Consider the following 144,179-nt stretch of genomic DNA (forward strand, 5'->3'; position numbering starts at 1 on the left):
GATTATATTATAAATAGGAAACTGTGGTGGAGCTTGCCTTGCAGCCATGCATCAGATCAAGGACATTTTCAGCTTGTACACTATTAAGATACTTTTTAGGATTAAAATTCTTTTAAAGTCGGATTTTGGTGTGCTTAAAGTTTCTTCTCCGCTCCACTTGGACAATCAGGCTAATCTGCTGCAGCTAGAGCACAGTAGCCATCAGAAAACCACTCTCAACCCTTTCGAGGGAGGATAAAGCTGGACCAGAAGAGTTGTATAAAGCTACTGAACCATCCGAACCAAGATTAGTATTGTCAGTGTCCTCTTGAATTACTGGAAAAGCTTTAATGCTGTGAGATCTAATGTTCAATTCCAGATACTCTTTGCAAGGTAGTTCAGCTATTCTGTGTGGACATAAATGCCAGCGGCGAGCACGGGCGAATTCACTGAAAAGGCAGCGGCTTTGCTTTGGCCCGAGGGTTGTTGTCTACGCAAGTTGACCTTAGGCTTACACGTTTATCATCTCATCTCTTCTCTCCGCTCTAACATGACTTCAAGTTTTAAGCACCACATCATAATGAATATTAATGTACACTCCTGAACTTGATCGTCTGGCAGAGCTGAAAATCTTACATGATAACAACACTGACATTCATTCCCAGCATGCACATCGTGTCCCAACAAAACTAAGCACATGTTTGCAGTCGACACAAAAAAGTGAGGAGGAAAATAGAGATCAGCAGTCGATGCAAATCTCTCTACTTTGTTTCATGAAGAAGTAACACTGAGGCTGGGTAGTCCAACCCAGCACCTCGCTGCCTCCTGACTGCTGCCCTTTTCACTTTAAAGGCTATGCTCGCACACCTTCTGTGACTGTTTGTATGCAAAGTTTAGATTAACAACTACACAGCAGAATACAAGCAGTAAATACAGAGAGCAGTCACACTGTTTTGCATGGCGTTCCACAGATTATCTTTGCATCATCGCAATCATCAATGTTTTCATCTACATATCTCATTTGTCTCCAAGTTTGTGTAGGTGTGCAAGATATGAACATGACTACATGTTTTTTGTTGTTGTTTTTTTGTCTGAAAGCATGCAGTCTTGTTTATGTGCTGTATCGCTGCGTGGCTGAGTGCTTTATGAAGGATTCTCTCGACAGGCCAGGGTATAATGAGATCCCTGGGGCTGAACACAGGCAGCCTGTAAAACAACAGATGTGACTGGACTCGCTCAGTCTCCACATTCTCCCCAATAGCTGACAGAGCTGTCACTCATCAGGAAGGAGGATGTCTACCAGGGGAGGAGGGCTCTGGTGTAGGCCAGAAGATGGGTGAACTCTGTGAAGAAAGGGGAGGCAGTCACCTGGGCTGACACCTGATTCCACAGCATGTCGCTCTCCAAACAAAGCAGACTGACAGCTGAAACATCGCAAATGTCAACAGTTCTATCACACCAGAGATGTGATGATGATGATGATGATGATGATGATGATGAGACCTTATACTTCTACTACTGATGCTGCAGTTCAAAAGCAAGTGGAATAATCTGACATTTAAAAGACATTTTGAGACTTTCAGATAAGGTTCCATCTATATTCACATCGGAAATGATGGGTCATTAATCTGTCTTAAACGCAGAAAGCTTGAAAGCGGTGCAATTGGATGAATAAAAAAATGTGTTTTTAATGAAAAGTTATGCTTTCAATAAATCCTTACATTTTATTTGGCATTTTGCCCTTTCCAGAATACCACTCCGATTCACACGTTTCATATGAAATCTAATTCAGGATGCAATCTTTCACCTGTCTTTCTTCTTGAAGTTTTAAGAGAGAGCCAGGCAGGGGAACTGGCAAACGCCCCCAGTCAAATGTTACTGCAGCATGCCAGAAACATCACAATAGAGCCTCTGTGCAAGGAAAAGACCAAATGGGTGCACACACACACACAAAAACATCCCTCTGTTCCTGGGCAGACAGCCACTGACCCAGTGCAGCCCCTCTGTCAATAGATGTTTATTGTGCTTCCTTTAGCAGGAATCTGCAGCAGAAACCTGTTACTGTGCTGTATGCAGGCTAGCACAGAATTGAAAAAAGGTAAGCTCATCTGTAGTGTGTTTGCACTTTTATTTTTGTTTTACAGATCATCCAAACTACATACACCCAAAAAAAAAAAAAACACACATTGTGTGTCAACAGTTTATGTTTTCTCATAGAGTTTTTCCAAAGGCAAGAAGCTTTGGGGATTTTAAAAGTGATAATTCATTGTGTTTAAATTCAGATATGGCTGTTGGTGTTTTCTTTGCAGTACTATAAAACACATACTCTGTTTTTCATGCATTTACTTTGACAGATTAGTGTTGTCTCGAAATACATGGAAAGTTTCTTACCAGAAAGACAAATGAGTGATGAAAGAGGCTATAGCAGTATCATTTGGAGCTTGTCAGACCTCTGACCACACATGGCAACACGTTTGCATAAAATAATGAATGATACCACAATGCAGTAATGCTTTAGAAACTCACTCATACTCTTACTTCTAGCTAGCCAGGGTGGTTTCTCCCTATCCGCTATGTAGCCAAAATGGAGACCACTGAAAGTGAAGGGGTTCAGTAAGGATGGGCATGACTTTCAACTATTTGATTAGTCAATATATTATAAAAAATAAAACTTCAAATAATTTGCACAACTTTTTTAGTCTAAAATACATATTCATACATATTGAGTTCTTCCACACCAAACCCGCACATCCATGTCTTTATGTACCTTGTTTGTGCACTTGTGTGCAGTCATGTTGGAACAGAAAGAGGCCATCCCCAAACTGTTCCCATAAAGTTGTCCAAAATGTCTTGGTTTGCTGAAGCATTAAGAGTTCCTTTCACTGGAACCCCACTCCATAATCCCCCTCCAACAAACGACACACTTGGCACAGTGCAGTCAGACAACAACCGTTCCTCTGGCAACCAACAAACCCAAACTCGTCCATCGGATTGCCAGACGAAGAAGTGTGATTTGGCACTCCAGAGAACATGTCTCCCATGATCTACAGTCCAGTGGCAACATGCTTTACACCACTGCATCTGACACTTTGCATTGCCCTTGGTGATGTAAGGCTTTATGTAGCTGCTTGGCCATGGAAACCAATTCCATAAAGCTCACTACATACTGTTCTTGAGCTAATCTGAAAGCCACATGAAATTTGGAGGTATGTAGCAACTGAATCAGCAGAAAGTTGGTGACCTTTGCACACTATCTGCCTCAACATCCTCTGATCCCACTCTGTGATTTTACATGGCCTACCACTTCATGGCTGAGTTGTTACTGTTTCAGTCACTTTCACTTTGTTAGAATGCACCAGTGACCCGTGATTATTTCACAACCTGACTTTTACACAGGTAGCATCCCATTTTGGTGCATAGTTGTGGACTATTTTTTACCAATTTTCAGCAGAAACTTTCAGTTGGATTGGGACTATTTGTTGATCATGTCCTTTAGCTGATATTCCTTCCCTGAAGAAAAGCTTGAATACTCTTACCTCTGTAGCAAGACACATTATCATTCTGAAAAATGGCATCATCATCATCATCAATCTTACTTTCTATCAATGGAATCAGAAAAGTGTCCGAAATTTGAGTGTAATCCTGTGCTTTTACCGTTGAAGTAATGGTTGCCATTTCCTCTAGGCTTTTACCTGGCATCCAACACCATGTCATATAAGTGGTGAAATATGGTTGTTTCGTCAGGGAGTTGTCTTAATGTGTTTCACTGGAAACATAGTGCAGATTTCTGAATCATCACTGAACTTTCATCCAGTCAGTCGGACTTTTTACTTTTTATTTTACTTGCTCAGATTTTTTGGCACATCCTACAAGTTCAGCCATCATTTTTTGCTGTTGGATTTCATTCTCAAAGTTGTCATATAGTTCTTCTCATTGTTTCCTTCCTTTTAATCTGCCAGGTGCAACAGCTCATTAATGTCTGCAAGCTCTCTCTTTTAAATCCAAATTATTTTGTGTAAGAATTTGTTTCAGGAATGGAGATTACAATGTGATTCCAAAATGTTTTCCTCAGCATTTGATATTTTTCCTCTGATGAGGAGAGAAAAGGTAATACTACGACTACTTCCACCAGGGATTAAAGTACACTGGCATGATCTGTAACTCTTAGTGATAATCAGCAAGGGGTTGATCAGACTATAAAAAGTACCCCCTCAATGGCTAACAGCTTATTTCATTTAAAGCATCCTTTCTGACACCTTTCTGAATCATAATTTTTGCAAAATGGAATAAATATTTTATTAAATTTGACCCAAAACAAGTGACAGAGCCCATAATCTCATCAGACTTAGTATACATGCAGATCAGACATTTTGCCATTGACTTCTATAGGTCTGGAAGTATTTTGATAACACCTTCTTGGTGCCATTAAAATGAATGAACATTTAAGTCGATTCTAAGTTGGTTTCACTTTCCAGGCCAAGCATTTGCCTCCAAGTACCGCTAAATGAAAAGCTTCACTGACCTACTCACTTTTCAAGTCTTTGACAACAGAAAAGACAAATGGATTCATTGGATTGGATGACTAGTGCATGGATAGATAGCACTCAAAAGAAAATAAACGTACTCTAGCAAAAACAGCCTTGATCCTGCCTTTTGTTCCCTTATCATATTGTCACATCAGTTCTCTACCAGCAGTAAAACAATGACGTTCCAAGCTAAAATATGTTTGCACACTAGAATGCAGTGTTCTACACTAGTTAATGCCTGTGCTGTAGTTCCTTGGTTTCATTATGAGACATGTCATTAGCTAGATAATCAAGCTTGTTCCCATTATCGCTACTCATTTTAATGAGGTGTGTACAACCACAGCACGGTCTCCAGAGATGAGCCATCATACAACACGGCCCAATTCTCTTCTGCATTTTCTAATGCTCTGCTAATGGGCCTAAATAAAACAACATTTCTTTTAGTTAGTTCACAGTCTTCGGGGCTAGACATTTACTCAGGCGATGTGCATAGACCTTTGTTTGTTTAAATGAATAGTAATGCTGGACCTGCATAGCAACTTCATTTCTGCTCCACTGCAATTCGATCAGCACACACTGGTTGGATATTTTCCAGAAGAAATATGTAGTGTCTCCACCTTCAGAGAAGGCTATGATGCATAACCTGGTTGACTCGGCTGATAAATGATTTATCAAAAGCACACATAACCAGTCTAGGTCAGGTTTGTGGACACAGCCACATGCAAAGAGAGGCAGGAATACGAGAAAGCAGTGAATGTGAGAGCAGAATGTCGAGGCTCCAGATGGCGTCGCTGACAGGTGTGATCATCATTGGGAATTACACTACACTTGTGATAGTCTGACTGTAGACCTCACAATTTGTGATATCGCGTCTGTAATTTCAGCCACACATCACACCACAATCAAATGTCTTGAACGTGGGTGACTTTTGAAATCAACAACAGCAACATAACTAAACAGAGAGCCAACATTTGTATATAGGTAGGTAGCCTAGAAATAACATTATTTATTTATTTTTAAAAAAAACAGCTTTTCAAATCATAAAATCAGATCAGTAAAATGAAAATTAAAGGGAAAACTCAAGCTTAAAAGAAAATCAATAGTAAATCAACTTCTGCTAAACTGATGTGATACATGTGGTCAGACAGAAACCAGATCAGTTTGTCAGCCGGAAGTTATTTCTCAGCTGTTTTTCTAACTGAGATAGCTGCCTTTGACAAATCTCATTACTAAGGCCTGAGAGAATCATTTCAATAAGAAAATCACCATAAAAAGACGATTTTACGTTTGCTTTATCACAGAACTTATCAGAAATTGGTTACATTAAAATGTAGAAATCTAGTTAAGTCCCATTTGTTTTACCATTTAGCTTTCAGCTCAGTGACTGTTGATTAGACATGCTGACTAATTTGACACTAATTTGAAACTAATTTAAAACTGTACATCAAATTGGTGGAAACTGTCTAGATTAATGTTTTAAATACATCTTTTTTAATTGAAGACTAAAAATGGGGATGAAAGGTTCACTGCCCTTGTATTTTACTTTGCTTTGCTCACACTATTTTTGGTTTTGGTTTTTGGATGTTCTCATGGTCGTTCTAGCGCTTTAAGTTTCTAATTTTTGTGATTATTCAAAGGCTAAAGTTTGGACTCCTGTTTAGATTTCATTATTATCCTACATCTTGGTGATTACTCTGTGTTTTGTTGTCACTTCTAGACAAAGTTTAGTATTTATTAAATTTTGAGCTCTCCTTAAAGTTACCTTTTTTTCCTCATGATATCTATATATAATTTGAATCTTTGATTTCTCTCTTCATGGTCTCCTACTCCTCTTGTGCTGACTCACACTTTACATCTGCTTCTCCTTTTTGTTACTCTCTCACTCGTTCTCTCTCTCTCCATCTGTGTGAGTGTGTTTGTGTGTGATCAAGGTAACCCCACTTTTGGCTTTAAGGGGCGGGATCTTCACCTAGGTAACGAGCTCACCTGTTCCCAATCATCTCATCCCCCTTACTGCAATTTAAGGTTGAGGAAGACGTTCAGTTGATCCCTGCTTGTTAAACTAACACTGTTGGTGAAGCTGGCTTGTTTGTACGTTTTTACTTTATTAATCCTTTATTTATCCAGGTAAAAAATCTCATTTCCAAGAGAGACCTGGCATCATGGCAACAAAAGTCACATACCACATAGGTATATAACATTTAAAACGAATACAATATCCCATGTGAGTTTTGCTCACCTTTTTTTCCCGTCTGTGCTTTGGCCTTTATGTGAATCTGAGAGCGAGAATATTGTGGAGGAAACAACCTGTTTTCAGATCTTGAATTTCACTAACTCTAAACCTTTTTGCCTCTAGCTCTGTGACTAACTGTGTGTGTAATTAAACCTGTGAACTTTTCTTCAGACTCCTGCGTATTAACTTCAATCACTCCATTGGACTGGACAATGATTTTGCTAGTCAGATGTTCTGCTTTGTAATCCTGTGTTTTTGTTCATGACGTCATTGTTGTCTAGTCTTACTAGATTGTTGAAATTCTGTCTGTCTGTCTGGCTGGCTTTAGTTTTTATTTTGATTTTGTTTCTCATGTAAGGGTGAACAATATAGGGAAAAAATCATAAATATCACAATGCACAGTGAAATAAATTAAAGCACTACATCTGTCAAGCTTAAAAGTTCCCTTTTACTCTTAAGTGAAGATATACATTGGTTTAAATATTTTCTGTACATATGGTTTTACAGTTTTTTCTGAATGCTTAAGCACATTTTTTGTAACTATTGGCTAATTTTGCAAAACTCTTCACACAAATAAGAAAACCTGTCACCCAATAATCAAAACATTGTAGTTCTCTTGCAAAAGCAAACACAGCTAGATTAACTCTTCACACCTTCGTAAAAATGGTGTTTCCGTATCAAACAGTACACACAAGCCATCATCTACTAAGCACACAATGCGCCAACTGCACACTGATGGTATGAATACAAAACACATCTGGCTTTTGCTTTCTCTGTGCACAAGGTAGGCTATGTCAGTTTGAGCTCATACTTCTGTCATAGATCCATAAGCATAGAGGGATCCAAACTTCAAGTACTGGGCCCTGTTTCAGGAAGCCGGTTTAGAAAACTCAGAGTTAAAAATGATACGCAGGGTTGAGTAACCCCGAACTGTCCAACTCGGAATATTCGGTTTCAGAAAGGCTGATAACAATTAGTTCAATCAACGCGGAGTTGCTTTAACCCCAAGTGAAGCGCGCGGACGAGGATACATAAAGCCCTGATAAGCGGAGCACAGATTAAGCGAGTCACCATGGAGACGGAGGGAAAGAAGGCGCGGTCAATGTATTTCACAGCGCTTGAGGCCGAAATTCTGATGGCAGCATATGCCGATAACATGCAAATTTCTCAGAAAAAAAGTAACACAGCCACAGCTGCAAAACAAAGGGAGCATGCATGGCAAAACATAGCCGACAGAGTCAATGCGTGAGTGTTAATATAAACATTGATCTAGGGATTTCCACCCATTTAACACGTTATTTTATCATATGTTATTTTATTTGTTATTTTATACATTTTATTTTGTGATGTGATGTGAGCGCAGGTGCAACCCAACAGGCCCCAAACGTGCCTGGCAGCAAGTAAAAATGAAATATAAAAATATAGTCCAAACAGGTAAGGTGTAATTGTATTATGAGCCACAGTGCTTGGTCTGTTTGTCCCATGTAAATCAATTGCAGTTAGAGGCTACATTAATTTCCCCTCTGTAAGCACTTATTGAAATTATCTGAGCACATTACAAGTACATATTTGCTTACTCTGTATGCTCAAATGTGGCCCGTTATAGCCAACAGAAAAAAAGCGGAGGCCCGAAAAACAGGTGGGGGTCCTCCACCACCACCACTCACAGAGGCTGAGCAGTTGGCCCTCAGCCAAAACAGTGGGCGCCCTGTGGCCGAAGGCATCTCTGCGGGGACATCCTCTGAGTCAATAACCCCGCAAGACACAAGTGCCTACATAGGGGGTAAATTCAAAATAATACATGATGTGCATACATCCTTTCTTCACAGTCACCTTTGCAGTGCTACTCATTCATTTGATAAACTCTTTACCATAATGGATTATTTTGTAGTGAAGTTATTTTCCTACTGATTTTGCCTTCCCTCAGTCTTGGTTGTCTTTGAGAGCATAATGACAATGAAGTGTAAGGTGATTGGTATGTTTGTTAATTGCCATTTGGTCCCTTGTAAGTTTAAGTGACCTGTATAAACCTCATATTCTATCAGTTGATGGTGGTGGTGTACTGCATCTGGTGCAGCCTCCTGTTGAGCCAGACCAACATGCAGTTGTGAGTAATACTCCACAGATTATATGAGTTTACAGTAGAACAGCAATGTTGTCTATTTCTTTACTACAGGAAAATAATGAAGAAACATTGACAGCTGTTACAGAGGAGGAAGCAACAGAGACACTTTATGAGGTTTACATCTTTTAATACTTTGTGTACAGGAAACACAGGCGACCAATAAAGCCAGTTGAACAAAAAATCTGTTTATTCTTCTTTCAACATGTTGAGGTGATGGGTCAAAGGAAATGATTGTGACATATGGTGTCTCTGACTGCGCTTCCATCTTGTATGTCCGTGGGAGGGTCAGGATGTTCATGGTTTGGATCACTGCTGATGTTTGGTTCAGAAGGACAGTGTTCTCCTCTAATTGTGGCAATGTTGTGAAGAATCACACATGCCACAATAATGTCACATGCCCTTTCTGGGGTGACCCTGAGTCTTTGCAGGCACTGGAACCGGGCCTTAAGCATTCCGATAGTCATTTCAATTCTGGCTCTTGTCCTGCAATTAGCCAGATTATATCGCTGCTGTGGGCCCGGTTCAGGGTCAGGGTAAGGGGTAAGCAAATAGGGTAAACATGGATACCCCCTATCACCAAGCAAGTAGCCAGTGAACTCTCCTAAGACAGAAGGGTACACTTCAGTTCAAATGTCCCTGAAGCAATTGGTCTTTATATATTTTAAAGTATTCTCAACTCACCATGTCCAAATTTTGTGCTCAGTGTACATTCACGGAATATTTGTGAGTCATGGACAGAGCCTGGCCACTTGGCTTCCACATTTGTGATAATGTTGGCAGCATCACATATGATCTTCACAGTGCAGAGAACACAAATTAGCATCCATTACTATAATGAAATAATTTGTTAGTTTGAAATGCTACAGGGAACTATGTACCTGCACATTAATGCTGTGGAAAGACTTCCTGTTCACATAGTCTCCTTCATTTACTGAAGGAGCAATGATTGGAATGTGAGTGCCATCTGTACAGCCAATCACGCCTGGGAACCGTGAAAATAAATGTACAATTTAAGTAGTAGTCCAAGTATCACCACATCATAAATTAAGTTTTGGTCATCCTGATACCTGCAATTTTGTGGCATCCCTCTTTGATAAATCTTGTGGGTCTATGACCGGGGAACACAAACGAGTACAGGAGACGTTTCAGTGCAACTGTAACATTCCTGACTGCCCGACAGACGGTAGCCTTGGAAACGTGCTCAGCGTCACCAATATTATACAGAAAGCTCCCGTTTGCAAAAAACCGAAGTGCAATACAAATAATATGTACAGAACTGAGAGGATGTCCACGATGTGTCACATGCGTAATATATGGCCTGAGGATGTTATCCAAATAACTTATAGATTGTGCTGAGAAACGGTAACGTTCACACAGAAAATCATCAGGAAATGATAAAATGTCCAAACGCGCTCTGATCACTCTCTCCCGGCGGAGAGCTCTGCGGAGAATTTGGGCTTCACGATCTACTGGCTCTTCAAGGAAGGGGCACGCCATGTCTGACACTTCCTACTGTCAGGTTTCCGACAAAGGGGCGGAGACAGTCAGGGTTAGTTGTAGTAAACCTGCTAGGGGGCAGGTTAGCTTCACGGAGTGTGTCGTCATAGTGACTCACTGAGGCTTCATCTGAACTCGCTTTGTGAAACCGAAAACCCAGAGTTTTCGTTAACTCAGGGTATACTTACTCAGTTTTTCCACTAAACCGGCTTCCTGAAACAGGGCCCTGGTGTTTATTCAAACACATCAAAACAAACACAAGTGTTTATTTCCAAGTATAGGATTATTTGCAATCGCCATAATGACTCTATGGGTTACTTGGTCTGCAGTGAACATGCTTCCTCTGCCCCAGCATCTGGTCATCTAGCAGTTCTGTAAAGTACAATTTCAGTATTTTTACATCAATGGTATTGGTGTGTTTCTCATTGGCATATGGCAGTGCTACAAATCTTTGTGCGAAGTGACTGTATTACAGTTTTTGCCCGTTGCTTGAACACTATAAACCCATGCTCAGACTAAAGTAACACAACGTGAAGCTTTTGTTACCATACCTCAAACACATGTACCCATACCTTAAACAAAAGCGCTGCTTTGCACCCCAGTACCAATTATGCAACACTCCTACTCCTTTATGCAACACACCTACCCCTTTATGCAACACACATGGTCCTGCATGCTACACTCTATTTCATACATAAGACACTTCGCTCACAAAATGAAATCTCAGGGTGCCATTCGGAAAACACATGTATCCAAAATACAAAACACATCGGATAATTGCAACCACTCAAATACACACCTGAAGGCACGTACTTGCAAAACCGAACACCAATTAGCCAACTACAAAAAGCCCTCAGCGTAGCCATTTCAAGAACTTTGCAAGCATGGATGGAGGGAGAGCAAGAGGAAGAGGAAGAGGTAGAGGAGGAGGAGGAAGAGGAGGAGAAGGCCGAAGAGGCCATGAACGGACCCATATTTCTGATGAAATAAGAGCAACTTTGGTGGACCATGTCATCAACCATGGCCTGACTATGAGGGAAGCTGGGCAGAGAGTCCACCCACATCTAAGCCGCTTCACAGTGGCATCTGTAATACGAACATTCCGACTAGAAAACAGGTATGTCTTCACCTCCATACCTTCTGCTCTACTCAGATGGTTTCATAGCACTGTTCTACAGTATATCACATTACCATATCAAGTGTACGGGGTGCTAATGCTCCTTTTGCAGCCAAAGTGGCTGATTCCTTATATTGAAGTACAGTGTTGTACAGTGGATGACACAGTACATACAGTAAAGTACTGTAAGAAAAATAAGCAAACCGATGACAATATGTGGTTGTATTCCTCCAGAATGACCCGAAGACCTTCTGGGGGAGGACGGCAACGCCTGTTCACACAACAGCAGGAACTTGCCGTTGTGGACCTAGTGAGGGCAGACAATGCCATCCGTCTCCACCAGCTACGACGGAAAATACTTGCAGACAGGCGAGTGTTCAGCAACATAAACCATGTGAGCATCACCACCATCAGACGCATCTTGGGTAAACTCAGCATCACCATGAAGCAGCTCTACAGAGTCCCATTCGAGAGGAACAGTGACAGGGTCAAAGGACTTCGAGCTGAATATGTACGGGTACGTGTAACTGTCCCTTACATTTACAATAGAGTATTGGTGAAGTCCAGTAGCAGCTGAATATGTACCATATCAGTACCACATGGATCTATTCTGAGAGCTACACAGGTACCTGTGTGATGGGGTGAGGGTGCCGTATGTGTAGCACTGTAGTACAGTGACATGTTCCCCTTTTTTTCAGAGAATCTCGGCCATGGATGGAGCTGCACAGCCTCATGAATACATTTTCATTGATGAAGCTGGATTCGACCTGAGCAAAACAAGACGACGGGGTCGTAATGTAATTGGCCAAAGGGCAATTGTGCACGTCCCAGGGCAGCGCGGGGGAAACATCACATTATGTGCCGCCATATGCCTTCGAGGGCTTCTGCACCATCATGCAATACTAGGTCCATACAATAGCCAACACATACTCACATTTCTAGATGCTCTCCATGATATAGTTGTACAGAACAGAGCAGATCAGCCCAGGTTTGTGGTGATATGGGATCATGTCAGTTTCCATCGGGCTGCTCTGGTCCAGGCCTGGTTCTCCAACCACAATCAATTTGAAGTGGTATACTTGCCCCCTTACTCACCATTTTTAAACCCTATTGAGGGTTTTTTTAGGCTTGGAGATGACGTGTATATGACCGCCAACCACATGCCCGCATGCCTCTTCTGCAGGCAATGGAACAGGCCTGCGGCGACATTCAGGTGACAGCAATCCATGGATGGTTTCGACATGCAAGAGGATATTTTCCCCGGTGCCCAGCGGGAGAGGACACTGCTTGCGATGTTGATGAGGTCCTGTGGCCAGACCCCAACAGACGGCGGGATCCATGAGCCCACTTATGCACAATTGTCATGGTTTTTTGTGTTTACAGTATAGTGTTTTTTCTATTGCAGTATTATTGTGTTGTGGTTTTTTTTTTTTTTTGCTTTATCTGAATTCATGGTACTGCAATGTACAATATTGAGTAGGTCTATTTGCGTTTTTGGTTGTTTGGAAATGTGTCTCCTGTAAATGTGCCTTCTGAATACACAATGGAAATCAAGGACTGCAGTGTTTTATGTAAAGAAGACTAGTGTGTTCCCCCTGATCTGTAAGTGTTTGCATATGATGCAAGTATGTGTCATTTTGTCAACAGAGTTACATTTTGACAGAGGAATGTTAGGTTTTGACAGCAGAGTTTAGGTTTTGGGAGTGGAGTTTCATTTTGGCACAGATGTGTATGGTATATTTCCCAGTGTTGTGTCGTGTTTACTTGTGTTTAGAGTTTTGGCACAATGAGCGACGTTTTGCCAAATGTGTTCAAGCAACGGGCAAAAACTGTAACCGATTCTCATTTCAAGATGTCCTTATGGTACTTGCTACAGTGTAGCGGCTCGAGTTAGGCTGGACCTGTTGGCCAGCTACCCTCAGGGTCATTCCACGGTTGATTACATGGTCCACTATTGTAGCTCTGATGTCATCAGCAATTCTATTTCTTACTCTTCCTACCCTTCCTCTCCCCCCTCCTCATCTTCCTCTCCCCCCTCCTCGTCTTCCTCTTGCTCCTCCTTGTCCTTGTCGTCCTCTTCATCCTACTTCTTCACCTCCACGTCCTCTTCCTCGGCCTCCTCTACTTCTCACTCTTTCTGCTCCCTCCATTGTACTCCGCACACACAGCTTACCTGTATTATAGTGCTTAGGCAGATTGCAAAGTGAACGAATTATCTAAAAAAGTTTTCACATGTGAAAGTGTGCCAGACAGTTGGCAAATTAGTGTTAATGATAGCCATACATGTGTATACTTTTGCTAGGAGTGTGTTGGAAATTTGGTAATTGAGTGTTGTGCAGTGAATTGTGCCTACAGTTTTGCAAAGTGTGTGTTACAAAATTGCAAACTGAGTGCAAAGCAGTTTTTGTGCTTTTAGTTTTGCAAACTCAGTGAGTGGTTTTGCTATAAGTCTGAATAGTTTTAGAGATTGTGCTACAGGAATCACAGTTAGGGTTTAAGCATTCAGGAAAAAACTGTAAAACAGTGTTCGCATCTTTGTTATGCTCTCTGTCCCAGCAAAAATGTAAAAAGGCATAAAAAGTGAAGTGAGAAATGAGGCTCATGTAGGGATCAGATGTGCAACTTGACCAATTCTCGCCACACTCCTGTATAGCTGGGAAAGTGCCGTCTTGTTTAATGCTTACGGCGAGGGAAACTGGTAACGAGGGTCAGCTGCTTTACCAGCTGACATTTTTCACTGTGCTTACTTGCATCATAACTTTGCTATAAAGTAGGCTGCTGCATTTGTGATTTTGCTGTGTCTCTTCATTTTCATCATAAGGCATTATAGAGGAGAGCAGAGTATAAAATCTTACTTTGTGCATGCATTGCATTTTACAGGTAAGCTTTCAACTGTGCATTGTGCAATAATTGCACTGCTTCAAATGGCAAAAATGTTTCGTGGTGTTACTTGTCTTTGTGGAAACATACTTTTGACACAGTTTGCAGTGTATGCTACTCTGATTCTTTGTCAGAGTTTAAATAGCCAAATATATCCACGCTGCAGAATCCCACATAAACCCTTCTTTTCAGCAGTGTCCTTGTCTTTTGAGCCTTGGGCAGTGGCCGTTGGGATGTCGTGTTCAGGACTGCTGTTTTTCAAGTTTTTGTTCACAATTTCCACTGACAGTTTGTCTTTTATCTCACTTACACTCTTAACCTCCTGCTGCTGGTATGTACGGCTGCTACTCTACTCTCTGTGGAGGAGGAGCAGCCATGTCGAGCTGGCTCTGTTCCCACCACTTGATTGGTTCGGTGCAGCACTACTCTCATTGCCATTGGTCTTTTATGTTGTTAAATATGGATCTGTTGACTTTATATTTATCTTGTCTCATATTTCTATCAAGGTAAAGTTCATTCTCAATATTTATCTTTGTCATTTTATCTCCCAGCTCTAGTGCTAAGTTTCCACAGCGTTCCCTTTGCATTAGTTTACATCTAATGCAAGTTTACATCCATCTTTCACTAAAAGAGTAATTTCCTGTTTTATTCTAATAGCCAGTTTTATTTCTTGTTTTCTTATGTCTTGATTTATATTTTACTTCCTGTCTCTTGATTGTCCTGAATATCTGTACTTGTGCCTCATTCCCCCAGCTGCGCCTTTTCCATGATTACAGTTTTTTCTGATTGCTCAAGCACATTTTTTGTAACTATTGGCTAATTTTGCAAAACTCTTCACACAAATAAGAAAACCTGTCACCCAATAATCAAAACATTGTAGTTCTCTTGCAAAAGCAAACACAGCTAGATTAACTCTTCACACCTTCGTAAAAATGGTGTTTCCGTATCAAACAGTACACACAAGCCATCATCTACTAAGCACACAATGCGCCAACTGCACACTGATGGTATGAATACAAAACACATCTGGCTTTTGCTTTCTCTGTGCACAAGGTAGGCTATGTCAGTTTGAGCTCATACTTCTGTCATAGATCCATAAGCATAGAGGGATCCAAACTTCAAGTACTGGTGTTTATTCACACACATCAAAACAAACACAAGTGTTTATTTCCAAGTATAGGATTATTTGCAATCGCCATAATGACTCTATGGGTTACTTGGTCTGCAGTGAACATGCTTCCTCTGCCCCCAGGATCTGGTCATCTAGCAATTCTCTAAAGTAACAATTTCAGTATTTTCACATCAATGGTATTGGTGTGTTTCTCATTGGCATATGGCAGTGCTACAAATCTTTGTGCGAAGTGACTGTACTAACCGATTCTCATTTCAAGATGTCCTTATGGTACTTGCTACAGTGTAGCAGCTCGAGTTAGGCTGGACCCGTTGGCCAGCTACCCTCAGGGTCATTCCACGGTTGATTACATGGTTCACTATTGTAGCTCTGATGTCATCAGCAATTCTATTTCTTACTCTTCCTACCCTTCCTCTCCCCCCTCCTCATCTTCCTCTCCCCCCTCCTCGTCTTCCTCTTGCTCCTCCTTGTCCTTGTCGTCCTCTTCATCCTACTTCTTCACCTCCACGTCCTCTTCCTCGGCCTCCTCTACTTCTCACTCTTCCTGCTCCCTCCATTGTACTCCGCACACACAGCTTACCTGTATTATAGTGCTTAGGCAGATTGCAAAGTGAACGAATTATCTAAAAAAGTTTTCACATGTGAAAGTGTGCCAGACAGTTGGCAAATTAGTGTTAATGATAGCCATACATGTGTATACTTTTGCTAGGAGTGTGTTGGAAATTTGGTAATTGAGTGTTGTGCAGTGAATTGTGCCTACAGTTTTGCAAAGTGTGTGTTACAAAATTGCAAACTGAGTGCAAAGCAGTTTTTGTGCTTTTAGTTTTGCAAACTCAGTGAGTGGTTTTGCTATAAGTCTGAATAGTTTTAGAGATTGTGCTACAGGAATCACAGTTAGGGTTTAAGCATTCAGAAAAAACTGTAATAGTGTATTATTAGTTCAGTCTTCACTATGCCTTGTGTCAAGACATCTGTAATACTCCACAGTTGTTTTCCTTGTTTGTTGTTGTGTTTGTTGGATTTTTTTTGTTGGATATCATATTACATTTGCAAAAAAACACCAAGAAAAATGTGTCCGCTCTTCTTTCACGGCTAAAAAGACTTTGGCTGATGGACAATAACGGGTAGAGGGAAGGAGTGTTGGCATCGAGACATTCTGTGCTACAAACAAAATTTCTTACAGGAGCCTTGATTCAAACATCCCGTGTGTCCCAAATGGTTTGGGACAATTACACGTATCATTACATCTCTAACTGAAGAACAAGACAGGACATGTTTATTTTATTGACATTTACCACTTTTGTGTGTGTGTGTGTGTGTGTGTGTGTGTGTCATAACCAACTGAAAATACCACACAAAAAGTACATAGTTTTTTATTGTTACATATTAAACACAAATGGACTATGAAATTAAACTAAGTTCATTTTAAGGTCCCTCATATAATGCTTTCAATTAAGCAGTTCCAATGCTTTGTTTGGACTTTCACATTTCCTTGTTTGTTTAATGATTTTGTTGCTCTTTATTACACCAGTGAACAAAATACATTTACCAGCAAAGACGTAAATGCTGCAAAGTGTGGGGACATTTATATTGTCTCTGCTCAACGCTGTCGGACAGAAAAGCTGAGTTCTGCCAGTAAAAAAATGTAATTTGACCTAATGGTAACTTATCTTACGGTGCTTTGTGTGAATGTGAGAGAAAGAGAGTCTATATTTATGTCTTCAAGCACTCACTGTAGGCTGTTTTCAAAAAACCGTCACAAAATAACTGTTTAGATTACCTTGTCTTGGTTGCAGTTGAGCAGCTACAGCTGTGTGGATTGAAGTGTACTCTTCTCAAGCGGAGTGCTTTATCACTATTAACTTCCCTCCCAAGTGCTATCATTTTCTCTCTGTTTTTCTCTCCTCCTCTCATTTCCAGACATAACAACATTTTGTCTCATGGTCCTTCTCTCACTCTCACTGCTTACTGTTAACAGCAAAAAAAAAACCCCATGCATGATGTATATAACATGTCTGTTACCATGCTCTTCATTTTTGCAGGCTGTCTTTCAACGTCTTTTTTTTAACACCACTTCACAGAAAGGAGATGGTGCAGTGAGAGAAAAAGAAGTGGGAATAAAACGCGGCTAGTGTTGTCTGAATACAAATTGCAGCTGTCAAAAGCTGTGATATTAACATTTGGCTCAGACAAATATGCTCCTTTGGCATAAAATATAGTTGCTGTTATTACTGCATCTTCATTTCAAACACTCATTATAATTTGCATTAATTCAGTGTTAGAAAGCTGTGAAAATGTAATTTCCAGTTCAAGAGCTCCAGCCAGAGCTTAGCAGGAGTGAAGAGCATTACACTGTCTGTTGAATTGGTTTTGCCCAGCTGAGATTGCCACGACTCCTCTGCTGAGAGGGACGGGTTAATAGAGCGACGTCTGAGGAGGCAGAGAGAGTGATACAGACGGATAAAGAAGAGCAGGAGTGTGCTTATTTAGATGTAAGGGGAGGAGTGAGGGATGCGGAGGTGTGAAGGGGGATTGAGTGATGGGCTTGATTTCACCTTTGTGTCTGTCATTAATGGACAGCTCGTCTGGCTCCATCAGCTGGCCTGGAGCTCCGATGCAGCTCATAACGCCACTCCTACCTACATCACATGGCTATTTCCAGGAAGCCGCTGTAGTTTGATGGTCAGACATATTGGTCATCACTGACTCTTTGCAGGAAATGAACAAACTGAGGGGGAAGGCAATTTCTTATTTGGCTTCCCTTTCATTTCTCTCCTATAAGCACAGTGAACAGACTTGCTGTATCGTGTTTATTCATGCTGAAAATCTTTTATTATCAGCCTCTGCTTTGTAGACAACAGTTACCATTTTTTCTTTCTGTGCTTTTGTTTCTTTTTTTTTCTTTTCTGATAAATGTTGAAAGCGTGTGTGTGTCTGTGTGTGCTTCTTGCCTGTCAGCTGCTTTTGTGCTGCTCTGTTTTAAAGTTCTGTAGGATTTGTTCTGCTTATTGGCTGTCTTGTTCCTCCCTAAACTGTTTGGCTCCAAAACAGGTTTGTGTGATAGTTGGATTTCTCTCAGGACTCCTTGCAGCTAGCTGGGCAACGCTGGCAAGTCTTCGTGTTTATGAGACAGCGGGCATGTGTTTGGTCCCACCTGGCAGGGGGAGATGGACGGGGAGGGGGCTTGAAGTAGCGTGAATGAGAGGCCTGTTGTGTCCCTGTGGGGAGCGGGTGGGCATATTGGAGAGCAGCAGGTGCTCAGCCAATCTGGGAGGTGGCCTAAGCCCCCAGAATGGTCACCTCGAAGAAGGGAGATCCTCTGATTGGCTGAGGATCAATACTGACAGGGCCAGCGATCATGCTGGTTTGCCAAGTACCCAGTCAGAGTGCACCTGGCCTGGAGTCACATGACCGGAGATGTCTCAGACAGACCCTGTGTGTGGTGTTTGTCCCTGGCTCCTTTGAAGTCCTTGATTCTGGCTTATTTGTGCTGTGACCACATGGGGAGAGGAGGCCCTTCTCTTCCTCTCAGGAGGGCCACTGGGAGTGGTTTTGTCAGTCTGCCAGTCACCATGGATGTAGCTGCTTTTCAGCGGATGCCTTTTTGTTTTTGAACTAATTAGATTTTTTTTTTTCCTCAATCTCTCCAGGGGTGGCCAGTCAGTGTTCTGCCTCTTTGCTATCAGAATACCAATAACACACCCACCAGTGCCAACTTAACAGTCACCCAACCAGGAGTCCAGAGGGTCTGCTTTCTGTTCTTGGGTCTTTTGAGTGTGTAGATGCAGGCCAACAGAGCTGCCTGGACAGAGTATGAGTGTTGCTGTCACCCATATATTTCACTCCAGCCTTTGAAGCATTGTTAGACGTAAATCAAGCGTTATGAGATCACTGCAAAGCTAGCGGTTGGTCTCATTTATCAAGAAAATGAGAAAATGAGCGTAGTGATGTGCAGCAAAAGTGCCAAAGGACAGTTGTGTAACTCAAGAGGTCTTAGAAAGCACTTTATAGCACACAACTCCAGCAACTCCATACTCAGTGGGTCTTTCAAGAGGAGCCATGTGCACATGCTTGTAGTCCCTGTCATTTATCTTTTGATAACGAATATAAAAATACATTTTATAGGCCTATAATATTTCACATCTGAACTTTAACCATAAAGAAGTGATCAACAGGGCAGAATAATTTACTGTGTCCTTTGCCCTCTACAGTTCACCGCTCTAGCACTTTTCTCCTTGACCGTGAATGACCCTGAATCTGGGTGGCCAGAAACCAGAAAGATGAGGTTACCAAGAGGAAATAACAATCTCCCATCTCTGACTGTGGGTGATCCTCATCTGCTGCTTGCAACGAAAACCTACAGCTATTATGTCATTATTTCCAGCCTCTGCAATAAAAGGCTGAAAAGGAAAATGAAGAGAGATAAGAGCAGGGGAGGGAACAGAAAACTGAATAGTGCAGTCTATTGTTGTAAAATTGTTCATTTTTCTGTGTCAGGACAAAAGGGAAATCAATAGGAGATATTGATGTTGAGCTCAAGGCTCACTTGTATCGTTCCTGCTTTGTCATTTTTCTAACTGTCTCTAAATTGTGATTGTAAAGGTGTGTGGTGTTTGAAGTTGTGTGTTTTTGGTTGTGTGTGTGTGTGTGTGTGTGTGTGTGTGTGTGTGTGTGTGTGTGTGTGTGTGTGTGTGTGTTGTTGAGCCCAAGAGCAGATGGCAGAAAGACACCCCTGTGTCAGGGAAACAGAATTTCAGCACCATGTCTGCCACTTATCCCTGTAAATAACTACTGTAGATTCTATGAATGGCACATAGGATTTATGAGTATGTGTGTTTTTTTTTCTCTTTGGTTATACACCTACATGTGAAATTTAAGTAATACATAAATATAAATACCGGTAAATATATCCTGACTTTATATTTCAAAACAAATATCATAACCCCGTGGGCTGGTGGGCGTAATGGAAGGGTGTGATCCTAAATCCTGCGATTGCAGAGATCATGAGCTTGGAGGATTTATTTTGCTTCCTAAGAGCATTTACACCTATAGTTTGTTTGGTATGAATCAGCTGATGAGGTTGGTCAAGTTACTTGAAAAAAGTAATCAGTAACTAATTACTGATTACTTGCCCCAAAAAGTAATTCCGTTACTTTACTGATTACTTATTTTCAAAAGTAATTAATTACTCAGTTACTTTTTTAAAACATGATTTACAACCTGAATAGGTGATAAAGTGATAGATCTTTCAGCCAAATTCTACTTTTTCTGCATAATCCATCATACAAAATGTAATCAAATGGAAAAGTCTCTTTTTAAAACTTGTTTTATTAGTTTTAATCTTTTAACTTTATTCCATCAAGCAAAAATTAAATTATATGCAACATTCTCTGAATGGAAGAAATTTGTTTAACATTTAAACCTATTTTCTGCACATTCCAGGTCCTGTATCCTCTATTTTCAACTGTATAGCAGGTGGAGGTTTGCCCTAATGCAGGTCCGCCGCAGCGGTCATTGGAAGAATCCACGAGTTTGTCTGTGAATTTCCCATTCCCTGGTAGCGTACTCGGTGCTTGCGCGGAAGTTGAGGGGTTTTTTCGCTGTAAAAAGAAGTTTTCTTCCCACGTAGTGAACAGCGGACGCTAATGTTTTTGTCACTTTTTACGGAATCAAACTCAAAGTAAGGTCAGTACTTCCACGCTTTAAACACTGCATGCTCGTACTCTCTCCTGCACTCGATATATTATCCATTGTTGATCTGCACACAGCTGTTGCCACGAACGTTGCACTCGCTTGTCATGAGACACTCTTGCAAAACGCAACGTGCTTACGGGAAAGTAACAGTAATCTAATTACCTTTTTTGCAATAGTAATCCCTTACTTTACTCGTTACTTGAAAAAAGTAATCGGATTACAGTGTTACTGCCCATCTCTGTACAGGAAAAAGGTGCTGTGTAAAAAAAACAAACGACGAATTTATGTTTATTTCAAGCCTAGTTGCTAGCCCATACAGACCTTTGCACATCTATAAAGCCTTTCCACATTGAGAATACAAAACAAACCCAAGGTTGATTTAAATGAACTAAAAAACAGCTTTAAACAAGGAAACACAAACTCATAAATGAATTCCCATGAATACCTGCCACGTATTCATAGGTTTTGGAAATGTTTGGAGGGGGTTGGGGGTTGTTTTTATTATCTTTGTATTATAGTTCTATATTCTGTATGACTGACATTCTGGCTTTTTGTTATGGTTATGTTCCAGTTATATGTGTATTAAGTTAACAGGAAGTTGTTTATCCCTATTCTGTTTATTCAGTCTTGTCTCCATGTTTTCTTATCTTCTGTCTTTGTGTCGAGCTTGTGTCATGTCTTAGTCCAGGTCTCAGTGTAAGTCACTTCATTGTTTTACTTTGATAGCCTCTCATCCCTTGTGCACTGTGTTCTGTTTTGTCATTAGTTCATTAGTTCCTTATTTCTGCGCCATCAGGATTATTTTGTATTTTTTGCTTTCTTTCATTTAGTAATAAATCTGTTTTGAGTTTTACTTTGTACTTTGGTGTCCTGGTTTGGAACCTGACCTGCCTGCTACATGGCCATCGTGATATAATTAACAACCTTTTGTAAAGTATGTTGTCACAGATGTTGATACATTGTCAGGAATTGCATGAATAACCTAGCAAGTATAATTACATGGCAACTGGAACACAACAAAGTAAATCATATGTCCATGACCGTTTTTCTTCTTCAGTGGTACTTGAATTGCACAATATAACGCATAGCATTTCTTCAGTGGTACTTGAATTGCACAATATAACGCATAGCAAGTCCGTAGTAAATTCATTTAATTACATTAAATTACATTAATTACTGCATTTGCATCACCTTCACCTTATTTCAATAACACAACATATGTCAATAAGCCCATTTAGCTTACTGTCACAAAGACCATTTGTGCTTCATCAGCTTGGATATTTTACTTTAAGCTCACTTTACCCGCTAGTGACAAGTATGTTAGCATGACCTTGCACTTAATACTAGCAGTTACAATCTCATAACATTTTATTTTATATTTAAACTTAAGTTTAACTGCTTCACAACAGTCTTATAATTTCTAATATTTTACGTACACGTCATTTTGAGGACTATTAACCTATTAATAACAGAAAGAGGCACATTTCATGACCTTGGATTTAACTGATTTTATTTTGTTAACGCTTGCCTCAATAAAGGTTTACGTTCCTCCTGAGCGCTATGCGCCACCTAGTGGCATCTTGAAGTAATGCCCTACGATATTACACATACAGTGCAGTGACATAACCATTGAATCAGTAATTAAAGGCACTATAAAATCAAGCAAAAATGTATATCTTAACTTTTTAACTACTATTTTAATCCATATTTATGTCCTAAACACAAATTTTCAGTCTAAAAACTAAATAAATAGGTAAATATATTGGACAATTGCAGAACTTGATTTACTTTGAGTGCCTTGTTCGGTGAGAATACCAGAGAATACAAATGTCAGTACTCTGACATTTGTGCAGGATATTGGAATATGCATCATGTCTCAGACCTGTAATTAACACTTGGCTTTTTATTAACCTCAGCCGCTATCTGCTCTTAACCAAGTCAGTCATCTTACCCCCACTGTACCTGATGAACATTTTATATGACATAGCTATCATTTCTAATCCTAAAAAGTAACTTGATACTAAAATCAAAATCATTGTTTTTTTCTCCTCTCTCAATGAATTTGCAGGCACTCGGCTACAGAACAAAACAACCACATTAAGGCCCCTTGGAAGAGGAAGCCTATGGTTTCCAACAAACTCTAGAGCAATTCAGTTAGTTTGTTTAGTAAGAATGTGATCTTGATCTAACCCCACCTATTAGGTTTATGCTGCTAAACAGAGTTAAGTCTGAGCTCAACACTTTCCCATAGCCAGGCGTGCTTTGCATTCTGGTATACAGTAGAGTACAAGATAAATGCAGATTACATAAACTATAAATATGAATGTTATGAGTAAATTCTCCATGTTATCTGCTTGTGCCAAACACCGCACCTTCTTCTTGTACTTATGTGGTTTGTAGTGATGCATTTTGGCTCCCTTGTTTTGTTGAGTTCATTTGGAGTTTTGTCTGTGTGAAAAGAAAACAAACCACGAGAAAAAGCTGCAAGCTGCATTAACTGTTTCAGACCACAGGAAATAACCTACAGGTGTAATAACACCATTAAACAACTGTGCAGTAAGAATACTGAATAGTTCAAGGTTGGCAAAAACAGGATTTTAAAGGTGTATTAAGTAATTCTTTATACATACAGTTGTTTTCATATACAGCCATTGTCAAAGGGTAAATTTAAAACATGACTTCAAGGTTGTCTCCTTGCCCTCTATTTCCCAACTCTCCAACCCTGGAAGCCCAACTCTGACCACTTGCAGGTGCACATTTGCAATTTCACCTTGGAATGTAAGTTGTGTAGGGAGCACATATGAACGTGTTGAACAGAACACAACGTTCATGTCGATGATCGTAGGTGGTGGAGAGATTTGGCCTCTAGCTACGACTCAGAAACAAAGGAGGTGTAAAATCCAGAGTAAGGGAGGACATTTGACACAATGCCTCACCCTAACAAGCTTTCCCCATCTGCCCTACTCACCAGAAGCCCACCCGCATCTTTTTTTAGTTTCCAAAAGTTGTGAGTTCATTGTTTTGACATAATAGATGGGGTTTAATTCAGTTTATTTTTATTTTTATTGCACCACTTCACAACAACAGACACCACACAATTCTTCATATTGCAAGGTAAACGCACTACAATAATACAAAGTGAAGCCAAAAGCCACTGGTATTGGTGAGATAAAAAAGAACTCCATTTTAACTGGAAAAAACATCTGGCAGGACCAGACTTAGGGAGGGGCAGCTATCTGTCGCCACTGGCTGGGGATGATGGGGGGAAGACCGGGTAAAAGAATCACTGTGAATGAGAGCCAGAGATGAAAAATAATGATTAAAAATGTAATGTAATTACTTTTCTTGATGTGGCGTTATGGCTCAAGTCAAGACTTTTTAGAGCGCTTTTAGAGTAGCCTCATAACAACAAATTACAATAGTACAGCCTAGAACTATAAACTAGTTTTTCACACAGCCACATTACCCACAAAGTGGATAAGAATATTTACAGTATGTGTCTGGACTGACGTATGCAACTTTTTGGTCTCATCTCCTTAAATCTTCATCAATTGTGAAATGTAACATTCCCATCTGGTGACATGGGTTAAGTCAAAGCGGTGACACACGAGAGATGACCAAACAACTATTTACTTATTTATTATGAATTTATCTCAAGGGTTCTACAATGAATATGTCCATTCCTGCAATGAGTCTCATTCTCCCAATTTGATTGCCAGGCTGGGCTTTCTTTTTTCCACTTCTACCCAGCTTTAGAAAATATATAGTTCTGCAAATAACAGACATTTATTTTTGAATCACAAAAGCCCTCGTTGCTCGTTTCTAGGAGACAGACCTGAGTCAAGCTATCATTACTAGTCCCATCATTACTGGTGCCCACATATGTGCTACTTTATAGTCAAACTACTTAATTTTCATTACCCACACAAATGATTTGTGCACATGTGCTGGAGAACACATCACGGCACTTATAAACATTTACACCCTGCAAGACACGCACACAAACACTTACACAAGTAATTACGTCTGAAAATCTGAAATTAAATCACAAACAGGCTAATTTCCTGGGAATGGCATGGGGAAAACATCTCTCCTCATAACTGGCAATTGAGAATGGGCCTATGTCATTGTCTTAGCAAAAAAGTAATTAGTGTTAGCGAGATAGAGACTGAATTATAGCCGAATAGGTGACAGGAAAAAAGAGAGGTTGAGAGGATGGGAGTTTGACAGAGAAAAATAGAGAGAACCTTTGTGAAGGCAAGTGCTGGATGTATACATCTATAATCTGCTTAATTTTACATGGTGTTTAAACAGGCAATCCATTTTTAAATACTTCCATTTTCCTTGGCAAGCACTTTCTGTTCTGAGGTAAGGGAGCTCTTTTTTTACTGCCATTTGTTGTCTGGCGTACATACTGTGACACTAATAGCCAATGTAGTGCTATTTTAATCACAGCCACAACTGTACTTGGAAACAGTACCCTGAAAAGCATCTGAAAGACTAGCTGTTTTTTGTTATTCTGCTTGTTTAACCACATTCACGATCATTACTTGTCTAAAATTAATCTTCCCCATACCCTGTCGGACTACAGGTCTTAGCATATGCTGTGCGTCAGAAAGCGAAAGATAAGCACCATTTATCAACATGAAGTGTATTAACTAAAATGCATTTTCTTGTTGTTCTTTTCAGCCTGGTGGCAAATATTGGATTTCTAAAACATTATGTTACAGGTGCTCGTTAAAATCAAAAATGTACATATCAATTTCTTCCCTAGTGGGTATAATGTAATAATAATTAAGATGCCTGCAGTACATTTTTGTGGATTTAAGTGGTATTTAAATGAAAGTAGCAGTCTGTACAAGAAAGCCATGCACGATGAAATGTCTCCATGTGGAAAATGGGAAATGGCAGTGCAGCCAGGGAAATAAAAGACAAACTTGGTGGGGGGGGGGGGGATCATAAGTATTTCTTTCAGGCAAGCAGCTGAAAACAGCACCTCTGACGAAATCACACATCGTCATAGTCAAGTCAACAAACCTAATACTTGTGCACTTGTTTTTGCCGTGGGAAATTTCCCCAGTGTGAGATGCATTTACGCTTGCATGGCTACAGTGGCCAGCTCTGGGCATTCAATGTGCTCTTCTGACTCTGTTGAGATAACTTTCCACTAGTGTGCCAGAGTCTGACCCTGGCTCCAAGCCTGCCTGAGGGGCGTGCGACTCATTTCTAAGCCAGAATGACTTTCTGGTCCTGGATGCTTCCTCATAACTGTCTTGGCTGGTTTCTGACTGGTCTGAAATTTTTATTGGACAAGCCACACGCAGCAGCTTGTGTCTTATAGGAATGTGAATGGACAAAGATCCTACCGCTTTGATTTTTTTCTCCTCTGTCGTTGTCAGAAGTTTTCAGATGAAATATGAACTAAGAACAGAAATACATCTCTGTATATAAATATATATATTTTAAAGGGTAGTAAAGAGGACGGTGGTTTTCTTCTTAGTTTTGCTTATTGAAAAACACCACTATATATAGATTTTGTGAATATTCGGGGGGTAGCAAAGTGTCTAATAGTTCGGGTGAAGAAATACTTTGTTGGGTATTTCTTTACTGTGGCCAGAGTTGTTTTCGGTGATGGGTTTGTGTGGTGTAAAGTCAGTCAGCAGGGGAGACAGTGATTTATGTGTCGTGCAGGAGGGAGGCTACACATCTTGCTGACACAATCCAGCCATCCAAAGGAGTTATGTCCACCCAAGTACACAAAGCAAACTGAAGGTGGACCAAAACAGGACATAAAATAAACTTTAGTTATTACCTCACACTTTCTCACTCTCTCACTCACACACACACACACACACACACACACACACACACACAAACACACACACACACACAAACAAACAGAAATATGCACACACAGGCATACAAAGCCTCCAGGCCAACCCTCCTTCATTGGCTGTTTGCTCATCTGCTCCTCTTTGCCCAGCAAGAAATGTATGCATTGCCACGAAGCATAAATAAACATGGATCAACACATGCACACAGGCATAGATGCACACATGCGATGCAAAGCAAAGAGACCAAATCACACAGTAAATAAGCATGTTTAAACACATTCACACATGCAAACAGAAATACCCTCCCAGTTTATGAAAATCAGCTGCAAACGTATGGGCATTCAGATGGACGGGAAACATGCTAATTAGAATTGGTTTATTAGTAGATTGTTTCTCAGCAGTATCTTTTTTTTTTAATTAACAAGGTCTATAGTCATTATCTTATCAGAAGGACACAGGCTGATGGATGCAATTGTTGTCCGTGACAATATGGAGCAGAACTCAGAGAATATACTATTGTTCTCTTTATGCATGTAAGTGCATGATAACACACATAAATAACATGCATAGATTTGTGGTCATGGTCTTGAGGTGGCAGCCTCTTCTTCGCTTCACTCTTCTGAATTACCAATTGCAAGTCAGAGCCAGATAGCTTTTATACAGCTGCCATTTAGTAACTGCAGAGGCAACATACAACAAGCTCTGCAGAAGCGCTTCACATAACAAAGTTGCCAGTCTGTTACTCAGTCTGGCCTCCGAGTCTGACAGCAATTGCTGCCAAATTGGTCATATGCCATCCAAAACTGGCCACAACTGCTCATCTGGGTCTGGACTACAGCCAGCATAGCCCCCCCACCCACAACCTTCTTATGAACTACACGTGCTCGCAGAATAATAGACAGCTGTGTTCGCAAAGCCAGTGCAAATTTACAGCCCCTTTACCCCAAAAAGCTAGGGCTTTGTGTTAATTATTTAAAACTCATTTTAAATTAATATTTGTAATAGACAATGTTACAAAACAAAATCATATGTTGATTTTTTTTATAACATTTCAGAAGCTCAACAGCTGAGTGCCTGCTTTGTCTTTTTTTGGTTATACCTTAAAATGTTTATCTCACAGACTCTTTTATTACAGAGCAATGCTGGTAGAACATGCATAGAAAATGGTTTGGCATTGTCTTTTCCCTGAAATGGATGGATGGATGGATGGATGGACGGATGGATGGACGGATGGATGGATGGATGACCATGCATATACACTAATTTGACCAATTTTTCAGATTCACCCATTCAACTGCTCATTAACACAAATATCTAATCAGCCAATTACATGGCAGCAACCCAAAGCTTTTAGGCATGTAGACATGGTCCAGATGGCCTGCTGAAGTTCAAACTAAACATGGGGGGGGGGGATGTGATTTAACAAACTTTAAACATGGCATGGTTGATGTAATTTACACACACAACCATCTCTAGGTTTTACAGAGAATGAATTCATGCCATTATCCTAATCTTTGTAGGAAACTTGTGTTCTAACCCTAACTCGGGATAAAAAACAAAGACATATATGGTACTCCTGCATATCAGAAGGACCAATGGAGGTGGTATCTTGTTAGGAGAAAGGTGTTTCAAGGTACTCCCCACTGGGAAGAGATGATAGGGTAGAGCAAGAACCTGGTCAAGAAATTTTATATCTTGTCCAGCCTTGGAATTCCTCCAGGATGAACTGGAAGGTATGGCTAGAGAAGAAAGACATCTGGAATACCCTGCTTAACCTGCTGCCATGATGACCCAATTACGGATAAGCAGTAGGTAATGAATCAATGGATAATGGATCTAGTGAGCGACAGTTCTTTGGACAAAAATGAGTTATTGACTTCAGAGCTTAGATCAGAATGGCCCGACAGCTTCGAGCCAAAGAGTAACTCAAATATCAAAGTGTCCAGTGAGTGTTAAGCCCAAGCATTGTACTCATGCCACGTGCATTAATGATTACACTTTCCCTCTGCTCTTCAGCTGGATGATACTATATTTATGTTTTTTCAAAAGGAATTTCAAATATTGATTACCCAGAGGACAGTGTTCTGCTGTGCCTCCACGAGTACAGCAACATTTATGTATTCTGCTTATGTTTTTTTTTTCTTTTGGAGTGCTGAGTTTTAAATTGGATTTGTGATTGCGGCAACAAACTGTTGTCACTGACACTGGTTTTCACAAGTGTTCTGGAGCCCATTCAGTGATTTCCACTACAGTGCCATCCCCATTTCAATACAGTATTGGTGTTAAAGCCTTGTCCTTTACATAGAATAAAGATTTCTCTGGGTTCTTTTACTGATATTATGTAACATAGATGATGAAATCCCTACATTCTGCAGTTTGACAATGAAAAGGGCATTCTTTAACAATTTCCCAATGCGGTTTCTTACAGAATGTTGAACCATTCCTTATCTTTAATTCTGAAAAATTAAGCCTCTCTCATGGTTATTGACCTGTTATCAATAAACTTTAATAGCTATGGGGATTTCTTTTCTAGCTTTATAGAAATTCGTTCTGCCTTTTGTTCTCTTGTCTGAACTCTTCTGAAACATATTGCTGTCACCACAGATGAGCATATTTTGAAAAAGTAATAATTTTACAGTTTCAAATTTTCAATATGTAATATTTTGTCAAATGAAGAATACGGCTTAAATGATTTGAAACTGCGACATTTTAGATTTCATTACATTTTACAGTCCCTCTTCTTCTTCTGTTTCCTCTCAACAAGTTGAGTCTTCAGTGGAAATTGAGTTGTAGACATGTTCTACATAAGCATGTTTGTGTTTACTGCATACAGATCTATAGAGAGAAAGACACACACACGTATAAATCCACAAATACACAGAGAACACCAAATTACCAAAACTCATCTGAGAAAACTCATCTAAGACAGATGCATCGCAGCTTAAAGTAAGGGTTTTTTCTAAGCGTGAGGAGTTTTGGTCCTGACAATTATGGCAAAAAATGTCCTGAGTAGTGGGCCAGACAGAAGTGACCTTTTATAATGCAGAGGCAGACAAAGCAGGATGAAGAGAGAGGAGGTGGGCAGCCGTCTAAACACACTCCAGCCTTTGCGTCATATTGGAGTGTGTGCTTAGGGCTACATAGGTCTGATTAGGAATGGATCGGTGACTTTTTCCGTACCAATAAACCAAGCATGTCCACATTTTCTCTCTCGCTCACTTGGTTTTTTTCTCCTTCCTCTTCTTCTTCTGTTTCCTCTCAACAAGCTGCACTTTTTGTTTGTGCTCTGAGTGACTCACCTCTGCCAGGTAACTGACAACATATATTGGACACCAGTGAGCCCATTAGCATTCTGAAGCATCACCACCGGAACAGTTACATGACGTCAGCGTCTCTGTGGAAACTCATTCGGGGATAAGGGTCAGATTCACATTGTGCCGCAACCATATTAAAATTCCTTCTGTCAGGTTGTCAGAGAACACACTTTGAATAATCGTTGTGTGTCTCTCAATCTGTTTGCTGTTCCCATAATAGCTATCATTTACAATCAACATTGTTGTTCTGTGCTGCTGCTGCTGATAAATAGTCTGAAACACCTGCAGGGCACATGTAGAGGAAGAGAAATCCAACCGCGGTGAGAGGTGACAAAACACCTCACTGACTCGCTAATGTGTGTTTAATTGTCCAAACCAGCCTGAAAGCTCATATGAGCAGGAGGACGGATTTCGGCCTGAGATTAGTTCTGTTCTGTGATACATGAGTGGACAAGGGTTTTATTACGCCGTACTCACCCCTACTGAGTGATTGAGACACTTTTTTCCAGAGACAATAAATAATCACAGCCTCGTTTTCCTAGCGCTGGGATAGCTTATTTTCATATGCAGAGACATTGTAGCGTGAAGACCTATGGACACAAAACTCAACTTTATTTCTTACAGATGAATTCATTATCTCTATGGACTAATGTATTTTTCTTTTGCTTTCTGTTTGTCTATATTAGCATCTGGACAGATGGCATCAACTGGGACATTCATGAGGGATTATAATCCGTCCAGTATCCATGGCCAAGAGAGTGGACATTAGCAAAGGTGGGCTAGTGCAGACTGGCCAGCACACCGCTGTCTTGCCGCTAAGTTGGCTAACAATGCTAACAAAGGAGTTATCCTCAGTGACAGACTCTACAGTTACACTCAGGACCAAACAGGATGGAAGGCCTCACACCAACCAGGCTGAGGACATTGCATTTCCATTGAAGTAAGCTCCCTCCTCTTCTTCCTGTGATATACACAGCATGGTGGGACAGATAAGGGCGCCTCCTCTTCATGGATGCTCAGCGACCAATGAGTGGCAGCATTCGCACCAATCCAGGCCTGCAAGGATTGGATTAGTTGATTCAGGGTTGATGTGTGAGGTCTGCATGAGTGTGTGTATGGGGCCCACAAAGGTATAGTATTGAAAAAAGAATAACTTCAGAAGTGTTTAAATCCAAATTTTGCAAGTGACTGGTTTTTTTCTGTACCTCAGTAAAAAATTCCCTCAAACGCCATCAGTATTTTTTTAAATGCTGTGTGTTATGTTTTCTCCATTGTTAAATTGCAGAAATGTGCTCTGAATGGTTACATCTGCTATGCGTGGCTCATGTTTCTATTACATATCAATGTTGGTGGAATAACAGCAATAATAATTGTGTGTTCAAATCACAAGATATGCGGTTAAATTGGTTTTAAATCACATCATCTGCACTTTTGTTAACGTCAGCATAATTTCACCACACACATCTTCCACAACAAAAGCCACAACCACTTCATCCCTAGTTTAAACATCATTGAAGATTATATTTGATTGGTTGACAATACTTGTATTTAGCTATGTGACTATGTGCTGCAGGGTTCAGCAGCTGCCTTATCTATCTTAATTATATCTGTCTCTCTCTGGGGGCGGGGGGGGGGGGCTTTTTTTTGTGGCTGTATATGAAAGACTGTTTTAACCTTGAAGATAATAAAATTAAAATTTAAACTTAGACAATATCATCATAAGGACTGCTGAATGCAATGCCATTTTTCTTGCATATTAAATATCAAAATTAATTAGCACTTACTACTGAAGAGGGCAACAACAAGGACAAAAGTTTTATTTCCAACTTTCTGCTATGCCTTAATATTGCTGTTCTTTTTCCAACATAATTTATTGACAAGCTTCATGGCAGAAATATAGTGAGCTGATTACACTATTGATCAGACATTTTCATTTTATCTACCTGTGGAAGTGGAAAAACAAAATAGCCCTACCAGTGTCTCTAAACTACTAAGCAGCTTTGTAGTGCATTAGATTGAAGGCCAATAAGACTAAAGGTGGATTATGTAAAACTGTTTGTTAAGCAACAGCTTAAAGTTTAACAGTTTAAAACATTTGAGAAAATAATGACTGGTCTTTTATTTCAATCTGGTTTCATTATTTTCTGGCTATATTCCTTCACTGTGTGTGGATAACAAGTTGAGAGGAAACTGGAGCAAGAGTGTTCTTCTTGACAAGTCAAAGTATTTGTGTTTAGTATTTGTATTTTCGTCACATATGGGCTCAATTAAATCTGGACTTCACTGTCGCTTGATTTTTTTCACATTTTGTCCCAATTTCTTTTAGCACTGATTGTTGTTTACACAGCTGTTGTTTACTTGGATTTTTAAATATATTTGTTGATGATGATAATGCAATAGCATATGCTCGTATCTAATTCAGTCATCATACACTTACATTTGAAAATTTTTTGTGCTGAAGAATACCTCAAACAGTTACAGGCACCATTGGCGAGCAGGAGTAAAAGTAGACCCAGCCAATTAGATCTTATGCTCTTATTCTGCTTTTTACATCGCTTACAACGGACCCTACCCCAGTAGATGACACTGAAGACTAGAGGCTGAAATCCTGTAACTCCTACAACAGAAAATCATGCTGGTTGGTTGTTGGATAATTTCTATGCTGCTGCACAACATCTGAAGAAGGAAGACATCACCATGTCCATGTGCCGCAGAAATTAAAGAAAAACAAGAAACCCCACCCATTTTTTTTCTTTTTACATCTGGCACCTTTAACATTTTCCCTTTCATAACTACTAGACATAAAAATGCTGCAAACTTTAAAATCCACTTATAAGTAAATTCCATTCATTGTGCAACTCGCATGTGGGACATAGTCCACTTTCTATAGTAAACATTCTGCGTACCCTTGTGCAGTATGTGAGTCAGAGGGTGTGACAGCTTAAGGCCCTAAAGAAAAACATGTGCAAGCTTTTGTAATGTGTTTTCTTGTTATGTATTCTCTGCTTTTGCTCACCATAAGCATCTCTGCTGATCCTCACTATAGATTTTAATCAGCCCCAAAATTACTTTTATGCTCTGATTATATTTTCTACATGAGCTGGCTGACTAAACTATGAAAATAAAGCAATTATAAGAAGATATTGATCTCTTTCAGGTGAAACTGAAGCAGTGTAGCAGTGATAGGTGAATGATCTTACTCCATTTGACAGAATTAAATAGATATTGCTCTCCCCATCCTTAGAGATTGACAGTGACATGGCCTTTATTAATGCACTAAACCCCTAGCTGCTCCACTCAAGCTGCTCGGTGGCCAAACAGTGAACAGCTTAAAGGGCATCTCCCTAATGTGTCACTATGTAAATGGGAAACACCCTGCAGCAAATATGACAATTCCAACCTGGAGTGGCTGGTGGGGGGGTGGGGGGGTTGTGTTGGGATTTATTGACCCACTCAAGCTGACACAAACAGACGAGAGACTATTTAAATAAACTGTTCACCTGCATTGTTGCACTACACGCAGGCATAAACTGATAAACTGCAGTAGTATCTGTGCTAGCCAGCTGTCTGTCATCCTGAGTAACATTTACATCCTGAGTCTGGAACATTTGAAGGTGTGTGTGCTCAAAGAGTAATTAGTGCTTGTCAGCATATAGTGTGATGAAGGTAATCTTGGCCCACCTAGATGTTTTTATGTTTTGTCTTGGCCTCTCTGCAGTTTCCATATAGACCAAATCTGAGAGTCGATGCTCCAGAGAGCTCAGTCACATTTAGATAGTTACAGCGGGAGAAGTGAGGTGATCACCTTCTTTGAGTTCCCAAGTGCATTTAACATGATTCACCTGCAGCTACTGAGAGAGAAACTGCAGGAAATGTCAGTAAAAACATCCAACATCATGCACTACTGACTACCTGACAGAAAGGCCACAGTATGTGAGATGGGCCAATGCTCTGTCTGATTTGGAGATGTGCAGTACAGGAGCTCCACAAGGGACTCTGCTGTCTCCATTCATGTTCACCTTGTACATCTCAGACTCTCAGTACAATTCTCAGTCACGCCACCTACTCTGATTATTCTGCAATGGTTGGATAGATAAGGAGTACAGAGAACGAGGGGATGATATTATGGAGTAGCCTTGGAGGAATCATCTGCTTCTGAAAATAAAACCAGAGAGATAATGATTGAAATGGACACCAGCATGACCTGTGTTTTTACTGGGAGGGGATGCTGACATAGTGAAGTAAGTAACCATAACTGCATGCCAACTGCATGCCAACATCAACCACAGGTTGAACAGGAAGATTAATACAAATGAGCAGGTGCATGAGGTTATGTGTTTGGCAAAGTGTGTGGTGAAAAATGATGGAGATCAGTCAGCTGTGGCGAGTGCAGTGGTCTGTTGAGGGAGCACCATTGGAGTTGGTGATACCAACAAACGAAATAAAGCTGATTAGGAAGGCTGGCTCTGTGACTGGCTGCAGATTGGTCAGGTTTGAAGCTGGTGGTCACTAAACAAACTGTTATTCATCACGACTGATCCTGACCACCTTCTCTAACAATTACTGGACAGCAAAGTGGAAAAGGTTCTCTGACAGACTAATTCATCACAGCTGCCATGAGAGATATAGCCTATGGTATTTCTCATTTTCATTCATTCATTTTCATATTTTTTTTACTATACTAACCATGTTGATATGGCATCTTTGCACTGTAAAAAAAAAAAACGTTGCTAAAACTTAAAAACTCAAGGCAACCGACTGCATTTACGTTTTTAGGTTCTGATGGATAACTTATAATTTCAAGTTTAGGAGATAAGTTGCTTTAGCTAATGTTTTTGTGTTGACAAAATTAATAATTGTCCTTTTTCTCAACTCATATTTTATTGTTTTTGCAACGTATTTCCTAAAGTTTACACAAGGTATTAGTTTTAGTTTCGGCAACGTATTTCCTAAAGTTTACACAAGGTATTAGTTTTAGTTTCGGCAACGTATTTCCTAAAGTTTACACAACATATTTTTTTTGTTTTGCCAATCAATTTCCTAAAGTTTAGAAAAAGTATCTTTCATAGTTTTCATGAGGTGCTCCCTGTTGTACCAATGAATGTTTACACAGTTGATTTTCAAATAACTTTGTGTTCAAACACAACTGCACCACTGACAATGTTGACTTTTGAGATCAGCCATTTTTAACATACTGACAACATTCAGCCACAAATAAAGTCCTTCCAAAAACACAAAAAAATTTTTGTAACAAATGTTACTCATCCAATTTTAAAGGTGGTGTTGTCAGACAGAATATCAAACCTATCTTGATAGATAGTCACTAACAAACAGATTCAAAACATCAGATGGCAGGATGTGAACAACTTCTATCTGGTTTCTTAGCCCTGTTGTGTGATCTGCTGAGGTGAGACTTCAATGCCCCTCGTGTCCTGAACGAACAGACGCAGTCACTGTAAACACAGGGCAAATGAAATCCTCTTCTATGTCGTAGCTGGTGATGTCTTAAGAGTACTTCTTGGCTTGAACAGACAAAAGAGCAGAACTGGCACTGCATACAAAAGCTATAATGAGAAGAGAGGAGAGGACAGTGTCAACAATTCAAAAGAAACCTGAATTAATCTCAAATTACCAAAGTTACATTACCTGATAATGTGTTTGGGGCGGGGGGGCAGGCACTCCTGTTCTGATTCCTCTCCTTACCAACTCCTCATCAGTCCCTCATAAATCAGGACAAGCAGTGGTCTGGAGTTGGCTTTTAATTCTCTAAATAAATAAAAATAGCAATTAGTTTTAAAATAAAATGCCAGCTTCCTGACATTACTTAAGAATTTTTTTCTCCTGTCCTAATTTTTTTGGCTCACTAAAGTGAGCTGATTCTGCCTTGTAAAATGCCATGTGAAACACAGTAAAACAAATAATTTACAAAACATACATTACATCAAATGTTTAATTTATTTAATTTATTATTAACAAATTGTATTCTACATGGAATGCACCAACAGTATACTGGGATGTATTATGTAAGCCAAGGATAATTTTGTGTGATTGGTTTTACAACTTAGAATGACAAACATTGGATTGAGAGTATGAGTGGGATAAAACTCCTGAAGCATCTGTTTAAATTATCAGTGCATTTATTAATGGTGCTCCATAAATAAACCAAAACAATGTTGTTTTGTGCATAACAAAAAGCTCACAATTGTGCAGTCAAAATGTAAAATAAAAGATGCTGAGCATAATAACAAAGACAGATTTTGCAGCTGCTCTGTTTCCAAGTTCTACTGCGCAACTGACAGCCTGGAGTTTGAAATCCTCTTTGTAACCGTGTCTCTTACAGGTGCCATTTATGGTCCTTACACACATAATATGGTAATATTACGTTGAAGCAGAGTACGTATCACTCGTATCAGCCGTAATGCTCCAACAATCCATCAAGCAGTGCAGCTTCATAGCTTACCAAAGTCGTACCAAAACATTTGACATATTTTTTTAAGCTGTGTACCACATAAAATTGGTTCGAGGTCAGTAAGCACAACCAGAATTCATGCATAAGGCAGACTGTCGATTTTTGAGATGAAAGGATTTTAGGCCGTGCGTCAACGCGTTAGCCCGGTTAGCTCACTAACGCCACCCAGCCCCACGCACGGGGTGATCCGCGGTAACTAGTTAACGGAGATTTGCCCCGTTAATGCAGTTATGGCATTAACTTTACGCTGACAGCACTAAAATAGTAATCTTCAAATGTTTTCTTTTTACCGACCAGCTCCTCTTTGATAGCTGCCGTGTCCATCTTGTCGTTGCCTGCAGGTGAAGCGATGGGGGAGGGGGAGTTGTGTTCAGTGAAGGAGAGAGGCGGAGTAACACAGCGTAGAGACAAAAGTGGACGAAAGAGAGGCAAACTTGCGGCTCCACGAGTATAATTATAATGTAACATAGACTATATCAATATAAACGATATTGTCACATCTCATATTTCATTTAGTGGAGCTCGCTGGCCATGAGGACTCCACCACCCCGTTCACACAGAAACTAAAGCACACATTTTATTGGCTAAATGTGATTCGAACAAATTAAGACATAGCAGCAGGCGCCCCCGAATTTTATTTTATTTTATTTTATTTAAATAGTGGCGGGGGGTTGCTGCCGTTGGTCATGAGTGAGCCAGCCTATTTTGTTTCGTTAGGTGGTATGGCGGCCACAGACTGCACTTCATGAAATACGCATAGGGGGTGTCGCGGAGGCTTGTCAGATATGAGCGCGCCTCTTTAGTAGCGAAGTTTGTCGGATTTTCATTGTTTTGTGACATGGCACGTAGTTTGTGACATGGAATCTTAAATGATATAGTAAACACATACCCATAAGCCACAAGGCCTCTTAGCCAAGAAAGTAATGCTATGCTAAGTTTCGGAAAAATACGAAGAACTTCAGTTGTGATATTTCTAAAAGACAAATTGAGACTGTTCAAACATATACTGTCTGATATAATAAAAGAAACATTACTTGCCTTTAGAAACTTGAGATGAACGATCTATCCAGCTCCTGGTATAAAAAGCCTCACGTTCTCATTAAGGCAGACGGCCAGGTGGCTTTCAGTCCTTGCAAAAGCGCAAAGTAGACCCCGTAGCATCCAAAAATATGAGATGCGCATGCGTACTCAGGCACAGAAAGGCGCCAATAGCTTCAACTCATGTAAAACTTGAATTCATTCATTTTGCCAGCAATAAATTTCATCTGAGACCAACTTTTGCTCCAAAACGTTAAATGATTAGTTGAAACCCTTAATGTATTTGAGTTTATGGGCCAACTGAACTTTTATTGTTGAATTGTGAAAGAAATGACTGTAAGCTCAACAACTGCAAGTTTGATTTTTTACAGTGTGGCTAATGAGAAGAGGTTAGACCATTCTTTAGTATATAGAGCTTTTTTTTTTATTTTTGCAAGCAGTTCTGAGCCTGGTTTTCTGTCTTGAACTCTTGGTTAGTATCCATAAGTTTTATACCCCACCCTCCACCCTGTGAACCTGGATTGGATAAGCAGAAAAGAATAGATGCTTCCTAATGTGACTTTTTTGCAGAGTTATCTTTGTATTATTTCCTGTTTTACTTTAATAGTTGTTTCTTGTCCATTGCTTTTAGCTATATTTCCCTCCTGGTCTCATTGTATAGATTTAATTTAGCTGTGTCTCGATACCCTTCTGTTTCCACCCTCCCTTTGTGTATCAATAGCCCTGCCTTCTATTTAATATTTGTCGCTCAGCTGTTGTACTTTCCAGTGTGTTTACCTTGTGTACTCCTGTGATTGCTTTGGGTTTCACTTGGCTTGTTTTTGGACTTTGTGTTTTCTTCAATAGCCTAATAAAATGTCTTGCTTTTTATTAATTAAGTTTCTCTTCTGTGTCTTCCATCTGTGTCATGATATTGCAATCTCTGAGAGAAATGTTTTGGTCAAAAAAATAAAGTTGTTCTGTAAACTGCTGCTGGAGCTCTGACCCCATTAGACTTTATGCTCTTTGCTCTGGAATTAGGTGAATTTGTGCCAGAAACCTCTAGTCTGTTTCTGCGGCCTTTGCCAATGAAAAATAAAAATTAAAAATTAAAAAAAAGAGTAAAGCTAATAATGATGGTACTAGCTTAAAAGAAATTAACTGAATCGTGTATCAAAGGTCTACAATTTTCTCTAAGGGGCACTAATTAAAGACATTTGGATGCAATTGGAGTAACACTAAGTAGCTGTTGGGTTATTTCACAGGATAATCGAAAGTTTTGACCTCCTGGCATTCCTCTTCTAGGATTCTGTTGAGACTTTCATGGCAATTTATCAAATAGTTACAGAGATATATGTCTAACTTTTAGTCCACCTATTGAGAAGAACACAGCCCACATCAGCTGGCCATGAACAGAGGAGGAGCCAGACATTTGAAACACCCGGGGCTTAGCCCTAAAGGGTAGTATGCATGTGGGATTTTTTTTTTTTTTTTTTTGAGGGGGGGGGGGGGGGTGTAGAAATGACTGAAAGATTAATAGGCTCTGTTTTGAGTTTTGTTCAAAAAAGAATGACTTCATATAGGGAAATATATATATCACACATGCAGGACACCTTAAACTAGTTTTTTAATTGAGCAGCAAGACAGAACGAAGTCGGGGCTGTATCAAGACACAGGGACTAAACCCCAATTCAACCAGACCCAGAACTGATCCAGAATTAAAACAGGACTACAACAGTTCAAAATCAGGACTACTGAGGACTTAACCAAGACATAACCACAATCAGAACTAGATGATAGTAGCACTAAAAATCATCATAGACCTGCACTACACTTATTTATTTAATTCTACCAAAGTACAATATTTAGATTGAGAAAAGTTTATATAATTATTTAGCCTTGTTGTGCAAACAAGCCTGCAGAACTTAATAAATATAGAATTTGAAAAATAGCAAACCTAAAAAGAAACACTAGGTACGAGATACATGAGTACCTATGATACGGTGATACTTTTGGTAAACAACCATTTGACTAACATGTGTGTCTCACCTGCTCTTGTTCATCTCTGTTCTGTCCTCATTCTCCATCTCAATCTCTGCTCCTCTCTCTCCCTCTTTGTGCTGACAATCATCAAATATACAGTTGAAACCAGATATTTACAAACTCTTCAGATCAAAACACAAACACTTTTTTAATTGTAACATCAAATCAGACTAAATGTTTATTTTTTTAGATTGATAAATATAAAAACATATTTGTTAACTTTAAGAGTAAAGAGAGAAACTGTCTGTGTTTTTTAATTGCAAATGGCACCAAATTGTATTCAAATTGAGCCACACTTATGGAGCTCCACGATTCTTTTCCTGGTGTTTTGGTTGACATCTCTTGATGTTCCCATGTCACAGAAACAGCCTCTGTGTTTTGCCTTATATGCATCCACAGCTGTGCCACCAATTTACTCACATGGACTCTACTAACCTATCAGAAGCTTCTTCAGCTCAGAATGGAATCGTCTGGAGTTTTCTTATTAATTAACAATAAACTTAGTGTACATGTACTCCTAAATTTAATGAAAGTGATAAAAAATAGACAGCTCTGTCTCTCTTTATTCTGACATTTAACTAATTCAAAATATATTTCAATATTTATCTAAAACAAAAGTTTACTCTAAATTGATGTTGTACAGTAAAAATGTTTTATGTTTTCTCCCTAAAGTGTATGTAAATATCTGGTTACAAATGTGAATATCCTGCTGTGTACTGAAATCCCTCTTGTTTTGCATAGAAATATACTGAACAACATACAAAGCATAATATACAAAATAACATTTACCTGAGTTTTTTCTTTGAAAGAACCCTCTAATGTCCATTCTTATATTTCAGTACATAACTGAAACCGAATTAGTCGGGGAGGGTAAGAACTGAAAATATGAAATAAACACACGTAAGCTAAGACTCTCTAAAAAATAGCATTTGTTCGGCTTTTCATTTCGCCATTTGTTGATTCACTTGAAGAGCAAGTAAAATAATATTGGTCAAGTGATCAGTTTCATATCAATCTTTCGTGATGCACCGTCATATTTACATTATTTGTACGGTACGAATGATTTGCTTTGGTACCTGGTCAAACTTAAGCTCTCCTTAGTATGGCTGGCTCCGTCTCTCCAACAGCGCACTCACGGGCAGCAGCTGCCCCGCCCCCTCGCTCAGTCGCTTAGTGCCTGAGCTTGGATCATACCAATATCAGGGGGGGATTCACGCACAGTCGTAAATTCCCACAGTGTGCACTATGTGCTTCGAATATTGTGTGTACTTTTTGTTTTATACAGTTGTCAGCCAGGCATCTAACTATGAAAAAATTACACTCCAAAATACCCCGGGCTTCTGACAAAACAACCCGGGCTTAAGCCCCGTAAGCCACCCCCACGCTCCGCCCCTGGCCATGAATTTCTTGATAAACTCTCCAAATTTGTTTTTCATAGTCATGGATAAAAGCTGGTTTATTCTCCATTGATGCCCTCCTTGATGTCTCTCAGTCTGTGGACTCCAATTTAAAAACTCAAGCAGTGGATACTGAATATCATTGCCAAACCTTCCCATCTTTTTCATCTTATCAGACCTCCTCTTGCACAGCTCAGTCACACAAACAACACACACACAATCTCTAATCCCTCTGGGAAATTTGTGCTCACCCACCTGAGAACCGGTGATGGAAAAACATTACCCACAAAATATCAATTACTCCTATCAGGCAATCTGTCCCTGTTTTACTTTTGATGTTGAAAGGCATTAAATTTTTTTCTCTGTAATATCAGTCTTGTCCCAGATGTAAATTCAGACAAATACAGATAAAGACATATACACACACACAAACACACAGGCAAACTATTTGAAAGCGCACACTCACACATTTTAATTAGCAGCACTTTAGTGCAGAAAGCACTAAACCGTAGGCTAATTAATCTCCACAGTCTGTGTTTTCGCTGCGAAACCACCTTAGGGAGGGGTCCAGGTTTGCCTCTACGTTAAGGAGTTTATCTGCTGGGAAACAGGAAACAATAAAGTTGAAAATATTATAAGGCAACAAGGGAAAGGCCATCAGATTAATATGCTGTTAAAAGTATTTGCTTATGCAGTACACTGATGGTCAAGTCCCGTGCCATGAATGTGGAATGTCAACTATCTCTGCTGGCTTTCTGTGTGTGTCTGTTTTGTGTGAATATGTGTATGAGCGTGTGTGTGTGTGCAGGTTATGTGTGAGTTCAGCTTGGTCACATACTGCTTCTCATTACAAATCCTCTCATGACTGTATGCAATTTGTACCTCTGCTCTGTAGCCTTTTATCAGCAGGCAGGCCAAGTACCATCTCTCTCTGTCTCCTTTGGCCTCCATCATCCCTCCTCAGTGCATATTTGTCAATCACTCTGTTTCTTTCTCTCTCGCTCGCTCTCTCTCTTTCTCATGCTGACATTTCTGTGGACCTAAAGTGCAAATTGTAGTAATTAGCCAAGAACATCTACAATTGTTTGTTTCCTGGGCGAATGACGTCAGTTCTGGCCATTTGAGGATAAGATGACTGGATTCTCTGTGCTCGTCGGAGCTGCTTGGAATATCGGAAAAGAGAAGAGAAACTCAAGAATGCAAAATCAGAGCATGAACCCACAAAGGTACTTCTAATCCTCCTGGCGTCTCAGCGGTAAAGGGCAAATGGCTGATCAGATTGCTGAAATTGAGGCTAGACATCCTGCAGTAATAAACCTGAGTGTGAGTGGGAGTAGATTGTCAAGATAAACTGCAATGGCAGTCTAATTTCACAAACAAAGCAGCAGTTGATTTGCCTTCATCCAGATGACATGTACAGGCTGTATTAATGTATGGATGGCTGCCTTTTTTTGATGGATATGCAGGTTGATGGGGAAATGTGGGCCAGTGCAACTGAGATGATTTTGCCCAGTGCCTCCACCATACCCACAACCCCTCCCCCATTAAACACACACACCCAAACACAGATAGACACACATCGGCACCATAATACTAATCCTCTTAAGTGTCAGTCTGAACTGTAGGGGCACAACAGGTCTTGTGCCCCCACTGTGTGTGCTGGCCTTATTTCCATTGCTCATTTCCTGCCCTGGGCAACACCTTTCTGCAGCTATTCTGTGACTCTTGTGTCCATCCAACAATGCCCCACTTCTATTTTTTCTGCTCTATTTCTCTAATATTTAAAAATGAGATATTTACTTCCTTGGGGGCTTGAAATGTGGGCGGTTCTAAGCGAGCACCTTTGTGGGGCATCAAAGTGGCTTTACTAAAATCTTCGCCTTAAACACAAATTTGCCTCAACAGAGATACTAATAACTCAAAAGTATACAAAATAGCAGTAATTCAGTAAGGACCACTTTAGTCAAAAGAAGTGTCATTTTCATCTACAGGTATTGGTAATATTTGGTAGTATTGCTGTTTTCTGGGACCCCCACACAGAGTTGAGCAGACATCAACAACAACAGACATGCCATATCAGACACAGCACAGATATTGGGTTAAGATAGGTTGAAAAGTGTTTTGCAGATGGAGCAGCAGCTCTGGGTCATCTAAAGCAACTAACAGTGATGAGATCTGCCAATAGGATCTGTAGAGAGGTATGAATTTAGCCAGCAGCAAAGTCTGGGGCAGAGCCCAGCTGTCACTGACTGACGTACGGGGATTACAGAATTTGGTGCGTCTAAACTGCGGTAACGGTACATTCAATTTTACTGTTTTTGAAAAAAATCATGATCTGAGGGCAATTTAACCAAAGAGGAATGTTTCACTTCAAAATAGGTATTGTGTGTGTAGCTGAAATGTATTTTTTTTAAATAGCCTGACCCCTGGCAAGACATTATCACTTTGAATACTCAAAATATTTTTGCGACCCAATCCTTTAGCACTTCCCCCACACACCTTACACTTTTTTTGTTTTTACGTCTTGGCTTGTTTCTCTTATTATCTAATCCAGCTTCTCTGACATTCACTCCGTCTGTGGAGCTCATCTTGTCTATTGTTTAATGTCTAACAGGGAAACAGCAGCTGTTATAAAGGCAAAGCTTTTACTTGCTGCTTGAATGATGTGACTTACAGGCTTATCGACTCTCACCTCCACCTAAGAATTGTTATAATACAATGGCTTCTCAAGACTGCAGGTCTTGCTGCCAGAAATGAACTGACCAGCTGACTTTTATAGGAACAAACTATAGAAAAAACCCCCAAAAACTTTAAAGTATCTGGAGTCCCAGCATCAGCTGGATGCTCTCTGTTGATTGAAGAACTCACGCATCATCTCACCTAAAGCTTCTGAAACAGTATTGAGTCAGTCATTTAAACAACAGCACATCAGTGCTCTGGTGCTGCTGCAGTGCAGTTCAATTTTATTTGTGCCAGCTGAGAGGTCTTCATAGTGTGAACAACACCTTGAAGGACTGACTCACTCCCCTGGCTGCAATGTTGTTTATCTTGCAGGGCAACATGAGAGCACAGAGACGGCATTAACACAAGAAATGGGCAGTTAGCTTACAAATGTCATTTCTGAAGGCTGGAAGAGGAAAGCACGTGGAAGTGTTTAACTACGCAAAAATTCAGCACTCTGAATGATTTATTTGTTCCATTGTGATGAGCATACAGTCTAAGATTTGCGATGGCATTTAAATAACAAAGATCAGGAAAGAAACTTCAGCCAAAAATGATATTTTCCCCAATACAGGCAGGCTCTTGCTTTATTTTAGAGTTTAGTCAAAGTACAACAAAATAGCCCTAACATTTTACCACTTATCTTCCACAAAGAAACATATTTAAAGTAGCAACAATAGCATTCATTACAGTGAATCCAATTGGCATGAATGTAGCTGACGAGGAAAATGCTGTTAAATGAGCAAAATAAAATCAGATACTTTGCTTCTAAAATGCACTTGTGGTAGTTATGCTCGCACACACCTTCATGGTTCTTCACTCAGTCTTAAAAAAATCTAATTTTAAGCTCTTAATTTGCCATCATTCACTAGAATTCCTTCCCAGCATTACCGTACATACAGGTTTTTCTCATCCATGGCAACAGGAAGCAGTGTCAGGCAGAAAAGTTAAACAACGACTCCGCATGTCTGCTGGACAACACTGCCTTTGTTTCATCTCCAGACATTCTGCTTCAACATGGTTCCGCGCACTCGCGCACTCTCCGTCAATACGCCGCCGTGCCATCCCTGTTATTAGAGCCGTTTCAGGAAATTAATTCCACTTTAATTCCAGGGACTAGACAGCACATCCACTATCACAGCTTCCTCATGTCCAGAGGCTTAGTCCAATTTGCCATAATTTCAAAACAAGACAAATATGTAAACAGCTTATAAAGTATGCACACACGCAACAAAAAGGAAAGAAATCCAAAGCATTTGTTTCCACAGTGCAGTGTTTCTTTTTTCTCACTCCTCTGCAGTGCAAAAAAGGAAAATACGAGAAAAAAAAGCATCAAATAATAAATAGACTTTCTCTTTCATATATATATTTCTGTGTTTATACATATATATATATATATATTTGTAATGATAGGTCTCTACATGAGCACACAGCTCTTGGCCCGGTCCTTCCTCATGGCCGGGGCCTGGTCTATTTGCTCAGTCCGACCCGGCAGAGGTGGAAGGGGCAGTTGCGAGACTCGTTTCAGGCCTCTGCGGGAGCTGCTGCGTTTTAGCTGCGGCTTGTGCGGCCGTCGCACTGACGCCAAGGTGGTGATGTGGAACACATCCCGAACACTGTTTTCAGAAACCTTGGAGGTGCACTCCACATACGCCACCGCTCCCATCTGACGAGCTATCGTGCTTCCCTGGAACATGGAGACGGGCAAAGAAGAAATGAAAAAGGAAGCAAAGCTAAATTTGAAAGTACAAGAAGAAGAAGACAGGGGAAACACGCATCATTTTAACAATCAGAAATCATATGGTGTAAATCCTCTTAACATTCATTGTCCTCTCGTGATTTTGAGTACTTGTGCATTCTTCTTTTTTTTGTATGTGAAATCCTGAATATCTCTCAACAGTGGCTTTTCATTAGTTTCCTCAGGCTTTAAGAGGTCGTGTAAGACATAAGTTTCCTTCATGTCCTTTTTCAGTGTTTCAAAAAGAAAATTAAATATCCCCATATGCACTCCATCCTTCATTGTTTCTTGGCACAAGCAGACACTATAGCTCAACAGCAGAAAACTAAATGTCCCCCAAAAAAGAGGCAGCAATTCTGAGATATAGATGTTGATCTAAACTGATGACTGAAAGCCAGCGATCTGAACATGTCTGTAGATAAATGAATTTCCTCCAACTGAAGCATGAATAATGTAGATGCTGACTCCTCAGTCTGCAGTAAAACAAAAGGATGGGAATCCGCTGGGCCAGTTTTGATATGGTCTATGAGGCTATTTACAGGGAAGACATTCACACTAGGTACCAGAGCTTACCCCTGAGTAAACTTACAATAACTGAGTTATTTGAAATTGTAAATTGTTTGCTCGTGATCAAATCAGACACAAATTTAATTTGAAAACCCCTGAGCCCCTGCCTTCATTACAGTACTACATATCCTCATCTGTTGTTTAATGATCAGAGTTTAAAGCTGTTTTCACACAGGATCAGCACATGCCAAGGATCTAACAGATGAGACAGAACTGCATTTCCCATGACCCCTACAACTGCATGTTCTCCAGCACAGAGAAAGCTTTTCATCTCAAGTGGAAGTGGTTTGATTTTCATCACAGCTGCACTGAGGCGTGTATAAGAAGCGATGAAGGCCTCATTAGGTGAAACAGCAGATTTAGATTCCAGGGTGGCGGTGGGAGGGGAAAGAGGTAGATTGTAGTGACAAGTGGAAATGCTCGATCGAATCTCGGGCAGATTAGTGTGGAAATGTCTGGAGTTCACCCAGTGGTCATTCGCAAGGCGACTTCTCAGCTCTGTTGGAATTCAATTTAAAGATCAGCAACAGGATAGCAACACAGGCTATTAGATTAGAGCACCGAAATGTTTATTGTGCACAGCTTTGGCATCTGCCATGTGACACACATTTTCTGGGCATATTAGAGAGGCAAACAGTAGGTGTCTCAAACCAAAAGAGAGACTGAGACCATGACAAATGTTTTCTATGGTTCTAGCCAGTAAATGGTCCCAGCTATTTTACATTACCTCCGTGGTTTGTCACTCTTCTTTTGTTTATGTGTCTTATTTATATGACCTGTCTGTTTTTTTCAGTTGCTGAGTTTTTTTAGAAACAGCATGCTTTTAGCCTCCAGTAAGCTCTTAGACAGTAGCGGGGAAAAAGGCTCCTTTGTTTTGAGGGCTTTTGTATGGTGGTGAAAAAAGCCCCTCCACTTTTTGTATGTCGAACACAGGAGAGCACACAAATTGAACACACTGAAAGCTGATTAAAATTCACAGATTTACAGAGCAGTTTATCATCCCCTCCCTCTTTTCCCCCATCCCCTTGGCTTAGAGGTCACGGCAGCATGTGATAAAAGGACTCACTCATTTATCAATGTCCATTTTCTATTCATCCTGCATTTTGAAAATCTGTAAATCTGCATGAATATTTCATTTCAGGGGGAAAAAAATGTTTCCCTAGACATAAACTAGACTAACCACTTGTGCTTCTTCCGCAGCCCTTGCCATAACCAACATTACATTCCCTGTCAGCAAATTTTGGCCAAAACGCCAACCCCAGCAACATGTCCCCGAGGGGTTTAATGCTGTTCTAATAGCAGTCATGTGGTATTTTATTGTGTTGCATGAGCCTTTTCTCACACTCCTTTCCTGTGGGACCGCAAAAGAGAGGTAATGCCTCTGCTGATACAACACAGAAAAATCTCATTTTATCGCTTTATTGCTTTCTAATTTCTTTTCCACATCTGTTTTCAAATCTGTCTGTCTTCCCAGGGCACCTTGCAAGTCTCAATCTTATTATTTATCTCACTCCATTCTCCTCTAATATCCATCATCTGCTAGCTCTCACCTGCTCGTGGGTGACAGGGATGAGGCGCTGTTTGGAGAGTTCCCTCAGGGTGTTGACGTCTGTCCTCATGTCCAGCTTACAGCCCACCAGCACCACCTTGGCATTTGGACAAAACTCTTGCGTCTCTCCTTGCCACTGCAGGAACGTGAGCCGACAGAGAAAAACTGAAAGACACTCTTGATTATGTCAAACATGAGCACTGAGCGCTGAGCTGCCTTTGCTGAAGTACAGAGATGACCTTTTGGCTACTCAGACACTGGATACCTGAGTTTAAGGGAGATTAATGCTCTCTTGCTAAAAGACATTTGTTCAGCTTAGCAAACACAGCAAAAACAAATGCATAACTTTGGTGTGTTTTTTTGTGGGAATTTAAGTCCAGCCTTCAAAGGGTTGGGGATTTTGGTTCCCAGTGACCTTTCTTATGTCATTTTGTTCTCAGCAAATTACTCAATGTAATTCAGTAAAGACTTTTTAACTTGACTAATCCATTCATCCATTGATGTCTGTTCTCTTTATTTTTTGTCAACAAAGCCATTCATCAGTCAGCAAAACTAAATATTTTGTTCCAGTCATTTGTCAACCACAAATGCCGGAGGTTGTGTTAAGCTTCTGCTGGATACCGCTGTATGATGAATATGATTTTTTGTTTTACTTTTGTTTGAGATAAACAAACATTTTTGAAGACAATCCCCTTGGTAATTGTACCAGGTGGAATGAAAAAGTTCAACTATTCTGCCAGTAAACATCAAGCATCCTACTTTCTTTGAATTTGTCGTCACCACTTCCAGCATGGCTGCTATTTTCAGATATTGCTCCTTTTAAGTCCCTTTTTGTGCGCTGAATCCCCTCACTGTGTCAAAATGTCAACTCTTCAGCTTTCATTTCTTTTTGCAGTAGAGGACAAAGTTGCGGGAAGCCAAATCTGGCAAGCAGTGTGGATGAGCGATTATTGTGTTGGTGTCGCCAAAAAAACTTATCACTGTTCTGTGTGCTGGTGCACAATGACACAGTGACGAACCCCACAGTTCATATGCTCTTCTTCAGACACCTGAGAACATTGAGAGTCTGACCCAGGGAAATTAATTTACAGCGCACAATTCCAAAAATCTCAAAATTAAAAAAGGAAAAATAAAACAATGTACATTCTTTTAGTTTGTACATCTGGCCTTTATGAACTGCCTTTTGGCTTGGACACTGCAGATATGCAGATCTCATCAACAGGGAATATCCTCCACATGAAAGTCAGTTGAGTTTGATGTTTGATTTCCTCTCAAGTTTGGGCTCCATGGTAAAATCTCATATGAATAAAAGGGCAAAACAGCAGCAGTGCTGGAAGTGTTTCAGAGGTCTACAAACAGAAGACCTTAACGGTGCAATGTGCCAAATTTAAATTGGGTATGTTTGGGGTTTTTTGCATTTTTTGTTTTATTTTTTAAATGGGCAGATTTGTGAAATTTTACGAAAGCAGCTCATTATTGGCATTTTCAGCGCAAAACAGACAACTAATTAATCTTAAGTGTGATGGAAAGGGGTGATAACTGTAGAGATTTATTTAAAGTTACATTCATTGTGGGTACATTTTACATTTTCAATTGTTTAATTAATGAATTGTCAGACTGTTAAAAAATTCATAAAACAAAACAAAAAGGACGGGAATGGAAAAATCTTGGCATAAAATCTGTAAATTATCATGAGTAAGAAGCTAAAACTAGAAATATTTGGCAGTTTTGCTTGAAAAATGGCTCAAAGATGAAGTGATCAGCAAAAAAGCCACAGATTAACTGGTGCTGTCAACCATCCGGGATTAATCAAGTAATTATTTTACCTCTAATCAGATTAAAGAGACTTCCTGTTTTTTTATGATACAAGGCAATGTTCACTATTTTACTGCAACAGCTATAGGGCCACGTACTGTGACTTTTTCACTCGTGCCAGCTTAGTTTGGACGTCTGTGTGGTGTGTTATACTTTCCTTACTCAGTCTCCATCAACAAAATCTATTTCAGGTTCTGTTCCGAAAAGGTTGAGCAGTCTTCCTTCTAAAATCACCCTGAGATTAAATGTCACTACTGAAACTCAGCTGAACCAACACAGTCTCCTCCTGGCAGCACAAATACATGACAGCACTGAAATATTCCGCATGCCATGTGCAGAATGTCAGGGTGTCCATTCATCCCTTGTACTGAAAACAACCTCTGACCTTTCAGGCACATCCCCATTCTGTCAATGACATCCAATCAAAACCTTTGATTGTTTAACCCTCTTTCCTCCCCCAGCTGTCGTCTAGAAATATTGGTGACCCCCCCCCCCCTAGCTCCTGGAGGTCAAGAGTCTAATTTAGGATGGTGATTGTGCAACAGGTTTTCCATGTGCGCCTGAGTTTCAGGGATTATTGGGATGACAACTAGGGGGCAGGGGTCATGGCAGCCCCCTGCCAAGTGATGCATGGGAAAAGCTAAAGCTGAGGAGCAGTGCTGCTTCCCCTGTTGACAGATTCCACGGAGGCTGGAGAGATATTGGCGGGTTAAAGAAATGGCGTCCCGGGTTAGATCTACAAAAGTCTGCAGGGGCATTTTAGCAGCTCCCTTCAGACCACTAAACACGTCAACAGACCAGCCATGGGAACTGTCTTCAGCTCACAAGGGGTGCAGTTCAAAGGCAAACTCACACACACATGGCTTCAAGATGAGACACCACTAAAAGGCACAGGTCTGCTTTTCGTGATACACATGCATGCAAACAGACCCATTAAGTTGGGTATAATTACACCATGGGTGTTTCACTATACTATGTGGGCACACAATCTGCCACTGGCTGTAAAAACACGTCCAAAACCACATTTGATGACGCCACCCGGCTATTACACCCATCCCAACTGCACTGTTCCCAGCCATTAGCCACCTTGCAAATGTTAACAGACACCAACAAGTGAAGTATTCAGCATAAAACTCAGATTTTATATTTTAAATGTTCACAGAAAGTCTGTTTCTAACACTCCTCAACATTCTCTGAAATGTCTTCTCTGATATGTCTGGTGTGTCTAATATGCGTATCTGATATTCCTCTTGAACCCACCCGGCTGCAAGCCCTCTTATTTCATTCTTCGCATTGACCTTCTATTGCTTGCAGGGACACGGGTCAAGTATCCATGGACGTTTTGATGAGATAAAGGAAAGCGAGACTTTAACCTCAGTGCTGATTTGCTCCATTGTTAAGCCGTGAAAAGCTGCTGGCACAGAAATCTAAGTCGATACAAGATGCTGATCAGGAAAAAGTGAATTGAATTGGTTTTTCGTTGGTTCTCCACTTTCACTGCGATATTAAATGCTGATCCAAAGTATTGAGAGGGGGAGTAAAAAATACTGACCTTCTTTATGACACTGTCCAAAGTCTCTGGACGGCTGATGTCGAAACAGATAAGCACTGCATCTGAATCAGGATACGCCAACGGCCTCACATTATCGTAATAAGAAGAACCTGTGAACACACAATAACATATGGTGTAAGGTCATGGTGTCTTTGGGGAAATTCCTAACTGTTTTTAACCTGATTTAACCCTGCAAGACTCTGCATCCCAACCATATGGCCTACTCTGTCAATTAGAAGCATACTGCACACCCCCGGAAAGTGATCCAAAGGTCATTAATACATGAATAGCCCATTAAAGCAGGCGGTGTGGCACACACATCGACATGCTGCAGCTCGAACACACTCTCCAGATGTAAATGAACCTTGATCTTAGCAGTTATGTGCACATATTTGTGCATCTTTTTCTCTTGGGCTTCCACACAGCTGTGCCTCTTCTGTCACAGTACTTCAGGAGGAATGTTAAAGAGTTAGTCATAGCAGCACACACACACATACACACGCATACACACAAAGGTGAATTATAGTGGCTTGAGAATTGGAGGACTGGTACATACGATCCATAATCATCTTGAAACGACAGCGAATGCCAGCACAAAGGCCAAACTAAAGGTTGAACCCCTTAATTCTCTCATCTCATCCCTCTTTCTGTCTCACTTGCAAATGGTCCTTGATTTAAAATCTTCCATTTTCTTTTAGACTCTATGAGATTCACATGCGCTCACACGCTTCTCACCACTCTTGCTTTTCAATTTTGTACCTTGATCAAATTTGAGGGCAGAGTGGCGCCTCTGTACTTCCACAAGTTGCTCACTTCCACAGTTCCTGCTCTCTTGCAGCTCTCATTAGGAGGCTTGTAAAAATATCTGGGCTCTCGTGGATGTGTGGCTGCGGCCACGGGCACCCTCCCTCCTACCGTCAGAAGCTGCTGTAGACCTTATGTTCTGCATAAATTTCAAGCCTCCATAACTCAAAGGTTTGTCACATTGTGCATCAAATTTGCCAAAATTAGCTAATCACATTACACCGTAAATAAATATTAAACGCTTTGGAAGATTAAACATATGATTTAGGTTCATACAAGCTGATGATTTTTAATATTTATACAAAACCAAAGTTTATGTTTGTTTGGTGTGTCTGTGCTTCATACCAAACCTGACCTGCCACACAATAAACAGACTGTTAGAGCTGCATGCTTTAGTCTGGTGTTCTGCACAAAAGCACTACACCCCGCATCACTATGTTCTCTTTGTTAATGATGGAATGAGTATGTGACAATAGCTGCACGCGGCCCGCAACCCCATCATTCAGCTTGCTTTCCTGTAGTGACCTGCTCATTGCTCTTTGAGAACAATGCAACAGGCTGCCTGTCACATCCTCACAAGCTGGAATGGTTTTGTTTAGTGACATTTGTTTGTCACTAAAAATCCATATTAACATCAAACGCTTAAAAAAATGACCTGAAATATCAATTAAATCAGAGAAAAAACAAGTATGCTTTGTTTACAGTGGCTTCAGATTTCTCTTGGTTTAACACTACTGACTTTGATATCATTGTTTATACAAATTGCTACCCCCTACAGCTGGCAATAATACATATTACCACATTCTCACAGTGTGGTGACTAGATAGTGCGTTTCAAAATAGCATTCAATTAATTTTTATAAAATCTTGCTCACCACATGCACACAACCATTAATCTGCTGGCTGACTCTTTAACACATGAATGATGCTTGTCAAAAGAAGATTATTGTTTCCATTTACAGTAATTTGTAGTTCTTATATGGCCCTGTTTAGGACCTCCCTGCCCTTCTGAATAGTTGGAGGTGGGAGGAGGAACAGTAGGAACCCAGCACAGACAAATAGAGGTGGGTTGCAAGTGAGCTTTCAAGTGGATTGTAACCACAAGTAGACTACAGCAGCTTAAATAACCAGTAATACATGTGTTTTGTTTTGTTTTTTAAATTTGATGCATAGAAACCAAGTTTAGCTGCAGCACTGCACTTCTGAGCTAATGGCATGTTTGATCAGCTTTGCACATCCTCATGCACCTGGACATAGAACAGAAGACACAAATAATACATTAAATCTAAATTAGGAATGCTCTCAAGCAGCAACACCACAACAATTGAACTCTGCAAAATCCTTAAGGATGCTGGGCAAAATACATTTAACAACATTCCTTTGCTAACTTTAAAATATTTATGTTGCAATTTCAGTGCAATATACAGGAAAGAAAAAGTAATTTTAGCCTACACCTTGCAGGGCATTATCAGGAATTCATAGTCTCCTCTTCATCTTATTAACACAATATTGCTACAGTTCTGTATTGCTGAGAGAGCAGGACTAACACAAGCACACACAACCACATCCCCAGAAAAGGATGCCAAGTCCGACACTCAGCAAAGCTCACTTTGTAAGACAGCAAGCTGTGATGGGTAGCGGTCACACATGAGGTGCTGTAGCTGCTGAAGTCAGTCTTTAGTATGTATCGCAGTGCAGCAGACCTGTACTAAGGTTAGAGATGAAGAAGAAATGAGACACCCCTGTGGGGGTGGAGTAGGGACAAAAAAGATTTAATGAGTTTGATGCCGGAGCTAGGGCGTGTAGCGGTTTTTTGCAACAGAGAGAGAGAGTAGCAACCACGGGATTAAAGCAAAATCAAGATGAAGAGAAAAAGACATCAGATGAAGCAAAGTTGAGACAACAGTACTAGTTTGACTCAACATGTAATTAGAAGCTGAAATGAGGCCATTGGGATCAATTTGTCAGTCCCAAAGATCAAAATGATTGACAGGTCATGGTCACGGCAGGGCTTGTCACAGCACAGCAATTCAGAGCTCCTCTGCCCTGAATGACAGGAAAGCTACCTCAGCACTTTTGCAAAGTCGGGGGGAAAAAGTCCTCTGAGGGAGCGGAGAAAAGTGCTGTGTTTAAAAGAAGCCGAGCAGGCACAAATAAAAACCAATCAACATAACAATCAAGAGCACGAGGGGAAAAAAAAGGGAGAAAGCATTTTCTCCTGCCATTTCTCCAACAAAAAGACATGACCAGAGATAAAAGAGGATGTCACTGAGGGTAGGGTTGGAGTGGGTGTTTGGGTAGGTAATGAAAGCACTGGACTCGGCAGGACAGATCAAATAAAGAGGTATGAGAGCTCTGGCTGGGTTGGCTATTGGTGAAGTTGGCCTGTGCCCATTCACTGTGAGGTGGAACAAAAGGTCAATTGAATTTCAGACATAGGCAGCATGAGATGGATGGGCCAGAAGAGTGTGGGAGGGGAGCGTAGCCTGGCAGGAACCACTAAAAATCATCACGCCTGGCAAGAAGCGGGGCCCTGCCACGCCGTGCCAAGGACAGGCATAAAACACCCCTCACAAAACCTCCTTAAACATTAGCATTAGCCTAGCATTAGCCTAATTTAGTACAGGAGATCTCTCACAGTGGAAAGTGGATTTCTGCATTTATATCCACAGGACTAATTAGTGCAAAGCCACACTGCAGAACCACACAAGAGGTTGCACCTAAACATAATGACAGAGTTAGGAGGAAAGCAGTCCTTGTCTGCCGTCACTTGAGCTTCATCAAAGGCCAGAAATGTCCCAGAGGATGCTGAGGCGGACAGGAACTTAGTGGAGCGCTAATGTACAGTAATAAGACTTGAGGGTTTGCGGTATGACTTCATTTATGCCTCCTGTCCCTTGACACATCGACTCTCCTGTAGGGACAATCTATCTGAGACATGACAGCTCTCTATCTGCTCATTCAAAAGCTCTTCTGTGAAAAACTCATTTTCTGATAGAGCTGAGAAGAAAAGAAAAATCACAATAACACACAAACAGAACATGTAACAGGGCAGAGTCTTTGGGAATCCAACACTTCAAAAAACCTTATATTTTTCAATACATTAATCTGTAATATCACAGCAGGAATGATCTCCTTTCTGTTTTTGTTGCATGCTTATTTCAGGCGCAGCTAAAAAGCCAACCATTATGAGCGTGTGTGTGTGTGTGTGTGTGTGTGTGTGTGTGGGGGGGGGGGGGGGGGGGGGGCTTTGCCTCTAAGCTCTCTGATGTGTTCATGCACATATGGCAGGTAGTCAACAGCAACTAAGAGCCTCATTAGGCCATATAGAAATCCTGAAAAACACCCATGCAGACAAAGGCAGGGTAACGTACACCCTCCCAAATGTGACCAAATCGCCAAATTAGCGAAAACGGGATCTTTTTTCTTCTCCTTCAGCTGTTTTCCTCTTGAAATCCACCTTTAGTGTGAAGGGAAAACATTTTAAGTCGCGGTGGCAGAGTATCTTAGCAACCTGGGGGATGCAAATGGCTTCATTGCGAGGCCTTAGAAAGGAAGAAAGAAAGAAGAGAGCAGGAGACTGAAGACACTTCAGTGCATTGCTGATTAGAGGTGACTAAAAGGAGAGTTGGTGCTCCAACCTTTAAGAGGTTGAGAAGACTTTCAAACACTGAAGCTCCAAGCTGTGTTGTGATTTCTTCTCAATTAAGGCTCAGCTCAAATAGAAATAAACATACAGCTGCCAAGACACCCTTTGAGAGGAAGTAGTTACTCTGACCTAATGTAGCCTACTACTGTACAAGACAGCGTGTGTTTTATGTGAATGTAAGCCTGCGTTCTTTTTGAAGTCCACATCTTGAAGCCATACAGGTGCACATCGAGCCACTGACCTTATCTAAACTGTCATGCAAAAAAATCTAACCAGTAGATAAAAGTACGACATATATTGCAAATTCGAGATTTTTTTTTTCACTTTTAATATCATCTGGTTTTTCATAAATACATATTCAGAAGTACTGTCCAGCAAGTTTGGATAATTTATGTTACATTTTTGATAGAGCCCGACCAGTATAGGATTTTTAGACCGATATCAATGCCGATATTTGGTGATACAAAAATCCAATATTCTGATATATCAGCCAGTATTTTTATTCCCTATTATTCAGATACACAAAGCAAACTGGTTCCTGAACAATTTTTATGTGTATTTATTTAGTCTTTTTTTTCCCAGGTGGATATTGTGTTTGTAGCATTCCAAACACATCACCAAAGAGGGAAGCTGCAGAGTGCCCTCTTGTGAATAAACTATGCAATGTCAACACTCCTAACACGATTGGCTGTTTCTCTGGTCTTTAATTTTCTGCAATTATCAGCAATTATAAAGGATACTACTAATTTATCAGTAAATAACTGATATTGGCCAATAATATTGACCTGCCAATAAATACTTCTAATTTTTACTCCTACATGATATGTTTCCCATGTCATACTGGGGAAAGCTAACATGTCCCTGCTTCAGCTATTTAATTCATCACTGACAAGGTTACGCTGGTTTGTGCAGTGCTAAATTGTCATTTCATAATAATGCTGTTTAAAGAGAAAGATAACATTTTGGGAAAAAAAGCAAAGAGATTATGTTTGCAATCTTATCCGTCCATCAAAGAGGCATCAGATTATTACCAATCTAAATCTGCAACAACACACAACACATTACAGCCAAAGCAATCAAGACCCATCTTTGAATGATAAGAACAGAAACTGCTGCAACAAGAGTGCTGCAGCTGTAACAGGCAGAATTTGCTAAGGAAACATGTGGTCACACCAGTTATCGGCTTGATTTTGCATTTATCTGTTTACTTTCTTAGTTTTAATTACAAGTTTAACACACATTTATAACATTATTTTTAAAAACTTTGCATCTCACTGTTCTTGCTTAAAAATCTTTGTAATTTTAGTTTGATGAATCCATGCAAAAATGTGTAAAAATATCACATTGTGATTTAACACAATGTTACTGTGCCAGCCTATTTCTTCACCAGGTGAAATAACTTTTACTTCTGTGCCTCCAATTTCAAAAACAGACTACCTCGTGTGAAAGAGTTGTTTTTCACGTGGACTAGTGTAAATTCATCTGCATGTTCAGAGTTTCATGCCATGATTTCATACTCATTCATACATGAAAAATCATTCATTTCTTATCACCTACAACTAATTCATAAGTACCTATATGTAATTCATTAATAGTCAAAGAGAAATTAGCTATGTTTAATTTTAGCTTTTAAATATATTGTAGAGACTTGACCTTGTGCGTATCCCATCAAAATGTTGAAAGTGTCTAAAAAATATTGGACCTGAAAGCTAATACTGCAATTGCAACATTCATATTACGCCACGACATGAAATCTTTGCCAGATTTTGTGCAATATCTTAATTCGACTATTTACAGCTCAGACATACTTGACATACACTTTATATGAGAAGCTTGAGGCAATGAATTCCTAAATGAAAACGAAATGTAATGAAGTGAAAAAGATGGAACACATGTAAGCCAATGAACTGCAGCTATTCTTACATAAATTTTAACACTTTTCTGGTCTTACTGACCACTCTCCACCACATTCACGTTTTTTTATTCATTGCATACACCTCTTTCTTATCACACACACACACACAAACACACACACATCCTAGGGAGTTTTAGCATTCAGTATATTGACAGTTTGTCGTGCAACCCGGAAAAGCTAAGGATCGAATCACTGACCTCCTGCTTGGCTGATGACCTGCTCCATCTTTGGAGCCACAGCCACCAAAAACAAGAAAAATAATAATCCTGTAATTACCAAACCCCGGCTGGCCTGAACTCTGATCTATGCTTACATCTTTTGCTGCTCTTTCAGGTTGACATATATTACACACACACACACACACACACACACTTCTCACACACAGGTAAAGCTACCGATTTGTAATAGAGATGGCTGTGTCAAGTTTTCAAAAGCATTAGTGCACAGCCAGGACAGTGGAGGTGACACTGGGTTAAATGGCCATTAACCTTGCATGTCTGCAGCCTATACGCAGAAGATATTGATCAAAGATGACACTACAGTGCTCGGACTTATATCCAACAATGATGAGACAAACTATAGGACAGAGGTGCAACAACTAGAGTCATGGTGCCACGACAATAACTTGGTCTTAAACACCAAAAAGACCAAGGAGATCATTGTAGATTTCCGGAAGAGGGGTCATAACAACCATCTGCCTCTCTTCATTGGCAGTGAGGCGGTGGAGAGGGTGAGCAGTTTTAAATTCTTGGGGGTAACTGTGACCGAGGACCTGTCCTGGGGCAACCATATCACCTCAGTTGTACGGAAGGCCCAACAGCGCCTCTACTACCTGAGGAGACTGCGGAGCGCACACATTCCCAGATCTCTGATGTTGAACTTCTACAACTGTGCCATCAGCAGCGTTCTGACGTATGGATTTCTAGTGTGGTTCCCCAGCTGCACCAAGGCCGATCAGCAAGCACTCCAGCGGGTGGTGAAAGAAGCTGGCAGAATTATTGGAACAAGTCTGCCAGAGATCAGTAATATCTTCCCCACTCGCTGTCTGAGGAGGGTGCACAGTATCCTGCGGGACCAACATCACCCTGCGCGCCACCTTTTCCATCTGCTGCCCTCAGGGAGAAGGTACAGGTCTATACAGGCCAGAACATCCAGACTGGCCAACAGCCTGTATCCACAGGCTGTGAGGCTCCTGAACTCTCTGCCCCCCTCTCACGGACAATAACCATATCCAACTTCTTAATAGCAATGAACTGGTCTGCATTGGTGCATCATATCTTTATTCTCTTCCCCCTCCTGCCCCCCTCTTTCTTAAATAGATAACTATCATATCTGATATCATATCTCACAGTACAATAATATTGAATGGGTTGCATTGTTGTATTTTGTCATGTTTCTCAGGTCTTTGTCTGAATTTCTACGAACATTATTGCTAAGGATTGTCTTATTGCATTGGAGTCACACTGGGTTAAATATGTACACTTGGGTTTTAAGGGGTATTTATTATTTTCTTCTTTTTTTTTTTTTTTTTTGGGTTGTATGGAAGCCCCAAACGCAATTTCATTGTTCTTGACAATGACAATAAATAAATAAATACTAAATACTAATACTAAAGCCCCCACACTTTCCCTGTGGAGGAAGTGCAGCCTTTGGAGAGCATAAAGCACCTTCCACAGATCTGCTCTGAGCTCTGCTGCCAAGGAGTTAATACCTGTGTCTGTCATCCAATCGAAGGTTGAAAAGAAGGGCCAGCCAAAGTACTGACAGCGCAGGCTGGAGACAGAGCAGCATTACTGTCTGTCTCCTGGTTGCCCCAGGGGTATAGAGATAGAATACTGTGTCCCCTTTCAGCTTCTCCTCACCCCTACTCCTTGCTTCACACACAGACACACTTTCATTCCATCACAGTAACAGCTATGCATTTCATCTCCTGTGTCTGTGGTTCAACTTGTGTTTTTCTTTTAAAGATCACTATGCTTCTTTGTCTCTCACTTCATCTTTTGATATATTAAAAAAACAACACACCAGATGTGTCAGTACTTTGGTTTTCCCCTGTGAACTGTTTGAGAAATAGGTGACTGGTGTGGGAGTCTACATTGGGCTACTCTTAAACCTTTGGGGATCTTTGTGTGTTTAGATGTTATAATATAAAAACTCCCAAGCGTTTGTTTGTGTGAGGAACTCAAGTAGCTGTGAATGACTTCTGGTTATGTACAGGAGGCACGCACACACCCAGTTTTCATCTTTTTTATAGTCTCCAGGCTTACCCCAATCATCGAGGTTCATCTGCTTCAATAGAAGCAGCAGACTGGTGGGTCCAAATCCACCAAATCCAAATAAAAAAAATAAAAAAAAACAGACCAGAATTAAAGGACAACAAATACCATCTTCATAACAGTTTTTTGTTTTTGCTTTTTTTTTTTTCCATGCACAGTCATTTTGCAGCTCAAACAAAAATCTGGTTTAAATATCTCCGACATAGATCCATCTTTTTGTTTTGCTTTTGTCGGCTCAACTTCAGATAGAGAAGAATCTTAGAGGAGGAGTAATTTTTCACAAGGATCATTAGCTTGTAGGATTGCAATTTTAAACCCTGATTTTTAAAAAAGGACTTAAAAATGAGATAAAACAAAATAAAACATTAGTTATAAAATTAAATCAGTGATTTTCTGACCAAAATATAGAAAACTATTTGAGAAGAAGAAAATAAAATCGATGTAATGTTGCCATACTGTGTACATTTTAACTACATGGTTAAAAATCTTCTGCAAATTTGGGAATTTAAAAGATAATTTCACAGTCGCTCAGCACGATAATTTTTTTGTTGTTGTCCCATTTGGTTCTTTAGCCGTCAGAATTGTTGTCTGAAGGCCAACAAGGATACCCAATGGATTTACTTTGCCAAGTGGATCATCACGGCCTTGCCGTATTGGTCCATTTGATCGACCTTTTTTGTTATTATTTATTTTATTTTATTTTCAGTTGTTACAGACGGGACAGACATGACTAGGGGATAGGAAAGGGAGAAGGAAAGATGAAGGAAAAGAAAAACAGAGAGAAAGAGGAACAGTGAGAAAGGGCATTTAAAAAGAGAGAGAGAAAAAAAACTCCCAGATCACCTGTTGAGAGAAAAAGAAGAGAAAACAAGCAAAAAAAGAGAGCAACATAATAAACATAACACCATCGCATTAATCTAGCTAAGTGTAAACAGCAGTAAATATTGAATGTTGTGGAGCAGCACGCAGGATAGACAGCGCACAATGTGCTTTGAGGTAGCAGCCAAGAAAGGTGTAGTTTATGTCTATGGACAGTGAACACCTGTGAGCACACCTGTGTGGATCAGCGCACTTGTATTCAAAAGGTTTCACCATGTAACGGTCTTCTAGAGGGTGTAGGGAGCCATAGCCCCGTCCAACCAGGGCATGAAGCAGGCATGGAGGAGATCCAGACCCCAGACATCCAGAGGCCCCAGAGTGCGAGAGCCCAAGCACTCTGGGGCTCAGCACGATACTTAATAGATAACCTGCTTATTTAATACCTGCTAATTTAATCAAGTTTGTCAACACACACAGCTCGACCACAAATCCACCCATTCATCCAGGGAATGAAACTCAACACCAAGCCCTATGCTGCACATAAATAAAAGAGGCATTTATCCTTGCAGATTATACACACTAGTTTAAACTTAGTGGCAAACACCAGGGCTGATCTACCCAGCAGGTGGATTCTGACATGGGCTGGTGGGGCAGCAGCTGTCTACCAGGCTTCACCTCTCCTTAATTCCAGTCACAGAACTCAAACCGCCTACTGGGACTGTGGTGTTAAAGCCTTTTGGAGCATATTTAATGCAATTTTTATGGCTTGCCGTGTGGAGGATTGTGTTCCCAGTACAGTTGTAGTGAGTGATTGTAAATTACTGAGCACTAATTAGCAGGTATTTATGTTTGTTAGCCAAGTCTACCCTATCATCCACACACGTTCACTTCTGACCATGCAAACATGATGGTGCCAAAATGCTAATGCTGAGGCTTCTAAAACCAGTGTGTGACATTATGGTGGGTATGTCCATCTTTCTTTTTTTACACAGTCATCACTTGACTCAAGGTTAAAAATGGTTTGAAAAAAGTTGGCTTAAACCCCAGTGGCTGCAGTTTTCCGAGTCTGTACCACCTTAACACCACCATCTGGTGAGGACGGAGAATGTGTTTTGTTTTGTTTTAAAGCGCCAATTCTGACAGTCTGTGAAAACTCTCCAAGTCGTTTCAAGTTATCTGCCAACGCTGCCAGCATCACCCACTGACACCCAATTCTTTGAGCACTGGGGACTGCCATGCCACAATGAAATCTGCTTTGAAAAGCTCTCAGCCCTGCTCAAATATCACCTCTCTCTCTCTTACACGCACACACATACACAGTATTCAAATTCATGTCTTTATATTCCTTTTCACCTGTAAAAAAGGAGTGATCACATCCTTTATTCCCACTCCCCTACACCTTTGAGTTTCATACTCTCCGTTCGGAATTTGTACCCAGTCTGGAAGCTTTTCATTAAAACTTGTAATAACACTGACTGCGGCTTCTCTGTCCACAGCTGTCAGTCTGATAAGAAAGCAGAGGTGAGAATATTCAGTCAGCAGCTACAACCACATATATATGAAAGGAAAACTTGAGTGAAAAAGGGGGATCCTCTGCTCCACTTCCTCTGCTGCACAGCCATGCAAGCGCATCTCTATCATTCAGCTATCTATGCACCCCCGCCACCCCAGCTCCCCGCTCTGCAACCCCCACGGGAGGCCAACAGATAGACAAGACACTACTTCAAGTGCAATTTCACATCCACAAAAGTTGCAGCAGTGAGAAAAAGAGCGGGCTGGATCTTGTTTATAAATAAAGTCATTCATAAATGATGGCATCTGTCAAGTGTGCGTGAGTGAGGTGCAGGTGGGAGGTGAAGGATGGAGGTGAAATATGGCCTCTCTCTGTGTATCCCCTTACGCTCGGATGGGTTCCAGACAGATGCTGAGAGGGTTTTGCTCCTCTGGAGGTGGAGGGCCATCAGGACTGAGAGTTAGCTTTATGAGAAGCAGAATGAGTCAGTGTGGCTGTTTGAAGTGAATTGATCAAAGCTGGGGCGGAATCGGGTACAGTTGCAGTCAGCAGAGGGGAGTGGACTGGGTGAAAACACACAGAGCCATGGTTCTCTGGGTGGATTTCCCATCTGACTGAATGACAGAGGAATTCACTGCTGCTCCTGCCGCTGCTGCAGCTTGAAAAGGAGCAAGCGTCTGGTTCAGTGTCAGGGTGGATTAGTTTGTGTCCCACATGAACAGTGCTGGAGGGGTATTAGATATTACTGTAATGCTATTACTTCTCCAGGTTACACAGTGATTTTTTTTTTAGTCATTACATTTTTTAAATAAAACATGCACTCCTACTTTGTTTTATATTACATTCTTGTGAGACATTTAATTAAAACCTGCATAAATATGTATTAAGCGTAATTAATTTTTACTGTTACCGGGTAAGATTAAACAAGCAAAATTAGCAGCCCAAAAAAGTTTTAATAGAATTATCATCTGTTGTGTATTTGTTAAATTAATGATTAAGAAGAACATAATTTCCTCTATGAGAATATATAATGGGCAAAATGATGCTTTTAACCAAGCTTAATGGCCAAAGCATATTTGGGCAATAATAATGTAGCTACAATATATAAGCTTACATTTTAAACTAAGAAAGCTGCAGCTCACCTGGTCATCTTAATATGCCCTTCAAGGAACTTATATATGATCAATAATTTCTTGGTGTGTCACTGGATTCTTTTGTGTGGGCAGACACTTAGAACGAGTGATGGAGGACATTAAAAAGACATTTTTACTTCCCTTTTTGTAGTCACTCACCATCTCTTTAAGGATAATGCCGACACAGCCAATCACCCTCTGGAAAAGACTGAGGTGCACAGACTGAGGGGGTGCAGCGAAGTATAAGACAAGACATCAATGTGTATGTGCTGCTGATGAGGGGAGTAGGTAGAGTGCATTATGATGACATAAAGGTGCTTTATGATTGTATAAATATTTAAGCACCAACCGCTAGTACTGAATCTACTTTACTAAGTGGATTGGGTAATATTATTAGGTAATACTAGTAATATTCTTATTATTGGTGCTGTTTTTTACGCTGGCTGGCCACTTATACATGACTTATAACACAGCGTTGGATCCTCTTTATGGCATAAATTCAGCAAGCTGTCAGAAACATTCCTCAGAGAATTTGGTCCATGTTGACCTGATCGTCTTAGTTAAAGCAAATTTATCATCCTTGACGTCACTCTCCCATTCCACCACATCCAATAGCTACTCTATCGAAGTGAGATCTGGTGACTGTGGAAGCTGTTTAGTACAGTTAGTTCGCTGTCATGTATAAGAAACCAGTTTGAGATCATTTGTGACATGGCATGTTATCCTGCTGGAAGCATACATGAGAACATGGGTACACTGTGTCATAAAAGGTAGAGATGGTCAGCAACAACAAAGACAATGTTTTTCCAGTCTTCTCTTGTCCGATTTTGCTGACCCTGTGTAACTTGTACCTTCAGTTTCCTGTTCTTAGGTGACAGAAATGACATCAAGTGTCATCTTCTGCTGTTGTAGCCCATCTGGTTCAAGGTTTGATGCGTTGTGTGTTCAAAGATCCTCTTTTGCATACTTTGGTTATAATGAGTGTTTATTTGAGTTATTGCTGATTTCCTGTTATCTGGAAGTATTCTGGCCATTCTCCTCTGACCTCTGGCATAAACAGGGCATTCTCACTCAGAACACTCACTGGACATTTTCTCTTTTTCAAACAGTTCTCTGTAAATCCTCAAGACTGTGTGAGAAAATCCCAGTAGATTTCAGAAATCCTTAGACCAGCCTGTCAACCATGCCACAATCAAAGTCACTTAAACCATCTTTCTTCCTCATTCTGATGTTCAGTTTGAACTTCAACAGGTCATTGTGAAATTGTCTACATACCTAGAACCATTGGTTGTTGGGGTGTCATTGGCTGATTAGATATTTGTGTTAAAGAGCAGTTGAACAGGTACACCTAATAATGTGAGTGTAATTTTACCTTGTTTAAGTAATACAATAAAGCCTTTGTAAGAATCATTTTGAAAGTGTGTTTGGAGAGTTGATTGTTAGAGATACAATTGTTGGAATGGGGTTAAAGGAAGAGGTACAGTATATCTGTATCATTTACATCCTTTTAATTCAGGTCAGTGAAGGTTACAGAATTGCAGAGTTAACAGAATCAACTGATACAAGCACTGCAATAAATTCATAATGACTCTTTCATATTGTCATATGTATATATAGACAACTGTTTGGAGAGGTTACAGCAGTTTGAAAAAAAAGTGGCATTTGTGTGTCAAGGACCAAGGAATGGGACAGATCCCCAAAGACAAGCCTTAAAACACAAAGCCCACAAATGTGGGAAAAGCACAGATGTATACCTCTCCTTTTTTGCTCCTTCTGTTTCCTTTCTCTAGATGTCAATCTAGTGAACACTTCCTGCTCTCACAACCTGCTCTCATGGTAAACACACCCACTATTCTTTCTAGTCACTTCAAGCCCTCATTCCCCCAACCTCTTTGAGTACTGATTGAGGCAGCAGATGCGCTTTTCAGCCTCATTGTGCCCCAGCTGCTGCCTGTGCGTCCTTCGACAGCACCCATTATGTCTCTGGTCAGCTGAGAAACATTAAGATTAAAGCGTCAACGCTGTAGCTATTCCCATCGTCACTCGATCACACGATATCCATGACTCGTTTCTTTTTTTCTATGTATTGTGTGCTTTCTTTTAAAAAACACAAATATCAGAAAGAGTATCAGAAAACTAATCTTAATTTAGTTAAATCTGCTATTGCTGCTATCAAATTACAGTATAAAAATAATGGAACAATATGATAGGCACCACACACAGCAATGAACTTTATGAGATTTTCAGTCTGTCTGCAAAGCTCCAGACACAGTCACATAGCCTAAATAACAGACATTTCCCTTAGAAGCTGGTACAGATCAAAAATAGAGACAGAAGCAGTGCGTCTTAAAGCAGATAACTCATAAATTGGAAGGGAAATGGCATCTCACTAATTAAGAAAATTTTCATTTAGCCTGGAAGAAGAATTTGTTGCTCTATATAAAAAAAGCCTTCCATAAACCTAGGACATCTCACTATTCATCACTGATTGAAAACAACAACAACCCTAGGTTTCTTTAAGCACTGTAGCCGGGCTGACAAAAAGTCTGAGTTCAGTTTAGCCAAGCATTCCTTTAACCTTAACTAGTAATGACTTAAGGAATTTCTTCACAAATAAAACTTTAACCATTTGAGAAAGAATGCTCATAACCACCCCAGACATATCATTATGTAGAGGTATTTTCAATACAACTGATATTTTTTTAGATTCTCTCTCCAATTCATTTTTTTGAGTTAAGGTTTGCAATTACTTCCTCCAAACCATCAACATATCAATCAGATTCCATTCCTGCAAGACGGCTCAAAGAAGTCCTACCATTAATTAAGTAATGCTTCAATCTTAAATATGATCAATCTATCTCTATAACTGGGCTACGTACCACAGGCCGTAATTAAACCATTACTTAAAGAGCCATCACTTGACCCAGCTGTCTCAGCTAATTATAGGTCAATCTCCAACCTTCCTTTAATCTCACAAATTCTTGAAAGAGTAGTGATAAAACAGTCAACTGAGTTTCCATCAGATTTCAGAGCTCATCACAGTACAGAAACAGCTTTAGTGACAGTTGACTCATCTCTGTGCAGGATTCAGTACCATTCACCATAATATTTTTACAGAGTTTCGAGCATGCGATGTTAAGTAGTGTTTAAGTTACTTCGCTGCAGTGGTTTCTATCATATCTATTTTAGAGACTCCAGTTCGTTCTTGTAAATGGAGAGGCAGTAGTCTCACACACTAAGGTTAACTGTGGATTTCCACGGTTCTGTGCTAAGACCAATTCTGTTTACATTATACATGTTTCCCCTAGGCAGTAACATTATATGGCATAGCCTTTTCATTGCTATGCAGATGATACCCAGCTTTATCCATGAAGCCAGAAGTTACACAACAATTAGTTAAACTGCAGAAATGTCTTAAAGGCATAAAGTCCTGGATGGCCTCTAATTTCCTAAATTCAGATAAAACAGAGGTTACTGTATCTTTTTACTGTGTTTAACCAGATACTTACTTCTGGAAGGCATTACCTTGGCCTCTGTGAGGAATCTTGGAGTCATTTCTAACCAGGATATTTCCTCCAGTGTGTATATTAAACAATTATGTGGGACTGTTTTCCTATGGAACGCCAGGACTGCCATAATGAATTAATTAAATACACCATTAAATAATTAATTAAATGTGGCAATAATTAATTAAAATTGGAATTAATTAATTAAATAAATAGTTATGACACATGTAATTAATTAATTATTGACACATTTAATTAATTATTTATGTATTTCACATTTTAATTAATTATTGACACATGTAATTAATTAATTATTGACACATTTAATTAATTATTTATGTATTTCACATTTTAATTAATTATTGACACATTTAATTAATTATTGACACATTTAATTAATTATTTAATGATATATTTATTTATTTCATTTTGGCAGTCCTGACACCTGGCTCTCGTCATGAAATAATTTTATCTGTCAGCCTCACCCATCAAACTCAGGGGGCGGGGTTAACGCTGCCCATGCAGCTTCTCTAACATTTGATTGGTTGCCGTGCAAAGTAAGTCAAAACAGGTCGATCCTAGAAAATCGATTGCTTGTGTAGACTTGGGGCAGCCAGTTATCCCAGAATGCAGATCAAATCACAAGCAGCAATGGTGGTGGTGTAGTTTTAAAATACCCCGTTTTTCTGTCACCAGCTACACTTTTAACAGTGTTTTAGCCGCGAATGTCGCGCCGTATGTCTGGTCAGGTTGTCAACATAGAACATGCTTGCAAAAGTGCTCAGATGTTTTCAGAGATTTCACTAGCTCTGCTAACAGTTAGCATGCAGAGTGCACCGAGGGGGTTACGTTAACCGGTTTGTTTACATATTCCACTCTCCGTGTTCCACATGTTGCATTCGCAGATTCTCATTTTCACCGAACGATCGTCTCTTTCCGCCTGGTCTTGTGTCTCTGTGCTTCTGTAACATAAAGAACGAGCTGACATTTTTCTCACGAAACCAGCGATCAGCTCAACAGACCCTCAGTTTACCTGCATGCATCCTCCTCCTCATCTGTCAGCTGTTTAACACCTGCTGCTAATTCAAGAAACACGCCTAGTTACCTGGTGATAGTCACAGTTTAACTGGGCAGCCGGTGCTCGATATAACGCAATGTCAGCGCATTTTTCTGCACAAGATAAGTAAATATAGTGTTTTCCCCGAGCGCAGAGCTGCTGGAGCTTGTTTCCTTACAGAGCACTTTATAGGCGAACAGCTTTATCAGCGGCTGATGTCCAATCACCAGCACACAGCTTTCAAACCTCAGCTGAGTTTTAGCTCTCAGTGGTTAAACGCTGGACTTCATTCACTCAGGTTCTGTCTGTCGGGTCACGTTTACTTCGCTGTTTTATTTACAACTGAGCAAATCGGTTTGGCTGAGGTTAAAGTTACGTTTCATAACTGCATAGTTTCACAGACGTTTAATGGTTCACTGGCACATGTGTTAGACTGAACTATCATCTAAATATCATCTGTTTTTTAATAGTTATTCAACTGTATTCTAAGCACCAGCTGTCTGTTAGAATGTGATTTTTTTTCTCTCTCTGTTGGCAGAGGTATAAAAATGCGCAGGAAAATCTGACATGCATGGCGAACTTCACCGACGATATTTAGGGAGGAATAAACACACATCAAACATAAATGAACCATTTGTCTGTCTCCATAATTGAGAGAATTTTCTCTTCTTATGTCAACACTCTCTCTCTTTTTTTTGGCTTTTTTTTTGCTTTTTCAGTCATGTTATGTTTACCTGTCAAAGGCTTGTTACAAACTATGAAACACATTGTGCAGACTTCTGGATGTTAGAAGAAAACTAATACTGCTCATGAATGAGACTAAAGGCAGGAAGGTGTCCTTTAAAACTAAACATGTTAATAGGACCTCCCTATTTATATCATAGTTTATGATATAGCATGTGTATTTCAGTAATAGCCTGCTGAGGCCACTATACGTGCTGGCCTCATATCAAATGTGAAGGCAGACTGAGTCTATGTTTGACGTTTGTTTATATCTAATCTTCCTTTTCAAACATTTAAACAGCAGCGAGTCTGCAGCTGAGGGAATACAAATTCAAATTGTCGGAACAGGTTTGCTCGTTTCTTGGATTCATTTGGTGATTTATTAAATGTATAACTGTTATTCTAATCTGCTGCTGAGTCTCTTACACTTTTCTTTATGCTGTATATTTTCACGTCTCTGGAATAGTTGGCAGTTAGATAGTCAGCTGGGAAACTTTGTGTTAACTCATGGAGCTGAGGATATCGTGGATATGCTGACCTCGCTGCGTGGTGTACAGAGCGAGGTCAGCATGATTAATATTCACAATAAAAATATTAGCCGAACATCATGAAGTCTGTATGTGTTTCATAGTGTCGAACAACCTTTGTACAGTTAAAGCCAGCAGTTACTACATGACGGAAACACCAACGTTATCTCTTTTATGTGTTTATACACAGGTCACGCTGATTACTGAACAAAAACCCAAAGATCAGATGTTAAACAGATTTATTTGCTCTCTCTCCTCCTTAAACATGTTTTTAATGTTAGTTATAATTCAGAATTGGCGACTGAAACACGTAGGACACATAAGAACATCAGGAAATAAAACATCGATAAATATAACCTCAGTAAAAGAAGTCAGCGGGGGTTACTACAGCTGTGTACCGGGGCCTGCGCTTTGTCGGTGGGATTGCTTGCGAGGCGAGCGGGTCTATCCCACGCTTTGCCGTGAGACTGGGCAGACATCTCCGAAATCATCGAAACACTTTTGCAAAGAGGCTGTATCTTGACAAACCGACCAGACACATGAAGATTAAACCACTACATTCTCGGCTAAAAAAATATTAAAACGGTATTTGGTAACACACAAACAGGGTTTTTCAAAGCTCAGTTCTGTTAGCTTCCACATGCCGGTTGTTGTGTGCTAGAAACAATGGCCACCAGGCCAAAGCAATGGTTTTGACTCGATCAGCGTTAACCCCGCCCCCTGAGTTTGATGGGTGAGGCTGACAGATAAAATTATTTCATGATGAGAGCCAGGCGTCAGGACTGCCAAAATGAAATAAATAAATATATCATTAAATAATTAATTAAATGTGTCAATAATTAATTAAATGTGTCAATAATTAATTAATTACATGTGTCATAACTATTTATTTAATTAATTAATTCCAATTTTAATTAATTATTGCCACATTTAATTAATTATTTAATGGTGTATTTAATTAATTCATTATGGCAGTCCTGGCGTTCCATATTTTCTTGCATTTACACAGTACCTCAAAAATTTGAAAAATCGTGTCTCAGACTGATGCTGTTCATGCATTTTTTTACTTCTAGGCTGGATTATTATAATCAGGTTGTCCTAAAAACTCCCTAAAAAGCCTTCAGTTGATCAAAAACGCTGCAGCAAGAGTATTGACAGGGAGTAGAAAGAGAGAGTATTTTTCTCCTATATTGGTTTCTCTTCACTGGCTCTCTGTTAACCCTAGAATTGAATTTAAAATCCTTCTCCTAACACACAAAGCCTTGAATAATCAGGCACCATCGTATCTTAAAGACATCGTATTACCATATCTTCCCATTAAAGGACTTTGCTCTCAGACTGCAGGCCTATAATATTTAAAAGTAGAATGGAAAGAAGAGCATACCTCTCTTTTTGAATGAGTTTACCGTTAAGGCTGGATCAGGTGACCCTGAACCCTCCCACACTATATTACAACAGGCTTGGGGCTAGGCAGGAGGCTTCACATAATGGACCTTGTTTCACCTCTTTTCACTCACCATGTGTTTATACAGCACTCTGCATTTAATCATGAGTTATTATTAATCTCTGACTCTCTTCCTCAGTCTGTGTTTTGTCCTGTCTTCCACCCCTCATCCCCAACCAGGCATGGTCTCTCCCTCAGCCTGGTTCTCCCAGAGGTTTCTTCCTGTTAAAAGGGAGTTTTTCCTTCCCACTGTTGCCAAGTGCTTCCTCATACGGGGTCGTCTGATTGATGTGGATTTCCCTTTTTCTTTGCTCGGCCTTTACCACTGAATTGTATTTCATTGAGAGCTAATGGATAACTCTGAACAAAGACTACTGCTGTTGCAGTTTGCAATCATGATGCATTAGGCGGCACGATTTGTTTGTGCTGCCCAAGTGTGGTTCAGTTAATCGGATATTGAGGTTTCAAGTTAAATAAAGTCACAGGATGCACATCTAGGCTGACCTGGGAAACAAAATTAAATTGTTTTTTACAAAAACATTTCATTTGCCGCATCTAACAAAGGTGTCAAATGCATTTTCTTTTCAAATAAAATAGCTGTACCTGCTCATTGTCTTCTTTACTGCCCTCACTGCCTTCAACTTTCAATCGACAGAATAGCAATAACCAGTAATAGGAAATGTGTTTTGCCTGTGTCCTCTTATGCATACACAAGTATTAGGAAAGAAGGACAACAAACACATTTAAGCATTTCTTCATATTATCAATCACCTGTTTGTATATTACCTTTTATCCAGGTTGTTACAGTTTAAAGTGCTTCACAGAAGACTGATAAGACAATAATTAGACATAAGAAATAAAACATCTTACCACTAGTTGTGAAAAACTACAAAGAACAGGCCTATTTATAAGTCATGATATGTGGACTACCTGTACATATACATTTTAAATAACCTGTAATATTAGTTATATGCAGTGTTGGGACTAACGCGTTATTAAGTAACGCGTTACAGTAACTACGTTATTATTGTGGTAACGAGCACGGTAACTAGTTATTATGCCAAAATCAGGAACGCGTTAGTCGTTACTGGGATTTAGATAGGGTCGTTACTCGTTACTTCGTGTGGTGGCATCGCAGAGCTTCCAAAGATTCAGTAACATTAGCAAGTGGTGGAGGCCAGCAGGTGGATGAGAGAAAGGGGAGGCAGGAGGAGGAGAGGCCCGAGGCGGCCGCCGGTCCAAGTGTGAACTGAACTTCAGGTAAGAAGTTATGACCTGCAGTCTCTCTGGGTCAGATATGAACCAAGTTTAGGTGCAGTTTATTTTCGTTGTGCTGAGTTTTTCGTACTGCGTGCTAGCTAGCATGACGGAGTTTCTATACAGCTGGGTGGGTGCTATGATGTTACTGATGTTTAACTTTATTTTGTTCATAAATTATTAGAGTTGCCAACCGTCCCGTCTGGTATTCAGAGAAAATATTACGCGTTTCTTATTGAGGTGAAAAGAAACAGTTTGTCCCGGACTTTAGCTACAATGAAAAAGACACAAAGCTGGAGTTATTCTGTGTCTTTGCTGCACAGCTGCCTCTCCTTCTCTCATCCTCTCCCCCTCTCTCTCCTGTTTCTGCTTCAATCATGAAACTGATCAATGATCAGCTGATCGGCTTTTCTCTCTTGTTTGTTTATCGCTCACTTTGCGCCAGAAAGAGGAAACCAGCGGATGTCGCGCTAAACAACAGCAGCACGTTTAAGCTTGATCAGCTGTTGTTAGAATTTATTTAATATTAATTTCTAGTATCAGCTGATGTTTGCTGGAGCCACAGCTGTAAAGCTGCTGGTCATGATATGGTTTGGTTATCTGGTGAGAGGGAAACATGAAGATGAAACCAGGAGATGTCCTTACTGAATCATCAGAGCTGAACAGGTGATGGAGAAACAGGTTTACCTTTTAGGTGACATGAATGAGTTGAAGGGAAGTTATGAACTGTTTCTGAGAGACAAATAACACCAGGATCCTTTTTATGTAGCTGACAGCTGGTAACTGTGCAGGGGCGGGTCTAGCAAAGTTTAACCAGGGGGGCATGTAGGGCATTAACAGGGAGAGGGGGGCACAAAGAAATACTTTTCTTTCTTATTCTCATTTAAAATATCTAGCTTTTAATAAATAATTATCTGAATCTTACAACAAACGATTGATAGATTGATGCATATATACCATCAGAACAGTGAACATCACTGTCACAACAGTGTTTATTTTCATTCAAAGGCTTTATGATTTTTCCTATATTGGTGGGCCAGTCTCTAGTCAAAATGCCCGGGCTGATTTTCTGTCCCAGTCCAGCCCTGTTTGCAGCTCATCTGCAGTCTGGTGTTACCTACATCTTCCTATTCAGAAGGCAGAATTTCCGAGTTCTGAGTACAATCGAAAGCACCACGACTGCAGTTTTTGTGTTGGATGTAAAAAGCGCACATGACTCTGTGACGTAGGCTAGAATCATGGCAGCGGTCAATGACGGTCCAGGCGTGGGATTTCTCTCGTGGAAATATGCACATTATCTTTTCCTTTCTGTTGGTAGGTGGCACAGTGCACTGTGGCACGTAAGCAAGCTAGAAGACTGGCAAAGTTATGGAAGCAACACATTAACAAGAGAATTCTGAGTAAAACCAAAGTTACTTTCCCTAGTAACTAGTTACTAGGGAAAGTAACAAGTAACTTGAAGTAACTGAGTTACTTTTGAGAGAAGTAACTAGTAATGTAACTAAGTTACTATTTTAAAGTAACTTACCCAACACTGGTTATATGCCTTGTCATATGGTTTAGGCAATATTAATAAATATGCTATGTGATATTTTTTGTACTCGATATAATCTTTTTTAAAAATGCTTATTTATAGGTCTTATCACTTATAAGTATTGTCTAACATTACCAGTTCTATCAACCACTGAAAATAATATGCATCAACACTATTAATATTAATATATTCTCATGTTGCACTCCTCGTCCCTTTGATTCTGTGTCATTTTTAGTAAAAACAGCTGCAATCAAAATTTGATTACTTTTTGTGCATCTGTCATTATAATAGCTTAAGCCTTTTCTGTCAGTAGCACAGCGTGGCAAGACTTAAGAGTCCGTATGAACTCATCAAAAGCTTTAAGACTCTAAAAGACTTCTTTTAATTCTATCCAGTGAATGTTCAGTGCCTAATAACTTATCACTGTACTTAGTTAATATGTCATTGTATAAATGTGCTAAGTAAAAGCCATATGCAGCCTATCAGCAGTGTGCAGTACTGTTCAGCAGTGGACATACTATTTAAGCAGATTATACACTTTTGCCTGGTGCTCCACATTAAGCTGACAGTTCACGGAGGCTGAGATGCGGTGAAGGAACGTGTGCTGATGAGTCTTAGCTTATAGCTGTATCCATGGGCACATTTACAGGTTCCTCTCACTGAAGAAGGTCATAAGGACTCGGATGCTACAGCCTCTGGGACCTGCCAGAAGTGCTGGGCAGATGGGCATTTGGACAACTCGAGGTGCTTTTGTATGCATGTAAAAATGGGTAGGAATATGTAAGCACATGTAGTACAGAACATCAGTTTGCACTCTGTGTGTGTGTGTGTGTGTGTGTGTGTGTGTATCAAAGTTTCACTGAGAGAGCAGACATTTTGTGTGGTAATTACAGCCTGTTTGTTCCATCAGTGTGCCTGGCTGCCTTCATGCAGCATTTCTGCACACCTCTTGCTTAACACATTCCTAACTGCTAGTGACCCCAACGCAGTGATGTCTTGACTAATGGGCAGTCAGAGATGGAGAACATCGACAGCTGAACAAAAAGAGGGGGGATAAACCGATAGTACACAGATAAAGATGCATGAATTCAACTCTTCACTTGTTCTCTTTTAGCTTCCTTAATCTTCTCCCACACCTCCTTTAATGTAAAGAGAGCCATTGATTATTGATTCCTTGATACAATCTAACTATAATTCACAAAGTACTGCTTGCCTGCTCCAGAATAAAGGCATCCAGCCCAGAAGCCAGGAGTGCCAGCTGTCTTGAAGCGATTGTTTACAAACCCACTCACAAAGTCATGGTGCAATGGAGTGAAGCACTATGCACAAGGCCATCATTTTTCAAAAAGTTTAGGGGTAGAGTTTGTTCTAAAAGACGAAGAAGAAAAAGGAAGCAAAGATTAGTCTAAATTTCTCTCAGTTATTTACAACACGAGGTAGACCTACCTCTCTATTTCTAAGATATAGTATTATAATTAACAGGGTTTTTGTTTGTTTTGCAGGTTTATCTGCTAACTTTATTACCAAAAAGACTGCAGGCTCATCCCAAAATTAAAATCATGTGGTTGACATAAAGGGACCAGAAGATACATTCTGTTATCATGCTCAGGAAGCCCTAAAGGACTGAGTGATAGACCCTCCTCCAAAAATATCCTCACAGGCATTTCAGTATCTGTGTATGGAGACTGTCAAAGGGCTTTACCTTACACCAGAAAGTGTCTTGAGGCAGCTGTTGTTATGAAATGGCATTCTATAAATAAAACTCAATTAAATAGAATTGACTTGGAGGTACAAAGACCAAAATCTATTTACAAGCTTTGCAAAATTCCAACAGTCACAAATCTAGTATTTTTCCCCAAACCGTGCCAATCGTGCTTCCATGAAAATAAAAATAGCCAGTAAGCTTGAAATGTGGATTCTTTTCTACAAAAAAATATCCAGAGTTACACCTGAGATGAATTGTTATGCTTTATCTAGAGTCTGCAGCCAACATCATTATCCTGAAAAAACAGAAACATAGACAGATGTTGACATTGTTTATAGACCATTTTAACATACATAAATAAACAGAATTTTTAAGCCATTTACATTTATGTACATCTGAGTTCTGTCTCATCTGTTACACGGTTGGACTGTTACAACTATTGCCTCTCTGTCCCTGATGTCAGTATGATAAACCCATTGATGCCAGTGCTTCAGTGCGTTCAAGGACTACCTCAAACCGTCATTGAGGTAAGGTGCACAACATCAGTTAAACTTTAATTTTGGAACAATTTAAACATAGAAAATGACAAAAAAAACATCAGCAGATGGTTGTTCAGAGTTTAAATGTTTGCCGAGTAGCTCTTTGATGTCTTACTTAGGCACTGAGGTGCTCTGCTAAACACTATAATGCTTACAAAGTCAAAATGAATGTCTTTGTAGTAAGCTTAAACGCTGTCTATCTTGATCATCCTGCTAACTGAGACAAAAAAGTATTAGTCTTAAACTAATCTCTCTAACTAAGGGCATGAGTTTGAGATATTAAACTAAGTACTTTCATCTGATCCCTTATTTCCCAAGTGTTTAACACAGCACATGGAGCTAATGCAGGACTCAAATTGGATGCCCTTCCTGACACAACCACTTGCTTGCGGTCCTCTGATGCTGGATTTGTGCCTCCTCCTTGTGCCAAAGTGGGCATCTGTTGCATGCAAGTTGATTGTGTTAACCACTACACCCTGCAACCATCAGTTTGAGATATAAAACTGAAAGTCATGTTAACGTCATTCAGTATAAATCAAGGGATCATCAGTGGATCCTAGGGATTCATCCACCAAGGATGGTGCGTGCCTTTGTTGAAGTAATCCAAATTAGTCACCTGGATGAAAGTAGAATACTTACCAAAATGCCAGCTGATGACTTATCACGCCCTAAAAAGTAACAATTTGTTACTTTTCTTGTCTCACATGTTAGTAAACTGAATATCTGAGAAAAACCAAATAGTCTTTTCCGCTAGCCAAGTGGCCAGTGGACCAGCAACAGCTAGTTCTTGGGCTCTTCCGGTGTAGCCAGTGAACATCCAGGTTACAGCTTCTTTTTAAATCAGTTTTTCACAAATGCAAATAAATTTAAAACAACTAACAAAACAGTGAATGGTAGTTTTAAAGCTTGATGGGTCACCAGAACATGGAATAAAGACAGGCTATTAATGGGGGAAAAAAACCAAAAATCTGATCTTTTACTCTAGATTCTACAATATTAAGGAAATATCTGATCATAGGAATGAACTATTTTGTAACCATTTCTATAACTTCTTTAAAAATTGAAATAATATAAAAGATAATTGTCGCATTGTATGCTGTTTGTGAGCAAAAACTTGTGTGTGAAACCAGACTTTTTAAACTTCTTCAACAATTGTTTGTTTAATTAGAGACACAAACGGTTATTTCAGGTTACAGTATTTCACCAGCCTTGCACTTCTTCTGTTTACTCATTACCTGAAACTGTCAAGCTGGAACAGGTTCCCAGTGCAGGTGAGTGCCTTCCAGCTTTCTGTGCATCATCAAAACCTGTTTTCGTTTAGGCAGCTATTGCCCTGGGCTGGTTCAGCAAAGAGTATGAACAACTTGTGAACAGCGTTTGAAATGATGTCGTCATCCTCCCATCAGGGTGTTGACAAAAATAAACAAAAGGTGCATTTACAGTCTGCAGCTACTTTCCAACAAGTCCAATGACCTATAGAGCAACTAAAATTGGAACTTGTTCAGAGGAAAGTGAAGAAATCTAAGAATTTATGTATTTAAATATTTAATGTTGAGTCCTGCAGTGGTAATTCAGAGAGGGCGAGCTGAAAGACTATACAAGCCAAGAGCAGACAAAGTTATCTCTAGTGATCAGCATAGTCCCTACTCAGATAATATCAGGTCTGATAGAACATTCTGAGCATCCTCCACCTCCAGTGAGCCGTAGGTTTGGGTGCAGAGGAGACTCCGTTGATTTTATATCTGCTCTGCGTTGTGATTGTAGTTCATTCATTGTCCATTAAATATTAATCAAGCGGAAAGTGTTGAGGAATGCAAAACCCACTGAACACGGAATGTTTTCACAGGCCACTGGATGTCCTACCAGTCCACTGCACTAAGTATGTGGAGTTTAAAGAGCATAAAGACACCAGGAATGTTGGAAGGTTGGTATGAGAGGAGGGAGACAGCCAGACTGTGACTAAGGAAGCGCTGGCACTGGGAGTGGTGTTACACACTTGTTAGTGTCTCTCAAGTCAAAAACAATCACACCTCTGACTGTGAAAACACACGGAAGCTTTTTAATGAGAACGCGCACAACTTCAACTGTGGAATACTCATTAGAGGCTAGGGGCTCGGAAGCTCATAAGAGTGGTAATTTAATTTAAGAGTCTGTTATCCAGGTGTAGATTAACAATCTGTGACATTTTCATACAGATAAGTTCCTGCTTCCTGTCTTCTCTGCAGAGCACTGCTTCAAACTGAAACAAGTTCAACAAAGCTTTTATACATTTTGTTGTGAACAGCCAGAGTCAGGCAGGTCTGTTGCAGGAAAAAACATCCTCCACAGCACTGCAAGTGATGTGCTTCAGTGTTCCCAGCAGCGACAGAACTTTGTTGGAAATAAACAGAGAAAGAACAATGTGCTTGGAATCGGAAACTATAGACAACATTGCTGATCCGACACAGAAAAATCAACAGAAGCTCAGAAATTTCATTTACTGAACTCCTCAGGTTAAAAGTGATGAAGATAGGATCTGAATGACAAGCGAGCTCGAGGAAGTAAGTTGCAAAATAACACCACAGCATGAGCGATTAGTACTAAAGATGTCAGCAAAAGAAGAAAGGAAAACAAGATGCCTGTGGACTGCCACTTAAAAGTGTTGGGCTTCACGTGAGAATCAGGTCAGTACATAATTATAATAAAGGTCAATCAAATGGACCAATATAGCAAGGCCATGATGATCCACTTGGCAAAGTAAATCCACTTGGCATCTTTCTTGGCCTTCAGACAACAATTCTGATGGCTAAAGATCCAAACAGGACAGGCAGGAAAAAAAAAAGAATCAGGTCAGGCATTAGAGAGACAGCTGTGAAGAGAAACACAAACAGACAAGAAGGTACTGCTGTGGGAACTTTGGGAAAACCCGACTTGTCATGAATTGGACTTTTTGAGAAACAGCATGCACACCTCTCACTGAAGTATTACTCTCAGGCCAAAGCTACAAGAAATCTTTCTCAGGCACCTTTACCATGATGGGAAGAGAGGATGAGTGCCTCATTGCCTCAGGCTCAGTAAAAGCTCCTGACTCGCTGACTACCAAAGAGGCCCACGAGCATCAACAGTTATCACTAACGATCTCTGATAAGTTATCACCGACCCACGCTGACATTTTGACCACTTGACAGCTTATGTTGCTTTTAAAATAAATTAAAAAACAGATACAGCACTGCTGAAACCGACTACACCATCTATCACCATGTCATGTAACATGGACACACATTTATCCAAATATAGTGTGTTTATTTTCTCTTTTTATTTTCTCTTCTGAATTCCATTCAATCACCGTCTAATTGATTTAATTCTCCAGATGGTCTAGAGCCGAATGCAGGGAAGAATACAAAGTACAGCTGAAGGTTGCCCTCTGATTCCCATAAGCTGTCTGACCTCCTTGTTTCTGCTTAATACGTCTTAAAATACCCATATGTTTAGGGAGTTCTATAAAAATTGCACATGAACAAACGTACAGATTTACAGGGAGTGACGACCTCAATCAGATAAACAGCTTACCTTTGTTCTCACCCATCCTGCAAAGATGAGACCTAGTAGAAGAACTGAAATTATGGTGACCACGTGAATCAGTGGTTGACTTCCATGCAAGAGTGAACGCTGGGAGCATTTCTAAATGATTATATCCATTTATCCTTACTGGAGAAATGTGAAACAGGCGAGAAGCAAGTTGTTTAAATAGCCTCGCCTCAAACGGCAATCAATAATGTTTTGTGAACTGAGCCCGGCCACAGCGTGCAGACTACAGCAGCAATTAAAAGGGAGACAAAAGTTTATGAGAAGAGGCTGAAAGTGAGACAATAATGCGTGTATAAATGGAGTGGAAAAAATTGGAGCGCAACGCGAAAATTGATTGATGCAAACAGGTCAAAATGAAAATGTTCAGTGGATTGTAGTTGCACCTGTACAGATAACAGCATGTGTTTACCAGCTATTGGTCTTTCATTGTCTGTTCCCTTTAAGGTCAGCTTTGTCAAGAACACTTGCAAGAGCCTCATAGAGTAAATTCACAGGTCAAAGTTCACCAAAGATGACTGTACGCCAGGCATGTCAAGACATTTTATAGCACTGATCACTGTGATTTTACTTAAATTAACTGATAAAGTCTGAAATACTTGATCAATGATAAATGATAAATGACTGTGTGACCCAAGAGAGTCCCAAGAGTCTCTGCACTGAACTGCTGGCGACGGTGCTTATGGTACATGAAAGAAAATTAAAGCAGAGCATGAGAATGGGAGCCGTAGGCGGAGAGAGGGTGAAGCAATAAAATACTCAGACTCAAATAAAGGAACGATGGGAGACATGCTATTCTTTTCAGATGAAAGCCTTTTCCATCTAAGTGTGAGCCAATTATTTTTCTTGTTGAGAGAAAATATGAACATCTGTGTTTGCCGTGAATTAGTGAATAATGGCAGACCACCAAGGACCTCTGAATGTGCACACACACAGAAGCACATAGGCAAACAACCACACATGCACACACACATTTGCCCTGTGGGCTGGGTGACGTCATGTTTGTTGTAGGGTGGGCGGCTCCTGATTGAAGATTAACGTCTAAAACTGCCAAAGGTGCTTTAGGCGTTTAAAGATGGACAGAAGCACAACATTCCCACATTAGACTCTTACAGCTGAGAGATAAGGAACTCTTCTAAGTTGTAGCCCTGGGCCTGAGAGGGCCTGGAACCCCTGACTGACAGGCTCAAGCAGATTTACTCTCTGGAGCTGACATGAGGTTCAAGAAAAAACAACATTCTTTGGCTGACTGGTCTTGTAACATAAAAATGCTCTCATAGTCTCTCCCAAGACAGTTTTAGGTTTGGGAATGTTTATGGTAACATAAAAGAATTCCCTCTGGAAGGATCCCATACAGACTGCTATAACTACTGAGCCATGTCACCGGTCAGATAACTGGCAGGAGCCTCTGGCATGAGAAGACTGTGACATGCAGCATCTCAGATCCACATAGCTGTAAATCTAACCACACTGACAAGACAGGGATAGATCCTGGCTTCCCATGCAGGAGTCCTACAGCCTGGTCATACACCACTAAAATAAAGATGATTTGTTTTCAGAGAAAGTTCCACTGTGATTCAACAACACTCCCGACATGTGGATTCCTTTCTATGGAACAATAACACTTATACACTGATATCACTGATGCTGTTATTCAGAACATATCAGCATGTTCAAATTAGACATTTTTAATGACTGAAAAAATTTAAGTTAGAAATAGAGCAGGGTGATATGATCAAAAATATTTATCACGATATACATTTGAAAATTTGCGATAATGATATAACTGACTATATAATTGACACTAGACAAAACTCCACAACTTTATTAATGCAAAAAAAAAACATCAATGTATTTTCACTTAAACAAGAAGCTGTTTTTTGCATTAAAGTTATATAAAAATTTAACAGTGCAAATTCCTTGCTGACAGTTTAACCAAAAGGCATTTCCAGTGGAAATTGGCCGACATATCCTCAGCATAACCATGTATAATATCCAGAAATCTTAAAAAGAGGTTATACACACACAATACGGTAATATTATGTTGAAGCACAGTACGTATCACTCAGCGAGGCTCCTGCCTACTATAGTTGTAATGCTCCGACAATCCATCAAGCGGTGCAGCTTCGTAGCTTAGCAAAGTCGTACTAAAACATTTGACAGATTTTCGAGCGCTGTGTACATAAAATCATTTCGAGGTGAGTAAACACAACCAGAATTCATACATAAGGCACACGGGATTATAAGGGGCTCTGTCGATTTTCAGAAAAATCAAAGGATTGATTTTAAGTGTGCCGTATTTTCCAAAAAACACGGTAATAACGACAGCCGCTAGCATGCTCTACCAAAAATAGTGCTTTGTTGTGTATCTGACAGACGAAAGCTAAACCAGTTCCACACCACTGAAGTTGCAGCATTTTTACAAACCAATTCTGGTTCATCCGTTTCGTTCAACGTTCCGCTTTCGCCCTTCTCATTCTCTGTCACCGCAGTGCTTTTTCCGCCATGTGCATATGAAAACAAAGGCACTGCGCATGCGTGTTTTACCCATATTCTATCACGATATTTCATTTTCTTATCGTTGCCCAACATTATACCGGTATTACCGTGAACGGTATGATATGGCCCTTAGAAAGCCCCTGAAAGTAATGAATGTGTATGGAGTTGAAAATAAACGTAATTAATTAATTTCGCACAGGGTTGAGGAATGAAGTCCATTCATGAATTATTTGTCAGCAAATTACTTAATAAAATATCCAAAGGAAACAAAACTTTATATAAATCTTGATCGGATGTCTGAAAATGTGTAAAATGGGGAAACTTAATCAAACGAGCAGACAAAGATTAGCCCAGTACTAGCCAGTATGTCAGCCAACTGCTGCATCCATCTAAATCTGAGGAAAGCTCTTAAATGGTTATAGCTGTTACGGGTCCCTTCAGGCCCATCCTGTCTGAATTATCCACGCCATAACCCCTTTCACCTCCCCACAGTTGCCTGACCCTGAGCCAGATCATGAGAAGAGGCAGCCACACACAGTGGACAACTCATGAAAGAATGCACACACAAGACACAGAGAGACATGGCTGGCACCAAAGTTTCCAGCACTAGCAGATGTCCTGAGTTAAAAAACAAACAAACAAACAAAAAAAACAAAAAAAACCGTCTAAAAACAAAAGGCATCTCGAGTTGGCTAGGTCAAAGCAATTTGTCAAAGAGATGACTGCTGAAAAAGTTGGAGAGGGAGTTGGAGGCAGTGCCACCCTGTCGCACCCAGGGACAGACACCACGGCAGGGCTAGGAGACGATTGATTTAATGTCAGCCTCTAAGACACAGCACAGACAGAGACGTGAAATAGTCTTACCTGACGTGTCCCACATATTCAGTTCAATCCGGTGCTTCTCTATTTCAAAACTGGCTGTGTAGTTTTCAAACACTGTGGGCACATAGTTCTGAAAATAAAAGATTTATTTTAGTTACCCGATGAAAAGGGGCATAATAAGCCTCTGTTTATAGTGACTGTGATTAGACTGCTGAGAGTATGACATTTGAAACGATGCAGCTGACAAATACAATAAAGGCAGACACATTTCACAGCTGGGCTGCCTCAAATGCTTTCGGGGATATTATGTTTAGAAACACAGCAAAGACAAAGCCTTAAAGTTTTGTAGTCTGTATTGGAGACACTACAGTTCATTTAGTCATTTTACAGTCCTTTATTTCATGTCTGCGCTAAGGTTCTTTCTCCTTCTCTTCTTTGAGCATTAGTGTGTTTAGACAGGTGGATGTAACCTGCCGGATTAGTGCTGAAACTGAGCTGCCGAGTAGAGCGTTACATTTAAATGACGGTGCTGTAGTTATTCATAAACTCCGCGGTTCCCTCCTCTACAGAAAGACCGAAGTTTCGACTTTTTTTTTAATAGCTGGACCTACCTCTGGGTAGCAGTCCTTGGCAAAAACGTGCAGGAGCGCAGTTTTCCCACATTGCGTATCCCCGACCACCACAATCTTGCAACGGCTCCCTAGACTGTCCATGGTTTGTCCGTCAGACGTGTATTCTTGACACGGAAAGGTGTTGCATCCAGCATCCGATAAGAGGCGCAGCGGAATTCAACACTTTGAAGAAAAATTAGCAAATACATGCGCAGAGCCGGTGCGCTTTATCCAGCTTCTGCTGTCCGACGCGCAGTGCCCCGGTCCCACTGACACACTCCGTCTGACTCGTCCGCTCCCGTAACTGCGAGCAGGACGCACACAGCCCACCCTGGAAACTCCGCTACTTTGGTTACTGGCCACGCCTTCCTCATTTTCACATAATGAGCCACATCGTTCACATGTTGTATGCTGCTCTTATTATTAGTATTTAGTATTTTAGTATTTATTTATTGTCATTGTCAAGAACAATGAAATTGCGTTTGGGGCTTCCATACAACCCCAAAAAAAAGAAGAAAATAATAAATACCCCTTAAAACCCAAGTGTACATATTTAACCCAGTGTGACTCCAATGCAATAAGACAATCCTTAGCAATAATGTTCGTAGAAATTCAGACAAAGACCTGAGAAACATGACAAAATACAACAATGCAACCCATTCAATATTATTGTACTGTGAGATATGATATCAGATATGATAGTTATCTATTTAAGAAAGAGGGGGGGGCAGGAGGGGGAAGAGAATAAAGATATGATGCACCAATGCAGACCAGTTCATTGCTATTAAGAAGTTGGATATGGTTATTGTCCGTGAGAGGGGGGCAGAGAGTTCAGGAGCCTCACAGCCTGTGGATACAGGCTGTTGGCCAGTCTGGATGTTCTGGCCTGTATAGACCTGTACCTTCTCCCTGAGGGCAGCAGATGGAAAAGGTGGCGCGCAGGGTGATGTTGGTCCCGCAGGATACTGTGCACCCTCCTCAGACAGCGAGTGGGGAAGATATTACTGATCTCTGGCAGACTTGTTCCAATAATTCTGCCAGCTTCTTTCACCACCCGCTGGAGTGCTTGCTGATCGGCCTTGGTGCAGCTGGGGAACCACACTAGAAATCCATACGTCAGAACGCTGCTGATGGCACAGTTGTAGAAGTTCAACATCAGAGATCTGGGAATGTGTGCGCTCCGCAGTCTCCTCAGGTAGTAGAGGCGCTGTTGGGCCTTCCGTACAACTGAGGTGATATGGTTGCCCCAGGACAGGTCCTCGGTCACAGTTACCCCCAAGAATTTAAAACTGCTCACCCTCTCCACCGCCTCACTGCCAATGAAGAGAGGCAGATGGTTGTTATGACCCCTCTTCCGGAAATCTACAATGATCTCCTTGGTCTTTTTGGTGTTTAAGACCAAGTTATTGTCGTGGCACCATGACTCTAGTTGTTGCACCTCTGTCCTATAGTTTGTCTCATCATTGTTGGATATAAGTCCGAGCACTGTAGTGTCATCTGCAAACTTAACAATGAGATTGGACGCGCAGGAGGAAATACAGTCATGGGTGAAGAGAGTGTATAGCAGAGGGCTCAGAACACACCCCTGAGGGGCACCGGTGTTGACCACAAGGGTGGAAGAGGTGTTCTTACCCACTCTGACACTCTGTCTACGGTTAGTGAGGAAGTCCACAATCCAGTTGCACAGAGAGGAGTTAAGTCCCAGTTGGTGGAGTTTGGGACGGAGTTTGTATGGCCGGATGGTATTAAAAGCCGAGCTGTAGTCTACAAAGAGGAGCCGTGCATAGGTGTTCCTGTGTTCCAAGTGCTTCAGTAATGTGTGCAGCACTGTGGCGATCGCATCCTCGGTTGACCGGTTCTCCCTGTATGCAAACTGGTGCGAGTCCAGGGATGGTGGAAAAGCAGCTCTGATGTGTTTAATGACCAGTCTCTCCAGGCATTTGGCGGGAATGGGGGTGAGTGCCACAGGTCTGAAATCGTTCAGACATGTGACATTTGACTGTTTTGGGATGGGAACGATGGTTGCTGCTTTGAAACAGGATGGTACCAGTGAACAGGACAACGAGGTGTTATATATAGAGGTGAAGACGTCCGCCAGGTCCGCAGCACAGTCTTTTAGCACCCGGCCCAGCACTCCATCCGGCCCGGCCGCCTTCCTGGTGTTAATGCTCCGGAACACACGCCTCAGCTCATGAGTGCTCAGGACCGGAGCAGGGTCGGTTGAGGGGAGAGGGGACAGGACAGGGTCGGTGTTCTCCCTGTCAAAACGGGCATAAAAGAGATTTAGATCCTCAGCCAGAGTAGAACTGTCGGCTGAGGGTGATGGTGTTCTTCTTTTGTAGTCCGTGATAGCCCTGATGCCCTCCCAGACCTGCCTTGGGTTTGTGTTGTTCTCAAACCTGGCCTATTATTATTAGAAATTAAGGTCCAACTATACAAATGGCTCACAGGGTTTGTTTTTCTCTTGTATGATTTCACTGAAAAAGCGACCCAGTGTTCATGGAAACCAATCAGTGCTATTTTATGCCTGTAGTGATTGTATTCTGTTGCATCAGAAACCTAATTAAGTCCACAAAAATGATATCACTAGGGTTATGACTAACACTACTAGACTACAGCTAATTATCTCAAAGTTAATAAGGACTCAGTATCATGTCTTTATTAACTTAACTGTGTCATATTTCATGATGAAACGCGTTTAACATAAAATTGGAGCATCTGCTTAAATCTGCCTTTTCCCTTTTTAAAAAAAGGCCTATTTAGTATAAAATGAATAAATACGTAATAAGAAAAATTCAAAGCCTGCTCAGTAACGTTTTGTGATGGGTTTTGACTTACTGACCAGCTACAGGGGAGGAATTATACTTTTTGCTAATAAATTATTGTAAATAGGCTTAAACTTATGGATGTGTTTATCATCATTTTAAATATAGAGCTATAACTATAATGTGAAAAAGTTAAAGGGGTACATTCCAATTTCCCATTAAGATTTACATGGTCTTATTAGCCCTAATGTGTCTTTGAGAATATACATTATTAAATGTTTGTTATGTAATATTTTTTAAATGGAGGGATAGCTGTTTGTCTTATGATAATTACCAAATGTAAAACCTTATTTCACTGTTGGCAAAGCTGCATAAATGCTCAGGACATTGTGCCCCTCGATTTAATGCCAACGTGACCTTTTAATGGTGATACAATAAATGCAGCATACCATGATAAAATAGTCCATCAAATTAAGTAGTTGGAGGTGAATGGGCTGTTTTATGGCTCTTGCAGCCCTTCAATTAGTTGATATCCCTTAGAAGTGCGTGCCCCGCAGGGGAGTTAATGTTTTTGTGAATGAGATAATGAAATGACGCGGTACCACGTGCCAAGACACAGCGCTTGACTCAACTCTGGTTGTTTGAAGACCGACACCGCCTCCTTGTGGACGAAAAAAAGTGTCAGCTCATATAAATGTGGGCTATACAACAGCAGTGACCCCAAGTCATAAGCGTATAAACCAGGGGTGTCAAACTCAAATACACAGTGGGCCAAAATTCAAAACTGGAACAAAGTCGCGGGCTAACGCTAATATTTATTGAAAAAAAAAATCTTCCTCTAGATATAAGAATGAATCTTTTCTTATGGACTCAAACAAGTTTTGCTGAAAAACTGAATATGGAACAAGCAAAGCTTAATACTAAACAATATATATATTAGCTGTATAATACCAGTAGGTCAGCTCTAATAGTAATTTGGTATGGCTTCGCGGGCCAAATGTAATTGGGCTGCAGGCCAAATTTGGCCCGCGGGCCAGAGTTTGACACCTATGGTATAAGCCAATACAAGTTACCTGAAACTTAATCAATCAATCACACTTTATTTGTTTAGCATCTTTAATGCAGGTTAGTGCAGTTCAAAATGCTTCAAAGATTAAGGACAAGCCAACAAGAGATTAGACATATCAAGAATTAAGAAAACAAAAATATGCAGCAATAAGCAACTTTAAACTACTCAAAGAGTTTGTTTGTATTAATGAGAGAAATAAATCCGAATAGGACTATGAGCAGACAGATGCCTCTGTTCAGTAAGTTTTTCTAATCCTGGATGTAGATTTTTTAAAAAAGTTCATTGAAGCACTTTAGAATATCACATTTTTCACCTAAATTACCTGAATCTTTAAGAGCTGACATCTCGTCTGTGGTTACATCGCTGTACAAAGTTTTATTATTTTCCAAAAGGAGTTGGGATCATTACGGTGTTCAGTGGTTTTTGAGGTAGAATTCTGATTAGGCCTTTTTTAATTAAAGAGGTTTAAGAGTTTCCGAGCTGTCTAAAAATCAGCCAGTGTGCCTCAGATTTAGCTTTTCTGGCCCAGGTGGCATCTCTCTCTGTGAGGAGATGGAACAGAAAAAAAAAATAAGGATTGTCTCAGCTTTTTTCTCTAAATTTGTGAGAGGGCACATGTTTATCTATAATTTTGATAAAAGCATCATAAAAGTATTTTTACACTGGGTCTACATCAGTAAACCTAGTGTGGTAGCTAGGTAGATTCTATTCTAGTCACAGCCTGTAAAACGTGGGAGAAAAAAATCAAGGAAATGCTTACAATCGTATTTAAAATATTAACTATTTAACTATTTGTGGTCTTGATTATGAGGGCTTTGACTGTCTGACTGTAGCTACCACTCAGTGTTTAACGATATCATTTGCAAAAATACCAATACCGGATAAATTGAAACATCAGTACCAATTACTCAATCAAATCTTATTTTCTATAGCACATTTGATGAATCTTAGTGCAGTTCAGTGCTTCACAGATGACTAATAGGCCAATAATTAAAACTGCTGAAAAAAATTAATAAAATTACAATGATTTGCAGTAATAAGCAATTATATAAATTAATTAAAGAGATTAAAAATCAGACACAAGTCTTAATAATAAATACATCTGGGGAAGATTAGAATATAGAATACAGTAATATAGAGATAATACTGATATATTTTAAAGGTGGAAGTAAGTGCTGAAAAAACAAGGCTCTAAACCATATGAAAAGCTCAAAAAATGTAATCTGGGTAAATTCAGAGTATCTTTGCTTTTGTCAGATGATCTGTTTGGTTACCTTGTATCCATCTTTTGTTGATATTGCTTTTTGTGCAATATTTTCATTTCCTGTCTTGCTTTACCATCGTTTTTGTTCATTTTGCCTTCCTCTGCATTCTACATTGGATAACTCGCTTATGCACACCTGAGCTAAATATTAACATTTGTGTTACCGTGTTTCATTATGTATCATACCACAACAATATGTTGAAAGTATTCTGCCAGGGTTTATATGTTATCTTGGTTACAGGCCTTCTGTAACTGTTTGCTCTAACTTTACCAGTCTAACATTTGAGTGTGTGTGTGTGTGTGTGTGTGTGTGTGTGTGTGTGTGTGTGTGTGTGTGTGTGTGTGTGTGTGTGTGTGTGTGTGTGTGTGTGTGTGTGTGTGTGTGTGTGTTTGCTTTTGTTTGGGATGTCATGGAATGAATCAGTGTTTTGTCTAAACATAACAAAAAAACAAAGGATCCATTTCAAAATGTCTCTTTAGGCAATTTGTTACAGACTGGGGGTTTTTTGCAAAATTACGATTTGATGCCCTTTTTTTTTAGTTGAATCTATAAAAAATGAGAAAGATAATACAATTCGACAGTTTTGCACCACCAAGGAAATTCCCCAAGAGCTATTAGCTGAAAACTTAGAACATCTCTGCATAGTGTGCAAATTGTCCTTAAGAAACTGAGGAAACTCGACAAATAAGGAATAAAAGAAGAAGTGGCAGGCCTAAAAAACTATCTACAGCATTTCAAAAGTATCTAAATCTCATGTCCTAGAAACAGGAAAGAATTCAGCAAAGACCAAACACAGGACCTGAGAGATGCATGTGGCTCTTCAGTTTTCAGAAGCCTCATTAGAAATGGTGTCAATAGACGAGTGGATGTCAGGAAGCCATTCCTAAGGAAGAGAAACAGGAAGAAAGGTTGAAATATGCCAACATACACAGGAACTGGATTGAAAATTAGTGACATCAGGCCTTACGGTCTTATCAATCCATATTTGAACATTTTCATTCAACTTATCATCAATATGTATGAAAGAAGTCCGGAGAAAGGTAAAACTGTGATTGTCTACGATTATCTGTAAAACATGGTCCTCTTTCATAGTTTGGGGCTATAATTTAGCAGTGCTATTAAAAGCATACCTGAACAGAAAAACAAACAATGGATTGGCTTTCCGAGAGCTTGGACCTCATCTTGAGAGAGAACAGAGCAAAAGACATCCAACATCCAAAGAACAGCTTTGAATGTCCCTCAAGAGGCCTGGAGAACTATTCTTGAAAAAAGAAATGATGAGAAAGAGAGTTCAGGCTGTGCTGAAGAATAAAGATGCTCATACCAAATATTGACTTTCAAACTTGTTGGAATTGTACAATTTGTTTTGCCCTGTGTACTATGTATATTTATTTCAATTAATTTGAGTGAAATGAATCTTTAAAAAAGTAAATGCTTCATGTTGGAGTCATTAGAGCAGCAGGTGGCAGTATTCATTCATTTTTAAAGCAGGCTTTTGTTTTGTTTTACTCGGGGAACAAAGACCTGTAGCATGCAGAAATTTAGGATGTTTTCAAGATCCTTATCAGTTTAAGAAAACTTGTGTACATTATAATAACTATATCTAAAGATTTCATGGAGTTTAATTTTACTTAAACAGCATACCTCTGTTAAGGGACCTGGAGACCTGGTTTGTTAAAATAGCTGAACACGAGGGAAACAATACCTCACACAAGAAAAAGAGACAGCCTTACTCTGCAGAATGCACAAACCACTCACATTACCCACATTGCATTTATTTGCATAAAAGTGTTTGTAGTAAAAAGTGGGAGATTTGCATTCACCGTAATGTTGACGGTTCAGTCTGCTTTACCTGCCATTGCCAGTTTATCATTATGACTGTGCTGAATACTGCTAAATGCTAAGAGATGCTTGACAGTCTACTCAGCCAGCAAATTCATTACACCCATGGATTAATAGTGCAGATATGGCAGTGGATCATTCGACACCAAACAATAACCAATTTTTGGAAATGCCCAGTGGGTGATCATCTTATTTCCAAGCTTTCAGTTTCTGTAAATGTGCCAAGTACAACTGATTGAGACTGAAGGCTTTACAGTGAAATTATTACAGTCTGCATTTTATTTCAAACCCAACATAAAAACTGAACCGTGTTGCCTTTTTGCTTTGAAATACTCGCATTTCGAACCTCCCTCCAGGTCAGCCTTTGTGGCAGTTGTACCTGTAATGCTAAGATCAAAAAGTTTTGGGTGGATCTAATGGATTAAGGCACACATACACTTTTTAGCACAATTAGCTTCTTAACCTCCTCCCGTCACAGAAATTGCACAGATCATAGGTCTGTCACGGAGATTCTGATTCTTGGGGTTTGAACTGGTCAAGATAAAATCTTAAATAGTGAAAAGAATTTTACTCTTCAAGTCCCTGAAGAGAATCGATATGATACAGCCAGAGTAGGATAAATTCAAAGTAACAGTTTAACTTTTCACAATCCACAGTCAAAAATAGTTGCCTATGAACCTTATCTTAATGATAGGGTTCATAAGCAAAAAGGGCTGAAACCACAGATTAAGCAAGAAGCCAGTTCTGAAAATGATTTCCTCCTCAAGGATAATGTAACCAAACCATACAGGAAAAAAACTACCTTTGTTTTATTAACAAGGTAAAAACATTCACCAATAAGCTGATAAGTCACCATAGCCACACAGCTGTATTCATTTCATACATTTGCAGTAATAATTCATGCTGACAGCCACGTGGAGGGTTTAAGTGAGCTCTCATTGATTTTTTTTTTCTCATAGATTTGTTGTTAGTCCCACAATTTGCCCAGTTTTAATGGAAATGAAAATATGTGTGTGTTTGTAGTTCACACACACACATCCTCGGTGACTAGCCAGACTCCCTGCAGACTCGGTCTATTATTTCCTGGCAGTGTGGTGACACAGTACTTTATTCAGGCTGAATTACACCACCGAGCAACATAGTGCATTCAGTAACCTACTTAGACAATAGAGAAAGTCTCCACACTACACCAGGTGTCCAGTACATCTTTGGTCCTACTTTCCTTTAATTGCAAGCCTATTCTGTGATGGACATGTTTTCGAAGCCCCTTTGTCGCTGCTACATGAAGCCATTTTCCTGACTTGTCATAGTTAAAGTGAAGAAAGGCCTCTCAGATGTGAGAAACCTGAACATAGCGATGTACAGAGTGGCTCAGTGCTGTTGGGAAACAATAGACATCTGCCTTATAACATTGTGTCAAAGTGACAGATCAATAATGCCTGCATCCTACATCATTACACTGCTGTGGGATATTGATTGCTGAGTTTGTGCTGAGTGGCACTTTACAGTCACAAGGTGTCTCACCACTCCTCTTGTGGTCACAGCTCTCTGAACACTGGGCTAGGCCCTCAACTCTAAAGGCATTGAGCTGATGAGTGGAAATGTTTCTGTTTGGGACAAAATATAAGCAGCTACGTGTGCTACTTGCTGTATGTTTTTGTTCGCAACAAGCTTCTAAAAAATTCTAAAATTATACAGCGAATAATATTCACAGTAAAGCTGGGAATGTTATGAGTGCCAGTGTTCCACTTTTGGAAGAGTCATCCTGCCCCGTGGCTCTGGATCCTCCTTTCTGTGGAAGGATAACACAAAGCAGGTTATATCGTTTCATCAAACACTGGCTTGACCTCAACACAAGCTCATATTTTTTTCTGAGCTGTCTGTGCAGGGAAGTTACAACAATGAGCAGTAAGCAGGTCCAAAGTTCCTGCAAATCCTACTGCAGAATAGGCAGCATAAACAGACGTTTCCTGTGGCTCCTGGTGTTCCACAAACCTCACTGTTAAACAGGCTGCAGTAAACAGCCAACACATTCCTGCTAAAAGAAATATTAAATAAACATGTTTATATAATTCAGTGCCTAAAATGAAAAGCCTACTGAGTCTATGGTGGTATTTTTGTGTCACATGGTGTAGTTAATCTTGTATTAATCTTTAACTGCAGCTTTCTTTGAAGTGCTTTTCTATTTTTAAAGCTACTTTTTCCTTTAACCACAGCACCTTAATATTCTTAAGAGGATTGGAAGGAATAGCAGGCTTGAACGTTTTTCCAAGGATTGCTTTACTTGCCTTTCAGTCTTAATTGACATTTTTTGTAAATCATCCCTCTGCTTAATGCAATATAGGCTCATTCTATAGTCAAAGACAGACAGCCAAATCCACCCAGTCATACAAGCCAATCCCCAAGCTTCATCAGCACTCCGTGTTTTCCAGACTGCCTATGTCTCGTCCCACTCACACTCTCTGTCAGAGCGCGGCGTTGACAACCACTGGCCACTGATCAGCCCACTTTGCACGGGTCGCGTCTCCATGCTAGACTGCTGAAAAAGGAGCTCTGTCCCTCACATTTTCTTTTACTTGCAAGTCAAGCATCTGACTGAAAGCAGCAAGCCCGTCCACGGCAACAAAAGCACAAGAAGTCAAAAAAACCTCCAAGTGATTTTCTAGGCTCATCACTGTCTGCACAATGTCTGGAGAAGACGCACCTGCTCAGCAGCAAAACGCCGTGGACCAAAAGCAGGAAACCAAACCTACCGAGGAGCCCAAAACCGAGCCACCCAAGACGGAGTCCCCACCCGCCGCCGCCGCAGAGGCAGCGGCCACCCCGGCGGCGACCACCGAGAAGGTCCCTGAAGAGGAGACCTTCACCTACCGCGCTCTGGTGCTCACCGGCTACGGGGGGTATGATAAAGTCAAGCTGCAGGTGAAGAAAGGCAAGCCGACACTCAAGGCTGGTGAGGTCCTGGTTCGGGTCAAGGCATGCGGACTGAACTTCGCCGACTTGATGGCCAGACAGGGGCTGTACGACCGGCTGCCGTCCCCGCCGGTTACCCCGGGAATGGAGTGCTCCGGGGTGGTGGAGGCTGTAGGGGAGGAAGTAACAGACAGAAAAGTAAGCACAAACTAGCTGTTGCCTTTTCTTTCTTTTACTGTGTCATATAAAAAAAAACTTGCTGTGCTTGTGTTAATGTTTTGGTGATATGTATTTCATTCAGTTTGGGGCCGAACTGTTACATCTGGGCATGGGCGTGTCAGGCTTTTCTCCCTTCACTGGAAAAAAGTAGCGGTCGGGTTTCCATTTCCACGATTAAATTAATTTAACGTCATCAATCGATTGCAGGGCAATTCATCCAAAATACGGGGATAATATAAATCGGCTTTTTGGTTTAATATTGAGCTAATGTGGTTTCACATCCATTCATTCACTTCTGCGTAGAAAGCAGATGGCACTTGTTGTCTTAACGTGAAAAGCAATAAAGCATGTCAGTGTGCTCATGTTGATTTTTCATCTCTTTTGAAGAAGCCAAAAGTGTGTTAATGAGGCAAGTTGTGCACAATGCGGCCAACAGAGGCGTCGCCCCTCTTGTCTCCCCGGTTTTCGAATTGCGCTACCAGTGCGCACTTAGATTGAGCAACTTCAAGTACAAACTAGTTGCTGAGATTGAGAAGGATTCTCTGTTCACACCAAACATTCATGTTGAAAGTCTAAATCTATATAAACACATGTAATCTGTGGGATGCCTTCCATCCTTGCTGCACCTACGCTATGCTGCGCTTTGATGTGCGCCATGGTGCGGCGTGTTGCGTCAAGTTAGCTGGAGACACCGTGGACAAGACCGGAAATGAGTGTGTTCTGCCTTCAGAATTAAAGCTACTAACGCGTTCATGTGTTTATTAGCCTATCATATTTTGTTAAGAAAAAGAAGGAAGCAATTAGGTGTAAGAAAACGAGCACTTTTGATGGAAAATTATTTAAAAGAGTGGCTAATGGGTATACAAACATGGCTCTACTTGCAAAATGTTAGGCTAATTAATAGGCATTTTATTTTGGAGAATATGGAACGCTGTCACAGTAAATATTATGACTTGACACCGGTGGCGGAGACCGAAGTCACCGACGCCTTTTGTTACCGGGAGCGACGATGGCGCACACACGAATGGAAAGGGCGAGGCGCGACGCAACAGACAGCATGGTGTGAGAAACTGAATCAGTCGCACTATGTTCCAACAGATATCGAATCATATGTCCTGTGCTCAGAGATCTCTTTAACCCAGTGTTTCAACATCAAAAGTTCAAACCAGTGCGCTCTCAGACAATTAAGTAAATTAAACAGAATATTGAAGCCCCTTCCACCTTGATTGTCATCCACAAAGAACGATGCGTTGTGATGGCAGCAGGATTATTGGTGTCTGTCTTAAATTGCACGATGAGCCATATGAATCTATGTCTTGTCTCCTAGCAGCATGGCATCACCACGGTAACGCCTTTTAAAGGTTTTTAAACAAAAAAAAAAGAACCCAAGCGTTACAAAGCAGCCAATGATGACTCACGCTGCTTGTTGTACTAGTACCAGATTTTCTCACATCGTCCAGTTAATATCTGTGGACAACACCATGTGATGCAAGTGCAGAATCAGTCCATCTGACAGGGAGTGGCACATATGTCTGTAAGGTGTGGATCCCTAGATGGATGGCTAATCTATTGCAGGATAACAGTAATAGGGTTAATTAAATGATTGGTGATGGGTGAACTTACAGCAGCCAGACATCATAGAAAGCGAAGACCCCTGTGTTTCAAGAATACTTCATTGCTCCTTTCCACATTGTCAGGGATGTTGATTTGATTTAAAGGTCACAAAGCACACATAGAAACACACAGCCTATCGATACGCTCCTACATCCCCTTGCGGCCTTTAGCTTATAGAATTAGGAGACAATCTTCCTAATGGATAGAGATCACTGCAATCTTTTGGCAGCTGACTCACATGGAATGTGCTGACCCCTGATGGCACAGAATTTTTGGGAGGCTCATCACCCACTGCTGCATTATTTGTCTGCCCTGTATCTCTCCCAGATAGACATATGCACACAAAGACATTCAACAGTGGGAGTGTCTGAGTGTCTTTCTTCCCATATATAATACATAAAGGCAATAAATTTATTGCTTCTTAATTAAATAAAGTAAGATAAACAGTGGTTAAGTAGAGTGCAATCCGTTTTATTTCATATTTCCAAAACATTGATATAGCATATTAGATATGCAATGCTTTAGGTTAATTTCTGAAATGCATGAGAACTGCTTTAAAATACAGAAAACTGTGTACAGTAGTGTTTTTGAGTCTTTTTAATGCTTCTACACTTTCTCCCCCCTTTGGCGAGTGCAAAGACTCGTGGGATTCTAAATTTCTCACTTCAAAGCATGACTTTAAAAGTGTTGTTGTGTTTAAACAGGTGGTTTTGTATTTAGACTCTGTTGCCGGTGTGTGAATGGGTTTTTGGTGTTTGTCTGGCCAAAGAGAGAGTTAAGGTTTATCTAGCTATGGGCCACCCTGACTAAGACACCCACAGCAATTAATGACATCTGGTCAGGATTCATCTTCAGGAAGTTTGTTAAAATGCTGAATAGGACAGTATTCACATACACATGTGGTGCAAGAAGTAGGGGAATTGCAAGAACACTGATGTCCTGTTATAAGAAACTTAAGTAAGGAAATGCAGCAAGGACATGTAATTATTCATTAAAGTAATAAACTGTGAAGTTATAGTTTAGAGCTCTCAGCTCTTTATTGTAGTTTACTAAAATTCTTGAAGTATAGATAAAGGCTATTAAACATTTTTAGATTATGTTCAAAGATTAAGCAATATTTGTTTTGAAACTCAAATCAGTACATGGATCAAACAGTCCCGTACGCTGGTTTTTCCTCTATCTTGACCTCCTTTTATTGATTTTTTTTTCTCCTCCATTGTCTATCAGTAACTTTCCCTTCAAAGAACTATAAGTTGACTGAAGTATTACAGGAGTTGAGTCACCTGAAATAACCCTAGCAAGCAAATGTGGGGAAAAGTAAAACACTGAGTAAGATCAGAAAAATCATGAATCACCCTGAAGCTCCCGTGACACTAAACATCAGCGTTTTTTTTTAATGTTTTGTTTTTTGTTTGTTTTTTTTACATCAGACCAGCTTTAAAAATGTTCTCCCTCGGTGAGGATCTCGCCCATATGTTCTCAATTATCTCCCTGGCCCACATTGTCAGTCTGGTATTTCCTCCATCAATCCTCCCCTGCCTTTATCTATAGCTTTTTTTCCTTTCATATAAGCTCTTAATTCTGTCTATGACCGCTGGGCTATCGGCGACTTGCTCTGTCGTGCTGCCTTCACTTATTCTGGCCTTTTAACATTTGCTGGCTTTCTAAAGAACAGCTTTCTCTATTGTCTTCTTGAGCTTGTAACGCGTGCTTTCCTTTCTCTTCTGGAAATTTCTAAAGGTGAACAACTAGACTTTCTTAATTCATCTGAGGGGAAAAAAGATGATGGATAAAATATAGAGATGCAGCAAGTGAGTGCAAAAAGCAAAAAACAGCTTGCAGACCATCACGTAGTTTGCTGGATGGGAGCTGGGTGTGGCCTTAACACCATACAAACTCCATGTTGAACCTAACGCCTACTGATGCAGCAGAAATATGTATGCTTTAATTTTATTCACAGGAGTCACAAGAGCTGTGTGGGTGTTATGTTTAGCCTTTATCTTTCGCCTGAACCTGACTTTGTTCAACCTTTCTTTTTTTTTTAAACTTGATAATTTTTTTGCCTACATCATCAAAGCTCCAAGCCACAAAGCAGCTGACTAGGAGGCTTGCATACCCCAAAATTGAATCACTATCTGATTAAGTCCATTCATATACAATGTCTTTGTTCAAGGTGCCTGCACTCCTCACCCTAACTACATCTGATGCAGCATGAAGGCAGAGAAAGGAAGTGCAAGAAGAGGCTATGCGTTTGTCACACTGTGAAGATGTTGTAACAGAAGTGTCACAAGGCTGGTTTATTTGGCCTTGAATGTTCCTACGCAGCTTCTGTGTGACTGACAGTAACTCACATGCTTTACATGGGCATGGAAGAATGGCTGCAAATGCATTTGTGAGTCATGTTTGTTTCCTGTAAACGCCTGAACTCCCCCGCGTATCGATTTGTACCACACTGCACCCCCAATTAAATCACAGAGGTTGATGAATTTGAAGATCCCAGCGGTAAGAAAAGACAAGGAGATGGAAATGTGAGAGAGCTGTCAGCAAGCCAAGGGAAGTAGCCCGTGGTAAAAAAGTGATAGTATACTCTGAAATATACCAAATGACTCAGCCTTTAGACAGAAAGATGAGGGTATGAAAAGAGAGAGAGATCTCTCTAATTGGAATGGATAGACAGCGAGGCGCATGGCTCCCTCCAGACCATTAGAGAAGCCCGGGTGGAGAGGGTTTGTTCCCAGGAGGCGAGAGCTTGTCTTATGCTCAGCCATGGGGAAGAATCTGGCAGGGACTGTGATGGGTGGAGAGAAGCCAGGGGAGAAGATGGGCCCCATTGTCCTGTCTCACTGATGAGGAAGAGGTGATACGGGACACTCCTCACAAGGGAAAGAAGAAAAAGGATGGTTAAGACAGAAAGAGACAACGGAGGATGAAGAACTGGTGATGAAAGAGGGGATGTCAAAGAAGTCACAGACAGGATGAGACGCGGGACTGGAGAAGGGGAAGGAAGACATTCTATAGTTATAAGAGGAAAAGGAGTCAGGAAGTGAAAGAGAAAGAAGGGAAGAGAAAAAGTGGGGAGAGTGGAAACGAGGTGGGAGGGTGAGCTATGTCAGGAGCTGTGGTTAGGGGGGAGGAAGAAAACAGGAAAGGATTTATAATGCTACAGTTGTCGTTGTTTCTTGTGTCCCTCGACTAAGTTCTCCTGATTGGTTAGTTAGCCTGCTGGGGGAGGGGGGTAATATCATGGCTAATTGTGGCTTTTGCGAATTGGAGGATCCTGCTTTGATAAGGATAGTCTGAGAGCGGTAAAAGGACAAGATGGTGATTAGGATATGAAACACACATTGCACCTGGGACCAAAGTTGTTCTAAACCAGTACACTGGCAAAATTATTAAATGCTTCTCACATGTTTTCTCATATTAAGAGCCAAGAGGGCACTTATGATGTAGTGATTGTTTGGTTTTTTCCCCTTCTTGAGTGTTATTTCCTGATCGCATTTAATACTTTAATTCTTTCTCATGTTTTAATACGATGCATGTTGGTTTTTAAAGCTAACAAAATCTTCGTGCAAGCAGTTAACAACTTCAAATCTTTTTTTTCTTCTTTTTCTTTAACTGCATCACTGTTTTTCTTCCTTTATAAACTCGGCGCAGCTCTGGTTACTATTCTTATTCTGCTCTAGTTTATCGCTTTCCTTCTTTGCTTCCACACTTTAAAAGCAAAGTGTTTGAGTTTGGTGACCGAGGTGGCCGCATGTTTGTGTGTGTTGCTATAAGATAAAAATAAACCTTAGTCTAATTATTTCTGTTCTGTGGATTGCATCATTCACACTGCACTAAGGACTATGAGACAAAGATAGCAGGAGATGAACAGACCAGCGCCTCCAGCAGTGAAATGGGTTCATCTCAAGAACTCAGTCGGTTAAAGTATTGCAGAATTTAGACCTTATTTAAGAAAATTGTTTAAAAATCTGTTATACATACATTATTGTAATGTGTCACTCTGCAGTTGATACAATATTGACCCAGAGACAGAAAGGAGAGGTTTTTCCCTGGCTTACATCATTGTAAGGTGGTCCACGGGATTCAGATATATTTTAGTGGGAAACAGATATCTTACTGATTTTCCAGTGCTTTAGGACTTTGGTGTCAATCTTTTTTGTCAGGTGGGATGAACTCAAAAATCCCCTCATCGACACTACTCATCAATAATGCGAATGTGTTCAATTAAATGAATTTTAAATGGGATCTTATTTTAATTCTGCATGTTCCAGTCATTTGTAGAGCTGCAAGTTGCACTGGAAAACTTGTAACCATTTCAGTGATTTATCCATTCATTTTAGCCTACATTCCATTCATCTATACCTTTAGTTTGCTGTTTAAAGTATTGTCCATGATGCTAATTCACTCACTTGTTTTCTCTGCATCCATAATCTCTAATTATTTTTAATGCAGATTCGTTAAGAAAATAAATTGTTCACGTGTTAACTTAATATGTGCATGTAATGTAATCAGACCGTCTATAATAACTATTCATTTACCCCCTAACAAGCTCTGGCCCCCGGGTTACAAGAACTGAATTTACAATTTCTTTCCACCCATGTCTTGCTGTGCTCTTTGTTTCAGGTTGGTGATAAGGTTATGGTGCTGAACCGCTTTGGGCTGTGGCAGGAGGTAGCAGTGGTGCCAGCAAACCACACCTTCCTAATCCCAGAGGGGATGAGTTTTGAGGAGGCAGCAGCCCTGCCTGTCAACTACATCACCGCCTACATGATGCTGTTTGACTTTGGCAACCTGCGACCCAACCAGAGCGTGCTCGTCCATGCGGCTGCAGGTAAAAACTAAGCAGAAACCAGTTTTCAAAAATATAGAGAAATTTTTATGCCCATGTGGAACACACAGACTCCTTGTTTTCTGCTAGGCATAGGTTGAAGATACATTGATAAAAGGGATTGTTACTTCAACCACTGTGCTTGCAGCTTTGAATAATTGCCTGCATTCCAAAAAGGTCATATGTAAATAAATGTAATCCTACAGCTATTTGTCAGTTTCATCTTAGTTTGCACCATCTCTGTGATTGTGAACTGTGTTTATATCAACCTCTTTAATAGAGTTAAAGAGACCATTTTACAGTTCATCAGAAGAACACAAATCAAAGATACAAAGCTGGTATTACAGACTAAAGAAAACACCCTTTGGCACTTTCACTTCTTGACTTTCTCCTTCTCTGCGTGCCCTGTTTATGCATTTTTCTTTATGAATTATAGCCAATGGAAAAGGTCCCAGACTTCATCTGTATGAGATATGGCTCAGTGTTTTACTCTCTCTAGGACTCCACTAATATAAGAGCACCTGCCACCTGGAGTGTAAACGGTCAACGTTCAGAGCGAGTGGGTGGGAGGGAGAGAGATGGGGATTGAGGGAGTAAAAGCACCTGTTTTGGGGTGTGATCCACAAAGCTTGAGAGCATTTAATTCTGCTCTGTTTACACAATCAGGCCAGCTGGAGAGAACTGAAGAACACTAGCCAAAATAAGACGCTCTCTCATTCTCCCTTCCCCTTTTCTGCTGTCTACCACTGCACATTTCTCACTTTTTGTCTTATTCCCACTTTAATTGTGTAGAGGGAGCAAGAAAGGGGTCCCTCAGCTTTGGGAGCAGTTTGTGGGTGAGGATTGCTAAGAAACCTGACTGCCAGGTGAATGCATCCCTTGACATTAACACTGAAAAAAGAATGAATTTGTAAACTAAACTGCGATATGCCCCGAGCTGAATGACAGCTAACGTGCTCATAGTTGTGGAACTGGTGGTCTACAGAGGAATCCCAAATGTTTGCATTAATCATATCATCTAGTTGATGCAATTCATCCCTGTGAATACAAAAACTGTATGGCCCAAGGGTTCCTGTGCAGAGTGTGTTGTCGATGAGAGGAATGCTGTGTGGTGTGGTGTAAGACACATTTCCCTGCTGGTTTGGTTGATGCGGCATCTCTGGTTTCTCAGGGCAGGCTGCCAATCCTGGCTCGCCAGCTGTCCGGACATCAGGATTGTAAAAGCACATTGCTGAGGCTATGACAAAAATATTTGCTGAACAGTCTTGCCAGTGCTCTGTCATTCCTTGCATGTGTAAATAATCATTGCAAATAGTGTACGTCCTGCTGCACCGCTCTAAAAGCTAGCAGTGTGTATATTAGTAGTGCCTTTTCTGAATAAGGTGTTAGAGCGTGAGAGCTGCGTGCATCCTTCTCTTAACATCATCATCGGCTGCGTGGCTCAAAGTGCGTGCGTGTGTGTGTGCGCGTGTGCGTGCGCGTGTGTGTGTGTGTGTGTGTGTGCGTGTCCCACCCTGAGTCTGTCAAAATTGTTCCTGATGTTCTCTGATTAGTGTGATCAAAGGTGTCTGCTGTGACAGGGTCAAAGAGAGATGGGGGTGGGGTAAGACTGAGTGTCTACAGACCTATCTGCGCTGTTCTTTCAAGTCTGTTTTCCAATAACAAGAAGGAGATTAAAGCCAGGGGTGCTTATGTTCCTTACAAAATGTATTCCACCATTCCAGTGCAACTGGTTATTTCAAATTAAGACCTAACAGGCTTGTCTTTCAACCATCAATGGAAACCGGAATAACCAAGAGAACTCTCACAGACACAGGGAGAACACACAAACACCATGCAAAAAGCCACAAGCCAGCAGGCTTATGGATTCAAACACAGGACCTTCTTGCTGTGAGGTAACCGTGCAAACCACGGCACCGCTGTGCTCTTCCGCTCAGACAGTAATGAAACTGAACAATTTGCTGTATGTAAGTGTGCGGAAGCTGAAATTTCTGGCCCAGAGTAAGAGAGACAAGCTTTTTGAATACGCACTATTTTTATAAATATATAAAAAATAAAAAGTGGTATCAAAAGTATGCTAGTACATATTAGTCTAAAGCCTTTTACTAAATGAAAGTTTAGCTTGCACAAAAAGACTTGTTGCTTTTATGTCATTCATGTTATTGTAAATGAAATTTCTATAATTTCTGACAGAAAAAGAAAGTGATCTGATGATCATGGGAAACTTTCAGTACTTTCTAACATGTTTATAGACAAAACAATTACCACTTTGTTTTTAGATAATAAACAACTTAACTGCTAACACAGGCATTGCTTCTAGCTTTATAGTAAAGTAATCTAAGGCGATGGTTCCCTTTTTTGGCTAACACTGAAGCAATGTTTACCTGTGACCCCTTTTTGCAGTCCATGATTAAGCACATCACATGATTGAGTTCTGAGCACATCACAACTCAAATATCCCTGGTTTCATTTTGACATGGAGGGGGCAGGGGTTATGACTCTTAGTTGGACTTTCCATATTGTTCATACTCACAAGGCACTCTTATTATGTGTAGTAACTTTGAGAAGATTTATCTTTTATAACATCATTTGTTAGTGCTGGTGTTTGTTATCATCTGTTTCCACAGGTAAAATTAATCGATATGCAATTCCAAGGTACATGCATCTTTTATCCTATGAAGTTATGACACAATAGTGAGTTACAGCTAAACCTTTCTCACAGCTCCACCCATTTGACTAGCATAAATAGGCAAAGGGATTTACATTAGACTCATTAGACTGTCTCAAAATTTTGCAATTGCTGGGTGCATGTGGAAGTGCACCCAAACAAACAACACTGATCTTGTGTGTAAGACATGTCTGCATAACACCACGTTCTTGCAACATTTGTTTATGTTGAGCAAAGATAATATAGTGAGCTTTAAGATGAGATTAACTGGGCCACATAACCCAGGAGTAGCACAGGCAGTGATTGGTTTTTCAACCTCAGTGACAAAGTACAGTTGTAACTACGATATAAACTGGTTATTTTTTCTTTTTATTGAAGGCCAAGATCGACAGCTTTTTACCACATAGACTCTCTGTTTGAGTAATTTTCTTCATTCCTCACCTTCATGTCTTTCTAGTAAATTCTTTGACTCTGACTGACTGTTTTTCTTTCTTTTTTTTTTTTTCTTATAAGAATCTAATCCGCTAATTAATCGCTTTAGAAAATGATTAATTAAATTATATTTAAAGCGTCCCTGAAGGTCCTAAAACCTTTAGTTGAACAATAATTCCTAATAATGAACATCTAATCATATCATTTTTGACAGATTTGGGAGTTTTTCTTATATAAAGGTTACTAACATTGATGTATATCATAGTTTGGATAAGAAGAATAAAATGCAAAAAAAATCTTTAAGTCAGGGGACAAGTAGCAGAGTCCTGGAAGACCAACAGAAGAGGGATCTCCTCTTCTAGAATGGATTTACAATATAGAGAAAATTATGTCATTAAAAAAAAGTTGGTCCCTTTCAAGAAATAATCTGGCTCTTAAATGGTTAACTTGTAATTGTTCCACTTTATTTTAAGACCTGATGAATGAGCTGAAGAAATACTGGTAGGTATACTGGTAGGTTTGTATACTTTCGGATGGAGGAATTTTTTATGCTATTCTAACTCACTATATGTTTATTATAATGACATGAGGGTCATTCTAATTGTTAAACTGTGCATGTGAAATTTCACAGAATCCATCCATTCTCAGCTTCTTATCCTTTTCGGGGTGGCGGGGGAGATGGAGCCTATCCCAGCTATCTTGGACGAGAGGCTGGGCACACCCTGGACAGGTCGCTAGTCTGTCGCAGGGCTAACACACAGATGCAGACAACCATTTAGACTCACATTCACATCTATGGGCAATTTCGAGTTTCCAATTAACTTATCCCCACTAATTGCATGTCTTTGAAAGAAAAAGACATCCAAGTAACCAGAGAGAACCCATGTGAACATGGGGAGAACATGCAAACTCCACACAGAAAGACCCTGGCCTGATGGTGGAGCTGAACTCGGGACCTTCTTGCTGTGAGGCAACATTGCTAACCACCGTGCCACCATATTTCAAGATTTAAAGATCGTATGAAACTGAAGTAAAGGTTACCGGTAATGTCAGAAATAATAACATAACCCTTCGCAGCTGGTTGCTTTGAATCAGTGGCTTCTAAAAAAAATTTGCCAGGTCTCACTTCAAAAGCTGGAAAAAAGTTCACACCACACATGTCAAAAAGTTTTATCATTCTGTAGAAATAAAAAGGATTCAACAAGTATTTCAGTGTAATGAAGGCCAGCACTTATTTTTTTATATTTTGGCCTCTATTTTCCCTATAAAAATAATTTATTCATTAGTTTTACTCCAAATTTCTCCCAGGTCATTTTCAACCTCATTTTGTGAAAAGTTGCATTAATGGTGGTGATAAATTTTAATACTCTTGCTGATGGAAAGCAGTGACAGATGTTCATGGGAATAACCTGCTGAACTCTGTTGTGAGCGTCTTCAGGGATGGATGCTTTTGTGTCTCCATGTTTTCTGGTAATGTCACATCAGCATGAAGAGCAACATTTCCTCAAATGTATGGTGACCTTAACCCATCAGGATTAGGTGACCAGATAGGAATGCCTGCCTGGTGTTTAGACTCTGTCTGTCAGTCAGGCCTTTATGTGCATGTAAGTAAACTCTGGTGATTAGTCCTCAGCTGCTTCTCTCGTGGGTCCGCTCCTGTCCTTTCTCTCCAAACAATGGCTTTTTGTATTTCCTCCCATCGTGCCTCTCTACTCCACTGCGTTTCACATCTGCATCCTCCGTTGTCCTCCTCCGCCTCCGGCACTCCGTGACCTCTGCTCCCTCTGCTTGACCTCTCCATATCCGTGCTCTAGTCTTCGTCATCGGGGAACGTACGCACGTTTCCCCTTTTGTTTTCCCCAGAGGGCTTGGGTGGGGACGAAGTTTAGCGGCATTAGGATGCATCTCGTGGGTTTTTCACTGTACCCAGCCAACTGCCTTTCCTCTGACCTCTCCCTGAACTGGCCCTAATGTTTATGAACCCTGGCCAGTCGTCGCCCCCCCCCCACCACACCCACACTACACATTCCTGCATACATATGGGGCTCCACTGCTTCCAAACATGACGTCTACCTCTGTTTTATTTATGACTGACTGCGGTCCAGCATTAGGTGTCACGCATTGTGTTGGAGATGTAGAATGCATAATAAGAATTAGGTGGCGCTGTAGGGGAGGATTCTGCTTCTGTGCTTCAGCCATGTCCCCCATGAATGCCTGGATTTCCAGCTCAATCTTTCACTGCTTAAAAAAAAAATACTCTGCACACTAATAGCACTGTAAGGTGCTTTCGTCTCCATCATATGTTATCAATTATCTCGGCTCATAAAGTTTGAGGTTCGTGTTTTGGATTTTATTTTTCTCAGCGACCAATTATGGTGGCTGCTGCAGCTGCATCTTCCTGGAGTGTATAGGATAGCCTTACGCCAGGGTTACACTGAGGATTAGCTGGCAAGAGTTGAAGTGAGAGGCTTCCAGCTGCTGTATGTTGGTGAAATACACTCTTGACTGTGATGGGGGACAGCAGTCACAGCTGAGGAGTTAAATCCTTGTTAATGGTAATCTGTAGAGCTGATGGTCCTGGAAGTAATTTCTACTCATGTAAATTTCAGCTTGAAAGCATGCTTTTAATCTCCATTGCGCTGTGTGAATTGTGAAAGCAATAATGAAACAACTGAAAGTTTCTTAGACCATTTTTTACCTTTGAATCCCTCATGCCTCTGCAAACAACTAATGTGAAGGGATGTTATTTTTAACTGCTTTCATACTTGTCCTGCTTTAGAAGCAGCTGTCGGACAGTTCTCTACATAGCACATTGAAAGGACTTGGGGAACTTGGGTATCTGAAATAATTACAACTTTTCCTTTTTTGTGGGGGGGGTTCTATATGCACCTCAGTATTGCAAGTGTACTGTCAGTGATCTCTGAATGCTTAGTGAGTGAAACAGGTGGCTGGATCTCTCGGGTTTGGTAAATGAGAACCATATCCTGGTATAGATCTTCATGACTGCTGTCAAACCTTCAGGCAATGCCTAAGGCATATGTGTAAGCCACCAGTGCGCAGTTGACTGCAGATGGGACTGGCAAAATGTGTGTTGTTGTTTTTTTTTGTTTTTTTTTTGTTTTGGGGTTTTTTGGGGGGGATGTTGTATGATTCCAAGAAAGATTCTTATTTCAGTGTAATTTTCTCCTCCCAGGACTCCCTCACAGATTACTGTTCTCATTAATTATTTACCAGCTAACAAAGTCCCTTGCTGTTTAAGCATTAGCTCATGCGTACTTACATCTCTGGCTCTCACAGATTTGTTGCTCCTTGGAGTGATTACAAAAGTCTGTGTCTTTATAAATGATTTCCCTTCCTCTTCTTTCCAGTCTGTGTGCATTTGCTAAACTAGGGTACGACCGTACCCTAGTTTAGCAAATGCTAATTCACTCTGACCACTAAGCGGGAATCTGGGCTGCGTGGTTGAACCGTCTCTGCGTTCCCTGGGCCTGGCATTGCCGGCAGGCAGATCAGCTGCACAGATAGGAAAGAGAAACCAGGGCAACCTCCAACCTAACCCACCAATCACGTTGCTTGTTCGCGCTCTCATTGCTGTAGCCGTTGACAAATGACCCCATCTACCCTCATCCCAACCACCACATACAGTCACAGGTGTATGTGAAACCTTTTTCAGGACACCTGTTTGTGTGATCGTATCTGTATCTGTGTGGCAAAACAGAATAAGTGCACACCAGCTTGTGTTTCATTTTGCGACAAGAAAAGAAGGTTATGTCTATACCTTTACATGCATATTATTATTTGGTCTGTGCTGTGACTGTTTTTGTTAGTGCTACGTGAGAATCATTACTCAGGAAATTACAGGGGCCACCATCACATATGTGCAAGGGATGTTTTTTTGTTTTTTTAAATTCACTCACAGTAACTAAAAGTGGATTTCCTGTATGAAACACAGAATTTCAACATTAGAGAGAGCACATTAAACTGCTCTTCAAGCCCACAGTGCAAGTACACACACTAGAACAGTCATTCCAGAAAACACAGAGTTTGTATAATGTAGTATAATACCTCAAAAGTACACATTAACAACAGCCAGCCACAGCTCCTTTTGTCATTACAGGAGTTGTATCTGAAGTCAATTATAGAGCTGAAAAGAACAGCAAGAATCTCAACAAGTTTATTTGGTTCAACTTGTTGAGATTGTAACCCTGCCATGGTGACTCTGGGTAACAAGAGATTCCTGTATTTCATTCTTTGTTAGCCACTAATGATAGGTTAAGGAGGACATGAGTCCTTCTGTGAAGAAATCCCAGAAAAAGAAACAAGGACCAGGGACTAGTCATCTTCTGGTGTTGACAGTAACCGTACGGCCTCCATCCGTCCCCATACTAACACCTGAAATCACAGACTGACTCATACAATTGAGTAACACCGTGACGTGTAAGATGATCTTCATTTGGGCAAGTAACACAAAACGCTGACAAGGATATGGCTTTAAAGTTGATTGACACTCGACGTGGATATTTCATTTATTTTTATAAATCTGAAAAATATTTCTCATGTCCCCACCCTCCCCTGCTGGTGAACTCTGGGTGTGGAGCAATAATAGTGGCCTCAGTGTCAGTTTGGATTCCACTGTGTTTTGGGGAAAATTCCTCTTCACTCCTAACTCATATTGTGGAAGCCAAGTGCAATTTGTGCCAGAATGTTAGAATGTACGGATTCAGGGAAAGACAAAAACCCTACTGTTTATCCAGCTTCTCCGGAGAGGGAGAGGGAAGAACACAACAGATAGGTGGATGCTTTTTGACATTTCCTAATCGCCGAGTGTAAACAATTCAATTGAATCTTCAGGAGAAGAAATGTAATTAGCAACAAAAATGTACTTAAGCTGCTTTTTGCTTCCCTGAGCAAATGGATCAGTGTTTGTGGCTGGTTCTAAATTAACATGAATTCACACTCTGCTCCTGCCAAGAAACATTATTTTAGTTAAAAGAAATAGATATAAAGGGAAGACTTATAATTCAGGAACACAAGCAAAAGCACTAGGTTAATAAGAGGTTAATATTTTAATCTTGGCATATTTGTGAAGATTAGCAGATACCAGCAGCCATTAAGAGCTGTTCAAAGCTATGGCCCCGCTCCTCTCTCCTTTGTGATCTGTGCATGTATCAATGTGTGTGTCCGTGTGTGTGTGTGTGTGTGTATTTGCGAATTGAGATGGGGTGCAATAAGGGGTTCTGGCACAGCTCAGGAGTCTTGTGATGGAGGATCAGGAGTTTGTTCTCATGGGATTCAGAAACAGGTACCGTTCTCCTCATTGGCCACAATGTTTCTTTGACTGGAAACATTTGTAACCAGCCAATATGAACTAATTTTGTCTTCTCTCGTTATCAAAATATGGGTGTACAATATCATTAAAACAGACACTTATTGCTACGTTTTCCCCTCACTATGTATTACTGCAACAGAAGGGGAAAAAGCCATTGACTAAAAACAGCTCTTAAACCTCCCACATGACAGGCGATGCATATTCAACAATTTCTCACTTTGTCTGCCTTCCCCTCTACCTCACGCAAACTGTCGCGTGTGCACTAGTGCAAAAACTCAAGTCAAGTAGGCATGTTTGCGCTGTGTTCGAATGTGTGGAAACATGCATGCAGCTTTGTGATGAACTGTTTGTTATCACATATTAATTATAACGTAAGATATGATACTAATGACAAACTTGCCCAAAGCAAGAGCAGTTATTGAAACAAAATGGCTCCCTCTGCTCAGTCATTGTCGGCAATTTGGCCGAGGTTTCCTTGGCAACGCAAACTTGGTTTCTCACTGAGGACAAGGAGAGACGGTGCTGTTATAACGCAGCCGTGACGGCACTCACATCCAACAGCAACAGCCTCGATTTTGTTTTCTCGTCAGTTGTACCCTCGGTGTCAGCAGGCGTGATTATAGTAACGAAGAGCGGCTGATTCATCTCTCCTGGACTCGGGCTCTTACATCAACAAAACAACACAGAATACATTTCTTTCTTTACACTGAAATGAAGGTTTGTGAAGGAAGCAAATTAAAATGATTTGGATTTGTCTTTACAAGTTTTTTGACCCTTTTTTGAACCCTGTGAAAGATTCAAATCTAACAGAAAATGAGATCAGAATCATTGCTGTGAACCATGAAGTGTTTGTTTTAAGTCTTTTGAACTGACTAAAGGAATTATTGTGATTTTAAATATGCCGTTCGCTGTAACTACTTTTTTTTTTTTTTTTTTTTTTTTTCTTTAAAAGACGCTCCTTGAATGATTTTGGTGACTGTGTATCAAAAAACAGTTTATTGTTCACTTTCATTTTTACTTCATGTCCAGCAGCAAGAGCTTTGATTCTCATACCCTTCAATAACGTTGGTGTCAGTAGGCTTGATAACACCAATGCAGAGTGATTGATTCACCTCTCCTGGTCGAAGGCTGTCAAATTAAAATCACAAAATAAAAAGAATTTCTTGTCGTCACATTGAAAATAAGGCTTTTGAAGCAGTTGAATTTTAAAAAATTCGGCTTTTATTTCCTGGTTCTTTCTCCTCTATAACACATTTTAGTTACAAAACTTTCATTTATTTTTAACACGGGAGTAAAAGCAAACCATTTTATTTTTCATGCTGGTAAGAGAATGGGGCCTAATCCTATCATTAAATCTTGGTTCAGTTTATTTATTTTTTGCTGTTTTTATGCAATAGTGCATCCGCAGAGAGGAACTGCTGAGACGTTGCTCTGAAAAGACTGGTTCACTGGCTCAGAATAATCTTTACGTTTATATGAAGGGACCAGAGGTGCATCAGTGTCATCTGATGCACAACATTCGCTCTGTGGAAATTCCAACGTTATCGAAAGCACTGAAAACAACACATCCCACGGCATGTTCAAAACACTTTGCTACTGTGTGCATTTTATCACTGTATGTAAAGATAACTTATTGACAACAATCAATTCCACAAGTCTAATCTTTTGCACAAGGGCAATCAAATGTGTGCTTCTCATGCATGTCTCTGTCTTCCTGTCTTTAAGATGATCTTGCTCTTGATCTTCCATAGTCTACTAAATATTTAAGTGTAGATGTCTATGTAAGCATGCAAATTATTCATCTACTCCAAACCTTTCTAGCAGACAGGCAGCCCAACTATGCAATTAAAAATTTGTTATTTAAATATGTTTTGCTTTACTCTCTGATTCAGATAAGATGCACTCTTTACTTGGTCAGGCATGAATGACCTTTATGGATGCCTTTCAGTTCAAGTCCTCAAGTCAGGCCCTATTTCAAACAAGCCACTGCTTATCAGTAACCTATTACTTCTTGCGCTGGCTGCCTTTGCAAACACTGGCAGAGGCTTTTGCCACAACTATGTACACACTTTGGAATACAGCACACAAAAAACACAGATATCCAAAACATCCAATCTGTCTTTAAAGTCTTGGACAGTGGAGCCCTTTTTGTTTTCAGCTGACATGATCATAAGGAACTATTTCATTTGTAATCCAACTGTCATTTTCCAAATGGTGGGGAAAAAAAGACTTGAGCTACTTTTTTTTTTTTTTTTTTTTTTTTTTTTTTTGACTTTGGAATTTTTGACAGGTTGTTTCAAATAAGAGAACCAGAAATTCGATGTCATTTGAGCTACAATGGCTACTTTCTCCAGACCTGGATGTGTGTGGGTGTCTATTCACCCCAGGCCAGCTGGGTTAATGTGATTGTGTTTAATGCGCTCCTTACATACCCCTGAGCAAAACACATTCACACTGATATTGACTTGCTTGTTTGGGAGAATTAATAATTAAAATCACATTTACCTGCCATAAGTATGTGTAGAATGGAAATTCCTAGATGCTTGTGTTGAGGTATGTTTTGTTCAGGGTGTTGCCTTGAAAGATTAAGTTGGTTATAAATCCATGCCAAATAGAGTTTGCACTAGAATTCATTACAAATCGTGTTTTTTTGCAGTTCATGATTTCACACATCAAATTAACTCTTGTCTTCCTTCAGGTGGTGTGGGGATTGCAGCTACTCAGCTGTGCAAGACAGTGAAGGATGTGACTGTGTTTGGCACTGCTTCAGCCAGTAAACATGAGACCATCACCCAGGGTGGAGTTACGCATGCCATTGACTATCGCACCAAGGACTATGTGGAGGAAGTCCGCAAGATCAGTCCAAAAGGTAAGAAAATTAGCCATATGCACTGTTAAAGCTGCCTAAATTCATATTGAGACTGTTTCATATTTGAAACTGAAACAATCTGAAATTCAGATTGATATTTTCCCCTGGCAAGAACCAGTACTGTGTGGCTGCAAACACTGAGATGATACATTTTCAACCACATTGTCTTTCTCGACAGAGCTGGCTGCAATGTGCACTAGACAGATAGCATGTAGGGAGTCATTTTCCCTACCCAGCAAACTCATTTCACTAAACAGTGACTGTTTGGATTCTCACTGCCACCAACAACGTATCCACACAGTTTTATGTAGATGGACTCGCCAAGATGAGCACAAAAGAATTCAGCTTTTCAGTAAAATGAAACAATGTTCAGTTCCTGTTTCTCCTTCCAACTACTGCTGTGATCCTAGCAGGATGGAGACTGTTATTATGCTGGTGGCTCATTTCATAGTCCCCTCTTCAGGCCGTCTCTGTTCTTTGTAACATAGAGTTAGACAGACAGGCATTACAGAGACAGATAGCGAGAACTGACACTTTGGACACAATGTATCTAATTAGAAGCCTGGATCAATGTGCAGTCCTGCTCTCTACCTTTCCCTCTGTGTCTTTGGCTGCCTGTCAATTTATGTGTGCTGTGGTCAAGGCGGAGTCCTGCTGTGAGCCTCCCACAACCAATAAAAGCAGGGTTTAATAGAGCAAGGAGGGGTAGCCCAATTTGAGGAGTCCCCTCTGGCGGAAAGGAGCATCATTAGGCCTGAGCTTATATAGTTCACCATTAATAAGCCACAAAGAAACCTTCATAGTTAGATTGCCATCCTTTACCATCTGTTCAGAGGGTAGGTTATTATTCTATCCTCCAAGGAATGGACAGCAACAGAAAGTCATTTTATCCCTCTGGTCTGATCAGTGACAAGAATGAAAGAACATCAAACAAGCAGGCCCTTACTCGACTCTTCTTCTTACGTCTCTTGGAATATATGGGCTCGTCTCTGTGCAAACATGGTGCGACTTGGCCACACTTGCTACTCCCAGTGAACTCTGCCATGCAGAGGTGGCTGCTGAGGAGACTTGGCAGGCTGTTCTCTCTGAATTCACACCAGTGATGACTGTCCCTTTCTTCTCTATTCTGCTCCAGGGATGGACATAATACTGGACCCTCTTGGAGGATCAGATACCCATAAGGCCTACAACCTGCTGAAGCCTATGGGCAAACTTATTACCTATGGTAAGTAGAAAAACAAGGCCAATGCTTGAGAGTCAGTTGGTAATTTTCACGAGACAGCCATCCACAACATTGCTTTGGAAGAACAGGCCAATAATTTGGGCTGTAATTTTTTAACTATACTATTAAGTGGCCACTTTTTTTTTTCTTTTTTTTTCTAAAACTTAAGGTCTAAACCAAAATGTTGGCCATTATAATTGTTGGTGACCTTATTATAGCGTCATGTAACATTAGTAGGAATGCTAAGGCTTCAATTTACTGCTTCATTTTTTTTAACTGCAACTCTACAGCTTGAAATAAAGCACATCAACAAAAGACAATATACCCAATATAAGACCGATGATGTCAAACCTTTAATTTGTAGCAGACTAGTAGAGTGGTGGGCAGAATAGAGGCCCATGTCATCGGCATGCTGCATGTCATTCGTGGGAAGCCCTTTACACTAGCTGTGTTGAGATGCCAAACTCGAACCAGTATACATGCAGTGGGTGGGGTCGGCATCCATGGAGAACAGGGTGCTCCCTTTGCATGTTGCTCAGAAACCTACTACCCAGCATGGTGCCCTCCACCCTCGCCCATTCATCCATGTCACCCCCACAAAACCCTCCAGCTCCACCCCACCATCCTCCCCCTCAGCTTCTTTTCCAGCTTATCAGAAGTATGCATAGCCGAACAATGAGTGTTTTATGCGCAAGAAACCTGGAATGTGTCTGAATGTAGCAGACTGGGTCCCTCTTTCTGTCAGAGCATGCTTTGTGTCCCCTGTTTCCCTTGAGAAAAGCTCACACAGTGAGGCCATAGGCTACATGAACGCAGGATGAGGGGGAATAGGGATGTGTTGACAGTGACAGCTGAAGTGCTAAAGAGGTTTTTTTTTTAGGGTGGAAGGTGTAGGTGAGAGTTTGAGGACTGAGGGGAGACAGAAGGGAAACAACAAACTCGATATAACAAGGTGCAGCACTTGACGCTTGACAGAGATATTCAATTTACAGTGACGTAAAACAGCCAAAACGGCAAATCTCCACACTAAATGACCAGTTAAAAAGAAACATTTGTGATCTTTTTGTGTACATTACTTGACAAAAAATTACCTGTCGTCCAATTTTCTGCTCATTTTTTAATACATTAATAGAGTGGGTCTTTCACCACTAAGATGAAAATAGGTTATCAGGTGGGTAAAGCTGTTGCAGATGAAAAAAAACTGAGAAAATTGGTGGGGGACTGGGAAATTTCATAATTGAATCTCATGGCAAAATTTTGTCCTGGAGAAAATACTGTATTATTACTACCACAAAGAAGATTTAGACTATTTTGGCAGGCGTGCATGCATGTTTCTGTCTGTGGAAAAATAAGTATTAATCCTCACCACTGAGGATGAGAAGTTGAGATCAAAACTGAGGTGTAGTTTGAAAATGGGTGTGGTCTAACAAAAGAGTGCAGAATAAAGGGTTCCAGTTCCTTCCCCATCTATTTACAACTCCCCATATTATATATCTTAATATCTATAGACATATAAATTTGCCAGCCTCAATAACAGTTCAATGGTAGGAGCCAACACAAAGAGTTTTGAGTAGTCTGTGTTTCATGAATTTAAGGTAGTCACAAAACCTTTGACTGCAGGTGTGTAGCTGGCCTGCTCTAAGTTAGTTTCTAGTTGAAAGTCTTTCTTAAGCTTTTTATTCCAGTGATAAGCGATTTAAGCTCTTACTTTTTCTGCCAGGAGCGGCTAACATGCTGGCAGGACAAAAGAAGAACCTGCTTGCTGTGGCAAAGAACTGGTACCACCAGTTCTCCATCCACACACTCAGCTTGATTCAGGGAAACAAGTCGGTGTGTGGCTTCCACCTTGGCTACCTAGATGGGGAGACAGAGCTCATCACCGAGGCAATGAATACCATTCTGGATTTCTACAAGGACGGCAAAATCAAACCCCGCATTGACTCTACTTGGCATCTTGAGCAGGTTTGTGTCTCTGTGCTTGCCTATTTATGCCAGTAATTACTATTAGTCTCATGTGGATTATGTCTTGGTGGATTACGTTCTTTATTCTCACATAAAATAAATTTATAAGTAGAGGCTATGATCGGTTAAATACTATGAGATTATATCATTGTTATTTTTTTTGTTTTTTGAAATTTTGCTTAAAGTGGTCAGTGTAGTTGAGTAGATTAGGTCATTGCAGGGACTATTACAGTGTAGCCTTAGAATTTTTGACATTACATTAATTTAGTATAAATGTAATGGCTTGTATTTATTTAGTTCATTTGTTAATCTAAATTATATTTTAGATGAATTTCTGCTAATCTTTACAATTTAGCAGAAATTCATCAAATTTTTTTCAAAACTTATATTAATAATAGAAAATCTTCTGTATTTTACAAGATATATGCAGTAGTTTTCCTTTAGCTGAATTTGCCACTAAACAGTTTCCATTTCATGTCCTTTATATCTTTTTTTTTTTTTTTGTAAGACCAGATGATTTATCACAACACGGGTGCATTTACACCTCTAATATATATGCTTATTGACTCACATTTACAACCCCCCCCCCCCCCCCCCCCCCCCCCCCTTTCTTAAAATGGATGTGAATGCCAGGTGGGCCTGTGTCTGTTTATGCATTTGGTGGTAGGATCTGCAGAAGCTGGGTGTGGCCGTGATTCAATAGGCCTCCCATTCAACAGCCAAAGTTTGTGCAGAAGAAGCGCTCTGTCTCAGTCAGACAGACAGACTCAGATTGTTGCTGACAAAATTAACGCTGCTAACAGATATGAATAGAGATGGTGTGAAAAACACAGATAGACGGAGAGAGAGTGAGTCAGAGGCTGATATCTTCTGTTGTCAAAGTCAGAGCTGGTCAGTATTTTGGCTGTGTGACTGGGACCGGAGAGAAACACCCGCTGCCTTTCTCCGCCATCTGACGCTCTTTCTCTGCCTCTCCATCTGTCTGCTCTTTCTATCAGATTCTTTTTCTCTGTCTTTAGGTTATTGACTCCCTCTCTGTCTCTCTCTGTCTCGCTGTATTCTCTCCTTCTCCCTCCTCACAGTGTATCTTTTTTGCTCTTTCTCTCTTGTTGCTATGGTGACATCCTTTAGTCAGCGTGTGCCTCTGTCTTAGGGAGGGGCCCTGATGTATGAGAAAGAGACATGGAAGGAGAGTGGAAATACACAGAAGAGAAGGTATAATCTCTGTCTGGCTTGGAGCAAGTTTTTGGACAAAGTCTGCAAACATGGGTTAGATTTACATGAAGCCTAATGATTCTGAAAGGTTTAAAAGCTCCATACAAAGAAATATGAAACGGCTGAAACTGACTGAAATTTAAAATGGTTGCATAGGGTGGGACCTTTTCATAAACTGATCAGAATTTAAAAAGAAATTATAGCACATAAATGATTCCTTTTTTTTTTTCTAAACAAAGGTTGTAAACACTTTTTACGATTTTGTAAAAATGGTGGTTTGAGCTGAATTGGCCCTACGTGGAGTTTGATTTTAAAGAAGATAATAATGGAAACTGCTTCAGATCAGAGAGCTGCTCCAACACCCATCAAAGGGATAAGAACTTTCACAAGAACTTAATGCTAGGAGAAACCAGTTGGATCATTACTCGTACTTGGCATGAAGCAGGTTATGGTCTGCTTTGAATGCCTTCTCGCTTCTGGTAATACGCCTGTAGGAAACTTGACAACCACTCATTTGCTGTACATTCACTCTACTTTTGGCTATGTCATCTTACAATGGCACAGTGAAATATCACAGGACCAGGGAGCTGGCAGGTCAAATTCCGATTAATGTCCAATCCAACTCTCCAATGTTCTTTCCTGGGTAATGCCTGTAAAAATTCAGGGCTGCAGTTTGAGTGAAAATGACTCTGTTTATTACTCTTATGCATGTTACACTGTCCCAGTTTAGTGTTTGTGCATCCATGCATGTAAAACTCAGACCATATTAAATCACATTCCATGTAAACAGCTGACCTGAAATCTTCAGTCAGAAGATGTAACCGTAGCCAGTCACACTTCTGCTAGTAGAAGTAAAAGCTGTGGGTTAATAGGGTTATGTTTTAGTGTACTTTTCAAACGCAGGCACCAAGGCAGAAGATGCATTGCAGAGTATATAATTAAGTTAATTAATTTACAGATGGAGGGAGAAGACCATTAAAGTTAAGGTTTGGGGCAAAGAAATCGATACAGCTTAGTATCCTGATATTTTATGTGGCAATTACGTGGCGATACAGGGAATCCATTTATTTTATTAGATAAATAAAAATACTCTGGGAAAACGATGAACAAGAGGGCTCACCTCATGCGCCACCATCCCGTGATCATGCAACCCGAGCAAATTTACATTTAATCGGCTCAGCAAACTAATGGCTCAGTCATACAAGTTAAAATTGTCCAGAGCTTGGAGGTGTTACGGCCAGTGATCGTGATTACACAGGTCACTTGATAGGAGGCAACCTTTCGGCAAACAGTTGCTGTCAGACTTGGACTGACTGCAATCACTCTGTGGTTGTCAAAGGTTTCATATATTTGCTTAAATAATTTATAAATGCGAACGCACAACTTGAGAGAACTCGACTCAAATGGCTGCCAGGTTGTAACCAGGTTAAACTCATATAGAACAGGTTGCTGAGTTCAAATGTCAATTTATTTCTGGAGAAGAAAAATTAGGGGATTTTTATGATAATTTATCACTGTTAATAACAACAACTTGACCACATGGCAACATTTATGACAGGTTTTAGTGACACTGTTGGTTTGCTTCAGTCTCATTTTGCAGCAAAAAATAAATAACTGAACTGAAAAAACTTTTATCTTATTGGATAAAAATTTCCAAACAGGAGGAGAAAAGAAGGGGAGTCGCCGACAGAAATGGGGAGGGAAAAGTCACAAAGACTAAGTAAAACAGGTCTAAAAGTACATAAAGTAGAGCAGGATGGCAATCAACAGGCGAGGGGAAAAAGGCAAATCAGACCATAAAAATATTGGAAAAAATAATAAAGGCACGAAATAAAATGGACACATACACAACAGAAACTTACAAATAAGAGGAGTTAACTGAAAAAAAGAGACATGGAAAAACTAATGACACAGCAGACCATGACAGATAGTTGATCGATTTTTATGACCTCGGTTGAAATGCCACATCTTGACCCCATTCATCACATCCCATCCCCCCCACTGTCACTCTTTGTTTTTCCTCCAGTAATCAATGAACATGCTAGGACCATTTTTTTTTGTAAATTAGACTGTTCCTTCCTTTCCTGTAGTTCCTCAGGATTCATTATCTACATCTGCACCGATTTCCAAGAAGATAATGGTCATGTAAGTAGCCACAAATAGCACACCCTTATCAAGATGCCTGGGAGTGAGAGAGGTTGGCAGATCTTAGAGAGTGAAGCCTAGAAGTCGGTGGAGTCGTTAAAAGGAGGCAGTCTGTGACTTTCATTCACATCGAAGATGATTCTTATAATTCCTGGACTCACCCCTCCCTTTCTTTCATTGCCTGTTCTTCATTTGTGGGATACCAGTTGCTCCCTCCGCCGCCTCCTCTCCCTTTCCCATGTGTCTAAGTCGTCAGGGCCACGTTTCAGCCAGGCTTTACGTTGCTAGGAGATGGCCCTGTTGCCGTGGCATTGGTCGTTAGGTGGTCTGCCTGCCTCGCGCAAATAGCGAGATTTGAGGAAGGAGGGAGGGAGATGTGATGGAGACGGGAACAGACAGTGGACAGAGCCCAGTGGTCAAGAGGAGGGTGGGGCCAGTCTGGCTGGGATTCTCCACTCATCATTATGATGAAGGAGCAGTAGGACCAACATCACCCATCCATCAATATGGAAAGGGGAGCCTGAGGGTTGTAATCTCATCTGTCCCCAACGTGAAATATTTAGTTTTTGGAAAGAAAATCTCATAAATATCAGATTTGCCACTTCATACTTCTTCTTTTTTCTAATCATTTTAACCCAATAAGCACCTCAATAGGACGGTGTAACATTTTTCCAGGCCAACCTTTCAATAAGAATGACATGCCAAATTCTACAGTACCACATATTTTGGTCACTATAATCCTGTTCATTCTAGCCAGCAAAGAAATCTCTTCTTAAAAGAAATTTTACTTGAAGTGATGGAGCATAAAATCCTCAATCCTTGGTCTTAGGAAAGAAAATCAGTTCTTAAGTTTAGGCTTAACGCTTCAGCAATCTGAATTACACAATACTTTGAAAGTTTTACTGCAAAATGTATTTTTAGTGGAAAGTTTCCTTGCACAATATTTCCAAGCTGAGTTGTAGTAGAACCATCAGCTATTATGAAGCTGATGAATGTTTATAAATGTAGATTACATTTTAAAAAGCAATACCTAAGTTGTCATCAGTTGAAAGCCAGTGGCTTCAAGTTTGCATTTCAGCAAAGTATTCCCTCTTTTGCTTTAAACACAAACTACTTACTTCCATGTAATCAACACTCCGTCTTCTTGAGGAAATCTGTTACTTCCTTCCTAATGCGTAGTGATTAAAACATCTTAATATTGTGGGGGGATGTCTGTTATTTGATAGAATGGGTGAATTTGATAAAATGAAGCAAAAAGTGATTTTGATTTTAGTTGGCCCATCATTAAAACATTCACTATTTTTATATTTAAGACACACTAATATTAAATAATGCATGTTTGAAGTGTTCATTATTCCCTCCATTTGCTCCGTTATCCTGTTACCACTTCTTATTTGCTGTGTACTGCTGCAACAATCTAATTTCCCCTCAAAGATTATTAAAGTCTCATCTAAACAAATATAATTTCTCATATACTGCATATTAAAGTCATATTTGAAGAGCAAGCTTGCAATATTTGTTTCCAGGCTGTGGTGTCAAGAAGGGAAATTGGAGGCAGATAATGTAAAGAAACACATATTGCTGTGGAAATGTTTTTGGAGGGATGATACTAGCTTCTTCTGTCTCAAAGAGAACTGTTTAAAAGCTTCCCTTTGCTCCTTTTCGCTATTTGCTCTTTCATCTCGCCTTAAATAATCAGCTTCTCCCTCTCTCCTCCAGGTGGGTGATGCCATGAGAAAGATGCAGGAAAGGAACAACATTGGCAAAGTGATCCTCACTACAGAGCCGATGCCCGAGGAAGAGAAGAAGGAGGAGACCAAGAAGGAGGATAAGAAAGAGGATAAGAAGAAAGAGGATAAGAAGAAGGATGACAAGAAGAAGGACGATGCCAAGAAGGAGGAGAAGAAGGATGACAAGAAGGATGACAAGAAGGATGACAAGAAGAAGGAGGAGCCCAAGAAGGAGGAGAAGAAGGAAGAGGAGAAGAAGGAAGAACCCAAGAAGGAGGAGAAGTGAGAGGGTTGAATGGATGGATAGTCAAGCAGACCAGCAGGGAGTTTGTGTCTTGGGATCTCGGGTGTGGTGTGGGATTGTGGGGATGGATTTGGCAATTTAGATGGATGGGGTGGGGTTGGGGGGGAAGTAAGAATGGGAATGGGTTAGAAGGATGGATTAGAAAATGATCACAGCATTGTCAGTCTTTCACATCCCCTCTCCATCACCTTTTGGGTCCACAATGACAGCGATTACTCAGACCTGGCTCCACCCACCTCCCCCTCCCTTCCTTTTCTTGCATTTATGTCTTAAAGATTCTGATCACATCGAAGCTCCGAACCTATCTTCCTCTCTGACATTGAGTGGAAACGGCCAAAAAAAAAAAAACAAAAAAAAAAACATAACGATAATGGCAGAGACAGAAGGACCATGGAGGATTGTGGGTACGGTCCAGGCCTGGGGCAAATTACTGTTTCCCTGACAACAATGATCCCCACTCTCACACCGGCCCCACCCTCGACCCCGTGCCCCTCTGCACCTCAACTCCCACTGTGCTAAATTGTTCTGCTCTGACTTCCACCTGCCACCTCTGCTTCCCCATCCCCTCACTGTGCTGAGTCCCCACCCTGCCCCCACTCCACACACACACCTCCCACACCACCGCCCCTGCCCACCCACCTTCAGGCCGGACCCACAGACAGGCACAAAGACGGGCAGTAAAATGAGAGAACCACACCCACCCACACGTTGCTCTCAGTGTCCAACGCTTAGTTATGTCACCAAGGATGAGTCAGAGATGCCTGTGATTGGCTGGTGCACCTCCTCTGGAGATATTTGCATCATGGCTTTTATCATGATGTTTTATGGCTCAGACAATAGTGTTAATACTGCAAGACCTAACCCTGGTTGTCATTTATGTGGACTTAGCTTGAAGCTTGTATCGGTGTTCATATAAAGCAAGGCGAAACCTCTTAACAGTGCATTCGTTCCCACCAAATTAAGTGAAGCTAATATAGAATCTGCAGTTTTGCACTAGCCTGAATATGAATTTGCCTCATAATGAGCCTTTCAGTCCAACGTTGAATAGAGAGGCAGAAATCATTGCTCAGCTTCCTTCTCCTTAGTTACAGATTTTTCTAGCTGACCAACTTTTGGCAAGAAGTGCACAGTGCCAATTAAGGGAGAATTTGTTTCTGTTTAAACAAGTACAAACACAAACATAGTGTGATGAATGAAGCACTGTCATGTTGAGATAGCGAATCGTCTGAAATGAGCAAGTTAAGAAGGTGAATACCAGTTTAGTTTTTAGTTCACTCTGGATAAGGCTTTCTTCCTCCTCACTCCTCCTTGAGGAATTCCATGGCTCCTTTCACAGCGACCACTCGCCTGTCGATCATTCTGACCTGAGAGAGGAGAATTCACTTCAAGCTGGCGTACATACTTTGTCTCTGTCTCTCTGTCTCTCTGTCTCTCTCTCTCTCTCTCTCTCTCTCTCTCTCTCTCTCTCTCTCTCTCTCTCTCTCTCTCTCTCTCTCTCTCTCACACACTTGCACTACTCCACTCTCTCTCCCTCCTCTTGCCACTTCCCTCTCTATGGTCGGCATAGCAACAGGCGTCAGGCTCGTCAGAGATGGCACTGTGGTTTGTTTCTCCCCCTCTCCCAGAGTCTCTCCTTTCTGCTTTCTTAGTCTACATTTGCCAACAGTTGGTGCTGTCGACACGTACTTCAACAGGTGTAAAATGTATTGAGAATGAGGAGCTGAAGGCTTAGGCCTTTAAGACTCTATATAGAGAGAGCGATGTCTGCCTCCTCTTGAATATGATGAAATTGGACAGCACTTGCTTTAAGGTGGTCAAACTATTTTCCTCAAACTACACATGACACTGTGCAAAAGGAAGAGTGAATCTGCCCATGACAAGAAGCTCATGCTCACAACCAAGTGGTTAGATTAATAGCTTCCTACTTTGCACAGCCAGCTGCACTCTTCTTTTAGTCGGTAGGCGTAGTTGGGTAAAAGGAGAAAAAGTTCCTCAATGAAGCTGTTCTCAAGTTTTGTGGATTTGTTTGCATAACTGGGCCATGATTCCTGGAAAAAGATACTGCTGCTGAGCTGTTCAGATGCATTTCATTTGAGCACCTGAGGCAAGTGCCATATAGTTTCACTGTGTTCAAGAGAAGTTAGACACCTTTACAGCCGGTCTCTTGAAAACTGGGCACTGAGACCATCTAAATAGAAAAGTGGCACTACGGGTCAGAGAAAAGACATTTGTTTCTTTTCATTTTTTTGGAGAGTGAATTATCCCTTCAAGGCCAGTCCTTCATATTTCATTGCACCAAATCCTTCACGTCTGAGTCAATCTACTTTAAACCTTGACTATTTATCCACCTGCCCGCCTCACTGCCTGTCTGTGAGTCTGGCCTCTGTGTCAAGACTCAGATGGTGACTAGTGACTTTGTAAAAAACAAAAAAAACAAAAAAATGTTTCCGAAAAAAAGTTGTTGTGTTAGCATGAGTGGCCTCCCTCATGTGCTGTGTGTGGTGTGCCATTATGTGTGAAGATGTGCGTGTGTCCTCAGGTCATTTGTCAGGTTTTAAAAGCACCCCCCCCCCCCCCAACTCCTACCAGACGTTCCCTCCTTACACTACTCTGCTACAGTACGATGTAGCTCTGAAACCAACCAACCAACACATCTTACTCTATCTCTCCCTCCTGTCTGATAAGAGGCCTGTATTATGAGGACAGTTGGTATTAGTATTTTGCACTCTGCTCGCTGATCTTAATGCACTTGCAAGCATGGCGGTCTCACTCCAGTCCAGCACAGGCTTTGATTTTGCTCCAGGTTTGCAGCCCATTTCCCATCATGCGCTCCCACTGTATCTGCTAAAGCTCACTGAAAGCACAGGTGGCACACACACACACAGAAACACACAAACTCATGCAAAAGTCCCCTCATTTTCAGCTTGCCAACTTCTCCTGGGTGGCAGCTAAAATCAAAGCATTCATCCATCCTTGACTGTGGGAAGTAAAACGTGGAGCAGGTCCGAGCGACGTGGGCTGGAGTGCGACCGGCACGCTGGTGTGGGGAGTGATTGTGTCCTGTCAGCCTCTGGTTAGTGTTCTGTTCTAATCTGCTGGGCTCCCTTTGTGAACCTGTGGACGGTGCTTCTGTTCCGAGTGCCATGTGAGAAACAAACGCTTCAGTTTTGAAATGAGAAAAAAAAAAAAAGATGTTTTACTTACTATGTTATTTTGATTTACCTTTATATTTTTGTTTGTTTGTTTGTTTTTTGTTATCCAAGGGTTTAAAGTTCAAAGCTCATACTCTTATGTGGGGACTTGCCAACCTGCACTCCTCTTTAAATGTGATGAAGTCTTTCTGTTGGTTTAAACCATGTGTGCCAAATTGTATGTATATTCCTCTGTCCATGCTTTGAATATTAACAGTGCATAAAAAAAAATATGAAGAAAATTCTGTTGTTGGATGCATTTCCGTCAACCTTGAAGAAAAGAGGAAAAAAAAGAAAAATTCACACAAGTTGTCACATTGTGTCAGATTTATATCCCAAAATGCTCACAGGTGCTGACAGAATTTTGCTGCAGTTTATAAAAGGTTTAACACAATCTGTATTTGGTGATTGGTTGTAGTCTTGCTGAAGCATAGGCCTGCATTGTGCCTCTCTCCTTACCTCAATCTGAGATGTATTTAGTAAATGCTTTTCGCTGTGTTTTACCAGGTCTCACATCATATCAGCCCCAATAGGATGATTCCCTCTGTTGGTTTACAGCTATAACATCAGTATTACAGTGAAGAGGAACAAAACATGGTGGATTTAAGACTCAAAACTCCACCGCACCAAAAGACGGTCGTAAATCTGCAAATTTCCCCCAGCTCCAAAGCTCTGTGCTATTCCTCTCTATGGATTTCTTTTCTTTCAGTTTGTTTCCAAAATGGTTTGTATAACAAGTGAGGGACCAGATGTTTTTTACACAGCTGTGCAGGGAAGCCAGTACTGTAACACAGCTGAGCACAGCCTCTGCTTATTGGCTAATCATAGCTCAGTTCTGGCCTGCCCCAGACACAACATTTCCGCTTTGCAGTTGATCTCAGTTCACTCAAGGATTATTAAGAGTCATTCCTCTTTTCCTGTGCTGCATCTGCAAAACCTCTTGGCCGGTGCAACAGTTGCAGTCCAGCAGCCAGCCAAAAACTCCTCTCCATATCAGCCTCTTCCTTCTGCATACACATTCAAAGAAAATAGAGCATTACTTTGACATCTGGAATTTGAAATTGCATGCATTCATCTGCATGTGGAAAACAGATTAAAATCCCTTTTCTTTTTTCTTTCAACATTTTCCCCGGGGTACTTTTGAACTGAGATGCCTTTGACATGAACTCAATCAGCGGGGTGGGTGTTTCGCGTCTTGAATTCGGGTTCAAGTGGATCCGTCGGTTAAAGTAAAACCCATCCCTTCCTACTGTGGCCTGCAGCCTGAGAGCTTTTCCACCGTGGTGAAGCTGAATTGTAATCTCATCTTGAAATGGTTTCCCAGTCATTCCAGACACTTATGCAAGAGTACTTAACAACTCAGAAATGCAAGGGAGGAACAAAAAAAAAAAGTATTTCAAAGTTTTCCAAAAAAATTAAAGTGTTTTGTTTTTTTGAACATTTTAGATTTGATTATACTGTCACTCATAGTTTTAGATCTAAAGAAAGTGAGTACAGTGAGTGTTGTATTTCCAGCAGCTACTTTTCTATCCGTCTTGGCTTGAAGCTGTAGTCCCTCACACCCACCCACCGTTTGCTTTGTGGTGATTTATTTCTTCTATATGGTTTCTCAGGTCATTCCAAACAGCAGTTTTCCCTATGTAGGAACCCACTTAAATCTCAATTTACTAACACACACATCATTGTTTCACTGAGTTAACTGCACAAACTGTCACACCGATTTTCCTTCACAGTACTCACATTTTAAGTAAGCTTTAGTGTTCTAAGTCAAAAAAGGGAGGATGAAAGTGGCTTAGTTCCACATTCAGAGCCACTGTGTTCGCTACACTACAAACTCAAACGACCACATCTGCCTGCAGCTATTATCCTTAGAAGTCGTTTTTGAGATATTGCAATGCAGCTGCATTGCAGAGATGCTAAGGAAGTACAACCTGGCTGGGCGTGTCATGTACAGTACTAGAATGCATGTTTAGTCAACAACAACAACAACAAAATAAGGCATGTGTGTATGTACCGTTCTGTGTCTTTCACATTAGTTTAGTAGTCATGTAGTTGTGTGGTGTGTGTGAGAGAGAATGCCAGCCTGCTGCCCCCCTGCGTCACCTGAGACCCTTCAGCATGGGAACCTCCATGGCAAGCTGGTACATTTACAAGACATCTTAACCTATCTCTGGGAATGCTTCAGAAACCCACTTCACATCCATCCTACTACACACCTGTCAGTGACCGCTGGTAACTTTCTACAAGGCATACCCAACAGGTTGATTTCTATATTTCCTATACTCTGTCCTTTCTTGTCTTGTTTTGGACAAGAAAGGACAGAAACTCTGTCCTTTTTTTTTTTTTTCCCCTTCTTTGTTTTTAAATGGTTGCAAACACACTTTCTCGTCTCAACTTTGTTTTTTAAACCCTTTGAATTGATGCTGCTTCTGTGCTTGACTCTGGGTTTACTGCGTGGTGCCATGTTCTCCACATGGCCTTTAGAGCTTGTAACGCTTCAGTGTGTAATGTTACCATATGCCTTACATGTTTTCCAGGACTAATAAAAAAAAGCATAATAAAAAAAGACAGGAAATGTGCTTTTTTATTTCTGTGCCCAGAAGCAAAGACAGATTTTTGACAATTAATTTATTAAATTCAGAATATTTTACAAATTACTGTCTGTTGTTCCTAAACTAAATGATGACTACAATCACACAGTGCGGTGCAAATTATTTGGTCTATACAGTACTGTGCATATTGAAGACTTTAATATTCATTTGTTCTGCAAAATAACCTGAAACGGTATTTTAAAAAAATTGTCATGTGAAATAACTCTTGAACAACTTGTTAAAAGAAAATTGGTAAAGGACGTTACAAAATTAAAATTCAGTCTTCAATGACTCCATTATTTAAAAGAGACTACAATTAAAGGATGGTCAGATATCAACATCTCACTATAACAAAGTGTGATTGTCAACTAATCAAAACCGCAAAACAGTGCTGTAAACACAAAGATCGCCAATATACTGCTATTTTTATATATAAAACAAGGAAGAAATACATTTTTTACATGTTTTAATCATGGGGCTTTTCTGTTGATTCCTCAATTCCAAGGGAGGTCAAGACCTCAGACAAGCGCGTCAAGTAAGTGGAATCTGGGTACCCATTCCTGAGAGAGACAAAGAGAACATTGTTCAGGTCAGGTCCATGGACTGACTATGACCTTTAATTCTGCAGCTCTCTCAGACATCCTCGCTGGCCTCACTCACCCTGATTTGCCTCCCTGTAAGCTGGTCTTGTGTGGGATGCCGTCCCAGGTCACCCTTGCATCTGTCCCTTTGCCTGTCACTGTGAAGGTGAGTCCCTGCCTGAAGGCTTTCTCCAGCCTGGGCAGCAGCTTCTTTGTCGGCTGACAGTCTGGAAAGTAGGCTTCAAATAGCCCTCCCTTAAATGGTTTTCCAGGAGATGGATGCCCATCCTGATAAAACGCAACACAAAGAGGGCAGTCATGAACAAGGTCTCGGTATTGCAGTGTATAAGCTGAAAGGCAGCCTATAGCTGCATGCTATTTTGCAGGAGAAGGTCAGAATTGTAACTGCAGCCTATTTTATTTTAACAACAAAATAATGAATACTGGCTGATATCTGCAGATCTCAGCCGATCAAGAAACACACATATATGAACTCATAGCAACAATGTGAATCAGAATATGCCTCTGAAGTTTAGCTAATTCTTTCTTGACACCCTGTAGGAGTCAACTAAAACACAGGTAAAAGACAAACTAATGCTTAAAATTAGAGAAATCATAACTCAGAGCTTTAATATGTCTGCACACACCTGATGTGTAACAAGGGCTCTGTACAGAATTGAACTATTTATAACGGATTTAAGAAAAGGTCCTAACTGAGCAGCCTTTCTTATTCTGTCTCATTTGTAGTCTCTGAAATGAAAGCTTAGAAGGTGCGCCAGTGTAATTTCTCATTCAGATAAAGCACAACAAAATATCAGCGAGAAATGTTTTTAAGCCACTCACCGCTTGGATACCATCAGGAATGCTGTAAGTGATCTTGATAGTACAGAACTTGTTGTAACCTGGCAAAGTGATGTTTAGTTTAGATTTTACAATTTTGCCCAGGATGCCCCGAGGTTTCTGCTCCGTCTCATGACAAACTCTGCAGCGGACATGTACCGTGTCCAAGCACTTTGAGCAAAAAGTAGTTCCACATTTTGTTCTCTGCACAGATATCCCAGTTTCTCCACAAACACAGATGTTCCCCAGCCTCTCCTGGCCTGGTTTGGCTTCCCCTGGGGTGTTCTGGATCTCTGCTTCTTCTTGACCTACACTGCCTATCTGCGTAGCAGGTAAGGTGGTCCCTTTCTCAGTGCGGGTTAATGTTGATCCGACACCATTCAGACCCCTCACACTATCATTTCCTGGTGTAGACTGACTGACAAATGACTTAGCCTTCTGTCCATCCATCTCCATTGGATCTATAGGCTTGACTTTCTCCTTAATGACATGATCTTGCCTTGCCAGACCAATAGATCCACTCACAATCTCCCTCCCACCAAAGTCACTTCTGTAGGTTGTCCTCCATTCCCGACTCCTACTTGTACCATCAGCATTGCCTGGTTGGCTCTCTCTAATCACCTGAGAGTTACTGTTAAAGTGCAAGCTAGTGCTTTTATCTTCATTCATTTGAAAAGAAGTTGGGGAATATTGGTATTTGTCAGGTATTTGAGCCGAGTCTCCAGAAAATACTTCCCGCAGGGTAGCACCTACCTGGGAACACAACTGCCGTGGACCAAGAAGATATAAGCTCTTGGCTAATATCTCGATAGTAACCTTCTTAAAGCGGCTCCGCACTTCAGAACAACAAGCTTGTAAGGTTTCATCTGCTTTGTCAGTGATACCCAGTTCAGACAAGGACACCTCCTGCACAGAGAAGTCTGAACTAACTGAGTCAACCAGCTTCTGCAAACCTAGATGACATGAAGTCACTTTGGATGAGTTTGCTCCTCTTATGGTAACAGTCAGCTCATGACTACCTAAGCTGCTCTCTTTTAACTGGACATCAGAAGCTAGATCTTCCACTCGGTAGCTGTATGATTCTTTTATATGTTTCCACATTATCCTGGATACTGTAAGATCTGCAGTATAGACTTCCTGCTTGTCCCTTCCTGTTTGGGTACTGAAGCTAGAAGACCTGCCCCTGGCTCTGACTGTGGACTTGCTGCTATCTTCTTGACTCTTCTGACTCATAACTTGAGCCTTCTGCTGAGGCGTTCCTGAGAAACTACTGGCTCGCTTCAAGGTGGATCTGGATCCAGCAGACTGAGGTGCAGGACTTCCTGACAAACTGGACTGTGTACCACTAAAAGGGGATGATGAATTCTTAGGTCGAGCATCTGTTAAATCTGGATTCAAAGAGGTTCTATTTTGAAGCGAGGAAGATGCCAAACTAGATCCAGTCTTGAACAAAATGTCTCCTCCTGTGTTTTGGGGTACTGCTCTGGAAACTGCCTCACCAGAAGTCCCTGCTGTTTCTGAGAGTACATCATACCCTAACATTGGCCCTTGGCGTGTTTGTCTGCTGGGAGATGAGTTTGTTCGTAAAGTGAAGTCAGCTGGTCGACTGCTTAACGCAGCTAGCCCAGAATCCTTAAACCGGGCAGCTAATTTATACCTTCTGGCTCCTTCAGCTCTTCGTTCATCTTCCTCTGACTTCAGCATCTCATCTAGCTTATCATCCCCCGATGCTACAGTGGAGGGTGTGGGGAGAGTGAATCTCTCCTCATCAGTCTGAGGGTATAAACTTGAACCATATGAGGGAAATCTCAGGAGACTAGCTACATCTTCCTTTTTATCTCGCTGGTTAACATTGTCCAGGAGAAGAAACTGCTTGGCCTCTGACACATCACTACTGCTTCCAATAATATAAATATTTTTTTCATCTTCATTCAGAATAAGTTTGGGAAGTCTGACACTTAAGTTCTCAATTGCCCTTTGCAGGCCTCCACTGGGGTGCAGGATAGCTTTGGGCAGCTGGGATCGACGGATTTTGGCCTCAATGTCCTCATGAAGCTGACTTATAGCCTTTCTGGCTATCTTCAAGCGCTCCTCCTCTAGACCATCCTCCCCAACTGCTGCTGTAACATGCAGAAACAGAGTGGTCAAACCCTGACTTGTTACATCCACCACTTCAACCCCATACTGCTTCAGGATATGCTGGTATTCCTTCCGGCAGTGTTTCTGTAGGTACTGAAACATGTCTCCATCCATAATTAGTGAGAAATCATCCGCAGAGGTTGTAGAATGCTGCAAAGCAGCTCCATCTGCCTGACCAGTGTCCTCCCAGGTATAACCACCAGGTGTCAGGTCTCTTTCTGAACTTAAACTGTAGTTGTCAGTTGGCCTGTCAATGTGATTTTTTTCTTTGTTGTCTCTTTGCTTGTTGGCTTTTCTGCTCTGATCTTCTGACTCCTGTGTATAATGCTTCTGTGCTTTTTGAACAGACCGGAAACCACTGGAAGTAGGCTGACTCAAGTCTTTTGAGTTTTCTGCTGAGTTTGAGCCTCCAGGATGACCCAGTAGTTGTGCCAAAGCTGCCTGCACTGTGGAGTAAGAGCCAAATATTGTAGAGCATTTCTCAGTAGCAGTATAGTTGATCTGGACATCGTGGTGGCTCTGAAGAAGGCTTGTCAATGCCATGATTCCCCCTGGAAGCTTGCTGTAGTCAATTGTTGCTGATAAGCTTAAGACGACCTATGATGATGAGAAAAAGAAAAGAGAAAAACAAATTAATTACTAATAATTTTACACTGTATCTGTTGAAATTGTGCAGAGCAGCAGCTAAATCTACCTGATCTGGAGCGAAATCTTCACAATGCTCAGTTACCGTGAGCTTATACTTCTTCCCATCCACATCCAGAACGTGTAGCCTGTGGTGAATAACTCTCTGTGCCACTGTGCGAGAGGGGTCATCAGAGAGAAATCAATCACAGTCTGTGAAGCATCCTGACTAAGTGTTTCTACAACTGGCCACTCCATTGACTTCAATGCCAACATTCCAGTTTAGTGTAAATCACTGGTGGCAGCAGACAGTGTAGTACAGTGTATTACTTTTGTAAATTAATGCCATCTTTGGTTGGTTTACAGTTGTTTAGTGTTAATACAGTCAGTATAATATGTAACTAATCCGCCCTATTTTCCTTCGGGATTAATAAAGTATTCTGATTCTGATTAATGAACAGTATTTTTGCAATGAAAGACCGCTGACACAGAACATTTAGTTATTCAGACAGTAATCACTCTGATCTACACAGCAGATGAGGAGACGTGAACATACACTGAACCTACTGACCTCCGCTGTCCTCGAAGGTGATGAGAGCAGCCAGAGGCGTTGCCTTGAGGAAGGTGACAGAGTCTACTTCCCCTCCTCCATTTCTTTTTCTAAGGAAGTAAATCAATAGCTTGTCTTTCAGTGTGTTATCCTCGATGTCTGTGGGCAGTCCACACACCTTCACAGTCCTGCCTGGTTCTGCCATCTGCTGGAAGAAACACAATCACTGTTGCTGTGAGAAGGAAAACTCTCGAAGCTGAATGCAAGGCTAAACACTAAAATGTTTTCATTTTGCATTAATGGTGAACATGAAAATCAAAATGATGATGGCTAAAATTTAGAACATGACATCTCTCAGTGAAAGACCCCACAACTGTGAATAGGAATTGAAACATATTTGATAGTCCAACTCCCTCTGTTGGGGGTTACCAGGAAAGTACATCAACACAGAAAACTATCCTCAGTTTCCATCAACAGAGAATATTTTTCATTAAATTGTAGGGAAAAAATGTCTAGACACTTTGCAGCTGGTTATTTGAAGCAACAGCAGGCTAACACCAAAAAAATATATCATTGTAATGTCAAAACTACTGAGATATCCAGACTGCTATGTGGAAACGAAAGACTAGAAAACGCGTAGACTTCGTGTATTGCGTACATGTTTGTCCAATATCAACAGGAGTGTAAATTTCGTGTGTAAAATTGTACCAGTGAGGTTAACGCCCCTTACTCCCCTTCTTCCTGCTTCCCACGACTAGTCTGTAACTAACTGACAAATAATAAGCTGCTCTAAAATGCCTTTTTAAACCAGATGTTGCTTGTAATACACGGCAGATGTTACTGGATTCAAAGTTGCCAACACCTGTGCTAATTGTAAAATAAATCTGATCAAATTAATAAAAAAATTAATTCAACTTGCGAAAAAGAAGCGCTTTTGTGTGCTCGTGTCTACACGATGTGAAAACACATCTGCGAGCGTTAAGAAAAGCCACACTGCAGCCAGACGACTGTCAAGGAAGTAGAGAAAATCAAAAACATCTCGACTGCCAATCTTCTTAGCGCATATCGACAGATCTTCTATTTGCGCCCGAGGCAGTTACGGTGTGTCGCATTCTTTGGATATCTTTCAGATTTGCAATCATCACTGACCTTAAAACGCTTCCACGACCGTTTCTTGCTTTCTTTCAAAGATCGTCACTCTTTACGAGCAATGGAAGAAAAGTGAAACTACCGGTTGTGCGATTTTTCTTCCCCGCGCTAGGGGGCGACAAAGTGTCATGTGAGTCGGTGCGTGCAGAAGTTTGCGGGTCTATTATCTGTATCATACAAATTCCCAAACTGTTCCTTTATACGTGGTTATTATTATGATTAATATTAGTAGTAGTAGTAGTATTTGTTTGTTTGTTTATTTGTTTCTTCTTTCATCTGCCTTTTTTAGGGGTGGCTACGGTGGTTCATCTGCCATCTCAATCTGTCAGCACGATTTTTTGGGCTTAATTTGTGAAAATAAATAAATTAATTAATATATAAAAATACAGGAAAGGTTCTGGTAGCCCACTGTCCAGATTTTCAAGTAATTATAAAACTGAAAGTTCTTGTTAATTCATAGAAAAAGTAGTTTTTTTTATTTTGCTGTTGACTCATTGTAAAAAAAACTGAAACAAGAACTGTCATTTCTTTGCAAATCTAATACTTAATTACATTAATGTAGTATGAACATGACATGGTCTTTATCAGTAGAAAGAACTGTAAGATTTGTGAAAATGCAGGTAAAAGTCCAAAATTTATGTCCTCCTTCAAGTTTGCCAAATCAGTCTAAGGGGGCAGATTGGAGTAAGGCCCCCGGGCCTTACATTTGACACATTTGACGCTCTGGAGCATACCTCTTACCTCTCTTTTCCAGTTACACCCTACTCTTATACTAGTATTCCTACTACTACTACTACTACTACTACTACTACTAATAATAATAATAATAATAATAATAATAATAATAGTCTGACCTCCCTGACATCCTCTAGTTACAACAAGAGCCAAAACGTTATTGTCTAAGGAATGTAAAATACAGTCTTGAGTCTGAGTCTTAGTAACCAGTATACTGATGCTATGTAGCAATATGTGTTCTGTTTTCTACATTTTAATCAGTATAAGCCAAGAGCGGACGATAATAATGTATTTTAATTATATTTAGGCGAGCCGCAGTCAGTAGGTGGCAGTAATTAGTTTGAATACTGACTAAGTCATAGAAGAAGAAGACTGTTTTGTTACGTCCAATCAGATGCTTTGTTGCTTCATCCAGTGCGCAGGCGCTGTGTAGCAGATATTTCATGTGCTGTACGTCGTGTCCGGTGGAGGTCACAGACATCCGAGCAAAGTGAGGTAAGTTATGACATACGTTATGTGTGTGACAGTAAAATTACTTAACTTTTTATCGAAATGTCATTGTATTAGCCATTGTAAGTGAAACGGAGAGACGTTTTATGTGCTATTTACAAGACAGGTAGTGTTACAAGATTAAACGAACACGAGCGACCACTTTGCATCAGCGTGGGATAACATGCGTGCAGTCACCCGGCGTGCAACTTGGATTTACCTGTCGCACGCTTTTTAATCGTTTTACGTATCTTATTGTCTTATCTGTAGTATTGCATCGGCCTTAAATCTAAGCTGCGGTGCTCTGTTTAGTTATATGTGCTTGCAAGATGTCTCAGTTCAGTTAGTAGATAAGCTAATGCTAGCTAGTTAGCCAAATTAGCTAACAACCACAGCCTTGGTGTCAGTCCAGCTCAAGGCCAAAGCCAACTGTTATTTGAAAGAGGGGATTTAGCCTGGATTTCCAAGGTCCGTCACAGGATTATGGTGCATTGCGTAGGTGGAGAGGTGGAGATGTGTAGAAAAACATTCAAAGTGTTTTCATTGTCACCAGGTTGCTGTCATGGCCAAGTTATTTGAGTCCATTGGGAAGTTGGGGCTTGCCCTCGCCATCGGTGGAGGTGTCGTGAACTCAGCCCTTTTCAACGGTGAGTCCTAGAAAGATCCATGGTCTAATGGAATTTTACATGTATAGGAAAACATGCTCAGTCATCAAGCATAAAAATGATTAATTTGGTAAAAATATATATTTTGTATAAACCACATTTCCGAAAGAATTCAAGAGGTTTGGGAAGGCAGCAAAAGCTAATGAATAGCTAGCTACCTGATAGTGTTGCATGCAGATGAGAAAAGCAGTTGTTTTAGTTTTACGAACATGTGTTATTCTGAAGTGAGATTTTGGTATTACACTTAGGGTTACACTTAACCTCTTTTGCTAATTTAGGATGCCTTTGGTCTACTCTGTGTAGCACCTATATTAGTTGCCTTTGTTTGGTTAAGCTGATGAATTCATCAGCATTCCAGATCATAAACGAGAAAAACTGACCTTGAATTTATTCCTATTTATTCTATTTATCCCTTTTGTATACTCTTTATTTATATATGTCTCTGTATTTATATATGTGTATATATGGTATTCTGCTCACGTTCTGTAACTTCTGTTGGTGCTGTGCTATTTGGAAACTGAATTTCCCAGAGGAATCCACCCGAGGGATTAATAAAGTTCTATCTTATCTCTTAATAAAAATAAAATTAAAAAATAAATTTTTCATGTTAAACTATTTTTTCTATATGTGATTCTCTGTCCTCCTCGTTGCAGTTGATGCAGGTCACCGGGCTGTGATCTTTGACAGGTTTCGAGGTGTTCAAGATGTTGTTGTTGGTGAGGGAACCCACTTCCTCATCCCCTGGGTTCAGAAACCTGTCATCTTTGATTGCCGCTCCCGTCCACGCAATGTGCCTGTTATCACAGGCAGCAAAGGTATGCAAGCACTCCAAGGAACTTTAGTTTCTGCAAATTAAGTGTTTGTCAAACTAAGAAGGCTTAGCTTTGTGGTGTGGTGAAGACTTGAATTAGCCACTCTTAAATGTTTAGTTTTTCTAACATTAAAAGACATGTAGAGGGTATGTCAGATGTTTTTGAACACTTAAATTTTCCAGTTGTTACTGAAATTTATATAACTCGGTGTATGCTGAAATAAAGTGTACAACAGTAACAAAAACATTTAGAATTAAAAAATAATAATAAATTAAAAAATCATGGAGTGCCATATTCTAAATTTGAGACACTCTTCAGATGAATCTTGCCATTCCTTCTACAGTGGCAGTGTAGCCAGATTTTTCCCTAGAACTGCGTGCTTTGCTCTTACAAGTTGTTTTGATTTCAACCCAGAATGCTGTGAAGTGGAATTAATGGGTTAGCAAGTTCTGTCTGATGGCTCAATTTTTAACTGGCTAGAATGCCATGGCAACTCTGCACTGAGATCTAAAATGTTCTAAAAGACATTATCATCAGTTTGTTCTAGCTGAAGTTATATTTTGTAAGAGCATTAAAGAGTCTTAACTGAGCAAATATGTTCATACACAAACCTCTTGAGCTGTGTCTTAGTAATATGAACAAAGAAAACCCATTGTTACAGTTGTGTGTGTTGTGTTGCATTCTAATGTAAATGCAGTAAAAAAAAAAAAAAAAAAAAAAAAAAAGAAGAAAGAAAGAACCACCACCAACAGAAAGAAAGAAAAAAAAAATTCATATGGTAAAATAAGAATAGCCGTGGGGGCTTTCCATTAAGAATTCAAAAGTCTCTAAAGGGCATTACAAAGTGATGAATACTTTGACCACCTGTCAGTATTGTTTGCATTCTCACAAACCATGGTTATTTAAGTTTTGAGATCATGATGGTTTTGAGATCTATTATTCGACGTCACACTTGGGGTTGACCTACTTTTTAAATCTATCATCAGTTGTTTGTTGCACACTTGTTTGGTTAAGTTGGTGACTGTGTTTTCACAAGGTATGTGCTTATAGGGCTTTATAAATGTTTTTTTTTATACTTTGTCCTGATTTATGGCAAAGTCTCTTTCGTTTGATTTGGTCAAGAACTTAAGTGTTTTCTACTTGGCCTTGATTTGCTTAAATGGCCTAAATGGACTTTCTGAATGTACAGAATTAAATGGCAATGTTAAGTTTATTTATTTATTTGGTGAATTCATGACTACAATCATTCTAGTTCTTAGCTGTAGCATTAAAAAGCATTTATAGCTTAATGTCACATACGCCTCTTGACCACTGTTCCCTCTAAGCTGAGCCCGTGAGCAATCGTGCACTGCTGACACAGTCTACGCGCACAGAAAATCAGCGAAATAAAATAAATACATATATTTACTTTCATTCCAATTCAGGCTGGATTTTTTTTTTTTTTTTTTTGTGCACAGCGCAGATTTTCTGTGTGGGGAGACCATGTTAGCAGTGCGCGATTGCTCACGTACTCAGCTTAGAGCGAACATTGCTCTTGACTAAACTAGGTACATTTTGTACAGAAGAAAAGTGAAATGATGCACTCCCCCCTTCTAGTGTTGCGCACACACACAGCCTGATGAAGAAAGTCTGCCATGATATAAGTTCACAGCCGCTGCATTATTGGTTTTTCCTGGAATTGTAGGTTTTGTTGAACTAGCTAATACAAAGAAAACATTCAATTGTGTTGAATGTCCTTTGTAGTTTTGGCCTCAGTGCATCCCAAAACAGCTGAGGGAATTTAAATCTGGAGACTAAACTTCCTGCCATGTTCTACCTTTTATTTATTTGATTCAGTTGCCCCCCCCCCCCCCCCCCCCCCCCACACACACACACTATTCTGATAGCTATATTATTGCCCTTATAATGTGTCAGAGGTTACTGTAACATGATTCATTGAAATGCTGCTTTTGTGTTATTTAAACTGTCACAGGTTTGATTTAAAAATGTGGAAAAATAGGAATGTTTGAACCCACAACTCTCATTTGATTTGATAACTGTGTAAACATTCCCAAAGGAGGAACTTGTTTGTTTGTATTTTACACAGAAAATTTTAGTCCATGAACACAAACACTTGTTTTAATGTGTAGGCCAATGTATACAGTGTGATTAAGGTCTGAACCATTCACCCTACAGATCTGCAGAACGTTAACATCACGTTGCGTATCCTCTTCCGGCCGGTGACAAACCAGCTGCCACGCATCTTTACCAGTATTGGTGAGGATTATGATGAGAGGGTGCTGCCATCTATCACCACAGAGGTCTTAAAGGCTGTAGTGGTGAGTAACAATCCATTAAAGGCCAAACAAATTGGCTGAATGTATAATGAACAGAGTGAAAAAGCGCTTAATGTTTCTCTCTCTCAGGCTAGGTTTGATGCTAGTGAGCTCATCACTCAGAGAGAGCTTGTGTCCAGGCAGGTCAGTGAGGACCTCACAGAAAGAGCCTCCACCTTCGGCCTAATCTTGGATGATGTTTCACTGGTATGAAGTTGATGGAAAATTATGCAGCATTGTTCTATACTATCCTTGGGTTGTGTGTTTAACTGCAGTAACCTGCTGTATTGTGTTCTTTCAGACACACTTGACCTTTGGCAAGGAATTCACAGAGGCTGTTGAGATGAAACAGGTGGCCCAGCAAGAGGCAGAGAGAGCCCGTTTCGTTGTAGAAAAGGTACTTCTAACATTGCATGTAATCCCTGTACTATGAGCGCATTCTAAAACTGTGCATACAGCTTTATCGTTTTCATTTTATCATTTTAGGCAGAGCAACAGAAGCAGGCAGCCATCATTTCAGCAGAGGGAGATTCTCAGGCTGCTTTACTCATTGCCAACTCTCTGATGGAGGCTGGTGATGGTCTGGTAGAGCTCCGTAAGCTGGAAGCCGCTGAAGACATCGCCTTTCAGCTGTCACGCTCCCGCAATGTCACTTACCTGCCCTCCGGACAGGGCACATTGCTTCAGTTGCCCCAGTGATAATGTCACACCCATGTCTACCACCTCCCCTCACTGTCTCCAGCCATTACATAGGCCATGGACGTGGTGGTTGGAGGATTCAATAAAGGATTCTCCCAACATCACACACATTCCTCCCACTATTTCTCTAACCAAATCAGGACTGGGCTCCGCTGATGGCAGTATGGTGGGAGACAAAGTGAGAGACCTATGATGGTTAAATTTATGAAGTCCTTTTATGTAAGGAAGTGAAGGGGTTTATTACTCTGTGATAACCTAAAATATATAAATAGTACTCTGTTTTGAGAATTGTCAGTGCAGTAAATTCTGTCAAGATTCAAGTTATGTCAAAGTGAAAGCACTTAATGAGTGGAAAGCAACAGTCACTTGTACATCAAAGAAAACATGTGATTTCTTTAAACAATAAATGTGAATGGTAAATGCCATTCTGTTGTGCTTGGAAATTTCATCAAATTGTGTTTCTGTTTTGAAATCTAAATGAATTGTCAATCTTTCTGATGACTGCAAGGTATGTGTCTTGACATTGTTTATTCATTTGGCTTCAGTCATTCAGGCTTACTAGAGAATTTTATTTTAATTTTTTTAAATGTCTGCCGCCTTCTTTCAGATACCTTTGTCACACTGATGTTACTCCGAATCAATTGGAATATGCTTAGCAAGTGGTACAGGATGGTACTTGATTCTTTTCTTTGCTATCTTCAGTTTGTATGGAAAAAAAATCTAAGCCCCGTGTTGCAGAAAAGAATGAGTTATTAAATCGCCTTTCTGCCACTCAATTGTCAGTCTTTTTGGCCAAGGCACAGAGATGTTTTACACAGGCATAACTGTCACTGGGGTGGGGGGTGGCATTTATTTTGTCTTGCTTTAAGAAAATAAAAGGTACACCATTTAAAAAAAAAACTATATACTAAAAAAAGTGTTTCAAACTGGAAGGAATAGTATTTTTTTTAATTAAAGGGAAGATTTATTTTGTATTGACAAAAGTAAACTATGAAGATAATTTGATTCTTTAGAATGAGACATAGTTTCGACACTTTTTTTTTTTCTCCTGTGTTCTTTATATACATCCATGCATTTTTTTAAAAATGTTTTAATATCGCAGAAATATGCAGTTCAGTCATTTTCCCGAGAGTCTTCATGGAAATAAACTGGAGGACTTGAGTCAATTAAAACAACTGTTACCAAAAAAAACCCCGAATTAAAATAGAAAAGATATTAAAGTTTAAGAGTCTGTGATAAAAACTGATTGCATTTATTGTAGTTTTAGAATTTTTCCTCTGGGAGGATTAAACGGCCATCGGGGTCTTCTCATTATGATTTCATCAATCAAGGATTTAAGCTCAGCACGTGCGCGCGCGCCGTGCCCTGTCTGCTTTGGAGGGGAGACGAAAAGAATCCAGACCAGACAAGCTGCCGCGCGCCCATCCAGACAGCGGCCTGGATGCCTGGGATGAGCGCGGGACGACGGTAGTACACGCGAGAGCTTGGCCGGGCCACGTAGCGGGGTTGAGGACACCGGTGCGCAGATATCTCCGCAGTCTATAGCGGACATAAACAAATAAGCGCCCACATTTTGCACACAAAGACCAGTGGCAGTGGCCCGTCTAAATGCATATCCGTGAATGAAAAGAGAGCGAGAGAGAGGGAGGGAGAAATGCGTGTGCAACCCTGAATCTGTGCAACTCTGATTGCACGAACGCAAGAAGAAGGTCGCCCTGACGGAGGTAAGCCAGCAAACCGACAACAAAATATCGCTGTTTTAGTTGATTTTAAGCACTTACATGTGTGACACGCATGACAGCTGTCGGAAACGGCAGCCGTGGTTCGCCGGTAGTGCGGGGCCGAAGCTACGGTGAGAGCAGTCTGCGAGCCCGGCTAGCGCTGACTTTATGACAGTGTCGAGTTGAGTGGGTTTACCAGTAGAGCAGTCTGGGTTTTGTTGAGAAAGCGGCATTTTTCATACTGCACCACAGCAAGAGAGAAACACTGATGACAAAGCATGACATCAGCTTTTCGTTTAGCTTCACGAGGGTCCAAAAACTGTCAGACTTTCCCTTCGGAGTGCAGCATCGAAATTAAATGTAACGTTAATGCTAAATATTGACGTTAACGCTAGCTTTGAGCTAACTAGCACCAACCTGGGCGGTTTATGATTTTTTTTTTTTTTTTAAAGTGAAACTACTCTTTTGTTGGAAGCTACTGCCTGTCTGCAAACACCAGCCTTTAGATTGTAGTGCTTGTGTATTAGTATGACTGTTATCCAAATGAAGTGACCTTAACTGCACTAAAACATCTAATGGCTGCACCTTGAGCTAATGTAGCCAAGTTAGCTTGTCATGTGTGTGCAGGTTAGTACCTATGGACTACTGCTAGCTAGCTAAGTAGCCTAAGTTGGCCTGGCCTGCACAACGTTACTGTTCGTTGTACAATGTTGCCTTTTTGTTTTAACCCTTTCTTTGCTTCGAACACACTGCAGCGTTAACAGCAAGTCTTGTAGCTGAATACGCTGCATCCAACCCGACGAAAACAAATTCATATGCGCATGTGATTTACTTCGTTTTGATGCATATGAAGCCCTTTTTTATTATAGTCACGTTTCGGTGTGTTTTCACAGTCTAAATCAGTGTCAAAGTAAGTGCTAAAGGCTACCATGTTTTCTTTCCTTATCCATAATAGAGATATCCCAGAAGTAAACAGCTCAGCAGTGTCTCCTAAAAAGCTGGTGTGGAAGAGATGGGAGCTGACATATTCCTTGACCACTTCGTGTAGTGCCTCAAATGATATGTGCTATATCAAAAACCCTAGGTACTGCTCTCTGACCTCGATTATGGGTTTGAGGGCCAAATACCTACCAAGGCATGGAGCACCACACAGTGAGCTGGTTAAGGTCTTATGAGTTTGGACAGAGTCAAGAATGTGAACCTTCACAAGGTCCTCCACAAGCTGCAAAAGGGAAAGCTCATTAAAGTCTAGACTCAAGAGGGTGCATGGATTTGAGTAGCACTGCTGCATAGTACGAAGCAAACGTGACACATTTTGACTTCAAAGGTCTCCTCTGCTTAACTGTCAAAGTTTAGCCAAGTACTTGTCAGCATGTGTACTATTTAATGCTGATGGGTTTTAAGTGTTGTATGCTGCCGTTGCAGTTACACTCCCATCCTGTGTCATACAAATATCTTAAGCCACAGTAGCATCTATCCGGTATGTGACTGGCTTTGTGGCTTACATATGAAATGAGTTCTGGCTTCTCTGAAACGTGATTGAGGACAGCTATGAATTGGCCATTGCTGAAAAAACTTTGATTTCTCTGCAACTTTTGCTGAGCATTAGTAATTCTCTGGCTGACAGGTCATTTCAGTAATCCAGACATTCATTGATGCTCTTTTTCTTTTTTTTGCATCAGGGTACAAAGTTCATCTTTGAAAGCTGTTAAAGCTTCAATAGGCAGTCGCAAAACGATCTACATTTCTAAAAGTTTGACCTCCCTATCCTACAAGGTGAATGTGTAAACTAATTACTCGTGATATTGAGAAGTCTGCGCTCTGCTTGATTCCCACATCAAAGGACTGCATTATTTCACAGAGAGTGAAACCCCAAAATGACTCATCGTTGATAATGATAAGCAATAGAAGGGTTATACTCAACAAGGTTGTATAACCACACTGTTTATGTGCTTTTTTATTTTTATTTTAAAAATGATTTTTTTAATCAGTTTTATATTGGTATAGTAATAAATTGGCTGTGTTGTTGTGCAAGCATGCCTTTTTTTCAAACGAGAATGTAAACCAGCATAATTGCATGTTTAGGCGTGGGGGTTCTCTTGCAGTTTATATTGCTCTGTCATCTAGACACAGGATAATCTATTAGGCTTTGTGTCTAGGACTACCATGTGAGTTAAGTTGCTCTGTCAGTGCCGAGCTTGCCCTCCCCTTGTGGTCTTAATGCTCTCAGAGCTCCTGTCCAATTCTCAGAAAGGATCAGAGTCAGCCTACACAGGAAGGCAGGTGTGCCTTATATGTGCATACCCAAAGTCTACATAAATGGCTTACTTTTTTGCATGCAAAATGAGGTAGAACCAACTGATTAATCTCTGGCTTAAAAAATTGCTTTAGTTCATCTTATCTCTGCCTTCACTGCAACATGCTTATCTACAGAGGATCAAATTCACCAGATATACGCACCAAGTCTTGAGGTGAAAAGACAATCTTTGGGAAAACGACCAGTGAATTAGAAAGAAAATGTTAAATAAGATGGCTTTAGCTCACATTAAGTTTGGATCACCAAAGTTTCATAGCCTATTTTTAATTAATCTGGTTTTATTCAAGATTATTTTCAGCAGGTGCAGCTTCTGTTGCCAGGTAGGATTAAATCAGTGGTAGTAAATGTAAGACACCACAAATTACACCAACAGTTTAACTGACAAATAATGATCTGGTTAAGCCTCAGAGAACTCATTATGATTAATATTTGATCACGGTAAAATAATTAGGCTTATGCCTTAATTACAAAGTGTGACCCATCGTTTCAGCTGCATTTCCCATTATTTGCACAGTAATGCTCCTTTTTCTGGCATTTACAGAAACTCTTTTCTAATGGTGACTTTAAATTAAACATCAGAACAAAGTAGAGTTCATGGGTGGAGTGGGGGTGTGTGTGAATGTGAAAGTACCTGTTAGCCTGTTTGTGATTTCTTTGTAGACGGTGGTGTGTCAGTTCTTGAAATTTAAGCATAAGATGTTTGTGAAGATTCTGAGGAGAGGATGTTTGCTGTCTCCTGGAAAGGAAATGTAATTTTTGTTTATTGCATGGGGGGAGGTTTTCTAGCGAGCAAACCGCCCTGGTGCACACTCAAAATGGTTTGTAGGGTGTAGGGTTGTTCGAGGTCAGCAACCTGTCATCCAGGGTCAGTTCCAGGATTACATTTACACCAAAGCCAACATCATACATAAGTAATACATTACTCTTTGATTCAATGTTTTTTGAGCTGTTACTTGCATGAGCACAGTGATAATACTGTTTGTTACAAGAAGTGCACTACTTCGGTTTCACTGAAAGGTTGACATACAGTTTCCTGTGGTTGTATTTGCAATACAAGCTCCTAAGCTGTGGTTACACTATACTCTCCAACAGTCAATGGGAGGTTTGTGCATGTGTGATGTTGAAGAAGATCTTGTGTTGTTTAATCAGTGTGCTTTAGAACTTGAATCTGGCTTTTGCTTTCTGAGAAGTATTTCTGTAAATGGTCTCTAACCACCACTGGAACACAGTTAGGACTGAGTGAGTACCAATTTATTTATTAAGTTTCAGATTGTTGGTAGTTTACAGTGATTGCATCTGTGTTTGTGCATAGACAACCGATGTTGTTTAACAAACAGGCTGTTTTCTGCTCTAGCATTGACATCGATCAGATCGTCTTTAAGAAGATATGTTACATATTTTCACTACTGAGAAGAAGTTGTGACTTGTTGCACTTTAGTTGATCTAAATATGTCCTTATTGCAAGCATGAATGTTGATGTGTCACTCTATAAAGCAAACTGTCTCTGCTTTATAATGAGGTGTTTCAGTTGTGGTTTAGAAATATTTAGACTGCTCATTTGTTGAAATTGAATTCACTCGCATTCATGTGTGAAAGCTGTGGTTTCCACTCCTACACACAACACTGAAACATTTGTGGCCAAGTGTGGCACTCACTGTTCAGAACTTGACAATATGGCTGTAGTTTCAGGTCACACGGAACACTCTCATCTATATTATTCTGTTTCTTTGTCTTATCTCATAGGTAATGCACAACAAATGGCTGTTCAAGCAAGACGCAGAGGTCCTTACAGCATTTCCATTTTTGGTATTCAGCTCATCTTTACCTGCTCTGCTGTTTGAAGACTGGCGCTCTGCAGGGCAGCAGCCTGCAGCTCAACAACTGGAGGGGATAATTTTAAATGTTGAGAATCAACGTTAAGACTTTGGTTTTGCTTTCTGATTCTTAAGCACATGGTACAAAAGTTGGAACTGATTGTATGTCTATACAGCTGCAGTTCTTTGCTTGGACAGCATGGATGCTCTCTTTGAATCCGGTTGACTGTCTCTCACCTCATCCCCTCCTTCCTGTCTTTTCAGTAGAAGGAGGGTGGGGGATTAGTGTGGTGTCCCCTGCCTCTCCTTGTAGGATAGGCTAGTCTACCTAGTTACCACCGCTGTTACTCTTTTCCGTTGCCCTGTGCTCCTACTAACTGTACCCCCTCCATACCTTCTCCCTCTTCATGAAATCCTGTCAAAGCCTCAAGGAAGAGGTTTCCATCCCTAGTCTTGGCGGGATGTCACAGGAGGAAGGACGCAGGGCACCGGTGTCCCAGTCCTACTTTCACTCTCCTAACCCAGACCTGGACTTGACAGGAAAGATTTATAAGAGGGAGGTTGGTGGCAAGCCTTATTCTGTGTTAGTGGACAATAAAATGGCAGCCAAGACATCCATGGGAGATCAGAACATTGGTCAACACCAACATCAGCAGTATTTCAGAGAAGGGGGGGCTGGGCAGGAGGTGGGGATACAGGGGTCCCAGACAGGCAATGATGGATCCTCTGATGATACTGAAGATGATGATGAAGATGAGGAGGAAGAAGAGGGTGAGGATGGTGAGGAGAGTTTCAAGCGTGAGCAAATCATTGTGGAGGTCAACCTGAACAACCAGACACTTCATGTATCCAAAGGGGACAATAAAACTGGAACCACAGTAGATGACTCTGAAAGAGCTGGAAGTGATGATGACGACGATGAAGAGGAGGAGGAAGAAGAGGAGGAGGAGGAAGATGAGAGCCCTGAGGAGGATGAGGAGGAAGATGAGGAGGAAGATGATGTTGAAAGTCAAAGAACGCGGTCAAAGAGAACCCGTCGAGGGTCTAGTAGTGCAGCTGCTTCCAGCCAGCCACGGAGGAAAAGTCTGCGAACAGCTCTGGGTGCTACCCCTGCTGGAATGACCACCAGAGGGCGACGGAAACGCACAGAGCCTCCAAAGAGCAAAGGCAGGTCAGCTAGGTCAGCTCCCTCCTCTTCTCCTACTGTACCATCAGGAGGGAAAGCAGAGGTGGAGGAGAAGGAGATGCTGGCATGTGAAAAATGTCCTCGAGTATTCAACACACGCTGGTACCTGGAGAAGCACATGAATGTTACACACAGACGAATGCAGATCTGTGACAAGTGCGGCAAGAAGTTTGTCTTGGAGAGTGAGCTAGCCTTGCACCAGCAGACTGATTGTGAGAAGAACATTCAGGTAATCCAAACCTTTATCTGATATTTGTGTAGTTACTCTTGTA

At 40.6% G+C, this 144,179-nt stretch overlaps 6 protein-coding genes across 6 annotated transcripts in view; 4 read left to right on the forward strand and 2 right to left on the reverse strand.

Moving 5' to 3' along the window:
• Window positions 1–10,874: 10,874 nt before the first annotated feature.
• LOC146634066 (uncharacterized) lies at window positions 10,875–12,816 on the forward strand. Its single transcript, XM_085352750.1, has 2 exons — window positions 10,875–11,994; window positions 12,176–12,816. Exons 1-2 carry the CDS (start codon window positions 11,245–11,247, stop codon window positions 12,692–12,694), a joined length of 1,269 nt encoding a protein of 422 aa, XP_085208876.1. The 5' UTR covers window positions 10,875–11,244; the 3' UTR covers window positions 12,695–12,816.
• A 31,730-nt stretch (window positions 12,817–44,546) lies between these two features.
• rnd2 (Rho family GTPase 2) lies at window positions 44,547–83,382 on the reverse strand. The gene is made up of 5 exons (XM_085351796.1): window positions 83,096–83,382; window positions 82,527–82,614; window positions 51,200–51,309; window positions 47,834–47,968; window positions 44,547–45,665 (listed from the first exon to the last, which is right to left on the reverse strand). The coding sequence occupies exons 1-5, from the start codon at window positions 83,195–83,197 to the stop codon at window positions 45,396–45,398; spliced, it is 705 nt and encodes a 234-aa protein (XP_085207922.1). The 5' UTR covers window positions 83,198–83,382; the 3' UTR covers window positions 44,547–45,395.
• A 9,155-nt stretch (window positions 83,383–92,537) lies between these two features.
• On the forward strand, window positions 92,538–119,530 carry vat1 (vesicle amine transport 1). Its single transcript, XM_085352751.1, has 6 exons — window positions 92,538–93,147; window positions 99,409–99,616; window positions 110,741–110,911; window positions 112,047–112,136; window positions 113,854–114,095; window positions 119,175–119,530. The coding sequence occupies exons 1-6, from the start codon at window positions 92,722–92,724 to the stop codon at window positions 119,469–119,471; spliced, it is 1,434 nt and encodes a 477-aa protein (XP_085208877.1). The 5' UTR covers window positions 92,538–92,721; the 3' UTR covers window positions 119,472–119,530.
• A 6,207-nt stretch (window positions 119,531–125,737) lies between these two features.
• On the reverse strand, window positions 125,738–131,196 carry LOC146634069 (uncharacterized). Its single transcript, XM_085352752.1, has 6 exons — window positions 131,155–131,196; window positions 130,027–130,210; window positions 129,526–129,629; window positions 126,696–129,428; window positions 125,932–126,140; window positions 125,738–125,831 (listed from the first exon to the last, which is right to left on the reverse strand). Exons 2-6 carry the CDS (start codon window positions 130,208–130,210, stop codon window positions 125,738–125,740), a joined length of 3,324 nt encoding a protein of 1,107 aa, XP_085208878.1. The 5' UTR covers window positions 131,155–131,196.
• Window positions 131,197–132,327: 1,131 nt separating this feature from the next.
• On the forward strand, window positions 132,328–137,708 carry phb1 (prohibitin 1). The gene is made up of 7 exons (XM_085352753.1): window positions 132,328–132,384; window positions 132,932–133,025; window positions 133,697–133,858; window positions 136,031–136,173; window positions 136,261–136,377; window positions 136,472–136,567; window positions 136,657–137,708. Exons 2-7 carry the CDS (start codon window positions 132,941–132,943, stop codon window positions 136,867–136,869), a joined length of 816 nt encoding a protein of 271 aa, XP_085208879.1. The 5' UTR covers window positions 132,328–132,384; window positions 132,932–132,940; the 3' UTR covers window positions 136,870–137,708.
• Window positions 137,709–138,321: 613 nt separating this feature from the next.
• znf652 (zinc finger protein 652) overlaps window positions 138,322–144,179 on the forward strand; it is a 14,710-nt gene continuing 8,852 nt past the window's right edge. Inside the window, exons 1-2 of the mRNA XM_085352754.1 lie at window positions 138,322–138,593; window positions 142,651–144,136. Coding sequence (XP_085208880.1) covers window positions 143,129–144,136 — 1,008 coding nt within the window. The 5' untranslated portion in view covers window positions 138,322–138,593; window positions 142,651–143,128. The remainder of the gene's footprint in view (window positions 138,594–142,650; window positions 144,137–144,179) is intronic.

The sequence above is a fragment of the Diplotaxodon limnothrissa genome, linkage group LG4 (assembly GCF_057381915.1).
Source record: "Diplotaxodon limnothrissa isolate DT_005_m linkage group LG4, D_limnothrissa_male_GT1.1, whole genome shotgun sequence".
In the NCBI taxonomy this organism is placed as follows: domain Eukaryota; kingdom Metazoa; phylum Chordata; class Actinopteri; order Cichliformes; family Cichlidae; genus Diplotaxodon; species Diplotaxodon limnothrissa.

Coding starts and splice junctions, on each gene's coding strand:
- phb1 (XM_085352753.1), top strand. CDS start 132,941: ATGGCCAAGTTATTTGAGTCCATTGGGAAGTTGGGGCTTGCCCTCGCC. Junction 133,026..133,696: donor GAACTCAGCCCTTTTCAACG/GTGAGTCCTAGA, acceptor TCCTCGTTGCAG/TTGATGCAGGTCACCGGGCT. Junction 133,859..136,030: donor TGTTATCACAGGCAGCAAAG/GTATGCAAGCAC, acceptor TTCACCCTACAG/ATCTGCAGAACGTTAACATC.
- LOC146634066 (XM_085352750.1), top strand. CDS start 11,245: ATGGATGGAGGGAGAGCAAGAGGAAGAGGAAGAGGTAGAGGAGGAGGA. Junction 11,995..12,175: donor TTCGAGCTGAATATGTACGG/GTACGTGTAACT, acceptor CCTTTTTTTCAG/AGAATCTCGGCCATGGATGG.
- rnd2 (XM_085351796.1), bottom strand. CDS start 83,197: ATGGACAGTCTAGGGAGCCGTTGCAAGATTGTGGTGGTCGGGGATACG. Junction 82,615..83,095: donor CCAAGGACTGCTACCCAGAG/GTAGGTCCAGCT, acceptor TTTTATTTTCAG/AACTATGTGCCCACAGTGTT. Junction 45,666..47,833: donor TCCCTGTCACCCACGAGCAG/GTGAGAGCTAGC, acceptor TCCATGTTCCAG/GGAAGCACGATAGCTCGTCA.
- vat1 (XM_085352751.1), top strand. CDS start 92,722: ATGTCTGGAGAAGACGCACCTGCTCAGCAGCAAAACGCCGTGGACCAA. Junction 110,912..112,046: donor CCGCAAGATCAGTCCAAAAG/GTAAGAAAATTA, acceptor ATTCTGCTCCAG/GGATGGACATAATACTGGAC. Junction 114,096..119,174: donor CTACTTGGCATCTTGAGCAG/GTTTGTGTCTCT, acceptor TCTCTCCTCCAG/GTGGGTGATGCCATGAGAAA.
- LOC146634069 (XM_085352752.1), bottom strand. CDS start 130,210: ATGGCAGAACCAGGCAGGACTGTGAAGGTGTGTGGACTGCCCACAGAC. Junction 129,630..130,026: donor CACCTTCGAGGACAGCGGAG/GTCAGTAGGTTC, acceptor CCTCTCGCACAG/TGGCACAGAGAGTTATTCAC. Junction 129,429..129,525: donor AAGATTTCGCTCCAGATCAG/GTAGATTTAGCT, acceptor TCATCATCATAG/GTCGTCTTAAGCTTATCAGC.